Source organism: Anopheles moucheti, chromosome 3 (assembly GCF_943734755.1).
Source record: "Anopheles moucheti chromosome 3, idAnoMoucSN_F20_07, whole genome shotgun sequence".
In the NCBI taxonomy this organism is placed as follows: Eukaryota; Metazoa; Arthropoda; class Insecta; order Diptera; family Culicidae; genus Anopheles; species Anopheles moucheti.
This window is the reverse complement of record NC_069141.1, coordinates 30,329,995-30,451,890: the sequence shown is the minus strand read 5'-3', so window position 1 is coordinate 30,451,890 and position 121,896 is coordinate 30,329,995. Positions and strand designations below refer to the sequence as shown.

The 121,896-nt window shown below is 45.0% G+C and overlaps 17 protein-coding genes and 1 long non-coding RNA gene across 21 annotated transcripts; 10 read left to right on the top strand and 8 right to left on the bottom strand.

Annotated features, from left to right (window-relative positions):
- Positions 1–1,077: 1,077 nt before the first annotated feature.
- LOC128301085 (collagen alpha-1(III) chain) lies at positions 1,078–29,693 on the bottom strand. The gene is made up of 7 exons (XM_053037403.1): positions 29,081–29,693; positions 7,064–7,246; positions 5,529–6,984; positions 5,098–5,449; positions 2,146–5,029; positions 1,862–2,085; positions 1,078–1,789 (listed from the first exon to the last, which is right to left on the bottom strand). Exons 1-7 carry the CDS (start codon positions 29,231–29,233, stop codon positions 1,591–1,593), a joined length of 5,451 nt encoding a protein of 1,816 aa, XP_052893363.1. The 5' UTR covers positions 29,234–29,693; the 3' UTR covers positions 1,078–1,590.
- Positions 29,694–29,949: 256 nt separating this feature from the next.
- On the top strand, positions 29,950–40,100 carry LOC128305695 (collagen alpha-1(IV) chain). The gene is made up of 7 exons (XM_053043274.1): positions 29,950–30,017; positions 30,702–31,175; positions 33,186–33,234; positions 33,314–34,237; positions 34,344–34,840; positions 34,903–38,476; positions 38,571–40,100. The coding sequence occupies exons 2-7, from the start codon at positions 31,156–31,158 to the stop codon at positions 38,823–38,825; spliced, it is 5,319 nt and encodes a 1,772-aa protein (XP_052899234.1). The 5' UTR covers positions 29,950–30,017; positions 30,702–31,155; the 3' UTR covers positions 38,826–40,100.
- A 63-nt stretch (positions 40,101–40,163) lies between these two features.
- On the bottom strand, positions 40,164–42,975 carry LOC128305647 (ATP-dependent RNA helicase WM6-like). Its single transcript, XM_053043205.1, has 7 exons — positions 42,924–42,975; positions 42,330–42,562; positions 41,828–42,232; positions 41,608–41,726; positions 41,083–41,214; positions 40,614–41,016; positions 40,164–40,530 (listed from the first exon to the last, which is right to left on the bottom strand). The coding sequence occupies exons 2-7, from the start codon at positions 42,526–42,528 to the stop codon at positions 40,517–40,519; spliced, it is 1,272 nt and encodes a 423-aa protein (XP_052899165.1). The 5' UTR covers positions 42,529–42,562; positions 42,924–42,975; the 3' UTR covers positions 40,164–40,516.
- Positions 42,976–43,149: 174 nt separating this feature from the next.
- LOC128300805 (probable palmitoyltransferase ZDHHC24) lies at positions 43,150–44,262 on the top strand. The gene is made up of 2 exons (XM_053037003.1): positions 43,150–43,184; positions 43,264–44,262. The coding sequence occupies exon 2, from the start codon at positions 43,269–43,271 to the stop codon at positions 44,133–44,135; it is 867 nt and encodes a 288-aa protein (XP_052892963.1). The 5' UTR covers positions 43,150–43,184; positions 43,264–43,268; the 3' UTR covers positions 44,136–44,262.
- LOC128300804 (uncharacterized) lies at positions 44,199–47,510 on the bottom strand. Its single transcript, XM_053037001.1, has 2 exons — positions 45,450–47,510; positions 44,199–44,996 (listed from the first exon to the last, which is right to left on the bottom strand). The coding sequence occupies exons 1-2, from the start codon at positions 46,932–46,934 to the stop codon at positions 44,478–44,480; spliced, it is 2,004 nt and encodes a 667-aa protein (XP_052892961.1). The 5' UTR covers positions 46,935–47,510; the 3' UTR covers positions 44,199–44,477.
- A 3,950-nt stretch (positions 47,511–51,460) lies between these two features.
- LOC128305148 (glutathione S-transferase 1-like) lies at positions 51,461–52,335 on the top strand. The gene is made up of 2 exons (XM_053042466.1): positions 51,461–51,635; positions 51,707–52,335. The coding sequence occupies exons 1-2, from the start codon at positions 51,492–51,494 to the stop codon at positions 52,232–52,234; spliced, it is 672 nt and encodes a 223-aa protein (XP_052898426.1). The 5' UTR covers positions 51,461–51,491; the 3' UTR covers positions 52,235–52,335.
- LOC128305149 (glutathione S-transferase 1-like) lies at positions 52,244–53,156 on the bottom strand. Its single transcript, XM_053042467.1, has 3 exons — positions 53,013–53,156; positions 52,752–52,952; positions 52,244–52,688 (listed from the first exon to the last, which is right to left on the bottom strand). The coding sequence occupies exons 1-3, from the start codon at positions 53,154–53,156 to the stop codon at positions 52,362–52,364; spliced, it is 672 nt and encodes a 223-aa protein (XP_052898427.1). The 3' UTR covers positions 52,244–52,361.
- A 5,692-nt stretch (positions 53,157–58,848) lies between these two features.
- LOC128302650 (uncharacterized) lies at positions 58,849–61,184 on the top strand. The gene is made up of 6 exons (XM_053039516.1): positions 58,849–59,060; positions 59,119–59,319; positions 59,402–59,716; positions 60,235–60,423; positions 60,506–60,706; positions 60,784–61,184. Exons 1-6 carry the CDS (start codon positions 58,917–58,919, stop codon positions 61,102–61,104), a joined length of 1,371 nt encoding a protein of 456 aa, XP_052895476.1. The 5' UTR covers positions 58,849–58,916; the 3' UTR covers positions 61,105–61,184.
- Positions 61,185–61,653: 469 nt separating this feature from the next.
- Positions 61,654–62,457, top strand: LOC128301909 (glutathione S-transferase 1-like). The gene is made up of 2 exons (XM_053038580.1): positions 61,654–62,037; positions 62,103–62,457. The coding sequence occupies exons 1-2, from the start codon at positions 61,690–61,692 to the stop codon at positions 62,427–62,429; spliced, it is 675 nt and encodes a 224-aa protein (XP_052894540.1). The 5' UTR covers positions 61,654–61,689; the 3' UTR covers positions 62,430–62,457.
- Positions 62,458–63,175: 718 nt separating this feature from the next.
- LOC128301908 (glutathione S-transferase 1-like) lies at positions 63,176–64,027 on the top strand. The gene is made up of 2 exons (XM_053038579.1): positions 63,176–63,559; positions 63,625–64,027. Exons 1-2 carry the CDS (start codon positions 63,212–63,214, stop codon positions 63,949–63,951), a joined length of 675 nt encoding a protein of 224 aa, XP_052894539.1. The 5' UTR covers positions 63,176–63,211; the 3' UTR covers positions 63,952–64,027.
- A 1,109-nt stretch (positions 64,028–65,136) lies between these two features.
- Positions 65,137–66,008, top strand: LOC128301910 (glutathione S-transferase 1-like). The gene is made up of 2 exons (XM_053038581.1): positions 65,137–65,481; positions 65,547–66,008. Exons 1-2 carry the CDS (start codon positions 65,137–65,139, stop codon positions 65,874–65,876), a joined length of 675 nt encoding a protein of 224 aa, XP_052894541.1. The 3' UTR covers positions 65,877–66,008.
- Positions 66,009–66,209: 201 nt separating this feature from the next.
- On the bottom strand, positions 66,210–67,222 carry LOC128301911 (glutathione S-transferase 1-like). Its single transcript, XM_053038582.1, has 2 exons — positions 67,024–67,222; positions 66,210–66,938 (listed from the first exon to the last, which is right to left on the bottom strand). The coding sequence occupies exons 1-2, from the start codon at positions 67,119–67,121 to the stop codon at positions 66,365–66,367; spliced, it is 672 nt and encodes a 223-aa protein (XP_052894542.1). The 5' UTR covers positions 67,122–67,222; the 3' UTR covers positions 66,210–66,364.
- Positions 66,292–71,595, top strand: LOC128301913 (glutathione S-transferase E14-like). Of its 2 annotated transcripts, none has more exons than XM_053038583.1 (4): positions 66,292–66,312; positions 67,952–68,170; positions 68,239–68,442; positions 68,517–69,420. In XM_053038583.1, the coding sequence occupies exons 2-4, from the start codon at positions 68,015–68,017 to the stop codon at positions 68,823–68,825; spliced, it is 669 nt and encodes a 222-aa protein (XP_052894543.1). In that variant the 5' UTR covers positions 66,292–66,312; positions 67,952–68,014; the 3' UTR covers positions 68,826–69,420. The 2 variants fall into 2 exon arrangements, with proteins under 2 accessions (XP_052894543.1, XP_052894544.1); XM_053038584.1 differs by lacking the exons at positions 67,952–68,170; positions 68,239–68,442; positions 68,517–69,420 and adding exons at positions 70,611–70,938; positions 71,007–71,210; positions 71,290–71,595 and having other exon boundaries at positions 66,294–66,312.
- On the bottom strand, positions 69,020–70,400 carry LOC128301914 (uncharacterized). Its single transcript, XR_008287358.1, has 3 exons — positions 70,344–70,400; positions 69,228–69,269; positions 69,020–69,156 (listed from the first exon to the last, which is right to left on the bottom strand). It is a non-coding gene; the product is annotated as an uncharacterized LOC128301914 (long non-coding RNA).
- Positions 71,596–71,643: 48 nt separating the features above from the next.
- On the bottom strand, positions 71,644–84,976 carry LOC128300353 (epidermal growth factor receptor substrate 15-like 1). Of its 3 annotated transcripts, XM_053036377.1 has the most exons (12): positions 84,716–84,976; positions 84,092–84,136; positions 83,281–83,517; positions 82,321–83,196; positions 82,104–82,256; positions 81,948–82,037; positions 80,477–80,539; positions 78,548–79,192; positions 78,287–78,475; positions 77,950–78,048; positions 73,785–74,127; positions 71,644–73,713 (listed from the first exon to the last, which is right to left on the bottom strand). In XM_053036377.1, exons 1-12 carry the CDS (start codon positions 84,731–84,733, stop codon positions 72,872–72,874), a joined length of 3,600 nt encoding a protein of 1,199 aa, XP_052892337.1. In that variant the 5' UTR covers positions 84,734–84,976; the 3' UTR covers positions 71,644–72,871. The 3 variants fall into 3 exon arrangements, with proteins under 3 accessions (XP_052892337.1, XP_052892338.1, XP_052892339.1); XM_053036378.1 differs by lacking the exon at positions 80,477–80,539; XM_053036379.1 differs by lacking the exon at positions 77,950–78,048 and having other exon boundaries at positions 84,716–84,975.
- A 435-nt stretch (positions 84,977–85,411) lies between these two features.
- LOC128303188 (zinc transporter ZIP9) lies at positions 85,412–87,132 on the bottom strand. Its single transcript, XM_053040056.1, has 2 exons — positions 86,753–87,132; positions 85,412–86,691 (listed from the first exon to the last, which is right to left on the bottom strand). The coding sequence occupies exons 1-2, from the start codon at positions 86,846–86,848 to the stop codon at positions 85,825–85,827; spliced, it is 963 nt and encodes a 320-aa protein (XP_052896016.1). The 5' UTR covers positions 86,849–87,132; the 3' UTR covers positions 85,412–85,824.
- A 525-nt stretch (positions 87,133–87,657) lies between these two features.
- LOC128301896 (glyoxal reductase-like) lies at positions 87,658–89,471 on the top strand. The gene is made up of 6 exons (XM_053038565.1): positions 87,658–87,801; positions 88,077–88,157; positions 88,247–88,354; positions 88,420–88,533; positions 88,612–88,784; positions 88,863–89,471. The coding sequence occupies exons 1-6, from the start codon at positions 87,669–87,671 to the stop codon at positions 89,211–89,213; spliced, it is 960 nt and encodes a 319-aa protein (XP_052894525.1). The 5' UTR covers positions 87,658–87,668; the 3' UTR covers positions 89,214–89,471.
- Positions 89,442–92,242, top strand: LOC128301895 (tRNA-specific adenosine deaminase 1). Its single transcript, XM_053038563.1, has 2 exons — positions 89,442–90,450; positions 91,542–92,242. The coding sequence occupies exons 1-2, from the start codon at positions 89,447–89,449 to the stop codon at positions 91,966–91,968; spliced, it is 1,431 nt and encodes a 476-aa protein (XP_052894523.1). The 5' UTR covers positions 89,442–89,446; the 3' UTR covers positions 91,969–92,242.
- The last annotated feature ends 29,654 nt before the right edge of the window (positions 92,243–121,896 follow it).

Here is a 121,896-nt window from a genome sequence, read left to right as displayed (position 1 = left end):
AGCCGAGCAAGATGGCGCCCAACTTCGTACTTGCATGCAACAAACTTGCATGCAAACTTGCATACAAACTTGCATGCAATTTTTTGCATGCAATTTCTTGTATGCAAACTTGCATGCAAGTTTGTATGCAAGTTTGCATGCAAGTTTGCATGCAAGTTTGTTGCATGCAAACTTGCATGCAAGATTGTATGCAAGTTTGTATGCAAGTTTGCATGCAAGTTTGTTGCATGCAAGTACGAAGTTGGGCGCCATCTTGCTCGGCTGCAAATTGGTTGCCATCTGCAAGTTGGTTGCAAAGTTAGTGTATAAACATTGCATACCTTACGGCGCATTGCATTGCAAGTTGGTTGCAAAGTTAGTGTACAAACATTGCATACCTTACGGCGCTAGTACCAGGAGTTACCTCTTCCGTGGATGCTCTCCTGGTACTATACATTCGGAAACTGGTAATTTTTGAAGCAGTTTTTCGGGGGTTTTCGAGCAAAATTGCTGTACCAGGTGCTACCTCTTCCTTGGATGCTCTCCTGGTATCGGAAATTTCAAAAAGCTGGTTTGTATGGAATATCGTACCCGTCGACGGAAAGTTTGAGCGAAATGAAGGATGCTTTCCGTTTTATTGATCTTCTTTACACTAGCGATAGCTCTCACGGGTTTGATAGTATGCAATGCAATATTGATGGGCAAATTTATTCCACGCTGCAGGTGTCACTTCTTGAAAAACATGCTTTTTTTGCAGTTGACCAGCTGATTTTGTCACTTGACAAATTTGTCAGCATTTTGTCAACTCTCGTGGCCCTGCACCTATAGACGGCCATGAACGGCGTGTTAGTTGGGTAATTTTGACGGCGAAAGACGTCAGGTTAGTTGGGGCGCTAAATTAAGCAGCGTATACACGGTGCGATGGATTTTGAATTTGAATCTAACAAATCCGTTAGATTTTTACTTCTCTACCGTATTTCTTTTCCGTTTTCATGCATCGTATCAGCTAATTATCATCACCATAACTTTGATCTACTCTTTGGAACGTTCCCAATCCCGATAATAATGTCAAATAACCTTGAACGCCGGTCAGTTTTCGTAGTTTTATTAATCGAATAATTCGTTTACATAATCGTTTCAATGGTTTGTTGTTTTCTAACTTACTAAAGCTGATGCTGCTGACGATTAATTGTGCCTAAACGTGACCACTGGTACGCCAGTATCATCTCACAGGCACTTACGAGAATGGTACGCGAAACGAAAAACGACGTTAGCGGAACAGAAAACAAAGAATAGCGGAGGGAACTCAGTTCCGCTCAGGAACACAAGTGGGAACAATAGAGGGACACACATTCGCATCTGTTGGTAACGTTCTCTGATTTTTGCGTTTGCTGACGGTTTGATAAGATATTACTTGGCAGTTTTGTTTGGTTAGAACACAACAGTTACTACTACACCCGGACCGCTGTCGGGTGTAACCAAAAATGAAGGAAAATTATTAGTGAAAGTCTATCCCTGTTGCAAATTTCAGCGAACGGTAATGGCACATACACTCGCTTGCACATCCGTAAAGCGATCAAACGTTTCCCATCTGCTCGCTAGTTTCACTCACTAGCCCTGGCTGCGGTTGCGGTTACGCTGTCGTCCCGGTGACACTCGTCTCCTCGAGCCGGTTGATTGAGCTGGAGGCAGCGGATATTGAGGACGTGACACTGTGGCCGTTTGCGGTCTGCGAAGGGCCGATGCAGTTATCGAACTGCCTCCATGCAGCGCGCGCATGATGCCGGCCTTTCGACGGCAAACGATGCATCTGGAGTGGACGATAAAGGGAGTTGGTGAGTTGGATCTGAGACAAGCCCCACACTTAAGACGCTGTACTTACCGACTGACTTTGCTGGTTTGATGTGCCTTTAGGGTCAACTGCTGGGGCGTGTTGAACTGCATGGAGTCGTCGATGATCGTCAACCAGAAGGAGGAAATACCGTCGTAGAAATTGCACGTACCATGTCCATGGCATTCGATGACGGGTTGTGGTCGGAACTCTTCCATGCACGATCCGGGCGACACAAAGTCCTGCCCGAATCCTCCAGAGTTATCCGATGTGTGCTGCATTAGGAGAAGGAACATGAAATACCGCAAATATTACAAATCTTGCCACATGCTTACCATCGCATAACTGTAACCAAGCCACAACTCTTCCCAACCTTCGGGACAGTCCGGAATGCTCAACGATTGACTGTGCAGGGCCATCACTCGCGTATTGGACTCACACACGCTGCAACGGGAAATGTAGCGCTCGACCTGATCCGCCGGTATCGGTGCCATCGACATTGGCATCGGCTCGGGGGTGGCCAACCATATCGTGTCGTCATTGTTCGAGGCGTAGTTACACACGTTGTTGATATCACAGAACATGAACGGCATGGTGCTGAATCGTCGCAGACACGAACCGGCTGTGCCAAGATCCTGTCCGGTGGAGCGGCTGCTAGCGATGACATTCACTAGCGAGTAGCCATCCCACAGTTTGTACGTGTTGATGGGACACTCGGGGATGGCCACCTTCTGCGAGTGGCGTGCGAAAATGAAACCCAAGTTCTTTGGCGGTGGAGGAGGCCCGGCCGAGTCACCCGGCATTCCTGGCAGGCCTGGAAGTCCTTCGATACCGCTGCGTCCCGGCGGACCGGGAATACCTTGCTGGCCCTTGATACCGACCTCACCCGTTGCGCCCTGTTCGCCTTGCAAGCCTTGCAAACCCTTCGGACCCCGCATGCCCGGATAGCCCGGTGGTCCATTGTCTCCCTCGTCGCCGGGTTCACCACGCAAACCGGGAGTTCCTCGATCGCCAGGTTGCGTTGGCCGCCAGTTCGAGAGTGGCGGTAGATCACCTACCTCTCCCTTCATGCCAGTCAGTCCAACCATACCGTGATAGCCTTCGGGGCCTTCCTCTCCCTGCTGACCCTTGGGTCCGGGGAGTCCACTCAAACCGGGCAATCCCTGCAATCCTCGGTCGCCCGGGAAACCCGGTGGACCGGACATGCCTTCTAAGCCCGGCAGTCCATCATCTCCCATGTCACCCCGGAAGCCGGGCATTATTGGACCGATGCTTCCAGCCAATCCTCGTGGTCCGGGAGAACCCATCACACCTTCCAAACCAGACAGTCCAGGCAGTCCAGCCTGTCCCGGGGCACCTTCGAAACCAATCTCACCCTTCATGCCCTTCAGCGCGCCGTGTACAAAGCCTGGGAGACCCTGCAGACCCATCAGTCCATTGTCACCATAGTCGCCTGGTGCTCCTTTGTTGCCGGTAATGCCCGGTCGTCCGGTGAGTCCGTCGTATCCAGCCTCCCCTTGATCGCCGCGCTCGGTTCGGGTCTGTATGTCGCCGGGGAGTCCCTTCATACCAGGATCTCCACGCTGTCCTTTGGGCCCGTCGTAACCTTCGATGCCGCGCATACCGACGAATCCAGGCAATCCCTGTTCACCTTTCCGGCCAGGATAGCCTCGTTGTCCCTTCAGTCCGGGCGGTCCTTGATCACCTTCCAGGCCCTCCGGGGCCGTGTCACCTTGGTCGCCTTGTTGCGCCGATCGCATCATAACATTGCCAGGAATGCCGGGTAAACCAGGATCGCCAACTACTCCAGGCTGTCCAGCAAGTCCAACCATGCCCACATCACCACGCATACCCTTAATACCAACGAACCCAGGTAGGCCATCTTCACCCGATTCTCCAGCTTCTCCGCGAGTGCCTTGCTCACCTCGCGGACCACCCTGTCCACGAGGACCCGGACGTCCGGGACGACCGGCAATTCCAGGATATCCATCGCGTCCCTTATCGCCGAAGATTCCCTTCGGTCCAAACACTCCAACGTCGCCCCGCTCACCCTTCGCTCCAGGACGGCCAGGAATGCCCGGGAAACCTGGGGCACCCTTCTGGCCCTTCACTCCCTGATATCCATCGATGACCTGGCCGGCGTCTCCTTCCTCACCCTTTTGTCCCATCATTCCGGGTCGCGCGTTGTATCCGGGCGGTCCCATCATACCTGGCTCTCCCATCTCCCCCTTCATGCCGCTGAACGACGCGCCGCCTTTCCTACCGCGTGGTCCCATGTCACCGAAATCGCCAAGTTCTCCTTTCCGTCCAGGCGCTCCATTCCGTCCGGGGAATCCCATATCTCCGGGATCGCCCGAAAGGCCTTTGGGTCCCCGCATGCCCGCCAATCCACGGGCTCCGGTCAAGCCGGGGTGACCTAGGTCGCCAGTAAAGCCACGTTCCCCTTGGTAACCTTCTTCCCCCATATCGCCCATGCGTCCCTGCAGACCTCGTTCGCCCGGCAGTCCATCATCTCCGGGCAGTCCGGGCAATCCGTCACGTCCGATTTCGCCTCTCTCTCCCTTCGGTCCGGGGAACCCTTCCATGCCGGATTCTCCACGTTCGCCTTTGTCGCCGAACGGTGCCTGCAGTCCGTTGCGTCCTGGCAATCCCGGCATTCCACGCTCACCGTAGATGATGTCTCCCATCTGGCCCTTGTTTCCGCGCAGACCAGGCTTGCCCAGTGGTCCCGGTTCGCCTCGTTCGCCCTTCGTGCCCGATTCACCCATCGTTCCGCGCACACCTTCCGGTCCCTTGAATCCCTTGTCTCCAATCTCACCGTAGAAGCCGCCCTCGCCCTCCACGCCCTTCTCCCCCATCAGTATCGGCCGTCCGGGGTCACCGCGCTGACCGCGCAGTCCTTGCAATCCGGGAATGCCATCCGGTCCGGGGCGTCCATCCTCACCGGGTGTACCGACCGGTCCATGGTCACCAATCACGCCGTAGTAGCCCTTGTACCCTTCCGGTCCCTGAATGCTGAGACCAGGCAAACCAGGGGGTCCATCTAATCCACGCAGTCCATGCAGACCCATCTCGCCTTTGTAACCCTTTTCACCCGTAGGTCCGTAATCTCCCATTTCTCCCTTCACGCCCTTGGGACCTTCGATGTCGTAGATCATCTCCGACATTGCGCCCGGCTCACCACGATCACCCTGATCACCAAGCTCCCCCTTGACACCTCTGCGGAAAATAAAACACAATAGAGTTAGTTTTCAATTGACCTCCAGCAGCAAACCTCTAGCACTTACTTGTCACCCGGCACGCCGGGCGTTCCACGAATGGGCCAGATGTTGTACTCGTTGACAATAGCATCCCGACCCGGAGCCCCGTTTCGACCATCAATACCCGGCAGCCCATCGTTTCCTGGTCGTCCAGATTCACCGTCGTCACCGTATTCGCCCGGTTCGCCAGGTCGTCCCGGGTATCCAATAGCGCCAAAGGCACCCAAATCTCCTGGCATACCCTGATCGCCACGTTGTCCTCTATCGCCTCGTTCTCCCAATTCTGGCGTCAGGTCGATAAAGTCTTTCGCACGCCGAAGTACACCAGGTCGTCCCGGTTCACCCGGTACACCACGCTCTCCAAAGTCACCCCGTTCGCCTGCGGAATAAACCGACGCCAGAGTGTTCGTTCAGACGAAAAGGGAATGGAACGTTTCGAACGGGGTTGATTGACTCACCTTTACGACCCATCAAACCCTTCAGCCCTTGCTTTCCTGCTGTGCCCTGGTAGCCGCGCGGTCCGGTCAGACCACGATTACCATCGTATCCGTCAAGTCCGGAGCGTCCAATGTCACCGTCTTCGCCCTTAACACCCTTCGGACCAGGAGGACAAGTGCCACAGTCTTCTCCGCGGAATCCTTTGTCACCTTTCTGGCCAGTATAGCCATTAAAGCCCAAATCACCTGGCGGTCCATCCCGTCCAGGTAAACCGGCTGGTCCCGGTGGTCCGGTGATGTTCACTCCAATGCCAGGCAAACCCTTGTCGCCGGATTCGCCATCATCGCCCTGATCACCCTTCTCGCCAAAGTCTCCGTTCAATCCGTTCGTGCCCGGTTCACCTTTGGGCCCGAGCAGACTTCGGCCGGGGAAACCGAGCTGACCCTTCGGTCCCGCCTGTCCCGGAGTACCACGGCTACCTATCGGTCCCGGTGGTCCTCCTTCACCATCGTCACCGCGCTGGCCGGGAGGTGAGATGCCCTTCGGACCGGCTCGTCCATTCAGACCAGAATCGCCGGGTAGACCAGGTGGACCCATCGGTCCACGAAGACCCTTGTTGCCGGGAATACCGACGTTGCCCGGTCGTCCGGGCGGTCCTATGTCACCCTGTGGTCCTTGCGGTCCTATTACGATTGGAGCCAGCTCGGGTCGGTATTCACCCTTCGGTCCTGGCGGACCCTGCACTCCCGGCAGTCCCGGTCGTCCGTCGTCTCCAGGCGGTCCCTTATCGCCCGCGCTTCCGTCCAGCCCGGCATATCCAGGTGCACCTTTCTCTCCCTTCTCGCCCGAGGCACCCGGTGGGCCCTCCTTACCCTGCTTGCCGCGGTCACCGAATTTACCTTCCTCGCCCTTGAAACCTTTCTGTCCTCGTTCGCCCTGCATGCCGGAGTCACCCTTCATCCCGTGCAAGCCCGGCATTCCGTCGTATCCACGATCACCCTTCGGACCCTTCATGCCGATGCTGACCGTTTCATTTTTGCCGCCCCAGTAATAGTATGGCTCTCCCGGTTCGCCCGGTTCTCCGGGGCAGAAATCTTCGCTCTGCTCACCCCGTTCACCTGTCTGCCCCGGCAATCCATCGTCACCCGGTGCACCGGTCTTGCCATCCACTCCATCCGAACCTCGATTACCCGGGTAACCCTGCTGTCCTTCGACGCCGCGAAAACCGGCCACACCTATGTCACCCTTGGTACCCTTGGAGTTTATGCCACCTTCACCAGAGTCACCCCGGTAACCGATCATACCGGGCGGACCCTGCGGACCGCGTTCGCCTGGAATTCCTGGGAAGCCGGGAGGTCCCATTGCACCGTCTGTTCCGTTGCAACCATCGATACCGTATGGGCCCCGGAAACCGGGCTCACCGGGAAGTCCTGCATATCCAGGAACGCCCAGTGGTCCTCGTTCTCCCGTATCACCCTGTGGGAAAAGAACACACATTAATAACAGAGTACGGTGACGTTAGTTCGGTCCCTTGTCCCCAGGGGTTCGTACTTACTCGGTAACCTTTCGGACCGCTCGTGCCAACTTCGCCGCGATTTCCTCTATCACCGCGCAGTCCGGGTGGACCGTCGAATCCGATATCTCCTGGATCACCGCTCTGCCCGGTTACACCGTGTGGTCCAATCTGTCCCGGAGCACCCTGCAGCCCCTTGCAGTCACACACTGTCTGGTTGCAGACCTGTCAACAGATACCCAAAACAAAAAAAAAAAACGCGCATCATTACCATTAGCATGTGCAACATTTCGATCGCGACTTGGCGTATCATAACCACACCACACCACCAACATGGCCATCGTGTTTCGGTTGACCCCAATTTCGAAGCAGGCAGTACTGTCCCGGAACCTGTGGGCAGTGCGGTACAGTTGTAGTTCTTGCGCCGTGAAGCAATCGACAGGAGAGTCGTAAAAATAGAAAAAACAAACTATTCCGTTCCAGTCCCCGGGCGAATCGCGGCCAGCCTCCCGGTGTTGCACTCGCACTTTGGGCCAGCGGTTGAAGAAAAACGTTGTTTTACGAACGGGATTCCACGCCTCAAATGGTCTCCGGGTTGTGCAAGCGGGCGGACATGCGTGCGTGTCGGGTGATAAAATGTGTTTTCTCCGAGTGAAACGGCCGGAAGGGCATACGAGAAGCGCCCAAACAACCAAAACACGGTACGGTACGTGTGGGGCGTTGGAATTCTTGCAGCATCTGCAATTCATGTACATGTGTTGGTCGGGCGGGCAGCAGAGTACTAGCGTGGCGGGGTAAGTAAGTAAATATGCCAGTGCGGGAAGGTATTACACACATCCCAGGGCCCAAGTAGTTTATTGCCCAACATTGTATTTAATTTCTAACATCCAGTGGCATCCCGAGACTGTTCGCTATTCGATCATCTGTGTTCTATTTGTTCAAGGATTAGTAGATCATGATGATGGCGGTAGGGGTTCCGTTCCCGCCGATGCGTTCCGTGTCATTCACGGTGTAACGCATTTTATGGACATTTTACGATAAACCTACCGAGCAATACAAATCGTACGGATTAAGACTAGTATTTAACGTAACACCCCCCGGGTAACAATGGTGGGGAATGCCATTTCACCGCTTACAACTGATCCCTTGCGGAATGCGATCATGTCCTGAAGGTGCATATCATAGGCATTTTCTTTTCATGTCGGCTTCTTCAACCCAACATAGACGACTATCAAAATTTGCATAATAACAACCTGCCATACATTGCTTCGCGGTATAATCTAGCGATCCAAGCGATCAACGCCAAACCCCGCGTCCAAAGAACTTGTGCCAGCGTGTCTTCGTGATGCAAAATTTGTCTACGGTGGCGTGAAAAGACCTCAAGGAACGCTCCAAAGCGTTGAATGTTCCGCACGGTGTGGTTGAAATGCCTTTCCTTCCGGAACGAGAGCATCCAGTCACGGCGAAGGAACTGCCAACCAACAACTCGCCCCCACCCCGGATCACCGATCGTAACATCTCGGTGTTCCTTTTGGTGCTGATTCTTCCAGGTATTCGCGCAATATGTGGCCAACACACCACGTGCAGCAAGAAGCAATTCGTCCATCCGATTCTTCGGGTTGTTAAAAAGGGCTGTTCAAACAAAAAAAATCAAAACAAATCGGCCACCACTCCAAAACCAGTTCTGGGATCGTCGGTGAGCAGCAGTCAGTCAAGAATTTACGGAACCTACCGGAATGATGGTGTGTGTGTGTGTGCTTTTTTTCGGAGGACCTTTAACACAAAACCAGTTAGCGCGTAAAATGCATTGGGCGAAATTTCTCTCCCATCCCGTTTTATGCATTTTCGAAAACCATTACTGCCCAGACTGGTGGAAAAGTTTGGCGAAATGCTTTTGTATCCCACCTTTTTTTGGTTGCGGAACGGGAAGAGGAGTGTATGCGCCACGCTGGGGGTGGGAGTGGGGAGGCCAGTAAAAATTAATCAATTTAAGGGTAGAGAAGTTTTTAAGTGTTTCTTTAGCGATCTTCCCTGCATGGTCGAACGGATGCAGTCCTTCAGAAACAGATTACGGACCCGGCGGCGCTTCTCGATCCTTGCACGATCGCCGCTTAATGACCGATGGAAGGCGGCATGGAATGATGATCATTAACTTCCCCTAATGGATAAAAAGCACCTAACCGAGGGAGGGCGTAGCACACTTTGCGTTTTTTTTTCTCGCAACATGCAGTGCAGAAATAAAAATTGTTATATTTTAGCTTTTATCGATCCGGTCGACATGGTGGTGTGTTTACATATTTGTTTTACATTTCAAATGTTTCATTTCGTTCGCGAATGTACCCTCCACTGTGCGCAAGGCAAGTGGTGTCATAATTTAAATGACTACAAGATGCGAAACATCTTCTGAATGTATATTAAACGATTGCCAATTCGGGTCGCCTTCATGCTGTTCCTTCTGGTAGTAATATAGTTTTATCCTTGCAACCCCTTGCAACACACACGATCGTTCTTTTGGAAATTTGTTCGACAGGATGGCTGGCTTTAATGGTTGGCGTGGCTATCAATTGCGATACATTTCCTTTCACTTTTGCTGATGTGTTTCGAGGGTTTTTTATTTCTTAATTTTTAGCAGAGTGTCCAGAGCTTACCAGAGGTGTCTGCTGTTGCCACCGAGTGTTCATCAAAACATTATTGTGCATTTAAAAATTACAATAATCAGGAGAGATTGAAAAACTTTATCAAAATGCACTTAAATTCAGCTTATGCACGGTGCATTGCTGTTAATATGATGATGATTTTCTGGGCCTTACGACAAATGGCCACAACGTTGTTAAATATCTTGGAAAGTATCACAAAATTAAGCTACTGATCATCAGAAGCAGGAAAAGGAACGCCATTATGTTAGTCAACAAAGCCGAGGAATTTTGCTCATCAACAAATAGAATTGTGTCATAAAGTTTCCATTGATCCAATGGACACTGACCCTGTGTCTACTGTGTTGTCATTATTGAACTCACAGATTTAGTCATTCAGTAAAGAGCAAAAAACATGAGGCCAATAGTCCCATAAATCTCATTGGTTTACTTTATTTTTAGTACAAAATCTAACAGGCATTTTTGAAGTTCTGGAAGAAGAGATCCCCAATATTTAAACTACATAATGCCCATCATTGTCTAATGAGCTAATCAATGCTCCAGAACAATTACTTGCAGCTCCAATTGAAGAACATAATTCTCAATCTGTCATCTCAAGTTTGGAAAAATTAATTGGCCATCTAATAATGCTCAATGACAGGGAAACAACCGACACTGGTGTTCGGTGTAACTGTTGAGATACATTCAAACAAATCGCCACGTGTAAGCCATCCAAAATCGGGGGTGAACTCACCGCCGGCTAACCTTCCATTAACCGCACGCACTAAATCATCTGCAAAGCTATTCGCGTTCAACCTATTTGCCATCGATTCCGGTGTTCAACACTTCACCGGTAGCCGGCTATTAGAAAGCCATCTATTAACGCACAGCCGCCGGCCTATGACACATCCGACACAGCGATGAAACATGTGTTTCGTTCCGCCACTGTGACAGTTGTGCTGATGGGTTCGGAAACACATGCATGGATTCGGGATCTTTAGCGCGTATCGTTTTACCCGGATCGTACGTAAAGCCGTTTACGCCGCGGTCATATTACATTTTGGCTTAGGAACGGAACGCTTTCGGTTGTGCGGCATCGGTAGCGCGTTCAGTTTGGATAACTTTGAGTTTGTTTTCGTACAACCATTTGAAGCCAAAAATTCGCTACCGATTTGAAACATGCGTGATGGATGTGGCAGTCCAATATCTCAAAGTCACACTTCCGCCCGGGGACTCCGTGCTGGAAGATGAGAGACTCGGATGCGGACCGCTAGCGTTTGGACTGGGTGTAATCTGAATAGGCACACTGTTTATCCAACCAAAGACGAGAAATACATTCAGAAGAACCGATCGATTCTATGTAGATATTTATCCGCTCCGCGCGCGGATGTCGTTCGCTTCCGATTGGAAGATCTTTGAAGGTCTTTGAAGACGTTGGCGGTGTTTGGTCAGTGTGTAAACAAAGGGTGGCCAACAGTGCGGGTAGAATAAACAAGACTGTGATCTGATTATGCGTTCCTGCTGTGACGATCATTGTGCATCATAGGTAGTGCGATTTATCATCTTTGCGGCCTTTGAAATTCCCTCCAGTTCCAACAGTTTGGACTACTTTAGGCTTCATGCGAAGAGGCCTGTTTTTTAAATAGCTTCAATTCACTTCCGTCTCTGCCCCGATGAGGCACTGATCTCCATTCTTACCAACGCAAAGTACCGTCTTCGGACTGCACCGTGTACTCGGACACATTAAAGTTATTGTATAAACGAACTGAAGGGCACATAAATCGTCCATCATGACGATCGGGTGTGTGTGAGTGTGAAAAACGCAAAACACAGGGCAATAAAAACAAATATTCGCTAAATTGATAATTAGTGCAGGGAATGGCCTCTACTACACTGCGTGGCCACAGCTGCTGGACCGACAAAACCGGGAAGATACACTTGGTATGCACATTGTAATGAAGATGGGCAACTCTCCTGTCCAGATCGCCCGGCATTATGTGTTTTACACGCCTTCAGCACCGCGGTGAGATGTACGGAGCAAGTATCGGATCGTATGCATTTATTAATACACACAAAACACCCGAGTGTATATCGCGGATCGCGGAACAGTACGGCGACCATCGCCACGGATCATCACGCAAATCTTGCATCATCGGCATTTTTCATCCTCCCGGCAGCGAATCGGGACGAAAAATGGGTTGGAGGTTTACTTTTTTTGTACAGCTTCTCCCTGTCGTGCACCGTACTGTTATTCTTCGATTTGGCCGGCTGGTTGTTGGTTGTTTGTGTTTTTGCTTTGCATCTCACCAACACGGGATCTGGGAATCGAGGATGAGGATCGTCGATCGTCTATCGCACATGGTAGGACTGCTAGATAGGAAAAACACATGTCCGACCCCGTGGCTAATGTGCTGACAGCAAAACCCAAAAGGAAGATCACGTTTGCTTTGCGCTGTCAACCCGACAGACCCCATCCGTGTGATATAGTTTGATGGATTATCCACCTTCTAGAGCTGATCATTTAATTATCTTGCTTTCCGGTCCTGTACTGTATTTCATCATTTTACGATCCAGGAACAGCCATCGGTAGCAAACTCACTTACACCAACAGGTTCCGTGGCCGTATTAAATAACAATGACTCCCGGAGCGACTTTGACCGGGGAGCAGAGTGTGTGAACATTCGTAAACGTACAACCGCGCAAGTAAAACACGCCGAAGAATGTCACACGTTTGCAGGTTTCCTGTTGCATCGCTGCAGGTTCATTAACTTTGTTTTTTTTTTGCTGATAGAATCGGTCCCTAGCGCGAAACAGGGTCTTCGACAGTGCGTTGCGGCTGGACATTTCCCAGGTCTCGATGGATGTTTTCTTGCTAATTCGTTAGTCAGTGAGAAAATGAAATTGCCGGTAGAGTGTACGTCGTTTATTTTCGAATGATGAACCACAATTGTTGAGTCGCGATTAACAATTTAATTAATTGAAGTGAAAATTACAGCATGAGTGGAATATAATATTAATGTATCATATTTAATACGCTGTGACAAAAAGTGACATGGTAGTGTAAGGTAGAGCGCATGAGAACCCATTCGGTATAGGTTCGAATCATGTCTAGAACGCATAACTCCATTATTGGGATATACGAGGAACTCAATCCACACTCTGAAAGTAATAACATAGAAGACTACACGAAATATCTTTATGCCATTATATCAGGAACAAACTCCTGAATGTCTGCATTGTAAACTATGACATGGGTGAGAAGATCAGCATTGTATAATAATAATACAAAATGGGTGGATGGCGTTTTTAAACATTTTTAACAATTTTAATAACACTCATAATGCCACAACTGTTCAAGTCTTTTAATTTGCAATAAACAATTTAACGATAATTAAATTTTTGAAATTATTTGCAATCACAAATACAGGAAATTTCGTAATTAGATTTCACCAGGAGTGAACAGGGATATACAGTCATTTCCCGAGTTACGCGACACTCGAGTTGCGCGAATTCGAGATACGCGAATCTCAAAATTATTATTTTCAAGTCGATTCTGTGCCTTTGTTGAAGTATAAACGAAATTTCACCAGGATTCGACTTATGTGGGTTTTTCCCGGGTTATAGCAGCCCGCTATAATAGCGTATCTCGAGGACTGCCTATACTTCCATAAACGCTTTTCACGCAAGTAGTAGCAGAGCTAATACTTTGCGATGCTGATGTGAACTTTCACTCTATCAGTGACACAAGCATCCAATCTGACACAAATTCATATTATTTATTGGTTGAGCTCAGAGGAAAAAACTGCATTTAGCCAGCCGCAGTAGTAGTACTGTCTGCTAAAATAATTAACCTTCTTACATGCTCAGGCTGGGATCAGCATTGCATCTTACCGATCAATCAAATTTGCGCTGGAATGTCTTACATAAATAATTACTCCAGCTAAAAAAGAACCCGTTAGCTTCGACCGCCGATTAAAAGATAAACACAAGAAGCACCAAACGCTTCACTTCAAAAGAGATGGCGGTGCAAAAAAAAGGAAATAAGAAGAAGATCATCGCATCCTTCATGAAATATCAGTCAACATGTGAAGCATGGAATGTTGCGAAGCAAAGTGGGGAAGAATAAAATAAAAAATACACGCTTTTACTAACATTACTCCAGACACATCCGTTCGCAAGATGTGATAATTATTCTGTGCTTGCAATCCCAACAACACTCAGATAAGCTGGTTACCCATTTCCCATGATTTTTGCGACCAGCAACAGATGAATGAAACTCTCCTCATTAACTAAACCCCACGCCACACCACACACTTATGAATGGATTCGGTTGTTGCTGGTTGGGGTGCTTGTTTTTTGGCATCTAATCCACCCATACCGTCCGTTGTGGGGACTCGATGGTGGGAGGGGAAGCTATTACAACTCGTCACTAACCGCGATGACGATATGCAGACGATATTAGATCGCCACCATCTCGGTGGTGAGTTAAAATAAAGTCTTTATTTATTTTACTTTTCTTTTTTGGCTAGTGGTCATTGTACCGCTTTCTTCCCGTCACTGTTGCTGACCGTTTCTTCTAGCATATGTCAGTGGCGTAGGAGGAGTCCACGCTTACGTGACTCGATGGGGTGTGGTACATACAATTGTGTTCCCTTTTTTTGCAACATTTTACACTTATCACAAGCCACAGAGCGAACACTTCATGGGGAAACACTCACTGTTCCCGATTGTTGCCAGCTGGAAGTCCCCAATGAGAGAAATGCGTATCACCACTTCCTGGCGCATTGCGCAAAACAACAAGGCATAAGGAAAACGGAAAGATCTCACTGACCAACCACCCACCCCCCACAATGGGGGCTCAACAAAACCAACAAGACTTCCGCTCTGAAAAAAATAATAAAATCAAACGTGAACGGCGAGCACATGGTTTATACGATCAGGGCTGTGTATTAACATGACGTTATCACGCAGTAGGCTTAGAGACTGTTTTAGTGGTGGCTTTTCGGGGTTGGAATGTGTAACACTTTTGATAACAAATCCTATGCCCCAGTGATGGCCACAAAAAAATCCGTGGGTGGGACTTATTTCTAGTCGACAGGATATGCGGAGCATTGGGTAGAGTTGAAGGTTATCCACATTTAGTACACGCTGGGAGGAAGCTTAAGACACGTGTGCAAACGCTTTCCGGACTCGTGTAAATAGGCTATCATACATCGGCTATTAGCTGAAGAGTTGTACTCCACGCGAAGCAGTGCCAGAAATCGCATAATTAAATAACAGACTTTGGGCACCGAAAATATGAACCCAACTCTATCAAGTTGATACACACACAACACACGATCACGATCCTGCGAGCAAATTGATTTGCAAATTGACGTCCCTAATATGGCGGTTGTGGGATGTTTTTATTACCGCCTGATCTCGCTCTGCTCTGCCTCAGCAAACCATCTTGCCGGCTTGATCGTTTACAATCTGATCTTCTGTTCGGTGAAGAATTGGGATCTGGTAAACCAGTCGCTGTCTTGATGGGCAGATTGAAACCAGGCACTTCGGTAGCGGTAGCGTATAATTTATGGACATGCAATAAATCAGCACCGACCCAAAGTGCCATACACATTGGTGTCGGTGCAATGGGGGAAATTGAGGTTTTTGAGCTGTTCCAGTGAAGCGAAGTGACTTCATGGATCATTGATATTAACAGACCAGAACCAGAGGCGGGCATCATTAAGAAGAGCTTATTGGAGGTACCTTTCGTTTGAGTTATTGAATGTATACTAGTAGTATACTAAGTGATTAAGACTACAGGGACGTTTAGGATTGTTTCGAAGTTGACGTCCGATAGCTCTCAAATGAGGGTTTATCTTTAGACCCAACCTTTAGAAGGTTTAGACCCAATAGGATATTTAGGTGAGATTCAATCACGTCTCCTTGATACGATTTGCGTATTTGGAGTAGATCAGGTTGTTCAGTAAATTGCATAATGTCTACTTCTAATGCATATAATATACTACAGCAATGTTCATTGCAGGAATTGAAAGATAAGGATATACATTTAAAGAATGTTTGGCACAGTTAGGACGCATTTCGAATGACGTCCACCAGGAAATGCGACGAATTAAGTTAAGATATTCTAATATATTCCTCCAATTCGTATGCCACCAAATATCCGTGCTAAAGCTGTCGGCACAATGATGATGCACAAGACCGATGGGCAGATTTCTCTTCATTCCTACAAACAATGCAACACACTTTGATGTACACCGGGCGCAATTACACGCGCAAATTAAACAATTAAACGTACGTACATATGTCCCCGTTCTCCATCAACCTAGTTGTCAACTGAATCAACCGGCTAGTCCGCTTGTCGCCGTACCCAAAATGGCCCCGTTTTAGTGCTTTCTTTCCCTTTTTTTCCGTGCGCTGATGGCTCTAGGGCTGATCTCATCTAGTAATTATGTCATCGTGCGAATGATTGACTAGCTACGCGCCGCACACATCCGCTGATGGTGTCATCTGTAGATTGCATCAACATTCTTCGCGAAATACCTACATTCCGCCATTGCTAAGGCTACAACATATGCGCAAACGCTTTTACCGAATGTGCGGCCAAAGAAAGGGAACCCGCGAAAGAGAGTTTAAAGGGTCTGTTCCATTTGCTCTGCATCTGTTGGATGGACGGCCGTATGTATGGCGGCACTAGTTGGCAACCCTACCAATCATGGGCACGTCGTCTCAAGATCAGCAGGATTCCAACGCAGCGCTACCGAAACCGAACGGGAACCGCCACGATCGGCAGGGCACGCGTCAAATGAAACGGAACAGCGTCCGACGTGGCCCTTGGGGATCTCCTCCGAGCACTTCATGGGTGGTCCTGGCAACACACATTAACCAGTTGGTGATGTGATGTGTGGGGATTTATGCAACAACGGCAGCACTGATCAAATTCTGACGACCGAGGCACCGTCTGCTAGTGTGGATTTTCTGCTCGAATTCTCGCTCTGATGGCTACCGAACGCGATCAATGTTTATACGAATGGGCCAATGTTTTGCGGCTAAAAAGAAAGGGACTGTGTTTTTTTTTGTGGATAAGTCGCTGGACTTCATCTCCACAATGTTTATTTACGAGGGAGTTGAAAGACGATAAAATGGTGATTTGAATCGCCAGTAGAAAGATATCAAATGACAGGGAAGTTTGGGGCATTCTTTTACTTCTCCGAATTTCCACTGATGGAGCTATGATTAAACAAGGTCCAGCCTAAGTCTTTGTCCAGCCTAGATCAGCTTGGTAGCGCCAGTTATATGTTGATGTATAGACGAACATTAGCACATAATACTTCACAACCAACAGCCTTTGTAGCTTACTGATTCAAGTAAAGAATAAATACCTCTGTATATCACCTAATTTAAACTTCAATTAATGTAAGTAACACTTAAAGTCGGTCAGCATTCATAGTAATCCATACCACATTTCCAATTTGTCCCGATAGTCATCTGTTCGTAGATTATTTCTCTTTATTACACCATCTCCGTTTATGGTGATGATCGCTGGTGGACAGCGAATTTCGCTTTCAGGCAGGCACTAGAAAGAAGACGCCCAAAAAGAAATAAACACTCGCACACCACTGACCCCAGCGGACTCGGAGCAGCGTCGTTCAACCGACGCATACCGGACGATCGTAAATCGGATTTTGTGATCGAAAAATCGCCAAACGCCAACGCCTCAACAATCGGCACTAACCGGTCGAACCAAGACCAAATGTAAGGTTAGCTTTAACCGTCACGCAATCACAGTCACAACATCTGCACAGTTCGGGCCGAGCAGACGAGGGGGGGGGGGGGGGGGGGGGGGGGGGCAGAGCCGAGTAGTCATGAGTAGATTTTCTGCAAATATAAAGTGTCCCACCATATGAGGGGACGCGAACAAAACCAACACCACCATCAAACTGGAAGAAACTCCTGCCCGAACAGCGCTGTGTTAGGTCAGCGTGTTCGAGTGGCTCCGGCCCATGTAGGAGTCCGGTATGACTATAAATTGACACCAACCAAATATCCCGCGGGCACCGGCGTACCGGTGATGACCATCGGTGATATCGCGGCAACATGTGCACCGTCCCGAATCCACCATATCGTACCGGCCCGAGCAGACCCGAGCAACACATCCACGGGGACAATTATCTCACCACCCGCTGGATGATGTCAGGAAGTTGACATAGACCCAGAAAAGTTTCGCTAGTGCTAAACGGCTACAACGGCTTCAGGCGGATGCAACAAAGTGCAGCGGCGCGTCAACGCTGTGCCTGATGGTTGTGATTTATGGGCCAAAACTCATTCGGCGTCGGATGCAATTTTCAAACCGCACGCTCCACCCAAGACTTTGCCAGGCGTCCCGATGGTAATGATGACGGTTGGCGCTTCAGCGACACACGCACATACCGCCGTCTTGCATAATGGCAAGAAGCAACGTACGCTACTCCCTTGAACCTCGGACTCCATCATCGGTGACGGGAGCGACCTTTTGCGGTGCTGATCATAAGGGCGAAACCGGTGCGTGATCGTGAACGAAAGCAAAACTAGGTCCCAGAGCGCGATCATTTCACGCTAGAACTCGAAGCAAGGTCTTCGCGTCCGTGGATGCACGGTACGGTTCCAAACTGAATCCCCCAATTAGTGTGTTCTGTAGCTGTTTTTGGTTGGCGAACATTTCCAAGAAAGTGGCAGATGCATGGCACAGCGACAAGAAACCCATGTGGCAACTTGTTGCGAAAGATGCCGGCAACCGTTCCGTGTCCCGGGACATGGCAAAAGTAAACAGCGTAAAAGTGTGCGAGTGGCGTGAGTTTCTGAGATTGTAGAAAAAAAAATGATTTACACATCATGCTTTGTCTGCTGTTAATGGAATGGAATGGAAATTTGGCTGCAGGAAATGGAAGAACACTGAATGAGATACATTTGTGCAGATGACGCAGAAGAACCCAAGTAAATCATGCTCTCTAATAAACGCCCTTTTAATTGTACCGGACATAAAACCCACAATCACACTCTTCACACAATAACTTCACAGATCATCAGCGTTTGAACTGCATCTAGGGCAGATTAATCGGAACATCTCGCACGGAGTTCCGCACAGGGCGTTAGAAGTGATCACGGGAAATTTCTACACACGCCAACAACAACTGGTCGATTTGAAAAGAAAAGGCAACAATTATAAAACGGGAAAGCCTCCGCTCACTCTAGAACACGGGTTTTGCTTCGTGGGGGTAAAAATAGAAAGAACTAGGAAAAAGTCTGAAAATAAATTCCTTTACCATAAACAAAACTCTCCACCCGGCGGTTGTGGGATGGAGTGACTGGTTGGAAGCGAGCAACGGAGGTGCATGGTGATGGGTGGAAAGATGCATCGATGTAGAAGTCCCGTGTTGAATGCATTCATAGATGGCGCGTAGGTTCGTGAGTTGACTTCCCTACTTTGGGGAGAGTTTGTGTCCATCCTCAGCTGGAAGGAATTTCGAACGCACGCGAGACGTTGGGTGCACTTTCTATTTTGCATACGCCCAAAAACGGGTTGACAGTAGGTAAGACCCTTGAAGCTGGGTCAAGTAATGACTTTATTGAGATTTTAGCAAAAGATCCGATCGACTTACGGATTGTGACTCTGTGACATCTGTCTGATCCATAATCAGAGTATTGGAGATCCTTGAGATGAATTGTGAGTAAGAATTGTGGCACGTTTTGGGAGTTTCATCAACGTTTCATCAAGCCTGTATTTTTGAGCAGTTAGTGCTTAGGCAATAAGCTTTGACATATGCAATAAGGTTATGAAAGTATTTCATAACCACCTAGAGGATCGCAGCTTAGAATGAATGACGGGAGAGGGCGCCACCATCAATGCAAATAAAAAAGGTTGCATTTCGAGGATCGAGCCCTATTCCTGTTGCACAGTACGAGTAAAAAACCAGTAATAAATTTTAAAGATTTACTGACGAAAACCGAAACTTTGCAACAGTATTACTACAGGAGTTTGTCCCAAAAATAGAACTTCGAAAAATAAAACAATATTATATTGTAAACTATTTACTAAATGATATTTGTGTCTAAAATATGTATAATGATCGTTGATCCGTCATATTTCTGAAGATCATTTACGTAGAATTCCAAGTAATTTTTAACAGAGCTTACAGAGTTCTCCAATTTGCATTTTCCTCACAACTGCCTATCCCGGAACATCTGGCAACATCGAGCTAAGGTTTTTGCAACGCTTAGCTGAAATCAGTGCGGAAATAAACGTTATGTTTATGTGTGCAGAAACAACACAACAACCACCACACTTCTCACAACTCACGGCAGAACAACAGACCAACTCACAACACGACAAGATAATACAGACAGGCAAAATCTTCTTTTGGAAAACTAAACACTGGCTGCAAGACAAAACACGAACCTCCCGCATCAAAATCAATCAACCGTTCTCGCATGTTGATTGTGCAATCTCTGTTGACGAATCTCGACGTAGTATCCCGCCAAAATGGCGTCGAATGTCTGTGTTTATTTACGATTTGCTTTCCATTCCAAGGAAAAAAACAAACCTTGAACAAACCGATTTGGGGATGTTCTTAAGATGTCATCCACCGGGTCTGGTGCCAACCGTGTACGTACATTCGTACGTACGGGTCTGCATTTCCTGCGCTGTGTGAGTCATGAATGGAACATGTTGGAACGGCGCACGGAACAAGCCAGATGCAAGAAGAGTTTGAAAACTCTTGCACATAGTGCACAAGGGTTTCCCGCCAGCAGTTCGAGATACACTGGTGCAGACCGAAACACAACAGCGCGACGGAAAAACAACGCCCGCCTGGAGCCGTGCGCGGATGGTCCAGCCTACACAAGGGAGACAGACACGGCATCGGAGTTGTGGATGCTATTTTTGAACTGTCCGTATGTGGACGGGATGGAAATTTAAAATATTTTATTGCACCTTAATGTACGCACTCGGGATGCACCTCGGGATTTGGTGTGGAGTCTCTCTACCGCTTGAGGGAGCTACAGAAGTTCAGGGAGACAGACTGGACGGATTGATTCAGGTTGTTTCGTTACCTTGCACCGAGCTGTTTGCTCAAGGGGATATTTATTCGACAAGGAATAGACAAGATATCCCCCCGGAGGGAATACTCCCATACATTGAGGGTTTGTCTGTTAGGAGATGTCAATTTAGATGATAGAATTCTTCAAAATACTACAAACATAACAGACAGCCCCATCAGACAGGTGACTGTATCCTATGTTTCCACGCCTCATAATTTGTGTTCGTCCAATATGCAAATCATAAGAACTTGGGCCACAAATGACGCTTACGTCTCAACACCATCTTCCACCACAAAATGCTCCACATTGGGGCGTACCGCAACGAACGATCGGTTTTACTGCAACGGTTCCATAAATGGACAACCCCGGCGTGTGCATAAAATTGGACCAGTTCCCTTTTTTGGTTCGGTTTTTCGCACGAGACACGTGATACCGTGAGCCACAACTCATTGATTCGCATCATTCCACCCTTTTGCCGACTGGTGGCAGATTTGGAGAGATCCAGGGACTGTGCCATAAAGTTCTTTACATGCTGCAAACGCACCATGGCAGATTGGTGGTGCCGCAAGTAAACGCTCTGTTTACATCCACCGCACAACACAAACATCTTCGTATGTGCGTTACGGTGCCGATTGGATAGTTTCCCCTCTGGGGCGGTTTTGCTGTTTACTCACAACAAGAATTCTACAAACCTGTGTCGGAAAATCTTCCCCGCTCGCAAACGTAAACGCGCGCGCACACCCTTAAGAACAAATGCGTCAACATTGATAGGGTCTGCGAAGAGCACGTGAATGCAGCTGGCAGTGTGCATTGTGCAATAAATATCACGCCGCGGTATGCTCCGGAACACTACACGGACGAACCTCAACCGAAAGTCGCGTGTCATTCGGGAGTTCCCGGACCGAAGAGCAGTGTGCAGTTTCTAACGTGATGGTATAGTTGAATTATCACCCGGAATGCCATTGCTGTCTGCATTTTCCTAATTTCTATCCATCAAACGTCAAGCGATCGTTGGATGTTGGAACAGAACCTGATCAATCATCTGGCAAAGACGAAACCGGGGGAAAAAAATAGAGCAAAGGTTCGAGACAAGAGCGTAAGGAACCCGGCACCCAAGAAAGCAGCGAGACTATAAATATCGACCTGCCAGCGGTGGGGAAAAAAAGTGGAGTGACTTTACATATCGGAACGATCCGACTCCGGTGTTTGTTTTCGTGTGCGAGCTTCGCATCTTCGTTTAGCAATCTGGAGAATGCGTGTTTTGAAGTGTACTCCACGATCAAAGGGAATGTGCTAAAGTGTCTAGAAGCGACTGCTAGAAGCTAGACTCACATGCATCGATATGCCGACAGGAGCAGCACGTCTTGATTGCCTTATTGACCTATTAAATCGTGTTAACCGCGCACCGATGCCGAAGTGTAGGATGGGATAAGATAAATGGAAGTGGTAAGCGTTTAGAACTTTGACGGATTGCTCAACAAACTATCGCTTCACAGTTACTTAACACTGACACACCTTCTTGTGATAGATTCGTTTAGGGCCCAAAGTGCTTTGGAGAGATTGAAAGATGCACTAGGCAGTTATAGTATCTCCTTGCGCTTGATCGATTTGTCACAGAATACAGCTGATCATTTAAGCGCCCATTGGGTCCGGCAAGTATGTCGAATCTCATCAGGTTTCTACCGGTATACAAGTGTTACAAGAAGTAAGTTTGTTCTTCTATCTCTTCGAATACTTTGGAGCACTGTGGACATATTGCCAAATGGACAAATTGAACTTCAATATCTCAATTACTCAAAGGACGTTGGATCCTTTACTACTGATGTCTACATAATTTTTTCTTCTGCTTCAATTCTGTCTTTTGTTCCGTCATTCTACAAGAATGTGGGCGAGTTTTGAAGGGGTTTTTCGGTAACCAATCCGTAAATATATACAAGTACCGCACACGCTCGCAGACATATCAAATTCCCCAGCAACATCTTCAACGCCCATCAGCTGCGTCGAACCAGCTTTAACGGACGAGACACAGCGTTCAACATGGTCCATTGTAAGAGCTGTTGCTGGTTTTTGGAAGCCAGTCGTCGACCTGCTGCTGGCACCGTGGCTGTAGAAATGTTTACATTCGATTATTAACATCTAATTTATTTCATATTAATGGCACAAACGAACGCATATCCATTCCGTTCGCAGGTCATAAGATCATCTGTGATCGGTCCCGGCGAGATGGCTACCGATGGTTGTTGGGAGAGGGTAATGACTTATTATTGTAACACATCTCCGTAAGGGCTGGCAGTCAAATCATTGGCTCTGCGCTGTTAGAAGTGTTTCCTGTAATGGATTTACGAACAGAAACCTGACACCTTACTGTTTTTGGAGTGTTCCATTTAAAGACTGGCTGCAGGGAGAACCGACTTCCGCTTATGATTGTGCGCGATCAAGTGTATTTATATTGCTACAAATTGAGGGTCTCGGTTCCAGCACGAATCGATGAATGTTATCAGCAAACAAACGGTTAAAGTGTGTGTCAACGGACAAGCGATCAGCTAGTACTACATCTGTATAAACCATTTAGCTGGAAAACATGCACCAATGTCAGTTCCACAGTGACTTTGCACGATGATATCGACAATGTTTGGGTCGGCAACAGCTAGCAGTTGCAGCTGCAAGCAATCAACTGAAGACAACGCAAAAATAACGACCATACCGACCATCCGTGCTGTACAGGACAGGAAGCAGTTATATTTGCCACCAGTGCATACTGCGCTGCATCGCAAATCTTTAGATGCAACCTCACAACACACAGGGCTCTCGCCGCCGTCCACGGTACCAGCAGCCGAGCTGGAGCAGATGTATCCGGCAGCATTTGAAGTGCACCCCGCGACGGGAGCAAAACATTTCGGAAGGAAACATAACGTCATGGTTCGAAAATAAACTGGAGCAGTAATGGAGCCGAAACGTGCCGGCTCCGCGCTGTGATACGCTCTCGGGCATTTGTTTTCGCTCATTGTCGTGTCGTCGTCGTGTTCAGTTGTTGCAATTGCAACCGCATGGCCGGGGTTTTATGCACACGCTTATGCATCGAGATGCTTCCCGCGCCCGTCGGAGGGGTTTTCATTATTAGCGTAAGCAAATGAGTTCGTGGGGGTGTGTAATGGGTTAGATTTGTATCGTATCGGCGCACCGCGCGGCTGTGTGTGAAGCACAATTTTGTTGCGCTTCGGGAGCGTTTCGAGTAGGTGACACAAATTGATCCATCGAGTTGTGTGTGCCGTTGCGGGTGCATAAGCTGTTTATGATGACGATGCTAGACGAGATATAGACAGCATAATTGTACCCGTTTGGAGAGAATGAATGATGCGTTGTGCAGCAAGTAGAATATTTAATGCATTTAATTAGTTCCTGGTAGATAGCTTAATTCGCTTGACGTATTGGACGAATTCATTTGAAGTTTGTAGATGCGTGTTGGTAACGACGGCAATCTTGTCGTCTGGAATACGTTCCAATGTCTGGTATACTAATTTGACATCTAATTTTAATTTACTCAGGATTGATGACGTAATATCATCATCTGAAGTTGTTTAAACTTTATGAAACATTCTCATTTATCCAAAGGTGGTTTTGTGCAAGTCAATGTTATGTGAAGATCTCCTATTATAAATAAAGATTTCTAGATATCTGATCGACTACATCTTCTTGGCGTAACGGCCTACTAGGTCATGCCAGACATTTCTGGCTTACAAGACTTATTTTACCACGTAGCCAGATAGTCAGCGCTTGGTACAGGGGATTGGTCCGGTCCCGTTCGTGTGAAGACCGGCGTCGTTACCATCAGGCCACCGGGACATATCTGTCATATATTAATATCAGGAATCTCGGTTTAACTACTTGCGCTCACAAAGTAGCTACAGCCTTACATCAGCTTTGGTCAGTTTGAATTCCATGTTTCCCGTTCCGAGCAATTCTCAACTCTAACGGCCTAATTACGTACAACACTCAATACCGCTGGTGACGCCATATACCTTATCGCCAGCAGCGTACAAAAAGTTCACCGCCAAAGGTTAGACAGCTACGTGTGTTAATCAGTTTTTCAGCACCGAAAACATAGCGCAGAAAACATAAAGCGACATATGGAACCGATTTACGACAGCGGCTCGAAGCGTCCTGTGATGTCAGCGAAAAGTATTCCAACGTTCAGACAAACAGACGAATGGAACGACTAACTTCACCAGCAGCAATCAGGTCGGCCTTAAGCTAGATCGCATCGTATCGCTCCTTGTCCTGCTGATAAGCGCGCCTAGAATAACATTCGCCAGACCCGACCGGCGAGGTCGATTCAGTTTGCGTGTGTGTACGCTTGGGGAGGATTTCATCGCAGAACGATTTCAACGATGGCATGGAACAGTACACACCAGGGTCCGACACATCATTCATCCTTTTTTTTGTGATGCGATGCGTTCTGGTGTCTTGCGCGAGAGGTTAGCTGTGCGTCGATAACCTTTCGCAGGCGGGGCCTTAAGATCGCGCTTTTGGGGCATCAGTCCGTGTCCGTGTTATGTTGGGAGCGAAAATTAGAAACACGATCGCAACATATGGTTCCCGCATGTACGCCAATGTTGTTTCTGGCAGTGGGCGATTTTATGGTGCACTATTTCCCAAGAGCAGCAAGTGCAATAATAGACCACTTCAATTGTACGACGTGTGAGTAAATATTTGCTTTTCAAGCTGCACATGGAAACTGCTGCGGGAGGATATGTATATTCGATCCGTATGTCTGCCTATGTGCTTTTCTCCCACACAGAAGAAAGCGGATGATGTCAGCATACCTCCGCGGTGTAATGACTGTCAATCGAGGGTTTTCCCTATTATTCGTCTAATTTATAAATTGACCATTGATAGAATGGATAGGACTTGTTTAATTCATGATAACAACAGCCCAAGAGAACGAACTGCAAGTATGAATGAACTCAGATCACGGAGCATCGCTGCAAGAGCTGTGTGAAACAAAATCAATAAACCGTCCTCCACGATCAGCATCCACAATAAACAAATAAACATGCGAGGTGGAGGGTTTTCCAAAGCTGTCTGCAAATCGTTGGCAAATTGCATGATGCACTCGATGCAATCTCGGTGTTGGCCGACAGCAATCAACACTGATTGTGCTACTTTGTTAATGAGCTAAACAGAACCTTCCTGTTTGTTCGTGGACGTAATGCATTAATGTAATTCCTGCAACCAATGCGGGACGGAACATTAATTAATTGGTGCTCTTCATGCTCGAGACACCGGGACACGGCAAGATGGCACGCTGACAGGACAAGACAAGGCGTCACAAATTTAGTACACGCGCAATCGAGAAATTGTAGTACAGATTGTCTCGGGGTGATATTAGATGCGGTTGGGTAAATGGGTTCACTGCTGCCACGTGCCGTACTTGTTCGTACATTTTTTCCGACGCGTTGTGTGTTAGAAGGCGGGTTAGACGATAAAGTTGAAACAATGTCTTCATTATCGTGTTGTGCCACCAATTCAATTGTGTCCAATCTGGCTCAATTGGGGTCCGGGTGTGAAACTATGCGGAAGTAAGCTGGGCCATAGAAGACTTGTGGGTTTCCTTTGAACGAGGAATCTCTGGAACGAGTTGTCGGGCACTCCAGAATGTCTATGACTTCATCCGTGGTGGTAGGATCTTTCTGTTCGCTTGCTTCATCCACAGCTCACACTTATCAGGTTAGGTAATTACGCACCATTAAACCAATCCCAGCCATGATCCGGGACTCTCTGCGCAGCTTAAGCCGGCGATAACCTCCCCCCTGTTGTTTCCGGACACAGACACACACAGAAAAAAATCATCCTCAAAAAGCTTTAGCCGCTCAATGCCAAAAATCTGGAAATAGCAGAATCACACTACCCTCGGACATACATCGTCCCGAGCATCATGGAGCAAATGAATTAAAAATAATTACCGTCCGGCAAGCTGATAGCGAGCGTGGCAATATCGCCACCGAGTGCGTCTGTGTGAGACGTGCGATTAAATCACCCAAACGGATCCGCCACATAACTCCATTCCTTTCCTGCCGACACGACGACTCGGCTGCCCGATACTAGTACTGCCCGTACTTTGTATTTTAGCCAGCAACCCCTGTTTCGGCCAGCTTTAATTTCCACTTATCAAATTCCAAGATGCCAAGACGTCGTGAGCGCATTCCTTGGACCATGTTTTAAAATCGCTCGTACAGCTCCTGATCCATCCCATGTACGAACAACCGAACAACACACACCTTAGATCATTGCAATGACGTGAAACTTTGAAGTTCCTCGGTCTGTACATTAGCTCGGCGATGCAGTCTGGGTTTGTATTCTAGAATTTCGAAGAAGCGAAATTGTTAACGCCCTGCCTGGAAACAGAACGGGACAAAAACTGCACCATCGGCTAAAACTGGTACCGGGCGATACACGATCCCTTGCAGTGGGAAAATGTGCAACGACGCGCAGTTGGACGCTGACGGGTGGCGTCAGATTCGTGCAAACATGGTCAGCTTGCGCGACGACACACACGGTGGTAACAGAACTATTTGATCCTTGGTCAAGGCAAAGCACTCTTTTAGCAAATGAAAGAAGAGAGCAATTGATGTCACCGGCTATTTTCAGCTAACCCAGAATTACTTCATCCCTTAGTTGAAGTTTGATATGCCAGCTAAGCTCAGTAGGACGCATGGGAACCTTCGCGTTGCGCAACCTCGTTTTACATACATTGTAACAAAGCTTCGACATATCCGACTTCCGGACGGAAGCGAGACAACATCCGCGAGATTTGAGGCACAGTCTACCACACAGCTGTGGTGTAGGGTGTTGGAGGGCCTGCTATGCGCTAAAGCGCGTTTTCTCTTCGCTTTCTTATCACAGCCTCAGTCCTGGCATCTCGCTTCACCTCGCGCCCCCCATGGGTCTAGCCCCGGTGTCCCCACAGTGCTCCACAGCTTCCAACCGGCCGGGAACCGTGCGGAGCAAACGAGACGGAAAGCGTTAAAAATAACACTTCAACTTTAACCTCATTACGAGCGAGCCGCGCTCGATTACCGAGAATTGTGCGCTGTTGGGCAGTGTTTTTTCGTTGCCGATGAAGTGCGTTGTCGTTGTCGCAGGCCAGCCGGAAAGTCGACCCATTGGCGAACGGCTCTCGCCAACCGTTTCCCAGTTTGATAAGGCGCGAAGTTGGGTCGGCTGCGAAGCGCTGAATCGGACATCTGAGCACGAGTCGCAGAGTGAGGATGGCAAAAAAAAATCTGTGTTGTGGGTTGGAGAACAGGGATTGCCGAGGGTGGAGCGGCACTTTAATGGAAGGATCGGATTTCGTTGGCAAGAAGTGATGAGGCAGCAAGGCGTGCGGAAAAACAAGTGCCTGACTGTTGGCAAAAATGTGGATAATAGCACGCTAGGACTTGGGAGCCAGTGGGAAGCTATCTTATCTACAAACCAGTAGCATATAATTATAGCACGGTAATAATAATTTCTAGACACAATATTTCAAGAAATATTAATTGAAACAAAAGTTCAAGACATTACTATCCATGTTTTAAAAATGTTGGTATATGTCTTCCAAAACTTATAATGGTAATACGAAGTGTGACATGACGTCACTTACATTATCCCACTACGAGCTGCCTACTAACGATGATACAGGAACGGGGAATCCAGTCTACTGACAAAGTCCTTCGCGGATTCTCGCTAGAATTCTGGATCGTTAGAGAGCAGATCCGGTAATACATGAGTTTACACAGGATTTGAGTTAAAATCTCTATCTATAGGTTGATCATCTTGCAGATTTCTTAAATACTTCAGACTTTTTTATGGATTGTTTGAGGAGAGAATCTTCATAGAGAACCCACTTATAGGTTCGCCGAAGCGCCTACGGACTAAGAACTCCTCAAGCCTCAAAATGGTTCGTTAGGACATTTACGTCAGCGAAAACACTTCAGACTGAATGACTACAAATGTTGGCAACATGTGTAAATTCATAAAAAAGGTAATCGCCTCGGCGTTATACAAAATCTCCAACGTTTCATTTATATAGGCAGAATTCTTATTTGTAAAAGCCATGAAATTTCTCTTCAACTCCTCACAAATATCATCAATTTCCAAAATGGCCACAAGAATCACAATAAAGGATAATCAAGTAAACTAAAAGTCTTTATAAACGGCACCATCCTCTTTACCGTTTCTACTCTGTGCACAGCTAATTATGTAAGCTCGAGTCATTCAGTTTCGATAGAACCATGCATCTTCTATAAATGGCAACGACGGCAAGAATATAGCTATTATTGATGGAAAAATAGAAATGCCCACATACCACTGCCGTTGATGGTTGTGCATGCTGGAGCAAACACGCCAGTAAAAGTGTCACGCAAAATGGCACCGAGCGTGCGCAACATCGGCGCCTCCGGTGACCGGTGTCCTTAGTTTCCAGACCCCCCGGGAGCGTGGGGTCCGCGGCCCGCAACATGGCTCTCCGTTTCGGCTACCGCACAGCACTCTGTCCACTCGCGATCACGATTTTCGGTTCGACTTACTACTATCACCGGCAGCTCCGGGTAAGCACATGCACACGAACGGAATTGTCCACCCAGACCACGTTGCTGAAAACGGAATCCTTCTGACACGCGCACGAAGGATCAACAACAACACGTCGGACTGCGACTTTTGACAACAAAAACGAGGACAATGTTACGAGTTCCGTTACGAACCGTCTGTCGGGTGGTGAGCTCAGAGCAATGTCCTGCTCCGAGCCCGCAGGCTTATCCGGGGTCGGGGAAAATGCAACCACCCACCCACAGTGAGTGAAAAACCAAACCCTCCCCCCGCACGAGAGCGTTGAGAGCGGCACGATGGAAACAACACGCACGGACGTGCCTGACGGATTCACACGCAAGCAACAAACGCGCGCGCACTCCGATCGAATATTGTGAACGTTCGAATCACTACTAACGGGCCCGCTCCGGTCGGTAACATTTTCTTGCCATCTTGCCGGTCAAACCGCGTCCGGATTCTGGGCCGCACGCGTCCCGCTGCCGGCCGCGCACGCACAAGCGCGACCCGATCGCGGCCCGAGCGTGGCCCGAGTGCCGGTTGGTCCCGCACGAGCATCCGACCGTACCGCCGGACGTGGGCAAGAGCTCGAGAAAATCGCCAAGATCGTCTTGAAGTCAGTACACTGTGAACGATCGGACGCGCTGGAACGGTTGCTGTGGTCCCGTCAAACTGCTGCGCCCTGGTGGTGGTCCCGACCCGTAGGCACACTACTTTGGACAATTTTTCCAACTGCCCACTTTTCCCCCAACTTAGCATATGTCGCCGTGTAGCTGAACGAGTGTGTGCGTGCGAGTGTATGTGTGTGTGTGTGTGTGTGTTACCAACCTCTTCTCATCGTCTACGATCCGACGGGATTTAAGGGTTTCGAGCGAGTTCGGAGTTGTGCACGGTGAAAGGTTGGGTTGGTCGAACGAAGCTCGGGTCCAGTTTTTCCGTTTACCGTCGCTGATGCAGAGCGCACCACAGAAACCAGGAGTGATCGTCGGCTTGAAGAATACGATGTGCCACTGGGCTGGGTGGATGTTTTCTCGGGGTGAATTCACCGTAGTGTTCTGGTGATGTGTTCGAAACGTTTAATTTGAGTCATTCTAACGACATTCTGTGAAGTGACGTGATGTATGTGAACGTAGTGAAGATATAAGTCCAGAATTGATAGACACTCCAGGTCCAAGAATAGTACATCTAATAAGATCTTCACACAAATTTTAGTAATACAATTTTCTGTCATTGATATTAGAAAACAGCTCCAGTGGTTATATGACTTTTAGGATTTTAATTAAACTCCCTTATGTTGGGTGATGATCTTCAATTTTTTTTTTTTCAAAAGAACCCCTGACAATTCCTCACTTATTTTATTGTCTAGATTGTTTCTACCCCCCCAGTGAAGGATTCCAGTGCCAATTTCACATGAATTTTCCCACCAGGAAAATACGGTAGAGATTAGCGGAAAAATCTGACTTTGGTGCCAAATACGAGATTTTGTGATATCGACCAGTCGTCGTGTTCGCTGTGCACATCCAGTGAGAGTGAAGTGTCGAGTGGCAAGGAAGCGGAAAAACAAAAAGGTGTAATTTTTGCAGCGCGATCGAAAGTGCTAAACGCAGTAAAGTAAGGTTTAGGCTTAACACACTGCAAGTGAGCTGGTGGAAATTGTGTTCAGCTGTGCCAGTGGTGTCGTTGCGGAGTGAATCGCGCGAGTACCCGTGGATCATACGCCGGAGCTGATCGGTCGATCCGGCGTGCCATCTACAGCCAAGCTGGCTAATACTCGCTGCTAGTCGAATCGTTCGACATCGGCCCTGTTCGTGGGGCTGTGCGGTCAGGGCCACCATCACAATGGGGACCCGAATAAAATGGTAAGCCAATGGGGTACAACACCGCACTACGGTCAGGACGGTAACAGACGCGGTTCGCTGGGTGTTACCACGCTGCAACCAAGATCCCGTAGGTTCCGTTGGGTGTCATTGTTTTCCCCAACCCGACGCCCGGTCGGATTACGCTGAGTGGGTCAAATGCTGGGGACCGTGCTAGTATTCCATTTGTGCGAACACATCGCTATAAAGCCTAGTCAAATGCTGATGATGGAACTGCAATGGGGCACACATGTGATGATGAGGGGGGAAGGATGAAGCATGCTGTGTGCAGAAAGATATCATTATTAATCTGCTTGTTGTGGCAAAATACTCGCTTAACATGGTTTTGACCTCAAGTTATTGGTCAACCGAATGGTTTGTTTAAATATTTTTAATAATAATAATTTGTTAACATAATAATTTGTTAAAAATTGTTTTGCCCAAAGGCGTTTGAACATATTGTCTAATTTGAAAATAAATTCAGTAAGAAGCCATGCCCAAAACGAATTACGAGGAAGAGGGCCAATAAGTTATGTTGAAAAGAAGTGTAATATATATATATAAGAGCAGCCTGCTCCTGACTAATTCCAATATAGGGAAATTATTACATTGCTTTTCAGATAACAGATTTCAGTTTTAGCTAACACAAATTCAGATGCCAAATTATTCTAAGACTGTAATTAATTTTTACTAATTTTTTTCCAAATACGTGTGTGTTGGTGCGGCCGGTGGAGTGTTGGTGGTGGCGCCGATCTTCAAACGAAACGCCGGTCCAAAATCCTATCCATACCCCGTAGCAAGGACTTAGTAAAATTAAGTCTAGTAAGCCTGAAATGGCAGGCATGACCTAGTAGGTCGTTTCGCCAAGAAGAGAGAGGCATGTTCGGAAGGCCTCTCTGAAAAGAAAATAGCCCAAAAGTTATGTAAAAAACGCACTTCTCAAATTTGGTTAAAGAAGTAAAGCTTGACAATACTTACAATAAAAGAAAGATAAACAAAGAGTTTAAATAACAAATAATAATTAAACTATTGAAGAATGATCATAGGTCCAATTAAAATTTGGATTCAAAAACATAAAAAAGGCGGTTATTTATCAAAATCACATTTTAGCAGTTTAGGGTCAGACTGCTTTTAGCCTTTCCTTGATTGAGTCAAACACTTGCATTAAACAATCTTACTGGGCACGTGTTTAGACCAAATATACCTCAATGATCTAATAACACAGTTAACTAGCAACTTTTTAGTGTTTAACAAAAATACTAAGGATCTTCTCGATTATTGGGATGAGAGGTAGGACTCATCAACATTATTAATCTTTTAAAACCCCATTAATATATATTCGTGGCATAATTTCGGCCACATTTCAACAACTAAGTACTAAGAGATATAAGGCAACAAGTTTTGATTGTCACCTGCTATCGGGTACTTTTTTTCGTATTTTGCACTAATGTTCCAAAATTTTTCCCGCCCTGGCATTTCCCACACCCGAAGGCCATTGAACCTTTGATCGCTTTTATCTAATTCTGCACACACGATCGGACATCCGATTCAAGCGCTAGCAGCACGGTCCGGAATAACAGCAGCATATCTAGAATCCACTTCCTGACGATCGCGTAGCAAAACACTTTACGACCCAGAAAACAGTAGAGAGTCCCGCACGCTTCCGTCACATCATCCCGTGCGTTGCGTCACTTCGCATCGTCGGACGATGTGGAAGGCGAAGTGGATGGAGCACGCCACGAAAGGCTATCAGGAAAGGGCCCTGGCGAACCGATAAGCCGAACGCGTTTCGCTGTGGTTCAGCAGCACAAAAACCGAGCGAACATGTTGCGTGTGTCGCGGCTTAGGTCCGTTCGCTGAGACCCTGATAATGGCGCACATGCCGGCCATGGTTATGAATGGGCATTGGTTGGCTCGGGTGGACTGGAAGCGGGTTGTGGAGGGCATTTTAATGGGCTTAGTACTACAGTACTACAGAGATTGTTTTTTCTTCTTCTCGACTCTGCGTTACAGGTTAATCACTACCTCGTTGCTAGTCTGGTATGGACAACAAGTGAATGCGGTAAGTACGACACAGCTGGGATGCGTTTGCCATTTGACTTATGCGTGGAATACATCCTTTTTCATCCCGAACTCCGCAGCAAATGTGGGCGGGCAAACTCGACGATTTTCCAGTACATAAGCGACAGGAACATCCACGACAGATACAACCACAGATCGATCCGAGTTACAGCATCATCGACACTGCCAGCGGCCCGCAAGGACCACCGTCCAAGAACTGCACAGCGAGCGGTTGCTGTTTACCGAAATGTTTAGCTGAGAAGGGTAACCGCGGCCTGCCCGGTCCGATGGGGCTGAAAGGCGTCAAGGGTGTCCGTGGGTTCCCCGGCTCGGAAGGCTTACCTGGCGACAAGGGTACCAAGGGTGAGCCGGGTCCGTTTGGTCTGCAGGGACCAAAAGGCGATCGGGGTCGCGATGGCTTGCCCGGCTATCCTGGCATTCCCGGCACGAACGGCGTTCCCGGATTGTCGGGCGCTCCCGGCATACCCGGTCGGGATGGCTGCAACGGAACGGACGGTTTGCCGGGCTTCGAAGGTCTGCCGGGAAATCCGGGACCGCGCGGTTTCCCCGGTGCCCCCGGCACGAAGGGTGAAAAGGGAGAACCCGCACGGCATCCGGAAAACTACAACAAGGGCCAGAAGGGTGAGCCTGGTAACGACGGACAGGAGGGACAGCGCGGACAATCCGGTATTGACGGACCGAAAGGACACCCCGGAAGGCCCGGTGAAAAGGGTGTACCCGGCATACCCGGCGTGAGAGGCGAACGAGGTGACAAGGGCGTGTGCATTAAGGGCGAGAAGGGCCAGAAAGGTGCGAAGGGTGAGGAAGTGTACGGTGCAACCGGTACGACGACGACGACGGGACCAAAGGGCGAGAAAGGTGATCGAGGCGATTCGGGAGAACCGGGACGGCCGGGCGAAAAGGGACAAGCTGGCGACCGGGGACAGTTGGGCGAACGTGGACACAAGGGCGAGAAAGGTTTGCCTGGACAACCGGGCCCGAGAGTAAGTAACGCACCGAGAGGCGATCAGCGCCATCTGGTGGTCGCGCATTTGGAAGCTAAAGATATTTATCCATGTGCTTTTTTGTCGTTGCATTGCATAAATCTAGGGGCGTGACGGTAATTTTGGACCGGTCGGTCTGCCCGGACAGAAAGGTGATCGTGGATCGGAGGGGTTGCACGGACTGAAGGGCCAAAGCGGACCGAAGGGTGATTCTGGACGAGACGGGATCCCTGGACAGCCTGGTATCTCCGGTCCGCCGGGTGCTCCCGGTGGTGGCGAAGGACGCCCGGGAGCACCGGGTCCGAAAGGACCGCGAGGCTACGAAGGACCGCAGGGACCGAAAGGAATGGATGGCTTCGATGGCGAAAAGGGCGAGCGTGGCCAGATGGGACCGAAGGGCGGTCAGGGTGTACCTGGTCGACCGGGCCCGGAAGGAATGCCCGGAGACAAAGGTGACAAGGGAGAATCCGGTTCGGTCGGTATGCCAGGTCCGCAGGGACCCCGCGGCTACCCAGGACAGCCCGGACCTGAGGGTCTGCGTGGTGAATCGGGTCAGCCGGGTTATGGTATGCCCGGACAAAAGGGTAATGCCGGTATGGCTGGGTAAGTGGAATGTCCAACGGCTTGCCTTCGGAATCTTTAACAATGTTTCTCCTCCTACGCAGCTTCCCTGGCTTGAAGGGACAAAAAGGAGAGCGTGGCTTCAAGGGTGTGATGGGTACGCCCGGTGACGCAAAGGAAGGACGGCCGGGAGCACCAGGAATGCCGGGACGTGATGGAGAAAAGGGTGAACCGGGTCGTCCGGGTCTCAGTGGCATGAAGGGTGAGCGGGGAATCAAGGGTGAAATTGGTGGCCGCTGTACGGATTGCCGACCGGGACTGAAGGGCGACAAAGGCGAACGCGGTTACGCCGGTGAGCCGGGACGACCAGGAGCGAGCGGAGTGCCAGGCGAACGAGGCTATCCGGGCACGCCAGGTGAAGATGGAACACCGGGACTTCGCGGTGAACCCGGACCCAAGGGTGACCCGGGACTGCTGGGACCGCCGGGCCCATCCGGAGAGCCAGGACGCGATGCGGAAATTCCCATGGATCAGCTTAAACCCATCAAGGGCGACAAGGGCGAACTAGGCGAGAAGGGTCTGATGGGCATCAAGGGTGAGAAAGGTTTCCCGGGACTGGTCGGACCGGAAGGAAGTATGGGTCTACGCGGCATGAAGGGAGACAAGGGACGAACGGGAGAGGCGGGCATCGATGGAGCACCGGGCGCACCCGGCAAGGACGGGCTACCAGGCCGACACGGACAGACGATCAAGGGTGAACCGGGCCTGAAGGGTAATGTTGGCTACTCGGGCGACAAGGGTGACAAAGGTTACGGCGGACTGAAGGGCGAACCGGGCAAATGTGCTAACGTACCACCGAACATAATGGAAGCGATTCGTGGTCCGCCAGGGTCGCAGGGTGAGAAAGGTGCCCCCGGTATCCAGGGCATGCGGGGCGATAAGGGTGATATGGGTGAGCAGGGACGATCGGGAGCGCAAGGTATGGCTGGACCACCGGGCGCACCAGGACCGGTAGGACCGCGCGGTTTGACGGGACACCGGGGCGAGAAGGGAAATTCGGGACCGCTTGGACCACCAGGAGCCCCAGGACGGGACGGAATGCCCGGTGCACCGGGACTTCCAGGTTCGAAGGGTGGCAAGGGTGATCCGGGTCTATCGATGGTGGGTCCACCCGGCCCGAAAGGTAACCCAGGATTGCGAGGTCCGAAGGGAGATCGGGGAGGTATGGGTGATCGTGGCGATGCAGGATTGCCCGGTTCGGTTGGTTTTCCAGGCGACAAGGGAGACTTGGGTACACCTGGTCCTCCCGGCTATCCGGGTGAGGTCGGACCGAAGGGTGAACCAGGTCCGGTAGGACCGGCCGGACATCCCGGAGCACCCGGACGTCCCGGTGTGGACGGAGTGAAGGGTTTGCCAGGTTTGAAGGGTGACATTGGCGCACCGGGTGTGATTGGACTGCCGGGACAGAAGGGCGATATGGGACAGGCAGGCAACGACGGTCTGAAGGGATTCCAAGGTCGCAAAGGCATGATGGGTGCCCCGGGCATTCAAGGTGTTCGTGGACCGCAAGGAACGAAGGGCGAACAGGGCGAGAAGGGCGACAGAGGTGAGATCGGTATGAAGGGTTTGTCGGGACAAACGGGACCGCCCGGTATGGTGGGACCGAAGGGAGATAAGGGTCTGTCTGGATTGCCGGGACCGGCCTGCTTACCCGGTATTTCCGGCGAGAAGGGTGATAAAGGATATACCGGACCGGAAGGACCCCCGGGTGAAGCGGGAGCAGCATCGGAGAAGGGCCAGAAGGGAGAACCAGGTGTACCGGGACTTCGCGGTAACGACGGACTACCTGGATTGGAAGGTCCAGCCGGACTCAAGGGAGATGCCGGTGTACCCGGCTATGGGCGGCCAGGACCGCAGGGTGAGAAGGGTGATGTCGGCCTGACGGGCATAAACGGACTGCCGGGTTTGAACGGTGTGAAAGGTGATATGGGAGTGCCAGGATTCCCGGGTGTGAAGGGAGACAAGGGTACCACCGGACTGCCCGGTGTTCCCGGAGCACCATGCATGGACGGACTGCCGGGCGCTGAGGGCCCCGTTGGACCGCGCGGTTACGACGGTGAGAAGGGCTTCAAGGGTGAACCAGGCCGTATCGGTGAACGGGGTGAGCAGGGAGAGAAGGGTGATCTGGGACTGACCGGACCGGTAGGTCTCATGGGTCGGAAGGGTGATCGTGGTATACCTGGTTCGCCGGGTCTTCCCGCTACTGTCGCTGCTATTAAGGGTGACAAGGGTGAGCCTGGCTTCCCGGGCGCTATTGGTCGCCCTGGTATGGCGGGAGCACCGGGACTACCGGGTGAGATGGGACCTAAAGGAGAGATAGGCAATCAGGGACTGCCTGGATTGCCGGGTCCGGCTGGATTGAATGGATTGCAGGGCATGAAGGGCGATATTGGACCGATGGGCGAGAAAGGTGATACCTGTCCGGTTGTGAAGGGCGAAAAGGGTCTACCAGGTCGCCCGGGCAAGATGGGTCGCGATGGACCGCCGGGACTGACGGGCGAAAAGGGTGATAAGGGGTTAGCGGGTCTGCCTGGACCGATGGGTCCTCCCGGACCCGCAGGGCCGCTTGGCCGACAGGGCGAGAAAGGTGACCGAGGTGATTCCGGTTTGATGGGACGCCCTGGTCAGGACGGACTGCCGGGACCGCAAGGACAGCGCGGTTTACCAGGACCTCAGGGCGAAAAGGGTGACCATGGACCTCCTGGTTTCCTCGGACCAAAGGGTGACAAGGGTGAGCGAGGACGCGACGGATTGAACGGTATGAATGGGCCACAGGGTTTGAAGGGTGACCGCGGCATGCCCGGATTGGAAGGTGTCGCCGGTCTGCCCGGAATGGTGGGCGAGAAAGGTGACCGTGGCCTACCTGGTATGGCCGGTCTGAACGGTGCACCGGGTGAGAAGGGCCAGAAGGGTGAAACGCCTCAGCTACCACCCCAACGCAAGGGACCACCCGGACCACCTGGTTTTAATGGGCCGAAGGGTGACAAGGGTTTGCCAGGGTTGGCGGGACCGTCCGGCATTCCCGGGGCTCCCGGTGCGCCTGGCGAGATGGGACTTCGTGGGTTCGAAGGTGCACGCGGTTTGCAGGGTCTCCGGGGTGACGTCGGTCCGGAAGGACGGGTCGGACGCGATGGTTCGCCGGGTCTACCCGGTCCGAAGGGTGAGCCGGGTCGAGACTGTGAATCGGCACCGTATTACACCGGCATTCTGCTGGTACGGCACAGCCAATCGGATGAGGTGCCCGTGTGCGAACCGGGTCATTTGAAACTATGGGACGGCTACTCGCTACTGTACGTCGATGGTAACGACTACCCGCACAACCAGGACCTCGGATCGGCCGGTTCCTGCGTGCGCAAGTTCTCCACACTCCCCATACTGGCCTGCGGACAGAACAACGTCTGCAACTATGCCTCGCGCAACGATCGAACGTTCTGGCTGTCGACGTCGGCACCGATTCCGATGATGCCGGTCACGGAGAACGAAATGCGGCCGTACATCTCGCGCTGCACGGTATGCGAAGCGCCCACCAACGTTATAGCCGTGCACAGCCAGACGCTTCATATTCCCGAATGTCCGAATGGATGGGATGGTCTGTGGATCGGTTACAGTTTCCTTATGGTAAGTACGCTCGCTGCAAGCAAAAGATCCCGATCTAAACCTCCTTGAATGTTCTAACTCGTTTTTTTACCTATTTGCTCGTTCTCTTCCGCAGCACACTGCCGTCGGACATGGCGGTGGAGGTCAGTCACTGTCCGGTCCGGGATCGTGCCTGGAGGACTTCCGTGCCACGCCCTTCATTGAGTGTAACGGAGGCAAGGGTCACTGCCATTATTACGAAACCCAAACCTCCTTCTGGCTGGTGTCGCTCGAGGACCACCAGCAGTTCCAGCGACCGGAGCAGCAAACGCTCAAGGCTGGCAACCTGCTCAGCCGAGTATCTCGGTGCCAAGTGTGCATCCGCCATTGAGCATCACCTTAGCTTTTATTGGGTCGCCTTTTTTTACCTCCACTCTGTGTCTCCCTCTCTCTCTCTCTTTCCAAATTTCCTTGTTTATTTTTTTTTTCTGGATCTGGACACCACATGCGATCCGGATGTTCCATAAACATGGGGGGTTCAGTGCCTATTATTTCTTTACCGCATATTAGTTCCCTTTGACGCTCTCGAAAACTTCACCTAATTTACATACTTTTGACTGGCTGGGGTCCGCCAGACGCACTACACAAGTACTACTACCACAGACCGCCATCATCCAGTGCTTCGCCCAGACCGGACATGTGTAACAGTCAGACACACTAGCTTATAAATTATTTACAACGGGGGAGAAAGAACCGAAACAATAATGTCGGACGAGCGCGTTCAATTACTACCAAAAACACAGTTCAACTATCAGTTGTGCATTTAGTAGACCACTTTGACGTGACACCAAATATTTAAGCAATCAAGTTGGATCATTACAGCAAAGATGCAGGCAAATGATTTCCAAACAAAGAAAAACCGTCATACCATTGCGAAGCGATAGAAAATTAACTGCTCGGCATACACCAACTCTTCGTGCCTTCTTGTTTCAGTCAATTTAAACGGCATCATTTTTCTAAACGTGTTCAATCGCAGCTGTTGGAAAATGGCCTACGTGTCCATACGTTTATGGTAAATAATTTGTTTTTTTTTCTTCTATAATCTTTCCAATACTTCCTTTAAATGTGTTCTTGTAGTTAAACAAAATTAAACCATTTCAATGTTCCAATCATGTGATTCAGTAGAGGATAGCTGATATGCCGAAGCGATAAAAGCGTGCGATAAAGAAAATAACACCAAAACTGCCAAACCTTCTGTGGTTAAAGGATTTTTCGGAAGCAACTTTTCCTCCCCTAAGCCGAGGGTAGAGTGAGTGAGGGTGCGTTCAAATAAATAAGTTCTATAGTGCCATGTAATTAGAAAACCGCTTACCATTGAAGCATCCGGCAGGTAATTGTAATAGTTTACTACACGTACTAACCGAAATTCTCCATGACTTAGAGGGTGTTTGTGTCCTTACAACTCATTGTAACGATGCACAAATGAAGAGACAAACAAACGATGTCAAATCCCAATTCAACGCAACCGAGCTTTCTGAGCTTGCAGAAGGATCGCAAACTGAACTCTCCTCCTACCGTTCGATTAGTTTTTGTTTTAATTTTAATCGCGCAATTAATGTAACATAACAGAAACGATAATGAAAGATGGAATAAACGTTTTACCAATAGAAAATGGATTTGTGTTATTGAATTTCTGAAATTGAATTGAAATTGAAATTATATTCACTTACCGAACTTTATTTATTCTTCATCTCGTCTATTTGAACTAATGACAAACTGGTCATATCTGCTTTAGGCTATTGAAATAATAGACTTATAATTAAAATATCAGCAGAATAACGAATTATGAAAGGGAATACAAAATCAATTACGGTTAATCGTTAGAGTAAAATGTGTCAGTTTGTAGTTGTTTAACACTGTTTTAGTTTTTAAATCGTGTTCTCGTTTAAAATGTCCTGACTCAAGTAAAATATATAAAATACTCAAGTTAAATATCAAAATCTTGTGCAATCTCCCAGGATTACGTTGCACTTTTGTTAGTAGTGATAACGCGACCAAGCCCAGAATACATGCCATTCCCTTTTATCGTCCTTCGACTGGAGGAGAAAACATGGAAAAATAAATTGATCAATATTTTTTCTAGCCATCGGTGATGTTTTATGGCCATATCGTAACTTACTGTATGAGGAGAGATCAATTTCGTCCGGCAGCTCGTTGATGTTCACATCAAACCGATCCTGAACATCGTTCAAAATCTTAGCATCCGCCTCGTCCGAGATGAACGTAATAGCCAAACCCTTGGTACCGAAACGACCGGCCCGAGCCACTCGATGAAGATAGGTATCCGAATCTTCCGGCATATCGTAGTTAAAAACGATGTTCACACGTTCGATATCCATCCCTCGGCCAAAGAGATTCGTTGCGACAAGGATTCGCTTCTGGAAATCCTTGAACTGTTGATACCGTGACAAACGTTCTTCCTGCACCATTCCGCGATGAATCCCAATGGCCGGGAAGTTTTGCTCGGTCAGCAACTGTGCCAAAGCCATACAACGCTGGACGGATTTCACGAATATTACCACCTAGCGGGATAAATAAGATAAATACGTGTCCCACGTGTTTCGCGAATGACGAAGATACGGCCATACCTGGTTAAACTCCAGCACGTCGAGTAATTCGAACAATTTTTTGTTCTTTTCCGTTTCCTTCAATTTCACGTAATGTTGCTGCAGACCGTGCAGGGTAAGTTTCGTTTCATCATCGACGTACACTTCCATGGGCTGTAGAGGATTGATTCACCATCACATCACATAATAGATTGAATGAAGAAACGAGGAAAATATGCATACATTTCATGAAACAATTGCTGTTATCTAAAGAAGGTTAATACAGGTTGCCGAACAAAACTACTGCTAATCCCGCTTGGAAAGACTTTTGTGCCCAGGCACAAAACAAATCTAGAAGCCTAGGCCAGCGCCTTTTTCGTAGATAGTGGATATGATTTTGGGAATGAATCTATTATTGGGAAATAGAGTATAGTGTTGTTTTAGCACAACAAGCGCTGCCAGTTCTTGCTTGGTTACTTCTGCGAAATTAGCGTTAGCAGCATCAGCAACAGTAGCAGTAGTAATAGTAATAGCAATGATAGGTGTGGTAGTAATCGAAATATTTACATCTTGCATGAACTTTTTGCACACGGGACGAATTTCTTTGCTCAGAGTAGCGGAAAACATCATCACTTGCTTTCCATGGGGCGTGTTGCGAAATATTTCCTGAACATCGCGGCGCATATCTGCAACCAAGTAGGGAACACCAAAGAAAATATTAAAATTCGTTTGATCCGTCTCCGGTTGTTGGAGTTCAAGTTATCACTATAATGGCATTGAGACTTACCTAGCTGTTCGAGCATTTTGTCACATTCGTCGAGTATGAAGTGCTTGAGATTTTTCAGGTTCAGCTTCTTGTTGCGGATCAACGCCAACACTCGGCCCGGTGTACCGACGATGATGTGGGGTGTAGTAGTTTTTAACACTTCCTCATCCTTCTGGATTGGCAGCCCGCCGAAAAACACGGCCACCTTGATGGTGGGCATGTACTTGCAAAATCGTTCGTACTCTTTACTGATTTGGAAGGCGAGTTCGCGTGTGTGGCACATAACCAACACGTACGGAACGCTTTCCGTCGGTTCCAACTGCTGCAGTGTGGCGAGCACAAACACAGCCGTCTTTCCCATACCCGATTTGGCCTGACACAAAATGTCCATACCGAGCACAGCTTGGGGAATACATTCGTGTTGTACTGGAAAAATAAAACAGAAATCGTTAACATGCTTTGCGTTACTATGAACACCAAAGGCGTAAGCCGTCCATTCATTCCGTTAAGCAAAGAAACTCACCTTCAGAAGGATGCTCAAAACCACAGTCGACAATAGCACGTAAAATTTCAGGCTTTAGCAGAAAGTCGCGAAATCCAGAACTGTGAATCGATACATAGGTACCTTTCACATCCTTTTTTGGCTGCTCGGTGGCCTCGGCCACTACTTGCTCGGTCTGATCCTCCTCCTCGTAATCTAAAAGATCCTCATTATCGGCCATCGTTCCGAAACAACTGCGGATGTTCGAAGGGAATCTGCGCAAAATTGTCGAAAATCGAAAAGAGGCTGTGAGTGCCGGTTACGTTTCACATTATACTAGGTAGTTGCCATCGAACTTAAAGCGCGTATTACAAAAATATGCCACAATTTGTTAATGAAAGAAAAAAAGGGGGAACCAGTAAATTGCCGCAAATACCGGCTGTAGCTTGAGTTTCCGCCATTTTGAAACGCCTGATGAATCGATTTCCTGATCAGGTGGTAATTGCATCTATTTTAGAAGCACAACACCGATCGCGAACCACCAAATAACACTTGAAAAGCGTACTTCCGTCACTAATCTTTCGTTTGATACTATCAAATAACAATAATTAAGTGAATTAACAAGTGAATTCTTACCTAAAAGTGCAAGTCGTACGCTTCACGGATATTCACACGCACTGAAAACCAGTAGAACGAGTCAGAGCATCAGAGAGAGCGAGATGCATTTATAAATCTGTCAACAAATGTTCGGTCAACTTCGGAAAACTCTAGTATTGAACTCTGTCGTATAAAACCGTTGAAAACGACGGTGAGTCAACTGACAGCATAACAAACATTTCACAGCTTTCTGTTTACATGTGAATCATCTGAATGCAGTGAATTGTTTCGATTGCTCCGGTAACGTACCTAGATTTGTGTAAAATTTGTACAGATATCTCACTCGTAAACCACTTAAACTCATTCTCCACACCTTCAGCCATTATGAAAATACGGAAACACTTCTTACCCCGCACGCTACAGGATGCCGTAGCGACCACCTTCATGGCCGGTATCATACCGATAACATTCTGGTTCGAGGTTTACGTAGTTATACCGGGCATTCACGGCACGGATTCGGTGTACAATTGGGTCCATTTCGTACCGGCCGTGCTCTTACTGTTCAACGTGACGGCACACATGCTAGCAACCGTGCTGTGTGACACCAGTTGCTCCACGGAGCTAATCCAACTACCAGCGAACGTATCCAACACCGCAACGTCTGGTTTGGGTTCGAAATCGTGGCATCTTTGTGCAACGTGTGAATTTATCGCACCACCCCGTTCCTGGCATTGTGCCAGCTGTCGGACGTGTATTCTGAAGCGCGACCATCACTGCGTCTTTACCGGATGTTGCATAGGGCACAAAAATCACCGATACTTCATACTGTTCGTGGCGTACCTGTTCGTATCTACGCTGTACGCGAGTGTGCTGAACAACTACTTCATATGGTTTATACGGGGTGAAGAGTTCCGTAACTGGACATCGTTTGTAAAGATCGTGTTCCCGCTCGCCATGCTGCTGATCGACACATCCACAAAACAGTACTATCTGGTGATATATCTCATAAATATGGTGGGTGTAATGTTTACCGGCGTGCTGCTAATCTACCACGGAAGACTTATTCTCGGCGGTGCGGTTGTGCACGAGCGAAAGGCACCCGAGTACGATATGGGTCGGGCGGAGAACGTACGAATGGTGCTTGGAAACCGGTGGTACATTGCGTGGCTATCGCCATTCGTGAAGAGTGAGCTGCCACACAACGGAATTAACTGGGAGGCGCTCCAAAAGCAAACGATCAAAAGTAAGTGAATGGAAGTATTGTTGTGCAATACCAAAGCACCGACAGCGACAAATCGTATGCGGCCATTTTATGTAGAACTTAAGTGAACTGTTTCACTAAAATAATAGTTTCTTTATTTTATATAAAAACAACTCCACACGAGAGGTGGTTTTTTTTGTGAAGTGCTAATGAAAGAAGCGTCCTGCAACTTTTGCCTAATATCTTCCCCAACAACCTTCACGGGTTCTGCGAATCCGCTAGAGGGCCACTATGTCTCTACTACAGCTTCGTCTGACTAGCGTTTGGTAAAAGGAAATCTTGCAAAATGTTTCGTTCCACTCGAAATGGCACCAACGGGGAGCATCCGTTCATCAGAACACCAACTCTTCCGTGTTCGATATCATACTGCTGGCACGGTTCGTTCGCTGGAGCTGCAACAGTTCCCGTATCAGTGCCGCCTTCTCCCGCTCGAGCAGTGACAGCTTCTCGTTCTTTTGAGTTATCTCCTCGCAAAGCTGATGGTTCTGTTGCTTCAGATGGTTAACCATTTCCGGCGACTGTTGCTGCTGCTGTAGATGATGTGGTTGCGAAGGTACTGACGGGTAACTGCCAGCTGAAGAAGCTGTCGGTGGCGGAGGAACAGCTGGTGGAATAGCTGCGGTAGGCGGTTGTGACTGAGATGGACGTTGTTGGTGAAGGGCACGCTGCTGATAGTGGGACGGTCCCACTCCTAGCATGGTACCGGGAAGGGGACGTAAGGCGAGGTTCATGTGCATGGGGAAACCACCTCGTTCCCAGCTTTCGGCCAGCATCATAAGATGGCGATTCACCTCGAGGACACGAGCCCGCTGCAGATCTAACCGTTCCTGCTGCGTTTCGGTCCACGTTTCCTGCGAAAGAAGAAAAACAATTAATTTTGGCATGTTGTACAGCGAAAAAAGAGTCAGCGACATGGCGCCACCCAAACGCCATGCACGTGAGGAGTTCGTAACGGATTAGTATCTTTAGCAACGCAGTGAGAAAATTAACAAACCACCGGAAGGCATCTATTATTACGTTCCGCTCTAAACACACAATTGCCATATTTAGAGTAGTAGCTCTTTAGAGCAGTTACGGTAAATAGTCGCGCCGCGTTATTAACTTTCCTCTCGAGTGGTAAAGACAAAATCAATTAAGATCTGGGTGCAAACAAACAAACGAAAAAACTGGACCGATTTCCATTACGAGCAACAACACCCTTGGAAAGTGGTGACGGTGTTTGCATAGGCGAAAGCTCCCGGGGGCGAACGTCACACGCAGATCGATTTACGTGCATCCGCAGGATGTGTTCCACGCTCACTCACCATGTGTGATCCGGGACGGCCAAGGTATCGCATCTTTTCCTGCACCGTGGCCAGCTGTTTGTGGTACCATTCGCGTGCCTTCTCGACCGCCGTCAATCCCTGCAGCAGGATGTCCTTTTCCTGTTCGATCTGTTTCAGCCGCTTCAGCATGTTATAGTCGACACCATTTTGGAGTGTGTGCCGTCTGGGCTCGCGGCGTCGTCCAGCTGCGCCAGGGGATTTTTTCTGGTACAGACCACCGGAGCTAAGCCGTGCACCGTCCAGCTGGTTGATGGATTGCAGCGAAGGGGACGATGTGGAGAGATCCGTCTGTCCATCGGCAGATCCACGGGCTAGCGGTCTTAGAGTGCCTTTGCCTGCGTCACCCTTATCTCCAGCGGCTTCACCCATCAGCAGTGACATCTGCCAGTTCTGGAGAGCGTTCCGTATTTCGGCCTTATCAATACTGGAACTTGCCCCAACCGGGTGATGATGATGCTGCTGCGAAAGATGATGCTGATGATGTTGCGCATTTCGGTCTAGGTTTAAAGATACGCGGGGCGGCTTCGGAGGACCAAACGCGCCGGGCAGTATTATTGGAGGTGGCTCCAGATCGAGATCACCGTCGGGGTTCAGTAGCTGTGGCATGCTGAGCGTTTTCTGCGCTGGCATTGCATTGTTTGGTCGCACGGTGGCCGTATTCGTTGGACCAGCGGTAGTAGTACTCCACGTCGAGGCAGGTGCCATCGAAGGTAGCATACCGTTCCCCCCGACACCCGTGTCGAGATCGAGCAGTGGCGCTGACGGAGGTCTGGAGAGGGAGAGTTTAGCCATCGATGTTTTCAGACCGGAATCATCCCGAGCCAGCGGGGAGGAAGATGTCGAATGAGACGTAACGCCATGCGCGATCGATGACGCACCGAGCAGTCCTGGTGTTTGGTTGCGCAAGAGGCAAATTTTCAAACCACCGCAGAAGCGCTCGAACGAGAGATGCCCATTCGGGGGTGTTACCTTGCGCAGACTGTCGATGACTCCGCGCGGTAGACCTTTGGAACCGTCGTCCTGCCAGCGCTCCTCGATGTCTGCCAAGCGCACGAAACCTGTTTTCCGATCGTCCATGATGTCGAACAGTGTGCGCATGGCGGCAACGAACGCTTTCGGCAATCCGTCGCCATTCTGCTGTTGCTGATGTTGGTGGTGATGGTTGTGATGATGATGCTGCTGCTGTTGCTGGAGGTACGGACGATTATCTTGCGCACCTGGAGCTGATGTAGAGTGCACCAGCGGACTGGAACTCGCTGTTGGTAGGACAGGCGCAAGTGGCTGTCCGGGGGCCTGTTGTCCAGGGAGTGTAGAGTGACGATGATACGGTTGCTGCTGGTGCTGCCGGTGACTGTGCAGATGCGTTGCCATACCGGTTGCTGACGTTGCTGTCGCCGTTGTCGTTATTCGTTGTGCGCTCAGGGATAGTATGTTCTTTCGGTTACGGTTTGATAGTGGGTCCATCGCTCACTCACTTTCCCAGCCGGACAAACGTGCACACACAGAGACACAGACACGGAATCCTAGCGATCGTCACTCTTGTCCACCTCACTTGGGTTTCCTGTTATGCTTGAACAACAATTTCCCTCAGTGACTGGCATCGCGAAAAGACACAAACACCGTTTACAAGATCCTTTACCCAACGTCCTCTTGAAGGTTGTTTATTTTTACCGAACGCAATAAAACTCCGAAATGTGTGTGAGTGTAATACGCCTCCGGAGGTTTTGTGGTGCCTTTTCTTTCACATTCGAATCCTTCCAGCTTTCCGACCAAACAGGTATTTCGCAAGGTAACTTTCAAACCGTATTAACGACTGGTGCCGATATCACGCTCACTCCTTTACGCATACTTTCAGTTGCGACGGTCAATTCTTTACACGAAAGAAGTTCCACTTTCTTCAAACTTCCAACCAGCAGCTTGGCCAGAACTCGCTTTATCTTTCACCACAAGTAGTAACACAAGATCACTTCACGATCACATCCAATTAACACTAGAAAAACGATCGATTTCAACCATCAACTAACACCAATCGGTTCTCCTTCAACGTAACCGCGATTTGTATGCCACGAGAAACCACCAACCCGTCGACAACCGAAACAGCATCCGCCGTCGGTGAAGTCACGCGAGAGAATGCGTATACGCGACCGGGGAGACTCGCGAACCGAGCGCGCGCGCGCGTTAGTTTGAACTTTCCGTTGTTGCTGTTGTTGTGTCTTTCCTTCTAGAGTCTCACCCGCCATACCCTGAGGCCACACTCCATCCACCACAACACCACTAGAGAGCCAAGGCAACCTTTCGAACCTGATTCCGAATCCAAAAGTATAGGACTGTGTCCCACGTGCAAGCGAGAACAAACATCACCGGTGAGCTGGTCGTCGAAATGGGACAGATTTGGTGTCGGTTGCTTCTCTAGGGAGTGGTGTTTGCGGTGGTGTGGTGCTTTTTGGTGGCGTTGGGACGGTTTTCCCTTTTCTTGCTGTTGACTGTTCCGTCCTCCAGCTACAGTTGCGGACGGAATAAAAGCGAACCGATGGAGGGAAGAAGGACTGTTTAAAAAGGAAATCCGTTAAGGATACAGGTGGGATGATTGTGTGGAGTTGCAGCCGAAGGTACCTCCAGTTTCAGGCAAACAAACCCTAACCCGAAGTTTATGTCCCTGTTATGGATAATTGGATTAGACACTTCATGTTGGCAATCAACAATACTACGCGTTCAAATAGCAACAAAGTGTTCTAATTTACACATCAATTTCAAGATCACCTCTCAAAGACTTCAGTTGGTTTATTGGGTGATTGGTGTTTTTTTTTGCACGGCACTGTTTTACTATTCCCTTTCTGTTTTCGCTACCAAAACCCTCCTACATCTTTTCCCGACCGGGTTTGGATGGTCATCCATCGGTCGATCGCCACCTAACCGCGAGGCCATAAAACTGTGCGCGGACGCTACTCGGGAGCGGGTTAGCATAAAAACGCCATACACGTGTGTGTGTGTGTTTGTGTCCGGGATTTCGCCCCCATCACATTACACCCCAATGTTCCTTCCCGCCCGAGGGCGGAAATCTGTGCTTTGTTTTCATTTTAAATCCCGCTAGCTTTGCGGGTGTTCAGAGCGGGGGGTGGTTTGGAGACAAAACGCCATAAAATATACAGTTAAACACAAGACGGGAACACAACCCGATTAGTTTGTCGTCGCCAGCCAAATGGCGCTTGGGTGGTTGTTGGGTGGCACCTACTACTACCTACCACTATTTCACGGTCGGGGGGATCTTACTAACCGAAGCATAAAATCTAGCTGATCGTCTCACTTACCACACTATCAAAATGCGCATACACACACGCGTGCCCTTACGTAAGGGTGGAAAGGGGGGAATGGGTGGATCAACGGGTCCGGGGTGGTCACTATTGTTGGGGTTTTTCTTACTCCCCCTCCCCAGGTATGCTTATGCTGCTGCGCGCGTATGGTGCGAATGAATATGAATCAAAGCAAGCGTGTTTTGGAACGGTTTGAGCTTTTGGTCGGCTCTGCTGATGTGAAGCTGCTGATGAAACGACGGTGTGAATTATGATCGGAAATTGCGATAAACGTTTGTTTGTTGTTCAGTTTTTTTTTATCGTGCAAGAATACTACAAGATGAATGGATTGGGTAAGCGGTGAGTTTTGTAAGAACGATGGAAAAATGGAATTCGGTCTAAGAAAGCTTTTCTGAATTGAAGAATTAAAATTACGAATTACCAACTAATAAAATATGCTGTTGTATGTATCTTTATTCCTACAATTTCAACTCTTCGCCAAAGATTAGTAGGACATGCTCTGCAAATTGTGTGTCCGATCCAAAGGGTGTGGAGTGCTCTTGCATATAGCCTTCGTCGCATAACAAACATAACAGCCCGGTTTAGCGAGAGAGGCTTGGTTCGGCTGGCGCAATGTTCGTACCAAAAACTGGTTTTGCGACCATTATACCCTGTGCGCCATGGTGATGCTCCTTCCACGGATCTCCTCCAAAGTGAAGGAGCATTGAGGCACGGCAAACCAGAGATCGAACCAGAGCGAAGAAAAAGTGAGACAGTAAAACAAAAACCAGAACATGGTAGGATGGCATGGAATGAAGGTCTTGAAGGCACGTGCACTTTAAGATTTTGCATTTCGTTTTTTTTTTTCGTAGGGAGACAATCAGCAATAACCCGAACGGTAGGCAGTAGCCGAATGTCCACAGAGCTGTCGAGATCTTTTATGAAAGATTGCACCATAGTTTCGGTTTGTTGGGTTAGATTTCGATCACTACTTTCGTTTAATTAAGGGGAAAGAATAATGAGAAAGAGATCATTGATGAGACAAAACCCGAGTTTTAATATAGCAATTTTGTGGCCCTAATCCGATCGCGTAGAGCAATGAAAAACAATTCATGTAAGGGTGGGAAACTCATCATAGAAGTGTTTTCCTGTACATGACAATACATTCGCTTTGTTTTGCGCACAATAACGACATCGAGTCCAGCGAAACAAAGACGTCATTCGAAGCCCTCGCTCGGCGCTCGAATGGTAATGATCAAAACGAACCACCTGCTATGACCACCGCCAATTCCGATCGACTATCGTGACGGGACCTGGTAGTGACCATAACACAAAAAAGGCCCACACATTCCAGTCCATACACGTCGCCTACGCGCAAACACTGTCAGCGGACGCTTCCGGTCGTATATGGCCGCCGCACGGCATCACATGATGCGGAACGGCGTTGACTCTTCTGCGCGGAGACCTTCTTCCATCCAGCAACAGAATGATCTACACCTCCGCCTACTGGTCGACTTCTCACGGTACACAGATAGGACACGGCCCGGGCCCTGCAACACCCCATCCACGGTGGAAAATGAAAGCGAATGAAATTAATCTTAAATCGCCATTGTTGATGAAAAGTGTGTCACCGACCGGCACCGAACTGCATATTTCCCTAACCCGATTGGTGGTTTTGGGGCGTTTACGGTGCGATGCTGATTTGTGTGCGGAACTCACTTGCCACCATGGAGGAAGTTGGCTACCGGCACATGCTAAAGCGAGTTGGAATGATTTATTCGACAGCGTGCATGCGGACCATGGACAATCCGATGAACGGGGGTTTTGCTTTGGTGCCTTTTTGCCAAGGTTATTTCGACACGGTACGGAAGATTGCCGTTCGGTGGGTGGACATGTACCGGTTGGATGCTTTTATTTCCGATTGAGGCACTGGAAATGGATTTTGTGCCCGTGTGTACATTCATTCACGGCGATCGTGTGTGGGAAGTTTTAGATTGATCCATTTAGGAAACTGTGCTGGGAAACGGAAGGAGCATTTTTCGGTGATCATTCGAATCGATTAGGTAGCTCCATCACTTTATGTTCCACCTATGGTAGTAGGTTAATGAAACTGATTACTTTATCTTAAATTGCACTACTTCTTACACACTTTTCGGTTGGGTTGTCCAGTATCAATCTCGTGACGTGACTAGAAACCAGATGAATCTCGTACGTTGCGTTTGGGTTAGAGAAGTTTTCGTGTTTTCTTTCAAATGTTCTTTCTAACATGGACCAGAAAGGTGTTATATACTAGAATTAACAATGTGATTACAACTCGAGATTATTATCCATAATTACTTAGTAACTACTTAGTATAAATATGTTCGTAAATAATAAAATTTCATCGCAATTTTCTAGTTACTGCTGTTTTTATCTGATTGAACAAAAAAAAATATTTATTTTACAATGTTTAAAATAATAAAAATGCACAAATTTTGAGAAACCACCCCTATCGATAATCGGCTATTTAAGGGCTGACTTCACCAACACGGCTACGAACCGGTTTCCAACACACACACACACACACACACACACACACACACACACACACGCCGCAGTCAGTGTGCACGTTCGGTTTGATGATCAAACGCACACGTTTACGCATCGAGACGTAGCTTAAAATACTTTCCCCCCATCGCAGCAGGCAGTCTTTGCCTAACATTCGTATTGGAAGGAGAAACAATTCTGCGTCATGGCACCGATCGTTTTGTACAGTACCCGCCGTACACCGGCCGGCAGAGCCGTAGAACTGACGGCCAAAATGATCGGGCTAGATCTGGATGTGCAGTACATCGATCTGGCCAAGAAGGAACAGCTGACGCCCGAATTCCTCAAGGTGAGATCACGTTGAATCAAGGGGACGTGCATCACACCCACACCTCTCTCAATGTGCCGCGTTTCTTTCAGATGAATCCGATGCACACGGTACCCACCATCAACGATAATGGTGTTCCGCTGTACGACAGTCACGCCATCATTATCTATCTTGCGTCGAAGTACGCGAAAGATGATAGCCTCTATCCGACGAAGGATTTGGTCAAGCAGGCGAACATCAATGCGCTGTTGCACTTTGAATCGGGCGTGCTGTTCGCTCGGTTGCGGTGGATTCTCGAGCCGGTATTTTACTGGGGACAGACGGAGGTACCGCAGGAAAAGATCGACTCAGTGCTGAAGGCGTATGAGCTGCTGGAAGCAACACTTAAAACTGGAGGTACGGATTATCTGGTCGGCAGTGCTATCACACTGGCGGACATTTCCGTCAGCACGTCGCTCAGCACGCTCAACGCACTGTTCCCGGCCGATGCCACCAAATATCCGACGGTGGTGGCCTACCTGAAGCGTCTCGAGCAAACTATGCCGAACTACAAAGAGATTAACACCGATCGTGCCAACGAGGCACAGCAGCTGTACAATCAGAAACTCGGCAAAGTCTAGCTTGTGGCGGCGCATTTCAGTCCCAAAACGTTGCATTTAAAAGGCAAAGTACTCAGTGAGAAATAAAGCTTTCCAATCGCATTTGAAATGTAAAACGCTTTTATTCTTCTGGAGATTCCATCATGTGTCACAAAAACTGCGAGGCGTTTGCTTCCTTCTTCCCGAGCACAAACTCGGCCAGCTCGAGCGCTCCAGTGCCATTCGCTTCCTCGTAATAGGGTAGCTCCTGCATGCGCTTTATCCAGGCTACGATCTTTGGGAATTTAGTCTCGTCCAGGGGTACCACACCGACCAGAGAAGCGACGCTTGAGATGCAGCTAAAATCGGCTATCGTTAAACTATCGCCAACCATGTACTCCTTCACGAGCGAGTCCTCCAACAAGCGGTACGCTTTCCGGATGTGCTCAACACGATCGGAGTGGAAGTACGATTTGCCCGAATAAATGACCGGTTCCTGTGGAAGTACTCAAACATTTTACCATCCTTTTGCAGGAAATATTGTACAGCAAATACGAACAAACAAAAAACTTAGCCGCGAAAAGATGACTCCCGCTTCCAGGTGTAGTGCCGTGTGGACCCGTGCCCGCCGTACGAGATCGTTCGGGTAGAGACTATCATCGCTACCGTACTTACACACGAGATAAATCATGATGGCGTGACTGGCGGTGATAACGATTCCTCCATCATCCAGCACCGGTATCGTTTGCTGCGGGTTGACCTAGACAACTTGCAGAGTGTAAGCTTCGACATCATCCACTGAGCCTGCCCACAACAATACCTTTAGGAACTCCTCCATCAGCTTGTCACCTCGCATGAGTGTCATCTCCTTCTCGATCAACTCGATGCCAAGGGCACGGGCGGTCAGTTTCACTGCGCGACATGGCGGACTCTTTTTGTTCGTGTACAGCACCAGCTTGTCCATCGTTCCCCGGACGATGTGTGTGAAAGAGGATGATCCAACTTTAACTAACTATAAGGTTGCCCTATCGTGGCGTATCGTAGTGCTGCCTACGATCCTCTAGCTGGATATTATCTTTTCACGAACGATGAAAGATAAGTTGATGGGGTTGTCGCTTCGAGAACGATAAGCTATAGAGAAACCCTATCTTCAGCCGAAACATGGTTTGGACACCAAAGCTACTAAAAGTTTATCAACTGATCCTAAAGCTGGTATGTTTTGGTCATTGTTCACTCATTGTGCATCATTAAGTATCATCAGCGGCGGACCAAACGGTAGGCGGAGTAGGCGGTCGCCTACGGCCTCGCCGTGTTGGGGGCCCCAAACAACTTGTGCCGATTGTGCATTTTTTGGAAATTTAACAGCAGATTTAATGTATAGCACAAAATCTTATCAAAAAGGTAAGGTGCCGACCGGCTGCGCTACCAATACTCCATCTGGCCGCCCCGTAAACCCTTTTTACTTCAACTTATTAATGTATTCTATTTCTTGAACGGGATTTTCGATCTCAAGATATTAATATTTTTTCATCTGTTCGTAAATGATCCTACCATTAGATGCTAGAATAGAAACCATGCTTATTTTCACTTACGCAATATTCGCAAGCTATTGCCATTGCGATACTCGTGGTGTGGTATTGTTTTCTCTCACCGATTGAACCGTGAAAATGTCCTGCTTGCGTGTTTCGGAACAGTATAGTGGTGGAGTATTGTGTTTAATATTTTGTTCGTCACAATTTTTGCAAGTTTGCAAGCCGGTAATGATGTTATAACCGACACAATCTGTCAGTGTACTACGACATAGCTAGCATTGTCATAGAAAATGAATAAAATCATATTGCTATCATTAGAACTCTCTTTTTCGTTTGATATTTCATACCTCATGGTTTTTGGAATACCATTTCTGTATTTCTTGATTATTACTTATTCGAAGCTGGATTGTAGGTTCAACTTATGTCCACCCACTTTCCAAACACTTCATCATATCCCCGTGTGGAATACTGTTCAAACTACATTGTTGTAATCTCGGTAACATTTGCATCGTTGTTAGACTGAAATTGTTCTAAAATTTCCAATTCTAAATCCATACGGTTTAAGATCATCACTGCGAAATCGTTGATCTAAATTAAAAAAAGAACACGAAAAACGAAGAACTATCCACGAAGAACTAACACGAATACTTGAAGAAATCAATGCACACAATTGTTTTCAGATTTCCGATACCAAGAGAGCATGGTTTCCCAGAGGTGACATCTGCAGCTTGGGACAAATTTGCCCATCACAATTGCTATTGCATACTATCAAACACGTGAGAACGATCGCTAATAAGTAATATCAAAAAAAGGGAAAGCATCCTTCATCTTGCTCAAACTTTCCGTCGGCTGGTAAGAAATTCCATACAAAACCAGCTGTTTTCCGATTTCCGATACCAGGAAAGCATCCACGGAAGAGGTAGCACCTTGTACAGCAATTTTGGTCGAAAACCGCCGAAAGGTATGCAATATTTAAACACTAACTTTCCCGTTGGTCGAGTAAAATTTTACAGCAATTTTGCTCGAAAACCGCCGAAAAGTATGCAATGTTTAAACACTAACTTTCCCGTTGGTCGTGAAAAATTTCTTCGAAAACTACCAGATTTTGAATGTATAATACCAGGAGAGCATCCACAGAAGAGGTAGCTCCTGGTACTTCGCCGGAAGGTATGCAATCAACTTGCAATGCAATGCGCTGTAAGGTATGCAATGTTTATACACTAACTTTCCATATAAACCAGCTGTTTTCAGATTTCCGATACCAGGAGAGCATGTCTCTCAAGAGGTGACATCTTCCTTCCCCCCCCCTGGCGACCAAGAAGGCGGACAAGATGGCAACCAAAATGGCGGAAAAGATGGCGGCCAAGATGGCGGAAAAGATGGCGGACACAAGATGGCGGCCAAGATGGCGGACAAGATGACGGACAAGATGGCGGCCAAGATGGCGGACAAGATGGCGGCCAAGATGGCGGACAAGATGGCGGACACAAGATGGCAGCCAAGATGGCGGACAAGATTGCGGACAAGATGGCGAACAAGATGGCGGACACAAGATGGCGGACACAAGATGGCGGACAAGATGGCGGACATTAGATGGCGGACACAAGATGGCGGACACAAGATGGCGGCCAAGATGGCGGACACAAGATGGCGGCCAAAATGGCGGACAAGATGGCGGACAAGATGGCGGACACAAGATGGCGGACAAGATGGCGGTCAAGATGGCGGACAAGATGGCGGACACAAGATGGCGGCCAAGATGGCGGAAAAGATGGCGGACACAAGATGGCGGCCAAGATGGCGAACAAGATAGCGGCCAAGATGGCGGACACAAGATGGCGGACAAGATGGCGGCCAAGATGGCGGACAAGATGGCGGCCAAGATGGCGGACAAGATGGCGAACAAGATGGCGGACACAAGATGGCGGCCAAGATGGCGGACAAGATGGCGGACACAAGATGGTGGCCAAGATGGCGGAAAAGATGGCGGACACAAGATGGTGGCCAAGATGGCGGAAAATATGGCGGACACAAGATGGCGACCAAGATGGCGATCAAGATGGCGAACAAGATGGCGGCCAAGATGGCGATCAAGATGGCGAACAAGATGGCGGACAAGATGGCGGCCAAAATGGCGGACAAGATGGCGGACAAGATGGCGGCCAAGATGGCGGACAAGATGGCGGCCAAGATGGCGGACAAGATGGCGGACACAAGATGGTGGCCAAGATGGCGGACACAAGATGGTGGCCAAGATGGCGGACAAGATGGTGGCCAAGATGGCGGACAAAATGGCGGCCAAGATGGCGGACACAAGATGACGGCCAAGATGGCGGAAAAGATGGCGGCCAAGATGGCGGACAAGTTGCGGACAAGATGGCGGCCAAGATGGTGGCCAAGATGACGGACACAAGATGGAGGACAAGATGGCGGAAAAGATGGCGGACAAGATGGCGGACAAGATGGAGGTCAAAATGGCGGACAAGATGGCGAACAAGATGGCGGACAAGATGGCGGCCAAGATGGCGGACACAAGATGGCGGCCAAGATGGCGGACACAAGATGGCGGACAAGATGGCGGCCAAGATGGCGGACAAGATGGCGAACAAGATGGCGGTCAAGATGGTGGCCAAGATGGGGGACAAGATGACGGCCAAGATGGCGGACAAGATGGTTGAGAAGATGGCGGACAAGATGGCGGATAAGATGGCGGCCAAGATGGTGGGCATGATGGTGGACAAGATGGCGGACAAGATGGCGGCCAAAATGGCGGACAAGATGGCGGACAAGATGGCGGCCAAAATAGCGGACAAGATGGCGAACAAGATGGCGGACACAAGATGGCGGACAAGATGGCGGACAAGATGGTGGGCATGATGGCGGCCAAGATGGCGGACACAAGATGGCGGCCAAGATAGCGGACAAAATGGCGGCCAAGATGGCGGACAAGATGGTGGACAAGATGGCGGACAAGATGGTGGGCATGATGGCGGACAAGATGGCGGCCAAGATGGTGGCCAAGATGGCGGAAAAGATGGCGGACAAGATGGCGGACCAGATGGCGGCCAAGATGGCGGCCAAGATGGCGGCAAGATGGCGGACAAGATGGCGGGCAAGATGGCGGACAAGATGGCGGACATGATGGCGGAGGTGGGTGGTGACACGAGGGGGAGGTGACACATGGTGGAGGTGACACGAGGGGGTAGATGACGGCTAATCGGCTGCTAATAGACGGCTTATCGAAGGCTATTCGACCGCCATCTTGCTCGGCTGGTACCCGTTGTCACCTCTTGAAAAACATGCTCTCCTGGTATCGGAAATCTGAAAACAGCTGGTTTTGTACGGAATTTCGTATGGAATTGCATACGAAGTTTCGCGCCATCTACCGTCATCTTGCCGCCATCTTGCTCGGCTGGTATCAGGTGTTACCTCTTGAAAAACATACTCTCCTGGTATGGGAAATCTGAAAACAGCTGGTTTTGTATGGAATTTCGTACCAGTCAATGGAAAGTTTGAGCGAGAGAGATAAGGGATACTTCCCATTTCGTCCAACTCACTTGCACTTGGGATTTGCAACTATCATCGGGAAGCGCCGGGAAGTGAGTGATGAAGGGAGAAGGCGGGAGAGGGGGTAAGAAGATGTCACCTCTTGAAAAACATGCTCTCCTGGTATCGGAAATCTGAAAACAATTTTTTGCGCGGCTATGGTATAGTAGTTTTCACAGTTGACCAGTTGATTTGGTCATTGGACAAATTTGTCAGTATTTTGTCAACTCTCGTGGCTCTGCACTAGAGATGAGCCCTGCACCTAATGGATCAAAGAATGCTATGAAACATGATCAATTGTTGAAAAAGTTCAGTAAGTAGAAGCTCACCACAGAAATCAACCGTTAATTTTTGTTCATCGCCTAAAACATCGACGTGAGCGAATAATCATGGAGGTAGTCTTTCAATACAAAAACTTGACCTAGCATTTTAGTTTTCAACTGCTAAAAGCTATGCAAATCTAACCGACTGTGCACAACACAAATTATTATTATTATATAAAATTTGCGTTGTTTGCCTAATGGGATACACAATGTTAAACAATCCACTAAATAATAAATAAACAAAAAATCGAAATTCACAACTTAGTAACTCGCTCATTCTGTACTGCAAATCGTACTGGACTATATTCCTGTTATCAAGATTCGGATTACAAGTCACGGTGATGAACAGATCTGGTTTGCCCAAAAGCACAAACAATGATCATTGAATTTTGATACTGTGGCCTCATGTATCCGCTGCAACTGAGTGTTGCATGGCGAATATCCCGGAAGCACTGCGAGCGAACCAATTCGATGGCAAAGTGTTCCTTAGATGCTTTAGTTGTAAATTCCACCACGTGCAGCTTCTCTAAGCTGGCGCACGTATGATTGTAGCTCCATTTTGAAGAGTTCAGATACAGTGGGAACTGGAGTTGGTGGTGATATAGCCGGTTCCGATATTGTATTCGAAGATGGTGATGGCCCTGGCGGACCATTTGAAGAAGATGATTAGGGGCGGCCCAGCGGCGGATCAAACGGTAGGCGGAGTAGGCCCCTCCTTACTGCGCTTTTCGCCTTGTCTCATTTCAAGTCCCCTCAATGTTCCCCTTCCCTCCTGTATAGTTTTTAAAATTAGAGGCCCCAACTATATTTCCGCCCTGGGCCTCCAAGGAGATTGATCCTCCACTGAGTATCATCGTTAATTGATGACAAAAATAAACCTGCTTAAGTTGTCCTGATGTCAGCTTTGTCATTAGGTGTAGATTAGGAAAATTTTAAGCAAGTTTGTTTAAACAATTTTTAGCTGGGAAGAAAAAAATTTCATATCGCAAGACACAGAAGTACCAACATTTAAACGTGCTGCTCGTTATTTACAATGATTTGTGTACATACGGTTCACCAGGCGCAAGAGCGGCGCAGAGGAGGGCATGATGACACAGCTTGATGCGTGAGTGGATAGATAGCGATTTTCCTTATCATGCTGTACTTGCTTAGCATACCCGGAAAGACCTCATGTGTACTTATAATGATTTTAATCATTGGCCAGATTTTGAACAGGTGTGCGTTTTGAAAAGTTCCTTGCTGGGCCAAATGGTATTTCAGTCGATTGTTGACATTGGAGCACACGAGTTGGTCAAGTCGTCGGAAGTAGAGCAGAAAAGAACGATGCCTCACCCAGTACTGTACACCGTCCACCTTAGTCCACCGTGCCGAGCAGTGGAACTAACCGCAAAAGCGTTGGGCCTGGAGCTGGACCGCAAGATGGTGAACCTGCTGGCTGGGGACAACCTAAAGCCGGAATTCTTGAAGGTATCTTCACTTACCATCGAGCCCGTTCGGATATTAAGACATTTGTCTCGTCTTACAGCTCAACCCAAAGCACACGATTCCGGTGCTGGATGATAATGGGACAATCATTGGCGAAAGTCATGCGATCATGATTTATTTGGTGCAAAAGTTTGGTAAGACTGATGCACTCTACCCGTCCGACATTGTTCAGCAAGCTCGGGTCAATGAGGCACTCCATTTCGAGTCTGGAGTGCTATTTGCTCGGCTTCGCTTCATTACGGTACGTGGAACAGGTCACATTAAAACATTGAGCTCCAAAAAAAGAGTTTTCAATCGAGAATATTCCCCTTTGGCACTCGCAGGAGCTCGTCATTTTCGCACGTAAAGCCGAAATTCCCCAGGATCGTATCGAGTACGTGAGGAAGGCATACCGACTGCTGGAGGATTCTTTGCACGATGATTTTGTAGCTGGGCCTCGAATGACTATTGCGGATTTTAGCTGCATTTCGACGGTTGCCTCTACGGTGGGTTTCATTCCATTGGATAGCTCGGAGTTCCCGCGCACAGCTGCCTGGATGGAACGTATGAAGCAGCTACCGTACTATGAGCAAGCAAATGGTATCGGTGCGACCGAGTTGGGACAATTCGTAGTGAACCAGTTGGCAGAGAACGCTAAAGCCTAAACAAGTGTTACAAGCGATGAGCGAACTAATGAGATAGGAAATAGATGTTTGTTTTCGTTTGTTGATCAGCAATTTAATGTTAAAACGGACACGAAAGAACACGAATGGTTTTAAGTTCACAAACGTTTATTTCAACTGTTGTCCAAATACTACTACAAGTTCAAATAGCGCAGCGCATTATATAGTTATATACAGTGTTGCCAAACCTAACTCGTACCACACAGAGGTGTGTCAAACTATAAGTGGTGTCAAACCAACCAATGTGAAACGTTGCTTATTATTAACATTTAACGCTATATGCTGCTACAAGAAAACCGGATTTTGGTGTTCATTTTTATTCGCCAACGCCATCGCTTACCCCCAACAAAAGGTACGCGCTTTTTAACTTCACAATAAATACAGACGCACACTTGCAAAGTCCCCTTCTTATCTCGCTTGGTACCACGAACACAGCCATGCGCGTCCGAAAATGATTGCTTCAACATCCGATGCTCGAAACCTAAACCCATCAGTACGGGTGTGTCGCTTCTTCGCAACGGTCCTGTGTTTGCCTCAAAATGCCAAAGCTGGTTCTGTACACGCTGCACCTAAGCCCCCCGTGCCGGGCCGTGGAAATGACAGCCAAAGCGTTGGGATTGGAGCTGGAGCAGAAGACCATTAATCTTCTCGCCGGTGATCATTTGAAGTCGGAGTTCCTGAAGGTTAGTATCAGCTCAAGGTTTCAAATTGATCTCTAGCAAAGTTGGTGTATGATGATCACACTGTTTCATGCGATCGTTTTAGCTAAACCCTCAACATACGATCCCGGTGCTGGATGACGATGGTACGATCATTACCGAAAGTCATGCGATCATGATCTATCTGGTGACGAAGTACGGCAAGGATGACACCCTGTACCCAAAGGATCCACTTCCGCAGGCACGCGTGAATGCAGCCCTTCACTTTGAATCTGGTGTTCTGTTTGCACGAATGCGTTTCATTTTTGTAAGTGGTACTTCTCTCGCGTTTACCAAATCTTCTAGAACATGCTTGACTTCTTTTCTTGACGCACACCCAAACAGGAACGTATTCTTTTCTACGGACAATCAGATATTCCCGAGGATCGAGTCGAGTACGTGCAGAAATCGTATCGTTTGCTGGAGGACACACTGGTGGATGATTTTGTCGCTGGACCGAAAATGACGATTGCCGACTTTAGCTGCGTTTCAACGGTTTCTAGCATAATGGGCGTTGTTCCGCTGGAACGATCGGAACATCCACGGATTTATGGGTGGATCGATCGTTTGAAGCAGCTGCCATACTACGAGGAAGCTAACGGTGGCGGTGGTACCGAACTGGGCAAGTTTGTACTTGCTAAAAAGGAGGAAAATGCTAAAGCGTAAGGAAGACGCTTAATGAATTTGTCAACAAAATCAAGAGATTATTTTCTTTAAATAAAAAAGTGCTATGTCATGATTCGGAAGTAATATGCAAAGAAATCTTTCTTATCATGTACTGATAATTACACAATAAAACAAAAAGCCACAGGCTAAAACAAAACTAAGAACGACACATTAATAGGAAAAAGACACAGACGACAGAAGATAATAAAATCGCTAAACTAAACATTCACAAATAAAAACGAACATAAACATATTGATCGCAGTCGAAAAAAAAAGCGACTACAGTAATTATCAACCGCATAGAAAAGTAAAAAATAAACAGTCAGTAAAACCATCATTCGCTTGCCGGTTTTTTCGTCGATCCCTCAATTTGTTTCGGCCTCCCTATAACGAACGTTTATTATCTAATCAAGCGTTTTTGCAAATGTTTCCCAAACTGCGTTTGCCCTTGTGTGCGTATGTTGCCACCCCATCGTGTGATCGCGGAATCACATGTATGCAATAGTATAGAATTCGTGAAATGAATGTTCATTCCATTGCAAACATTTGTACGGAACGGACAGTAACCGCATCCCTGGAGAAACGATGCCTTCGACCATCAAACTGTACACGGCTAAGTTAAGCCCACCGGGTCGATCGGTGGAGCTGACGGCAAAGGCACTTGGGCTCGAGCTGGAGATCGTCCCGATTAATCTGTTCGCGGGTGACCATCTGAAGGAGGACTTCGTGAAGTTGAACCCCCAGCACACGATTCCGCTGATCGATGACAACGGTACGATCGTATGGGAGAGCCACGCGATCATCGTCTATCTGGTGACAAAGTATGGCAAAGATGATAGTTTGTATCCGTCGGACGCGGTGACTCGTTCCAAGGTCAATGCGGCGTTGCACTTCGATTCGGGCGTACTGTTCGCCAGAGCGAGATTTTGTATGGTAAACACATTCTCATCATATCGTGCATTACGCTTCTTGTTTCATGCTCTTTTGTATATTCGTAGGAATCTGTACTGTACTACAAAAGTACGGAGGTATCTCAGGAGAAGATTGACAATGTCTACCGTGCGTATCAGCTGCTGAATGACACTCTCATCGATGATTATATTGTGGGCAATCAGTTGACACTGGCCGATCTGAGCTGTATCGCTACCATTTCTTCGATGCATATCGTCTTTCCGATCGATGGAGCCAAACACCCGAAGCTGATCGCTTGGGTAGAGCGTCTCGCAAAGTTGCCATACTACAAGGTTACCAACCAGGAAGGTGCCGAGGAACTAGCTCAAGAGTATCGCGCAAAGTTGGCGGAAAATCGTGCGAATGCTCAGTAACATGGAGTTAATTAGGGAAAATCTTCTTCAGCACTACTTAATTGATTGTGATGTTGAAATGGAATAAAGCTTTTTAAAAGTGATTTTTGGGTGTACTATCTATTGTTATCATAATGTGTTTTTTCTACGAAATGGGAAGCTTATTATCTCATCAATTCATTAAAAACAACGACAGAGATTTACTGGGCAAGTTTGTACTTGCTAACAAGGAGGAAAATGTTAAAAGTTAAGGGAAAAAAATGCTTAAGTTTAAGGAAGATGTTTGTTGAATTTGTCAACAAAATCAAGAAATTATTTTCATTAAATAGAAAAAGTGCTATGCCTTCATTCGTAAGTAATATGCAAAGAAATCGTTTTTATCATGTGCTGATAATTACATTGATAAAATTGATAAAACAAAAAGCCACAGGATAAAAGAAAATTAAAAATTACAAAATAATAGGAAAAACAATCAGATAATAGAAGAGAATAAAATCGCTAAAATAAACAGTAATTATCAACTGCATAGAAAAGTTTTAAAAACCATCATTCGCTTGCCGGTTTTTTCGTCGATCCTTCAATTTGTTTCGCCCTCCCTATAACGAACATTTATTATCTAATCAAGCGCTTTTGCAAATGTTTACCAAACAGCTTTCGCCCTTGTGTGTGTATGTTGCCACCCCATCGTCGTTACACGACGCGGAATCACATATATGCAATAGTATAGAATTCGTGAAATAAATGTTCATTCCATTGCAAACATTTGTACGAAACGGACAGAAATACGCATCCCTGGAGAAACGATGCCCTCGACCATCAAACTGTACACGGCTAAGTTAAGCCCACCGGGTCGATCGGTGGAGCTGACGGCAAAGGCACTTGGGCTCGAGCTTGAGATCGTCCCGATTAATCTGTTGGCGGGTGACCATCTGAAGGAGGACTTCGTGAAGTTGAACCCCCAGCACACGATTCCGTTGATCGATGACAACGGTACGATCGTACGGGATAGCCACGCGATCATCGTCTATCTGGTGACAAAGTATGGCAAAGATGATAGTTTGTATCCGACCGACGTGGTGACTCGTTCCAAGGTCAATGCGGCGTTGCACTTCGATTCGGGCGTACTGTTCGCCAGAGCGAGATTTTGTGTGGTAAAAACGTTTTCATCATATCGTGCATTACGCTTCTTGTTTCATGCTCTTTTGTATATTCTTAGGAATCTGTACTGTACTACAAAAGTGCGGAGGTATCTCAGGAGAAGATTGACAATGTCTACCGTGCGTATCAGCTGCTGAATGACACTCTCATCGATGATTACATTGTGGGCAATCGGATGACACTGGCCGATCTGAGCTGTATCGCTACCATTTCTTCGATGCATGCCATGTATCCGATCGATGGAGCCAAACACCCGAAGCTGATCGCTTGGGTAGAGCGTCTCGCAAAGTTGCCATACTACAAGGTTACCAACCAGGAAGGTGCCGAGGAACTAGCTCAGTTGTATCGTGCAAAGTTGGAGGAAAATCGAGCGAATGCTCAGTAACATGGAGTCAATTAGGAAAAATCTTCATCAGCACAACTTAAATGATTGTGATGTTGAAATCGAATAAAGCTTTTTAAAAGTGATTTTTGGGTGTACTATCTATTGTTATCATAATGTTTTTTTCTCTACGAAATGGGAAGCTTATTATCTAAACAAAGGATTAAAAACAACGAAGGGAGGTTTAAATTTTAAATCACGTCACGGCCGTGATTCAAAGTCGGGAAGGAAATGTGATTAGAATTCATCAGACCGCACGCGCACATTAAAGAGAATGCTGATTAGGCAAGCTATATACGGAGAAATTCAGTCCACCGGGTCGTGCCGATGAAAAGACGACAAATATTCTAGCTTTTTATCGCTTGGCTTCGTTAGTCGATCAATATGTTGGCGGGTGATCAATCAAAGAAGGACTTCCAGCAGATAAACTCCCAACATACGACTTAGTTGATCTACAATATGAAACTAATACGATCGTGTGGGATGATCCCACTGGGATTGTTTGTCTGGAGACAAATTGCGGCCAGAATGAGTCTGTATCCTCCGAGTCCGACGGAGTGACTCGCTTTAAAGTCCATGCGGCGTTTCACTTCAATTGGGGCGTTCTGTCCGCTCGATATCATATTTTACGTCCATACGAAACAATACTATAATCCGGATCTACTGGGACATCTCAGGAGAAGATCTCCAATCTCTATCGTACGTACCAGCTGCTGAACGACACTCTATCGATGATCTTATTATAGACAATCGGATGACGCTGGCCACGTAGGTAAAGCATCTTGGAAAGTAGCAACGTTAGAAGACTACAAACCAGGAAGTTGCTGAATCAGTAGCTCAGCTGTATTTTACGAAGATGGAGGAAAGTCATTATAAAAATTAAATAACTTAAACTCACTTAGTCTCACCAATCAAACTCTTTAAGAGTTTGTCTCTCTTGAAAATCTTCTCCAGGACTGCTTCATTGGTGTTTCAATTGTATAAAGCGTCTTCAAAGTGGCGTTCAAAGTGGCTAGCGCATGTTTGTTTGTACAATCTTCTTTAGTGGAAGCTTACTATCTCACCAATACCTTCAAATCAGCAGCAACGGCGCTAATTTGCAATTCACATCGCGCTCAATCAGCGCTGTGAAGAAATAAGATTAGAACCCGTCAGACTACGCTCAGCTTCACACGCGCCCGCTAGAGAATGCCGAATATAAAGCTCTACACCGCGAAACTTAGCCCACCGGGACGTGCCGTTGAATTGACGGCAAAATTGTTGGGACTTTCGCTTGACATCGTGCCGATTAATCTGCTGGCTGGAGATCACCGGAAGGATGAGTTTCTGAAGCTAAACCCGCAGCACACGATACCGATAATCGATGATGGTGGTGTTATCGTGCGTGATAGTCACGCCATCATCATCTATTTGGTGCTCAAGTATGGCCAGGACCACAGCCTGTACCCGGATGATCCGATCACGAGGGCCAAGGTAAACGCTGGTCTTCACTTTGACTCCGGTGTGTTGTTCTCACGGTTGAGATTCTATTTCGTAAGTATAGCAGAGCGATCCGAGGTGTGTTTACATGTCTAATTCATGCTTTTCCGCTTCTTCAGGAACCAATTCTATACGAGGGATCATCGGAAGTACCGCAGCATAAGATCGATTACATGCAGAAGGGCTATGAGCTACTGAACGATGCGTTGGTAGATGATTTTATGGTGGGGAATACGCTGACCCTCGCCGACATCAGTTGCATCGCAACGATAGCAACGATGGAAGAGTTTTTCCCGATGGATCGTACCAAGTATCCGGCACTCGTGGCTTGGATTGATCGGTTGAGAAACACTTTGCCACAGTATGAGCAGCTTAACCAGGAAGGGGCTATCGAGTTTGCCGAAATCTGTGAATCTTTGAGACTGAAAAATGCGATCAAAGCTAACTAAAGCAGCTGCCGCTTCCAATAGACGATCAAATTATGGTCTTGAAATTTGGAATAGTTTCTCACAGTGCGTATGCGTAACACACACACACACAAACAAGCAGACAAAAGGGGTTTGTTTACGATCTTGTTGGTGTCACGCCCGGTTCCGTTTTCAATGTCACCAACACACGCGCCTCACTGCGTACACAATGTTTATTGTTAGCATAATGTGGATATCCAACAAACAGATTAATTGCATGAAACTGTAAACTCAGATAAACAGAATAACCTAACCGGGACACAATATGTACCACCGAATACTGAACCGTGGTGTGTGCTTATCGCTGGTTGCCACAAATACATTGATGATATACTGAGACGAGAGTAGTTTAATTAATCCGGGCCACACTGAAGTCGGTTGGTTGGGTTCAGTTCGGTGTTTGATTCCCTCCTCAAAGGTAGGTAAAACGAGAAACCGGGAGCATCTTTGCAACTGACACGGTGGTCCCTTTACAACGACGCACTATTTTTTGCACTAAGCGTCTGCACCAGCTTACCAGCAGCTTTCAGGCCACGACTCATCACCTCCTCGTAGTACGGTAACTTGGCCAATCGCTCGATCCAAGCAAAAGTTTTTGGACAATCTGTCGGTGCGGGCTTTAGCATTAGATGTAACGTGGTCACACTGCTAACGCAGCTCAAATCGGCGATCGTCAAATGATCGCCGGCAACATAATCCGCCTGCAGCAGACTCTCAAATCGCTGCAAACCCTCCATCGCTCGCTGCAAGTTTTCCTCCGGTATTTCACTCTTTCCCAGCACGGTCAGATTGTCCGTACAGAAACGCAACCGGGCGAACAGAATCGAACTTTCGAAGAAGAGGGCCGCATTGATACGGGCCTGCTGCTCATAATCGTCCGTGTACAGGTTCGAGCCAGCACCATACCGGCGGGCCAGATAAATTATAATCGCGTGGCTATCAAACAGCAAAAACCCATTATCATCCAGCGTTGGGATCGTTTGTACCGGATTCAGTTTCTTGTACTCATCGTTCATATGTTGACCTTTGAAGACGTTCATTTCTCTAAAACGAAACCGGCGCTTTTAGGTGCACAATCTGGTCTGAATACGTTTGCTTACACCGTGTTACGAAATAGCGATAAACATACCTAATCTCAACGTCAAGGTTCAATGCCTTGATGGTGAGCTCGACCGCACGGCCGGCCGGACTGATGGTGTGCGTGTATAGAACCAGCTTGTTAGACATCTCGTACGGAACTGACGGTCTACGAATCGTTGCACGGCCCCGAAGTGAAGACCAATTTTGGACTTTGAGCTGTTATGTGCATCGTGCTTATATTTTTTTATCTAGAGGAATTATTATTTTTATTTCCATTGTGCAGATACGATGGTGAACGCTTAGTTTAGGGTCACTTGATGTAATCTTAATCGAATGATTATGCTCCCTATTGGTGCAAATTGATAAAAGAGTCACACCTACTACTCAAAATCATTTTTCGTTGATTTGAACCACATACAATTGGCTTAATCTTTACCGATATAATTCTGCTAATCAGATATTTCAATGGTAATTAGTGATAGATTGGTTAACACATTCTAAATATCTGTATTAAAACAGTGGCGCCAAGGGCGTAACAATATTCTCATGAATAGCCCTTATGTATCCATTAAAATTAAAGTTAGAGAAGTTAGGATAATAATATATATAATAATTTGAATATTCGATTAAGTTTGTTACATACCTTGGAGTAGACACAGCGGGATACTTTCAACACCTCCGTAACGCACATTGGTAGACGACGTTGCTTCTCAATATTTCTCGATAACACGATAATTACATCTATGCTGTGGGAATCATTAAAGAGCTATAATATTTTGTTCAATTTACTAATGTCGTTTCTACTTACCGAGCACCCGTCGATATTGATAAGCTCCTCAATTCGTAACATGCTGTTTTTTACTGATGTTTCTTGTTTGCCAATTGCTTACGGTTGTTCATTTTCTTCGGTTCTAAGGTTTCAAACCAGATCTGCTTTGAACCGCAAAAACAAACGTGTCGCTTGTTTTTTTTTCCAGTTCACTCTGTTCGAATCTCGGTTTCATTAAATCAATCAGTATCAAAGCTGCACATTCCTCAAGATGGCTACACCAAGCATGGTAATGTATTACGATGAAGTTAGCCCACCGGTACGTGGCGTTCTGCTGACGATCGCTGCACTGGGTGTGAAGGATCGAATCAAGTTCGAGTACATCAGTATCTTCGACCGTGGACATCTGACTGCTGACTTCTTGAAGGTACCCACGGTTTGGGTTATTTTTTTGCGTGAAAATTTAAATCGAAATCCAAATTTGTTTCACCACAGATAAATCCGCTGCATACAGTTCCAGTGCTGCGTCACGGTGACTTGACGCTCATCGATAGTCATGCTATATTGATGTACCTATGCGATACATTCGCAGCACCAGGGGATACATTAGCCATAACTGATACTTTAACGAGAGCGAAAGTCTTCAATATGTTGTGCTTCAACAATAGCCACCTATTTCAACGTGACGCAGAAGTTATGGTGAGTATCGAAGGCACGCTCTGGCACATATTTGCAAATGCAATTTAAACCCGTTTTATTGACCCTCATTGCAGCGTAAAATTTTTAGTGGTTCTATTACCGATCCAAAGAACCATCTCAAACCGATCCAGGAGACGATAGATGCGTTGGAACAGTTTCTTCGTCAATCTCGCTATACCGCACTCAACCATCTTTCGGTGGCGGATTTAGCCATAGTGGCTACACTTAGTACACTGGACATCTTGGTACCTATCGAAGCAGATCGATGGCCGCGCGTAAATGAGTGGTTCAAGGAGATGCAAGCGCTGCCCTACTACAATGACCAGAATTGTGCTGGGTTAGAAAAGTTGCGCGAAAAATTGTACGCAAAAATTAACATCTAAGAGGGAATTTCTCGATTAGTTGAGTTAGTGCGTTCGAGAGCTATGGTATCATACGTTTTTTCCTGTTCCCTTTATTGTGCATGTCTTGAGTGTTCTGACGTGCTGACGACGGCAATCCTTGATGAAAGAGCACTGCTGTTGTTATTCAGCCGGTTAGCGCTGTTATTGTTCAATGTTGTATCGTTTGCACCGTCACCTGAAATCCGTACACCCTTAAACAGCTCATCCAGCGTTTCCAGCGAGCCGGTGGACGATTTGTTGAACTTGGCATCAAATTTGTTCGATAGAGTGTTGTTGTTTGTCACATTACTGCCTGCAGTTGAGAAAGGATCTAAAAAATAAATAAAAAGTAAAATATAGCATCACATTTGTCCCAATGGCAAATTCAGGCAAAAGACAAACCTTCGGAAGATGGCGCATCGTTCTCGGCATCGGCGAACGGGTCTTCGATGTTAAATGGATCCTCGTATCGATCGTATCGTTTGTCACCGCAAAACGACAGATAGTGTATGTAGTGAATTGATTGTTGCATACATTTTACAGTGTCATTGAAATGGTACAGCACACGCACGATGATGAAGTGTGTTTAACAAATTGTAGGAAAAAATTAAACAAAATAGAAACAAATGAGCAAATGCATAAATATTCAAGGTAAACATAAAAATACATATAAATAGTGGGATAGGATGAAGTAAAAATAATAAAGAAGTACATACAACCAAACAACGATAAATAAATAATAAATAAGACGAATCAAATGTAAAAAGAACAATAGATAAATAAGTTTTGGCACGAACTAATTGCGGACTAATTAAAATAGAGATAAAGTAAAGGATAGGTAACCAAAGTACTGTTAATGTAAAGGTGTGTATTAAATGTAGAGAGTAAGTTGTAAGTAGAGTATAATAGTAGTCGGATAAACCACACGCATTTGCCGGCAACAGGTCTGCTAGATATCGATTGTGCAGTATATAAGGTTAACATAATTGATTATCAGCTGTATTAGAAGCTTTTGATTGCGCACATTTTGTCAGCTTTGTTTGTAGTTTTTAATACGTTTCGTCGGGTATTTTATTACATGTCTAGACGTTAGGGGCAAATTCGGATATGTTGCAGGTTAGTGGATTATACACGCTGAATGGAACATCCCTTTTTTCGGCATGAGTTGGATTAGTCATCCAAACGTCTTCCAAAATCACGCATTACCACTAAAAATGGAATGGTTTCAAACGATAACGATACGAGAAATAGATGCGGGTTAGTACGGATGTGTGCACAACGTTATTATCTGTATTTTGTTTCGTCTGCTCCAAGGTAATATTAGCAAATCTGATATTTCAATGGTAATTAGTGATGGATTGGTTAACACATTCTAAATATCTTTATTAAAACTGTGGCGCCAAGTGTGTTTAAATATTCTCATGAATAGCCCTTATGTACCCATTAAAATTAAAGTTAGAGAAGTTAGGAGAATAATATATATAATAATTTGAATATTCGATTAAGTTTGTTACATACCTTGGAGTAGACACAGCGGGATACTTTCAACACCTTCGTAACGCGCATTGGTAGACGACGTTGCTTCTCAATATTTCTCGATAACACGATAATTACATCTATGCTGTGGGAATCATTAAAGAGCTATAATATTTTGTTCAATTTACTAATGCCGTTTCTACTTACCGAACACCCGTCGATATTGATAAGCTCCTCAATTCGTAACATGCTGTTTTTTACTGATGTTTCTTGTTTGCCAATTGCTTACGGTTGTTCATTTTCACACAGTTCGTTTCATTAGGAAGCACCGAGTCGTGCAATAATGCATTCGGCTAAGGTTTCAAACCAGATCTGCTCTGAACCGCAAAAACAAACGTGTCGCTTGTTTTTTTTCCAGTTCACTCTGTTCGAATCTCGGTTTCATTAAATCAATCAGTATCGAAGCTGCACATTCCTCGAGATGGCTACACCAAGCATGGTACTGTATTACGATGAAGTTAGCCCACCGGTACGTGGCGTTCTGCTGACGATCGCTGCACTGGGTGTGAAGGATCGAATCAAATTCGAGTACATCAATCTCTTCAACCGTGGACAGCTGACTGCTGACTTCTTAAAGGTACCCACGGTTTGGGTTATTTTTTTGCGTGAAAATTTAAATCGAAATTCAAATGTGTTTCACTACAGATAAATCCGATGCATACGGTTCCAGTGCTGCGTCACGGTGACTTGACGCTCATCGATAGTCATGCTATATTGATGTACCTATGCGATACATTCGCAGCACCAGGGCATACATTAGCCATAACTGATACTTTAACGAGAGCGAAAGTCTTCAATATGTTGTGCTTCAACAATAGTCACTTATTTCAACGTGAATCAGAAGTTATGGTGAGTATCGAAGGCAATGCAAATTTGGGGACATATTTGCAAATGCAATTTAAACCCGTTTTATTGCCCTTCATTACAGCGTAAAAATTTTGGCGCTTTTAACGATCCAAAGAACCATCACAAACTGATCGAGAAGACGATAGATGCGTTGGAACAGTTTCTTCGTCAATCTCGCTATACCGCACTCAACCATCTTTCGGTGGCGGATTTAGCCATAGTGGCCACACTAAGTACACTGGACCTCTTGATGCCTATCAAAGCAGATCGCTGGCCGCGCGTAAATGAGTGGTTCAAGGAGATGCAATTGCTGCCCTACTACAATGACCAGAATCGTGTTGGGTTAGACAAATTGCGCGAAAAATTGAGCGGAAAAATAAACATCTAACAGGGAGTTTCTCGATTAGTTGAGTTAGTGCGTTCGAGAGCTATGGTATCATACGTTTTTTCCTGTTCCCTTTATTGTGCATGTCTTGAGTGTTCTGACGTGCTGAGATTTAGATTCCCTAAAATCTATCTGAAATGTTTTGTTTAAATCTCGCATTTCTGGGAAACAACAGAGCGGGCCGCAGCTTTGGGAAAGCTAAGTTTACAGAGTATCATTCGCTGGAACATGCGTAACGTATGTCGGCTGCTACTGATTCTTCTTAATAGTAAATGGTTTTCCTCATGAGTAGCATATTCATCTCAACGATAACCCGACAAAGCGTGACAATTATTCAACACACCTATTAAATTTGTTTCTTTACCTTCAACGCTGCAATCGAAGAGATTTTACGAGCTGCGGGTAAAGCTAATTTTACAGCTTTCAACTTCAAATTATTTGCTTTTTCAATATCTTGCTATTTACGGTAGGTAATAGGTAATTTCACTAAATTCTGTTCATTTAATAATCGTAATGGAAATGTGAACAAAAAATAACAAAAAGAACACGAAATTTACATTCCACAGACATATTTCACGTTACTTTGTACGCATAATTCCTTCCTGTATGTGATGATCGTTCCCTCGTCCACGATCCTGTAAAGAGTCATGAAATCATCATTTTCTACTGCTCCTACTCTATTCCTGCACATAATCCAACTTCGTTGCTTAATGGGATCCACAATATTTACACTGTTCACATTGTTTTGCTCGGCTACGCAACTTTTTCTTTGCTGAAGCATTTAATACAATTATGAACATTACTTCAACACCTTCGTTAATATAGCGTCTACTTTAACAGTTATAATTCGCTCGGACCTCTTCTATGAAGTCGCCGGTACCGAGTCATTGTAACAATTTGAAGAAAGAAACAACATAAAGATACAAAGAAAATAATTAAAGCTAATTTTGTTTCAAATTGTTACATGATGTCGATTGGAATTGTTTTGTTTGTTGCGTTTCGCTAATCATCGCTTATCGTGCATATGCGGTATTCGTTTGAGAGTAATATTTATCGTTGTTCATAATACACTTTGTACCGAACGTTAGATCGTGATGTATGATTGTACATAGAAGCCTAGCATATATGTTTACACATGTTGCAGTATGAAAACTAAACATAATTGGAATCGCGGTAGCGTCAATGCTTTAAAACTGTTTTGGTAATACAAAGACAGGACACCCTCACATCATCATTGTGTCCTGCGTCACCAGCAGACGATCTCTCCTTATGCAAAAGTTCATTTCTCGACCATTGATCGCTGTAGTACCGCTTCCAGATCTGCATCAAACGTTTCACCCTTCGAGTAATCGGCATTAAATCTTTCGACCACTTTTGGTGGATCGGCACTACCATCGGGTCGCTTTAAACTTCCGGTCAGCGGTCCATTTGCAACGGATTTTGAACTCTTCGCCGGTGGCGGCAGTGTGGCACCAAAACTACCACCGTACCGATTACCATTAGCATTGCCTGTGCTGCTGGCATTAGCCGTCGATTGCGTTGCCGTTGTGCTGAAAGCACTGAATGCATCATCAAATTTTGCGACAAAATCGTTACCACTAGTGAAAGAGGCGGTTGCGAGATTATTGTTCAACACATTGCTAGCGTCCATTTTGGAAAACTCATCCTCGAATGACTTCATCATGGATGATGATGTTGCGGGACTGGTGGAATGCGCTGCGGGAGAGGTTGTTGTAACACGGAACGCATCCAAGAGGCTATTATCGGTGACATCCTTACTATCGTTGCCGAACGCGCTAAATAAACTGTCTTCAACTTGATTGGTGTTTTTGGAAAAATTATCATTAAAAGCATCGAACGGATCGAGAACAAATGGTTTCGATTTTCCAATCGACCCGGCGGCACTCCTTGATGAAAGAGCACTGCTGTTGTTATTCAGCCGGTTAGCGCTGTTGTTGTTCAATGTTGTATCGTTTGCACCGTCACCTGAAATCCGTACACCCTTAAACAGCTCATCCAGCGTTTCCAGCGAGCCGGTGGACGATTTGTTGAACTTGGCATCAAATTTGTTCGATAGAGTGTTGTTGTTTGTCACATTACTGCCTGCAGTTGAGAAAGGATCTAAAAAATAAATAAAAAGTAAAATATAGCATCACATTTGTCCCAATGGCAAATTCAGGCAAAAGACAAACCTTCGGAAGATTGCGCATCGTTCTCGGCATCGGCGAACGGGTCTTCGATGTTAAATGGATCCTCGTATCGATAGTCCTTGAACGGGTCGTCCGCAAAATCGACGACCGGTGTCGGCGTCGGTGCCGATGAAAGGACAGGAACGGGTGTAACAACTGGAACCGGTGCTGCTGGTGTTGGAGGAGTAGGCGCTTCGACCGTGATCGTAGCCATTGGTACACTGGATACGGTGGAGGAGGACGTCGAGTTGAAGGCACCCGTAAGCGAGCGGTTGCTTCCAAATGCGTTTCCACTCGAGGCAAAGGAGGAGGACGCTAGTGCTTGGGAGGTTACTGGTTTGAGATTCTGCTTATGCCACCGTATGTCACCGCAAAACGACAGATAGTGTATGTAGTGAATTGATTGTTGCATACATTTTACAGTGTCATTGAAATGGTACAGCACACGCACGATGATGAAGTGTGTTTAACAAATTGTAGGAAAAAAATAAACAAAATAGAAACAAATGAGCAAATGCATAAATATTCAAGGTAAACATAAAAATACATATAAATAGTGGGATAGGATGAAGTAAAAATAATAAAGAAGTACATACAACCAAACAACGATAAATGATTAATAAATAAGACGAATCAAATGTAAAAAGAACAATAGATAAATAAGTTTTGGCACGAACTAATTGCGGACTAATTAAAATAGAGATAAAGTAAAGGATAGGTAACCAAAGTACTGTTAATGTAAAGGTGTGTATTAAGTGTAGAGAGTAAGTTGTAAGTAGAGTATAATAGTAGTCGGATAAACCACACGCATTTGCCGGCAACAGGTCTGCTAGATATCGATTGTGCAGTATATAAGGTTAACATAATTGATTATCAGCTGTATTACAAGCTTTTGATTGCGCACATTTTGTCAGCTTTGTTTGTAGTTTTTAATACGTTTCGTCGGGTATTTTATTACATGTCTAGACGTTAGGGGCAAATTCGGATATGTTGCAGGTTAGTGGATTATACACGCTGAATGGAACATCCCTTTTTTCGGCATTAGTTAGATTAGTCATCCAAACGTCTTCCAAAATCACGCATTACCACTAAAAATAGAATGGTTTCAAACGATAACGATACGAGAAATAGATGCGGGTTAGTACGGATGTGTGCACAACGTTATTATCTGTATTTTGTTTCGTCCGCTCCTGGGTAATATTAGTCTAGTGTTGAACGCTTATCTGGTAAACTATATGAAAAATATGATTTGTTCATTCGATGCATAACGACGCGTTAGACGTGAAATGGCTACAATACTGCTGCATAAACATGGTACGCTATTTACGGTTTACTAAAGCGATTGTTGCAAACCGGAACAAAGTGAATGATGTGGCCAGGGCTATCTGCTTGTGATATGATTTTACAGACAATAGCCCTTGCCCATCTTCGGAATGAACGTTTTCGTTATGTGCGCACTAAATAAAGTGTGTAATGCAACAACAAAAATAATCTTTTTCTAGTGAAGTTATCGAAACTAAAGCCTAATTCGTATCGTTCCGATGAACTGCATATGGTGGGACACGATAAAAATAAATTAATTTAAAGTTATATCATAGATATTTCCAGGAATACGACAACTTCATCGCTCCATAACAAATTAAACAAAACGTTTAAATGTATGCATTTATCCCACTTTGCCTAGTAATTGTTATTTAGATGAATTTCACCATGGTATGGAGTTTATTATAGCACATTAACAATATATTCGACCGTTTCTCGTCAGACCAAATCTTTAACTTCACTGAACGTGTCCATACAAATGCTTTTTCACGAACGATACTATATAAGGGTGTTTTATTATGGAGTAAATATTTTTAATTTAGTCGCAGTTGGTTGGATGACTGCTTTCATGATTTAAAGTTGATCGTTTTACACGTGCATAGCATTGAACAACTTAAACACACCCTTTTAGATGTGACTTGAGATGAATGCAGTTAGATGGAAGATTCAAAACCATATATGAACATGCTGCTTACACTGTGTGATGGCACATTTGTATAAAACAATTGCTACTATTCGATTTACGGTTAACAACTTGAATTAAAAGCGAAAAAAAGAACAGCAGTGCTGCGCAGTTGAAATGTAAAATCGTGTAACATACATCATTTCTTCCAATTCGCATCTTGGTAACACCTGGTTTGTAATCAATTCTCTACCGTTAACGGCCACATCATGTACTAATTCTCTTACCACACATGCAGCTGTTTGGTACTGTGGTAAACAAATACCAAATCCGTTGCAATTAAACCGATCTTTCACGGTACATTAGTCATATGTGTGACGTGAACAAATTCGATAAATTATTAGACGTTTCGATTGTAGGTATTTCTTATCTGCGACTAGAATTAAAATAGCGCTGTTAAGGCAATCATTTAATGTTAAATGTAAACAAACGAAAATAAACGAAAAACCTAACACTGAAAGCGCCCTGGGAAAGTCTGTCTTTAATGTATGCTACAGCAAGTATATGGCAAGAGAGTTTTTTTAACGTTACATTTAATTCCACAATCCGTGGTAAATATAATGCTAGTGTATATCTATGCATAATTCTTCGATTACTTTCATCTACGATCGTCGCTAGTTGCAATAGTGGTCTTTTTTTTTGTTCAATCAATGATTTGACAATGATCAATGACGTTTTTTTGATTAAGGTTTAACAATAAACAGCATAAATAATAGGAATAGAATACACACGCACCATCCTCATCGTACGGAACATAATTTTGGTAGTTTTTTTACGATTAAGTTCATAGAATTCAGTACTAGCACTATGTAAACATCCTCCACACGCGATGGAAATTAATACTTGAATGAAGTAATCCTCTTTTTTTTTAGTTTAAACTTCTGCACTACTTGCCCGTTACGGACCGATGGTGCGGTATGATTTGATTCGATGCGCAACATTAAAACTCTCTATCTCTATGTACATCGTACGCATTATGCCGATACGATATTATGAGGGGTTCGATCAACAGATTAATTAAACACAAAATATAGAACATCTTGGGGATTTCGTTCCTGCAATTGGGATGATGTTACCCCACACGCATGAACACTGTTCTGCTGTTTGCAACAGTGAAAACTTTAGATAGCACTGGTTCAACATCGCATAAATAGACTAACTTCAATGTGACCTTTCTTTTACCGCTTGCTCTGAGATGTTCGTGCATTGGATGGAGCGTGTACGTGCAACGGATTCTAGTATTTTAGACGATACACGGATGGTAGACTACGGGTCTGTTTTTGTTTGTCTTCCGCATCAGTTATTTGTTAATTGTTAGTCACTAGTATTATTATCGGATGATATTCACTGAAATGCGCGATGAAACGATGGAAGTGCAAAAGAAGAAGAAAGAAAATGTTAGATATCAGAATGGTGCACACAGCCAGCCTGTGTCGGAGTGTGAGTATTTTACAAGCAAATTTACAACAGGATAATTCGCCTTATACGAATAGCAATCGTACCTAAATGATATATAGGATGACTAAAATACAGAAAAATAAATGCAATAAGAAAAACATAAGTAAATATATTACTAACAGCAGTAAATAATAACCAATATACAACTAAACACCTACCAAACCTATGCACTATAAAAAATTAATAATAAAGCATATAAAAACACAACAACCAAAATCAATGCAGTAACGTATTTATTAGTTTTGTTAGCGTTTATATCACTACATTCGCTTAAGTTGTACGAAATAAGCATGCATATTATAGTAAAAGTGATTGTCCTGCAGTGATCACAAAGATACCATTAGTACTTAGGTTTTAGCATAGAAGGATGTGTGAATAATGAAAAATATAGTTATAAAATACATAATTGGATTTTACTATACACAAACACTTTCTGAAATAGGAGGTATATGTAAAAAAAACCGTCAAGACAGTAAGGTAGCATCGTGCATCGTGAAAGCGCTATATAATTTGATAATATGAAAGCAAGGAAAAAACACGAAAACGACAAACGAGCAACGGATAAAACAAAACAACGAAACGATAGTGGCATGTAACAACACTGATTGATGGGAAACAGAAGGTCGCATGCTGATTCAGTATGCATCGTCATGTCCACCTAGTGTTCGTGCCAAAACGATGGATATTCTGATTGTTGATAACTACCTTATTGTCGAAATCGGCAAAGTTGGCAAAACTGCCACCGCCGCTACTATCACCGAATGCATCCGACGCCGGTGGTGCAGGTTTGGTAGGTGTAGGGCCCTACCGTTTGTGAAGTGCAGAGAGACAGGAAGAGTTTGGCGATATGGTTCAAGTATTGAACAGTTAGAAGATTACGAGTTGTTAGAAGTAAAGAATAAGAAGAAAAAAGTACAGGTAAGAACTGTTACGAAGTGCGCTACGAGAGTTAGTTACGTTCTGCTTCCCATCTAAACTCTACGCAGCCGAGAAAGACTCTACAGTGAAAAGGACGGGACGACTTGGAGAATGAAACACTTACCTGCATTGGTCGTGGCGGTGCTGGGCGTGGTGGTGGCTGCTTAGCCTTCTTCGGTGGCAGGGCTGGGCTTGGTGATTCTGGACGCGGCGGTGCAACGGATTTGCTGGGACTTGGTGTCAAACCTTGACCGGCAGTGGTTGGAGCATGCAATATGGCAAACGGATCGCATCCAAACTCATCTTTGGCGGGCTAAAACAAAAATACCACCCAGCGCATGTTAGCAATCGAAAAACAATTATATTTATTCCTTTCATTACTCACCTCTGCTGCACTACCTTTCCGTTCACCAAACGGATCGGCACCCGCGGACGCAAACGGATCCGCACCGCTATTGGCATTCGTCTTCGCACCGAACGCACCGAACCCATCGTCACCGAATCCAGCACCCGTTCCGTGAAATCCCCCATTCGAACCGACATCGAACTGCGTGGTGAAGCCATTCGACTTAAAATCATCACCGAAGCCCGTTTCCGTTTCGCCGGCACTAAATCCATTCGGCCTGTTATCGCCGAACGGATCGCGCTTGTTGGCGTTCTCAACCTCCTTCTCTTCCAGGGCCTGTTTAGCCTCGCGGAACTCCGGGTCAATCTTGAGCGAATAGTCCGACACCAGGATCGGGTCGTTCGACTCGATCGCCGAACGGAACATTGATAGTGCGTCCGTCATTTGACGCTGGTACTCTTGTATTTGAGTAACCATGGCCTTCACTTGACTGATCTCTAGCTGCGTGTCCTGCAGCTGCGATGTCAACCGGTCGACCTCTTTGGTGCTGGCGTTGTATTCCTTCTCGAGCGATTGCTCTTCATCCTTCAGCTTCTGCAGCTCGGAACGACGCGAGTCCAGCTCACCTTCTTGCTCCTTGAGCGTTGCTTCCTGCTTCTGGCACTGTTCACGAATTTTGTTCACCTGTATTTGGTGTTTGATGTAGTTATGTTGTGTGCCACGTAATAGAAACACATAAGAATCGAAAAAAGTGTATTAGTGCATATATTATTACAGTACGGCACGAGGAACATGTAACATAATTTCCATTTATTAGGTGCGCAACAAAGTTATAGTTATTATTTTTAATGACAGGAAATAATTAGTCATGAAAATTAATTGAAAATAGCTTGCAGAAGGTGTAGCAGTATGATCCAGCAGATACTATTGCCTTGATAACTAATATGAAGACATTCTACTAATTGTAATTGTTCTTAAATAACAGAACATTACTTCATTTAAAGCCTTTAAATGATTCTTAATCTTTTTGGAACCGTAACGACATCTAAATATCAATACACCCATTCTGAATCCCTACATTATTTAATTCTTGTCTAATCAACATTAGCTACCTGGGGTTGACAAACAACTTTGAACTTTGTATTACACCTAATAAATATTTGTACGGATGGACGTTGATGGCATAGTGTTTGGGATAAAGGATATAAATTGGGTGGGGATAAGGGTTCCGTTTCACAACTATCCGGCCAAGGTGCATAGAATGTTACAATCTTAATGGTTTGTTTTTACATTGAAAAGGCGTGGACGTTTCCAATTCTTTCTTGGTTCCTAAACCTTTGTTCTTAAACGGAAAGATCATCATATCACAACAGTTCGAAGTTCGAAAAACAGTCGTATTTTTTATAAAGTAGTAAAATACTTATATACTCATTACAACACACTTTAAAAGCATCGATATCAAGGAACTGTGACTAAGAAACATAACAGGTTTTATGGCGATGTTCACATTTATCAATACATGAAAAAATCTATAGGTATACACATATACATAAAATCTCTAGGTATAAAAAAAATCATATCGAAGAATATACCAATCATAAGAAATAAAAAGCAAAACAATATAAAATTAGATTGTACAACATAAACACAATGTAAGAAAAAATAATACTTAGTACAATAATGTTGAATCACTTTGACCGAAGTCGAGAAACGGAACTATCACAATGACACAAATAAAAAAAGTATGGACATGATGTTACCACGGCCCAGGCACGCTCACAATGGAATGGGAAAGGAGTAGGATGTTTTAAAAAATGTACACGTACATAAACAGAAGACAAAAAAACTAATAAAACAAAAATACAACAAAGGAAAATCATGCATGAAATGAAAGGGAGTGAACTAAATCACTAAGGAACACAAACCAAACAAAATGAAACGATTAAGAAAATCATAAAATAAACGAACCTGCTGACGAGCATCGTCAATGCTGCACACTACCCCTAGCAAGGCTTGATCTACATCTACTTGCTGGTAGTGACAATGTGGCACACCATTCGTAATGTTTTTTTATTCAGGATGTGTCGGCACAAGCACAAATCAAACCATACGAGTAGTAGTGATAAAAAACCCAACAATCGCAAAAGAAGATACGAGCAGTAAAGTGAAGCGCATAAACGTATAAATCATCAAAAATCAATTAAACTATTTAATACAATGGTATTAGTTCGCTTGTAAGCTTTATACACGTTAGAAGGCGGTATCATTTTAGTCAAACTGAGTTATTAACACAATAAGAATCGTATTAAGATTAAATGACATTCGTTATAATATCATAAAAATAAAGAAACATAGGCAGTCAATCAAATAGCAGAAATTAGTTTTTTCTCAATTTGTGCAATGATTAAGTGCATGTTTATAATCTAAGAAAATAATGCAAAGGATTTTGCTTCAGTTATAATACATCTGAAGAATAGATTTCAGAGTGTAAATAAAAATTGATCGGTTCCCCGAAACGATAAAATTATAAAATAAATATGAACCAACTAAAACCGCTTTATGATGTAAAATTCGACTACAAACCGTATAGTGAAGGACTTCACACCAATAATAAATAAATAATTACCATTAAGAAACTGAGGCTTATGTGTAAAAGAAGAAAATAAAATTACTTGACAAAATAAATGATACAACACATCATTAAAAAATGAATTAGTATGAGTTTTGTGTATGCTGATTCGCAATAATAGCCTAATAACATAACAAATTTTTTAAAACGGTTATATAAAAATGTTAGAAACAAATTTAAACAAATGTTAGATGAGAATGATTATTAGCTTATGATTAATCGATCATTAGGTAAAATCAAATTCCAGACAATCATCTGCTTTAATTAGCTATTTACTTTTATAGAAATCCTCAACCTGAATATTGCTTACCGAGGGCAAAAATAATATTATCTACCAACACAGATATTGCAACAAAAGACCTTCGCAGTTTGTTCTTGTGCATTGTCACAGAATGCTGATCGGTGATATGCACACAAACTCTGATAAGATAAATTTGCATAGCTCCATAGTGTGTAGAAAAAAGCACCGAAAACATGCGATTACAGTAGTTGCTACCATTGACAAAAAGAGATAAAATGTATCTCACGTAATTGCAAAGCATACATCACAGTTACCAGCAGATCACCTTATTCCAGCTGTGGAATTCTAACATTAGTGTGTATAAAAGTATGTTAGGGCACGTAAAATCCAAACGATTATCAGAGAATTGTACGTTAATTTTAGCATTAAAAAAAGAAGCTAAATACACCATCACAGACCGGAAAGGCTGGAGGACCCGTTTTGTTAGGAGTGCGGTGGGTCCACCACCCACCATAGGTTAGGAGGTTGCAAGACAATCGAAGCGCGTCGTCCGTTTTTTCGTTACTTACCTGATTTTTTAGATCATCCAAACGCTTCTGTGCTTCACCTTTTTGGTTTTCCAGCTGCTTCAACGTTGCTGTTAGCGTGTCCAGTTCGCTCTGTCGGGGAAGAAACATCAGAACGTTAGCGTTGTAAAACGCGTGGAAACAAAGCGCTTTACTTACTTGCAGGCTGCGCAGTTCACCGCCCTTAATTCGCACGTCAGCCTCCTTCTGGGCCACTTCCTGCTCCAGCAAGCGGCGCTCCTTCGCAAGCTCATCTATTTCTTTGGATATCATTTCCAGTTCTGGATTGCTGTAGGTTGGTTGGGGTGGTTCCTGTTAAAGGGTATGTTAGTAAGTACACTCAAGTGGTAAGAGCAAGAGCAATAAATGGTTTTACCTGTGCTTGAATGAGTGAACTCTTCCGCAAACTGGGCGGCACCATGTTCGGTGCTAATGCCTGCGGCGGATCGATACCCTTTTTGGCACGATCAACGAACCACATGGCTAGGCAGAACTCTTCCAGCTTAAGCTTGCCCGACTGGTTCGTGTCACAGAGTGCCCATATGTGTGCGAGCAAATTTTGCGCCACACCTGACTGCAAAAAGACATCCTTTATTTCGTTACCGGACACGAGGCCATCCCGATCGGTGTCGCTCTTGTTGAAGATCTCTTCGTACTTGCAACGCTCGAGCGGTGATACAACCCAACTGGTCACCTCAATCGGGGCAGAGCTGGATACGAGCGGTACCATCGGTACGGGCGGAATGATAGGAGCGCCTCCCGTCATTGGCGGTGGTCGTGTGAGGGCAGCCGGTAGCGGTGGTACGACCGGCGGAGGCGCAATGTCGGTCGGGAAGTTTGCCACAAAACCGCCACCGTCTGCGACACCATTGCCGAACGCATCGAATCCACCAGCACCATTCTGTGCCGTTTGGGAGCCATAGTTACGCTGCAGCTGTGGTGGCAATATAGCCGGGATGGCACGCTTGTCCAGCGCTTCGTACACTAGATGCATGGCCACACAGAATTCGTGTTTGTCGAGGCTACCATCACGATCCTGATCGGCCAGATCCCAGATACGGCCGAGTGTGTCGAGCGGTAGCTTTGAGTTCATCAGCGTTACGCGTACCTTCGCACCCGGGAGCAACCCGTTCATGGGACCGAGCGAATCGAACAGCTGCTCGTACTGTTGTCGCTTTTCTGGCTTCATCGACCAATCTGTGCTTTCGGCTGGTAGCAGTTTCACCTGTGCTGGGGGTTTTGGTAAATCGCCCTATTAGCACAGAGAAGAAAGGAAATACATTAGAGCGACACAACGTGTAATCAGTTTGGACAGTAGGCGGTGTGCAGTACTTACCACCTTTGGAGGTTTCGACAGGACATAGTAAACATTTTTAAGGCTTATGTCTGAACCTTCCTGTGCCAGTCCAATCAGCTTGAGTGAGACAAAAAATCCTTCCTTCGTCAGGTAGCCTTTACCAGTCGGGTCTGATAAATCCCAGATTCGACTGAGGACAACATCACTGAGGCCGGATTTCTTGAGGAATTTTGCAGCAGCAAGCGCAGCGATTTCGTTCGTTTCTTTTGGATCGAGCTGCAGAGATGAAATAAAGAACATTGAGATTCATTGCAGGTTACAATAAAATTAAGAGTGTAAATATTCAATATTAGTTGTTTATGTTATGCAATAGAGAGAACATTTTTTTAAGGTAAAACTGATTCAAAAGCTGTTACATTTTTCGATGCAAGAAAAGTTTTAATTTTCGTGTCAAGAAAAAAGGAATACATTTCATAACATCTCACATTAGGTGTTAAACGATAAGAAAACCAACACTGCTACAGACAATATTTTGCACGCACTGATCCATTTATCGATTTTCTACCCTTCGACACCCGTGTTCGTGTACGCTTTGTTTTGGAGGAAAAAGGTAGGTCAAATGGTTACTTCAACAACATGCTGTCTTGGATAGATCGCTCGTATGGATGTACAATTCTAAATAGACTTATGTGGAGTGTCAGTAAACAATATCGTGCAACTTCCGCTTACGGTACACTTGGATTCCTTCTGATATGGCACTACTTTTGCGACCGGAAAGGGTGGAATGGCTACACGGAATACACGGAGCTCAATAAGAAACAGCCTTGATATCGGTTTTCCTTCAACTCACCTGTTTATAGTAGCCCTCGTATATCAGGATGTGGTCTCCTGCGATCTGTAGAAGACGTAGAGTGGGTAAAGATGGGAAAAGAGAACGCATTACTACGATATCGCAGAGTAATGGCAATCGAAGTAACAATTGCCTTATCGTTGTTGTTTTTCATCACAAGTTATTCTTCTAGTTGGCAATTTAACAATCCCTCGCGTACATTCGACCCATTCCAGAGGTGTAATTTAGGAAGGATTATAGCATACTTCACTGTAGGCAATGTTTTGCCAAGTGTTTCGATTGTTTCAGGCATTCTGAAAGTTCGAGTTGCACTCCAACGCATTTTCTTCCACACTGATAAGCACATAAAAGGGCGTTGTAAGTATAACGGATTTGTACGCGTAACAAATTCCCTACCATATTCGGAATCACATTCATAGGTACTAGCACTGGCACATCTTTTACGCTTCTAATGTTCGAAAAATCGCTTTGCACAATAGCTCTATTTCCACCAGGGTGTATCCGCAGGATCAATTCCATACCAAGTTCAGTAAATTTTTTTTTCCACCGTACACATTTTCCACGAAACTGGCTAAGTATTTTCTAGGCAGTTTCGATTCCATCCGTGTAGAACATAAAAATTACCTTCGCAATGTCGGTCATTGTGATGGATGTTGCTGTGGGACGTGAAAAAGTGCGCAATCAAAATCGATCGGTCCTCGGTGGGCTTGGTGTGGTATGTTTTCTGGCTGTTCGCGTCTTGCCTGTACCGTATGTCTGCCTTGCCGAAATATGTGTGCATCCAGTATGCAAAACGGCCAGCTGCACGACGAGATAATAATACTGCTGCAGTTATCTCGCCTGGCGATAGAGATTGTGTGTTTTGTTCGCTACTGCACAACAATCGTCTGGCAATGAATTTTAGGACGAACACGGAAAGTGTTTCCTGCTACAACTGTACGCACTTTTTTCCTTCTCTTTGCCTTCGCTCGCTTAGCTTAACTTTGACAGCTTGCGAGCGAGCTTTTCTCGCGATTGCTCTGCATGCGCAAATGAGACGGAGCATGCTGTCAGAAACGGACGTCAAAGTGACGTTTCAACACTGAGCACTGTGGTGCGCGGCAACGGCCCAATTCGTTGTGGCAACAATAAAGGTACTGCTACACTACTGGTACTGATATCTTTTGAATTTCGCACTGGCAGCCGATAATTCGATACTCTACATGAGATGTTTTACCCCTTCTTGGAGTCTTATGATAAAAAATGTATCGATAACAAAGTATGAGCTTAAAATATTGTTAATACTGTAAAACCATTACCAGGAATCCCCAATAGTTTATTCAAATGGTTTATTGGTTGTCAATGTTTTGATCGTCGAGTACTACAATTTGTGGAGCGAACGAACCCGTTTCGAAACAGAATGGAAAATAAATGCGTTTAACGAGACCTTTCAAATGAAAGCTAAACGCAACAAACTTTCGCAACTTACACAAATCAATCTCGTAGTTATTGCTACTGTCGTTACAACTAATACCATACTTCTCTACCACATGACCTGTTGGAAGGAGGTCTATTACAAACTGAAAGTTGTAATAAAACATGAATCACAATAGAAGAAACTAAACATGTACAAATTCCACGACCAAGCACGGTGCTGCTGTGTGCGACACATTCCGAACGCCCACGTGCATTACGGATTGGCGAATTTGGCAAATGTTTAAAAACGTTTGAGCACTGTCCACCAGCATGCGGCACTAGTGATGGTGCCCTAGCGTTAGGAATAGTGGCGCCAAAGCGCCAAGTATAAGTAAGCCCAGCTCGTAATTTTTCAGACCACCTGGACCACCCGACGATGGGGGCGGTTTCCCGCTGACGGCGGCCGACGAGCTAGGCGGTGCCTGTTCCAGCAGACTATAGTTTCCGTGATGATGCGCATGGCTGTGCCCGTGTCCATGGTCACCACGATGTGTTAGCTCCGGTAGGACGTGCACGGTGGCCACATACAGGAAGGTACCAGCCGAAAACAGCATAGCAATACCGGTCGCATTGAGCGATTCGAGTGTTTCCTTCTGTTCACTACCGATGCCAAAGTAAGTCAGCAGAGTGAGTGCCGGTGCGGCCAGGGCAAAGATGAGCAGGTGCTTCCGAATTCGGTCTCGCTCGACACCCTCGTGAAGCAGAAAGCTCACCAGACCGAACGCTGCCGGCGCTTTGTGTAACATAATGGCAAGGAACACGATGATCTCCACATCCGAGTGGCTCGTGGTGGCGGCCGCTCCGAGAGCCACACCATCTGCGGCTGCATGTACGACCAGTCCGATCGTGGCGGTAAGATTGCGCTCGCTCGATCCTTCCGTTCGCCGGGAGGACACTTGGTCCACGAGCATCATGAACACAAAACCGAGCACCAGGGACAATCCTATCGTGGCCGAATGTTCATCGTTGCTGTGTTCGTGCTTGTGCTCGTCCACCGGCAGACCGGATGATGTTCCGGGACCTTTAGCAGCTTGTTCTAACGATCTTTCGTCATACAGAGACCGAATTCCCTCGGGTATGATCACCGTTAGAGCCGTACCGACTAGCAAACCAGCACCGAATATGGACACATTCTTTAGCTTTTCCTAAAAATAAAGCACAACAATTACAAACCTTTTTATTAACAACCTACGTGTAACGTGTTACCTCCGAAAGGGACATTATGAGCGGAATGTTTCCGGCCAGGTAGGAACCGACCAACATTACGATAACCAGCGCGAACAGCATCGCTGTTTCATCCATTCTGACGATGTTTTATGCTTTCTAGTTTTTCAGAAAGTTGTGTGGTAGCAAAAATCGATGCTTCGCCAGGACGGGAAACCATCAAAAAATTGATGACACGGTTTCTATTACTGCTGACCAAACATGATTACACAAGGGCCCAACACTCCGAAACAAGGGGCGGCAGGCAGCGGCGGTAATGACTGCTTTTGGGGAGTTTTGTTTATATGCACAGTTTAGCAACGTGTCCTATGCTGGTGGCGGCCACTTGCTTTCGATGGGAATGTTTTGCTTGTTTGGGAATATTTTCCGTCCCTTCTTTCCTTTCTTCTTCTACGTACGTTCGCAAATTTTGACACATTGCGAGTTTGATTCCGAATCTCGAAGAGGAGCTTGACGACTTGGTTTTTCCATTTGTTTCGGTGAGCAATTCGTAATTTGCAGGATTCGGATATTTTTACAAGGGATTTCTTTTATTTTTGTTTAATAAATTGGTTTATATTTCGAAAGAAAGCACGTAGCTGCCGGTTGGAAATTGTAATTCGCCTGGTTTGTTTACTTTGAATTTGTTGTTCGTAAATTGCTTGAATAGAAGTCGCTTGGTATAGTTTTCTTCACACACCGGGGGAATATAGAGTTTTATGGTTTGTTTTTCCATAACACCCCTAAAAATTATCATTCTGCAATTTGTTACAAATTAATCTTTAAAATGATGTATGATTTGTAACCAAATCGGCATTGTAATGTCATTGTATTTGACATTGAGCGAACCCTCGTTGCGAGGTGTTGTTGTTTTGGTTCTTGAACGATTCCCGATTGGTTGACCGGCAGCGCTGTTTGCATGAGAAAGCTGCATATTCTTAGTGTAATTTTTAAGCCGTTTAGTATAGTTTATCGGCACTTAAAACATTCTCTCGTGACGATGGATAAAACGGTGAAATTGAGTAGCGGTTACAGCATTCCACTGATTGGTTGTAAGTATTCCATTTGCTAGAGTTTCAAACCATCTGTAACTGGTGGTCAATACATTCGTATGTTAAGTTATCATTGCCCCTTTGGATTGATTGTTCCCCCAGTGTCATTACTTATTCATAAGATCTAATTTGAATTCCGGGTTCACCTCTTTCCCCTACCGTAACGAAAGTGCTTTGAAATACTTCGATCTCACCACCTTTTTTGGGGTCTCAAAGCGTATCGAAATTGTAACGATTTCTTAATACGAGAGGCATGTTGTTGCTTTCCATTTTAGTTGGCACCTTCCAAATCCACGGTCAGGAGCTAATTTACCAAGTGCTGGATTATGCTCTGGGCGCCGGCTACCGACATATTGGTTCGTATGGAAATGGTTCTGTGTGCAAGGAGAATTTACATAAACGTACGCACCTTGTTTCGTTTGTTATGTCTCACACGCGGGTACAGATACTGCGGTCGTTTATCGCAACGAGGAATACATTGGCAGTGCGCTGAAAACGTTGTTACCGAAATACAATCTGAAGCGTGAGGACATCTTTATCACCTCAAAGTTGAGTAAGTAATAGAGGAGATTCATTGGTTCGTTCCCTTATACCGATGGACCATTTTTCTTTCGCCAGTTTCGCAAGCCGGAAAGGATGAAGGATTTGTGGAACAAATGGTGCGAAAGTCACTTTTCAACTTGCAAACCGATTATCTGGACCTGTACCTTATCCACTGGCCCGGTGTTAGCGGTAAGCTTGATCGGTTTATTATTTTTGTTTTGCTATCAAAGTCCGATTGCGCTAAGCCCTTTCATTGATCTTGGTTAGGCATGCAAGTAACCCATCCGGATAATGTGAAGTACCGGAAGGCAACCTGGAATGCGTTGTGCAAGCTGCAGCGTGAAGGATGCCTCCTATCGATCGGTGTATCAAACTACACCGTAAAACATTTGAAGGAGATGATGGCGGATTGCAATGGGATCGTCCCAGCGGTTAACCAGGTACGGGGGGGAAAGAGGTTGACACGGAAGTTTGTCACTGACTAATAACTGTTTCCTTTCCTTCACCATCACCAACAGGTTGAGTGGCACCCGTATTATTATCAACCGGAATTACTAGAATTTTGCCGTAAACAGGGGATCTTCCTGCAAGCGTACTCTTCGCTCGGATCGTCCAATACCAGCGAACTGAGAAACGACGAGACCGTAAAGTCTGTGGCAAGTGGTCTACAGAAGACACCTGCCCAAATTTTATTGCGTTGGGCAATTCAGCAGAATATTGGTATACTCCCGAAGGCTCGTTCACGGGAACGTATTGAGGAGAATCTCGCACTGGAGTTTGAAATACCGGCTAAGGAGATGAAACAGTTGGGCGAGTTGCAGAAAAGCGTTGGTCATAAGTTTGCCTGGAATCCGGAAACGGTTGTGTAGAAGTTAGGAGGCGTATTGTGGTGTGGTTTGATGGTGCCTTTAGTAGAAAAGGAAGAAAAGTTGCTTTTTTATCTTGTTGTATTTTATTTCTGATTCACATAACGGTAACGTTAGGTAGTTAAACTCAAACTTTGGTGGTTGTTATGTATAATACTGGTTAGGAAGTAAGGGAATATTTACATCGCGCAAACGGCTCATGTGTTTCCTAAAAGCACGATAAACACTTTAAAAAAATGGAAAACAATTTGGCCAACCGTATCGCTAGTGAATGTTTGGCAAAGTTTGAAAGCCTTCCGAAAACTGGCAAACCCAACGAAACGTTCGAATGGACTATTCTTTCGGCAATTGTGCTCGTACGCTCAAAAGGGTCAACAGAAACGGACGAAATTTGTGTGGTCGCGTTAGGTACCGGTACGAAATGCTTGGCAGGTGACGAGCTTAGTTCGCGGGGTGATCGGGTGAACGATAGCCATGCGGAAGTGTTAGCGCGGCGCGCTTTTTTGCGCTACTTGTACGAACAAATAGAAAACGCACTAGAAAAAGGCGAAAAGACAAGCATATTTGAGCGGAACAGTTCGGAAAGCGGCAAATTTACCTTGAAGGATGGTCATTCCTTTCATTTCTTTACCACCCACAGTCCGTGCGGTGATGCGAGTATCTTCGGCGACGAGCAAGAAGCAATGTCGCCACAACCGAAAAAGGCACGAGTGGAACAAACGGTGGCGGATGGTACGATTGTTGAATGTAGCACATCTTCTCGGGTTGAAGAAAACAAACGTCCGGTGGGGATGACGGGCGGTAAGCTCCTGCAGGCGGAAGAACACGGTGACCTAATGGCGCAAACGGTCGGACCGGTACGCACGAAACCGGGCCGAGGTGCGCGAACGCTTTCTGTTTCCTGTAGCGATAAGTTGGCCCGCTGGAACGTGCTCGGTGTGCAGGGTAGCTTGTTAATGTTGCTGTTGGAACGGCCAATTTATCTCGGCAGTGTGGTGCTATGCGACGGAACGGATCACTCGGTAGCGGCAATCGAACGTGCGCTTTGGGGTCGTTTCGATCGATGGGCTGAGATCGGTGAAAGTTTGCTGAAGCAACCGTTTTGTCTGTACAGACCGGTGGTTACTGTGACAAACAATGGACAGAAGTTTCGGTTTCGGAAAAACCGACAGCTTTCCACGGATGGTGGAAAATATCAACCGTCACCGTGTGGAATCGTATGGTGCGATGTTGTCAATAGGTAAGTGTTTATTGTGATTTTCTTTGTCGATTTACAAACAAATAAGATATTTAGAGTGTTAGTTCACGGGTTTTGGGACGGAACTGTTTAACCAGATCTGTCAGGGCTTAAGGGCAGACTTATCAGCTTAAAGGCTGGGCATTTCTTTCAGTCACGTTTGGAATCGTTAACGATAAGCAACGCGGCACGGCAAATGCACTAAGGCAGTAATTTAATTACACATTTTCACCATAATTACGAGTCACCATTTCGTTTCCGTTCGGTATTTTGCTTTTCCGCGTGCCAGATTACACTGCATTGCATGTTCCATTTCAACCGCTGTTCCGTTTCAATAAGGATCACACCTAACACTCAGACCACTCTGCGTGCCACTCCGGAGGCAATACTGATTCGTGCTTTCTTTTGCTCGATGTGTTGTAAAACCCCTTTCTGCACAAAGTGCGCCTCGATTGTGGCGTGCCAATTACCCTTTTCTTGGCTCGGGCAAGCGCGAAGGAACGACACATAAATAATTATTTCTTGCACGATTGCGAGTACGTTCTGTCCCATGCTGGAACGGATAAGAAGGTTTTAGCAGGTAGTATATATGGGAAAAGAAGGAAGGCAAGGCGTGTCAAGTGCAATTTGCTACGGTCCCCTGGGAAATGGTCACACTGCTTGCATCAACATGGAGGGCACGATTGATATCGATCTTCAGCGCATGAACGCTACGTATCAGTGTTGTGCTTAATGAATCTTTCTCAAAGAGTCATTTATATACATTTTCAGCGAGGAGTTATCCAACTCATGAGACGACTTTTGAAAGTCTTCATAGAACACGTTGAAGTTTACGTTTTTTAACGTATAACTTTCGTATGTTATATTTCCTTTTTTTCATATATTTTGATTGTCTTTCTGTTGGGTTTTCCTTTTCCATTGCTGTTTGTTTGAAATACGTATACTGTATACTTTATTTTCCAACTTTCTTGAAAGATTATATTTTCCCTGCCGGTTTAATTCATTTAATAATATGATTCACTTTATGCAATTATATCACTTGATTCGCAATCATTATTCTTACTTACGCTTCATTTTTCCTGTTCGCATTGCAGATGCCTCGAGGTGGAAGTGGCGGGCCGTCGGCATGGCGTGACGAAGCGCAAACTTGCCACACCGGCAGCTCGTTTGCAGATTTCCAAAATCGAATTATTTAACCGTTTCGCACGGACGTACTGCCGTACCGTTGCCGCTACCAATGGTCGCGACGCCCTGCATAATTTAGTTTCTGCTAGTAAAGTCGAAGGGAACGAGCAGCCCGGCGTAACGCAACCCGGTGCAATCGTTCAGCCGAAAGGTAGTGGCTTGCCGGCTTTCGAAGGGATGTCGAATATTGCTAAACTTTCTTACAGGGACGCGAAAGCAGCATCGGTCGAGTATGCGAATCATTGGGACTGTGTTCGGGACAGTATGTTTGGGCAGTGGACGGTAAAACCGGATAGTTTTGGGCAGTTTTTCATCGATGCTGACGTCAGGGTGTAGGTAACGCGCAGCAGTAATTTGTTGATTAAATTAAGCCAGCTTTCTCAAAAGGCGACGCATTTTGTTACTTCCGTATGAAGAAGTATATTAAAATACAATATTTGTCTTGTTTTACTTTTTGGTTGAGAATGTTAAGTCACATTGGTGACATTGGACGCTGGGGAATGTTCAGACCATAAAAGAATGTAAGCATGAAGCAACTAATTTTCGTTACTTGTTATCCTTTGGAACTTTATTAAAATTCTCTCAGGGAAATTTTGAGCGCAATGTTAGAGAACCGGTTAGTCACCGATTGGGCGCAGCTCATAGTAAATAACTACTGAAGGATCCAACCATATCTTAAGGCTCACTCTATTTCCATTTAAATTTATGTATTTTCAACCTCTTCTATAATACCATCTGTAGTCAAACAAAATCACACAGAGTGAAGTCAAATATTGTTCAAATGTTACGTAAATAACTTGTTGCATTTAGATATACGGCCTGGCCGTTCTTCCGTTAAATAAAAAAAAAACTTGTTGCATTCATAACGGTAGACAACAAAGATAACGCAGTGTATAGCATTCAATGTATTCAAAGTACTCAAATTCACAGTGCGGACAGTGAGCAAAATTGCGTATTTTAGAAACTAAAACAACATTTTTTTTTAATACTGCATCAACCCCCAGAAAAAGAGCCTGCACAGAGTTTTACCGTCTACCAGCATCCGGGGCCCCCGATTCGTTGGCACGGCACAAGAAGCAGACAACCGGTAAATTGACCGAACCGTGCACCATACACAATCACAATCCCCACAATCCCCTGCATGAACTGTCGGTATCAAGAAACACCGGGGGAGAATAATGATTCCACGTTGGGAATCTTTTTTTTTTCCGCAGCGCTCATTGTTTGGCTCGTGTTTCGTGCGAGTGTAGACAAATGGGTTAGACAATGTCGTACGGATAATATGAGGAGAAGAAAAAAAAAAACCCCCACACACACACACACCGGCACCAAAAACTCGGCTGAGCTCGGTGTCCCTTTACGTTTTACGCTCGCAGTGTTGTGTTTAATTGGCTTCTTCTGCTGAGAATGAAAACGGGTTGAAAGAAATGTGATCGGGTGGTATAATATAAAAGAGTTTAGTTTATTCCTTTTTTTGCGTTGCAGCAAGGACATTGGGGATTGTTTTGAAATTTCTTCTTTCAAACCGAACCTTATAACATAGGTTTAAATTAATTTTTAATTTATAAACATACAGATCCTGATTTTTTTTTTGTGGAATTGAATTAACGTTCTGTTGATTCGCAACCACCTAGTGTGACACATTTCTTTGCATGATATCTGCTGGCTGATAGTTTTTCAAACAAAATGGTATCCATTCCGATGCAGTCGGTTGGAACATAGTGGCTTATGTTTTTATTTTCACCCGTCCCGTCCCCGTGGACGTGAAATTGTGGCGTTGTGACCGTTTGTTTTTGTTTTTTAAATTGTGTCCAGGCATGTGAGGTCATACGAGACCGTTTTTGCCACAGTTTTGTGTGTACACATTTCATGAATCTGTACGTGAATCCGCTCACTACTGCAGTGGTAAACAGCTTGCAATTGGGCAGATAACCGTTGCTTTATGTGCATGACCTTTCGCTCGCTGAAGAAACACACCGTCGTTTACCGTCGCAGCAGAAGGTGTCGCAGTATGTCATCGGGTTTGGGGAGCTTTTTTTTTGTTGAAGAGAATTTTGAGCTTAAATAAAGCTTTTAAAGCGGCAAAGGCTGGTGCAGTATGAGAGTAAGTAAGTATGAGAGATACAATCGTTTCTGATGAGAATATTACTATTATACTATCGGCATTTAAACATTATTGGAGGATACCTACGGAGGATAAATCTCCTGTGGTTTATGTTAGTTTGAGCTATATGATATAATAATGTAATGTTTCCTTCTGGATTTTGATATTTTAAGGTTTTTGTTAGCCTGCAGATAATTAACTACTGTAGGAAGCTTCTTTATTTATACTATTTAACAGCCTAGACCCTTTATTGATGATAGCTTTGTTAAAAATAAATAAATTAACTTTCCACACAGTATTATGAAGGATATTTTGTCATGTGAATTGCATAAATTTGGGCGCACTGGTAGCAATTTGTACAATTTATTCCGTAGTTCCGTTGACTTTTGACGCATCCATAGCCTCTCGTCTTGGTATCTAGTGTTCAATAAGCTTTTCTGTGATAGGATTGACTCCAATGACTTGAATTAAATTCAATTTGTATTCCTTTGGAAGAAAGTATTGTTAATTCAGGCATTATATTACCAACAAACTTAGAGGTTAGCAAGGTGATAAAAGCAAAGGATTGCGATATTGAGTAACTTCACGTTATGTAGATCTTCCCAAGATCGATATTCCAAGGAGTCTTCGGGAAAGGTCATTAATGTCTTCACCAGATTTTACGCAACAAGTCCACATTATGAAGATGTCCCCAGGAGATAGGGATTCTGTATGTTATAAACCATTGTTAATACAGTAACTGCGGTTTAAACTACTTAAGTTCCTATTACTATTGGTTCCTTATCACTATTGGGCATTGGGAATTTTCACATCCACAGCAGTTGATTTAAAACTCCTTCGAAGGCTAGTTATAAAATCAGTCCATGACTTCGAAAATATCCTATGCCATCATAACAGCAGATGAAGATGATTTTCGTTTTTGGCGTCTGTGGCAGCATGACTTACAATGTATCCCAACCATTTCGCCATAACTTTGGAACCATTGTTGTACCGTAAAGCGACACGAGACCACTGTTTATGTGTTACATTAGCAATCAAGACCGCTAGATTGTAGTTTCGATTGCGCTTAGCTCATCGAAATAAAAGCACAAACTGCCGCTACCGGATCGGATCGCGTTCGCCGTAGCTCACGTCAATCCACGCTGCTCCAATGTCCGCACCGTATCGTTACGATCGTCCCGGATACACCCGGAATGGTGCAATTTTCTTCATCGCTTGTACCACTCCCCACATCCGAACGTACGTCCGTTTCGTGCGGCAGAATAAAAAAAGCTCAATCCGATAGTTTCGCTTTGTAATCGTAACCGGATCGGGCACGGGTCATCGGTTTGTGAAGTCTTGGCTTTGGTGGTAAATGTTCGCGTCTGCAACTTGAGCGCGTAATAGTGCAATCGTTACCGAATCGGATTCCGCGCGCATAGGAATAGAAATCACCCATTCCAGGACACTAGCGCGCGTGGAAATAAAAAAAAACACCAGCAACAACTACCAATTTAAAGGAAGTCAAACGGGAAGTCGGGAAAACCCGCAAAATTGTTAGTCTCGTTAGTGCGTTTCATCGAACAACAATCGATTGTTGTGCAGCATTCTTTCCCGATGCCGTGCTGGCCGGTTTCGCTGTCCGTGTTCGAGCGGAGGGATTTGATCCGTAGTAATGCAATCTGGGGGTTTCGTGCGTTTTCGCTGGCCATCTCGTGCAACTGTTATTGCCCCGAGCTTATTCATTTTGCCACAGTTGCTTTTCCGAAAGCTACTAAGACTTGTAAGGATTACGAAAGCGGCATCGAGCATCGGCAAAGCGTTCAGCCCCACCCATTGCCGGCGTGGCCAACTGCCTGCTTTACATTCATCGATGCGGCATCGTTTCCGGCAGTTGTTTATTTGACCGGAAAATGCAATTGCTCCCTTTTTTTTCGCATTACAACACATTACGTGCTCGGGCAGAAAGGAACGTACGATCCGGTTGGCTAGGCTAAGCACTTTCCGCCGCCTAGACTGGGCCGGTTCCGTCGGCGGGCGTTGGGTCGGGATGTTTCCGAGTTTTCTTAACTCGTTTCCCGTGTCGTTCAAGCTCGTTCGCTCGTTATTGTGTATCCTTCTAGGAAAACACGAACACCGGCTGAGAAGGTCCTGCAGGGTTAAGGAAATAATCAAAAATGGCTTGGCTGGCGGTGTTGGTATTGCGGTAGGTACAAAGTTGGCTATGGGTGGTGGTGGCGATGGTGGTGCTTGTGAAGGTGATGGCAGCGTTATAAGCATCACTTCAGCCCACTTCCTTTGATCAAAAATCCTCCCGGCAAGCGCTGAGTGCGGTACTCTGGCCGAACCCTCTCCTGGCACGTGGGAACAGTTTCTACAGCAGTTGTTGGCTCAGTAGTCGGATGCTTGCGGGTGGTGCGGTCACGGAACTGAATACAGTGCAGAAACTTCCAACCTGCCAGCCAGGAAGGTTATCGGAATCGGTTGCCTGCACGGTGAAAGGCTTTATTCGTTTAACATTACCATAAAATTATCATGAAATTACGCTCATCGAGTGCAAAATCTCGACCGATAATCCATTCCGGGTGGGAATCCAGCTGTCCGTGCGGTAAAGCAGTGTGCAGTGCACTATCTTTGCTGCACGCAACCAAGTATTCCGATCGGTTTGATTTCGATGAATTATTTATTACTGCATGGTTTCTTAGCAGGAGTAAAGCTCACCAGGGCTGTAGAATGAAATTGCACCAAAGTAACGCTGCAATTATTTGCTAATAATAGGAGGAAAAAATCGCAAACAAAAGGATGCCGATATGAAGGCATGGGAGCAACTCCAGCCGAGTACAGAGTATTATCTTTGCACTACATAAGAGGAGAGGGAGATCATTTTGTAGACTAAAATCCTTCCAAGATTGTTTCGGTCAGTAGTAGCGGAAAAAGGTACACTTAACGACATATGATGCCGTTTCATTTACTGCTTTCCTGTTCCTGTCTTATGTGCTTCCCGTTTCAAGCTTTACTCTCAAGATGGGCATTCTGTTGTTTCCCTTTGGTCCTCAGATGTCCTTTGCAGAAGATCGGAGTCGTTTGCTACGGCATTAGTATTTAATTCTGTCGTACAGTTTGGTTTCCTTACGAGGAATTCCAGCGGAAAATTCACTCAAGATTGTAAAAATCATTTAACTCAAATATTTGTGTGCTTTGTTTTGTATTATATCAGGTTATTTGTTTTATTGTGATGACATATCGAAAAAAAGTTTTATATTTCCGCTGAGTTCTTCAAAATAATTGGTAGGTACTAGCAATGTGGCCACAGTTACGTTGCAAGTTTATCGTATATTGATTTAAATCTGTTTTACTTGAACGGTGTGGTATAAGCAATAAACAATTTGTTTTAAAAATACATGTATAATGGAGGCCCCTGGAGGCTAATGGAGACGCCTAGTGTTTTACTTGCTTGAGGCTAATGGAGACGCCTGGTGTTTTATTCGCTTGAGATGATTTCTGCTTGAATTGTATGTAAACAGGCAAGAAAGATTTTTACATCTAATTTACAGATAAAATCCTTATTCCTTTTTTTTTCAAATAGTTTGCTATTTTGCTTCACCGTATGTGTAATCATCAAAGTATTACATTAATGCGATTAAAATTTGTTGCTTTAAAATACGTGCAACAAAGTTATTTAATTATTTTGCATTTTTCTGTTGACTTTGCAAGCAATAAACATCCCATTAAACGTATTTGCGTGATCTGTACGTAAAATGATACCAGGGACAAAATCATAATGTGCGCTGTTAATTACGGAAGCAGCCACCAGCACCAGGAGATATCTTTTGTGAGAGAAATTTTGCCCGAAGTTCATCGGGCGTTTGCGATTTTTGTATGTCATTTCGCACGATCATTGTACTGCCTGCCACTTACACCACTTCCCAAGTACGGTGTTTATGGAGGGAGGTGCTTTTGTTTTGCCTCCAGTCACTTAATACTCGCCATAATGCGATAAATCTTCATCGGCTCACTGTCGGTTGGGCACACTCTGAAGTATGAGATTAAGATTAAATCATTTATCGATGACTTAACGGGTGCGAAGGCAAGAACAGAAATGGGTACAAATGTTGCTAGTTCATGCAAAGCGTGTTCGAGAATGATGAAAAGGGTCCGGATGTGGCGTTCATGTTCGATTATGTGTGTATGCTTTTGTTTGGGTTGGGTGTGCTTTTCCCTTTCCGGGAGTCGATTCGTGAAGGGAGTAATCGAGGACACCAAACCACCATGGAGACGATGATTGCTTTTACTCGAGTGGACACAGACTCGGTCAGACTGGTTTCGATGATGATGAAACGTTTGTGGGCTAGCGTGTGGGTTGAGATGGTCTGTTTTTTTTTGTTCTCACACGTTTGGCACAGCTAGACTGCCTTAGTTTTATCTCTATTTGCTCGGCTCCAAGTGCATCCCGGTTAGTGTGACGAAATGTTGACGTGTGCCGGTACAGACATCCGATAAAGCCCAGCAATCGATCAACCTTGGGCATCGGTTATTGTCTTTGCCTTGGCCATGAATTTGATCAATCATATTACTAGAAATAAATTTAATCAGAGCATTTCTCAGACGAGCGATTCCACGTGTGCGCATTGAAACGTGCCACTGTAATTTGGTTATTTTGAAATATGATGTCTCTAATATGATTTGCTGTATCCTTTTCCGTAACAAATACAATTCTGCAATAATTTTAAAGCTCTCGCAGTAATAGAAAAGGAACAATACTCTGCAAGATTAGGTTTCATTGAAGGAATGAACGTGCAGATAAAACAAATCCCATACCCTGCAAGCTTGAGAAGATACAAAACTGAACAATTTCATGGCTAACGATCACTAAAAAAAGCTTTCTATAAAAAGGACGCAAGAAAAATGGATCATAAATAACTAATATCAACACACAAGAGAACAGGAACAGGTATGCGGAAGCTGACGAATAATAGTTGAACGACGAACGGACGGTCCAGTGCACAAAAACGCCTGGAACGGAAAGCGTATCAGCGTCCTAAAGCCGCCTCAAATGTGGCCGACCAAGCCAAACGTTTGTCTTGCCGTATTTATAAGAGCTTTTATTTTTAGCCCTTCACACAATCGGTTTTTCGTATGCGAAACATATGAGAAGGTCAGCCCTTTTCGAGCGTTGTGAATGGTAGAAAGAGAGTGCATGTGTGAGCGCGAGAAGAAGGGCGGGATTATGTCTAATACGACATAATCGGCTTTTCCACGTTGCGGAAAACGAAAGCATTCTTTGGCGGAAAAACGGAATCACAACAACAACAGCAACAGCAGCAGGTGCAGATTGTGTGTTTGATCGTTCGCGTCCCTGTTCACGTCGTGCCGGTCGGTGTTTCAGTTTGTTTTATCGCTGTGCCTGTTTGAGGTTGTGTGCGATTTCGTATTCATTCACGCGATGCGATGGAACCGGTGGTGGCCATCTGACTTCGAGCTATCGAGGTTGGTAGAATTGTGGCGCTCCGAGGGCTCCGAAAGCCGGAATGGACGAAACATAAATTCAAATCGAATTAGTTCCATGTGATCGGAAACGGACAGCCGGAAGCACGGTCCGGCGTTTGGCGTTTTTCGAGTTGAAATTATTATTTTTTATTCATCGCCATTTTTAATTTGATTGAATTCTTCTTGCGGGCGAAAGGGATGGGTTTTTGGGGGATGGAAAAGTTGAAACTGTTGGTTTATTGAATGATGCCCCAAAACTAAATGTATTAGTTTGTAAATCAGCATGGCATAACAATTTACAGTTTAAGGACAATGTAATAAAGACGATAAAAAAGAATGCCATTATGCTGGAACGAAAAGTATTAATACCAAAATTCAATTAATATAATCGATTATAAATATTCCTATCCAAAATTTTACTCCAGGGTAAACATGGTACGAGCGTCTTCAAAGTTCATTGGAATAACTTTGTTGTACTGTTTGAACCTTCGACCAACCATTTTCTCACTACCTGATCTCGGGTTTGCCTCAAGAATCCTTACCAGCAAGGATCGCGTTTGGGATCAAGTCAACAACACACGGGTCGCCTCCAGATGCGGTATCTTCTCGGCGACAAGCAACCGTACGAGCGAGCGTACGGCATATGCAGAACATACCCCATGTACCATGAAAAAGGACGCATCGTCCTTAAAAGAAGCAACATAAACAGAATTAAATAAATAAAATGTTGACCGTACAAGGTCGAACGTCGAACGGTTGGGTCGGTGTGTGTCATCATCATAGGACCAGTAGGATATGTTGTTTTTCGAAAACAAATACTGTCAACGGCGGAGCGTTTAAGTAGAGAACACGACGGGGGGGGGGGGGGGGGGGGGGGGGGGGGGTGGTAGTAAACAAAAAGGGCAAACGATGGGGGCTCTGTGGCCTATCTGACCTATGATGATGTCCCATTTCAATATTTTCTTCGGCGAATTTGTGAATTGAATTTAAGCTTCTACATATTCAAGTTGCCAGTTTCAATGTAGTATGTGTGTAGTATTGCGTAGCTTCATTTACTGAGCAGGTCGAAGGAAGATGTTATTTTTTCTTCTATAAGTACAATATCTTAGTTGTGATTCATGATAATCCTTAGGGTAAATGAGTTCCTTCTCGTAAGGAATAGAAGCTGTGTTCTCATAGAAAACATGATAAACATGTCTTCTAAAAATCCTGCCAATCAGCATACTCCCTGACGTTTCCACAGAACTAAAGACATATCCAACTAAGCTATCGATGTGAGGTATTGCATACCTTTAGGCGGAAATGTCATATAGGAGCAATAAAAGCATTGCATTAACCATATCACGAAAACAATGGGACTTCTATCCATTCATAATCATTTCTCATAGCCATTCTCATTTCTCATTCAATAACCAGCACATCGAACACAATGACACCCTGCTGCTGCCGTGCCTGCTTGCTGCTGTGAATGTGTGCGCGGGCCCTAACCGATCGTCGTTGTAGGGAAAAATGGTACCAACAAACAGCCAACTAAGTTTTATAGTTTTCCTCGCTCTTTACGGTGCGGTTGCGGTAGCGCAGTGCAGGCAGAAAGGCGAAACCCAGGGCGGCACTGGAAAATGGTTAATGGTGCACGGGTGACTAAAAGAAAGCGGAATGGCATGTAGAAACTAATAAAATTGACTGTCTAGATTGTCCCGCTTCCCTACCGAGCGGTGCAAAACTGTATAGCATCAGGATCCGATCGATTTTGTTGCGTCCCGATCCTGAAGTACCATGCTCCTCACGCTCATGCTAGATTAGCTAGCGGGCACGGAGAGCCAAGGCAGGGCGCTTGTGAGATGAAGATTCCCACCCATGCGAAACGGTACAAAGGCACGGGGTTTTGCTAGTGAAACCCATTTTCATCAGCGAACTGTGACGATAGTTTTTCCGCTTTGAATAGCATTGATTTGTTTTGCGCTTTTATCGCCAATGCGCATTGTTAGCGTCCAAGCGCTGCAGCACGTAAGTCGTGCGTATTGTAGGTGGATTAGTGTGTGTTTTTTATTAAGCGACGAAGGAAAGGGGAGTGTATATCATTTGAGATTGCATGCTGTGCTGTGTGTGCTGTCATACTTAGTGCCAATATTGACAATTGAAGGGGGATGGGTAGGGTTGTCATCTACAGGGTGGTACGGGAAACCATCTCGTGCTTTTTTCCTTCTCTTTTGCTGTCTTCATTACTTGTCTTTGTTGGGGAAGTTCTTGGTGTGCTATAGAAGTTTATTTCAATAGTACCGTTCCGTTTTATGGTGCATATTTTTTTCTAATATTTAAAGTTATTGCACCTTCCCGGGCTCCAGGTTGGTTTTTGTCGGAGGTACGCACGCCTTAAGGTATGCAAGGTACATTTCTTCACTACACGTAATCAACAAAAAAGCTGCTTCAGGTTAAGGTCTAATTCTATCCAGCAAGTTGTAAAATTAATTCCTACCTACTTTTAAATAGCCTTCTATTTAATGCTTGCGGGCTTATTTTTTTTTGTTTTCTTTATTTATATGACATTTTCGTAAAATATATAATGCTGTTTCAGAATCAAATGACGCTCACTCACAAAGTTTTTGCTTTCAGAAACAATACACTACTGTTTTAAAATTAACAAAAAAAGAAGGTTAATTATAAATAAAATACACAAAACAGGAGCATAAAAGAAAATGCTTCTGCCTTCTAATAATACCCACCAACCAAATGGGTGGAAACCTAACAACGAATGGATGCTCCACGAACAAAACACAGCAAAGCACATAATCCACATTCTTCGGCCGAATAGTGCCCGCACGGTCAAGTGAATGCTATAGTTAGAAAAGTGGAACATTCATACGGAACATTAAACCGCACCAACAGCGGCCTGCACGAAAAACTCACCCATTTCATGAAGGGCACTGGAAGCAAGTAAGCACAGTACAGCAGCGGCAAGAAGAGAAACAAAAGCTTGGAAGCAAGAAGTGTTTTTTTTTGTGTAGTTTCGTTTCAATACTGATGAAAAAATAACCGGCAAGTATGGAAAGATGAAGTGAAGTTTTGCTTTTTCCTTGTGCTTTTCTCACATTTCACCATACTTTGCAGACATCCGTCATATAGCGACGATAAAAAGGAGGTGTACTAAAACCAGAAGCAAAAAGAGCTGAAACGAAACAGATAAGATAGCACTGCATGCTGTGCATGCAGAACACGGAGAATGATCCATCCATTTCACGGATTAGTCGCCTTTCTTTTCGATCCGTTTTTCCGTTTTCCAAAGTGTTTATGTGTGTGGTTTCACAGCGCATTGTCTTCGATTGTATTTTCCCTTCTTATATGCTGCGTCCGTCGCCGGATTTAATTGTTGGATAATTTCTCAATCTGTGTCATTCTCGTTTGTTTTTGTTTTTTTTTTGTTCTCGCTTACCCTAGCTTAAGGCTCTAGAATGCGCCACATTCCTGCCTTTCAATAAAAAAAAAAATTTGGCTATTGTTTCGCATAAGAATGTTGTTGATGTTAGTTATGCCCGGATGGAAGGATAAACGCTTCCATTCAGACAATTGGTGCACGATTGAGTGTCGATTTCCGCTTTGTTTCGTGTGTTTTATTGTTATATATTGTCGCAGGAGTGTCACCAGCGGGGAAGGGGTGTTTCTTTTTCATTGTTATAAATATTATACAAAGGCGACAATTCTTGGAAACGGGTTTGTCAGTGTTTTTGCTAGCATTTTCTCACCTTCATTCTTTCCACCATTTGATAGAGTGGAGAAAAAGGCTTCCATCAGGCAACTCGTCAGAGCTTCTACCTCAATTAGCATCTTATTTATATAAAGAATCGAATTTTTATGTAATCAAACAGGAAAATCAGCATCGACATTCTGTTGCCTGGGTTTTATCTATCACGTAAAGTTAAGCCTTAAAAAATGGCCCGAAAATGGAAGTAAATTCTAAAGCAATTTTCCATTCCATTTAAAACCCCGTGCCGACAATTTGGGATACACGCACGAGCAGAAAATTATCGACTAAAACCGATTAAAATTAAATTCATCCACAAACTATTGACTACATCCCACACACACACACACACACACATACACACAAAGAAAAACAACAAAATAAAATCTAACAGGCAGAATCGAGCTGAACAAAAAAAGTATCGCACTTAAAACAACTGCTCTGGCAGGAGTTTATTTTCATTTTCTTTTATCTGTTTTCAAATAGTTTCAATGTGGCTTCCTGCTTTTGTTTGCTGCACAAATACGCTTGCTGTGTGTGTGTGTTTTTTTTTCGGGCCCGGACCAACACGAACGAACGCCGGGCAACTGGTCGCCGTGGTGTCGGTGTAAGCCAGGGGCGGAAAATTCACTTCACAATCAACTGGATGGGAAATTGGAATTGTTTTTCCACGATATTCTATCGCTTTGGCGGGGGGTGCGTTTTTCGTGGTTGTGTGTTTTTTGTTGCTTTGCCTCCTTAGTTTTTTTTGTTTTAAAATTGCTGTGAAGTGGAGTTGTTTGGACGGGTTTTCCACTCGTTTCAGCGCTGCATGCTTTTATTGTTTCGTTTGTTTTGCTTTTGCTTTAATGAAGCATCTCTCGCCATGCCACGAGGTGGCATCACAATGTGGGCCGTTATTATACGGCCGCGCTTTCATTATAATCGGTTAGCTTCAATATCTTGCCTCGATTGTTTGCCGTTTAGATTTTCATCTAATAGTTTCGCGTGACATGCCGCCCGGGGCCGCCGGGAGTGAACCTGAACGGGTATGCGGATTCTCTCTCTCTGACTTCCCTTTTATCTCTCTGTCTCTCTCTTTCCCTTTAGCTCATCTATTGCTGGGTGTGAGCGAAAAATGGATAGTTCCGTTTCAAGCTGGCAACCGTTTCCGGCCGATCGGACAGGCTTCATAGATTCACCACCATCGTAACTATTATACTCGTTTGTAACAATAAAATTTCTATTCTTCCCGGCATCGTAACCAGTGTTTCACTTGTTTTTTTTTCTTTTTTAATGAAAACCCATCCCCAACTTCGTCCATTACAGTGGACGGTGCACGTACGGAAAAAATCATTTTCAATCTATCAAGTGCACGTAACGTAAGCGTTGGTGGGTATTTTATTATCAACGCGATGATAAAAAAATCCAACGCGTGCAGACAAACTTTTGTGCGTCCATAAATGCGTGGTATGTATTCTGCTTCTCATGCGAAACAATTATCTAAAAAGCTTTGCACTGTATGCTAATGGATCCTACGCAAATTGTTTTGCATCAGTATTGTTATGATGAAATCATATTGTTGGAACTATAACATATTGGAACTATAACAAAAGCGCATTCCCATATCATCACAAACTAATTCACAAATTGATGATTGTTGTAAAAAAGAAGGATTGGTTGAAAATATTTAAAAGTCCCAAAGGATTTAGTAAGAATTTTGGTATACAGAGAACATAGTTATGAAAATTGTTTAATAATAATAGAGATGATTTGTATTTTTTAAATTCATAAGATTTATCGTATTGCGATAATGTTTCGTTGTCAGATTTGCGAAACGACATTAAACACAATGTTCTCTACAATGTTCATTTTCTAAGGTTAGGTCGGTTGATAACTCCTGATGCGATCGTTGAGCCACAAATTATAACAGTGTGTTGCATACATTTAGGCGCGTTCATCGAAGACATCACATTAAGCAGTTGTACAATTAGTTAGGAAGCAATGTTCAATCACAGATCGATTCAGCTCACTTCGTTACACTTGGTTTCCGCAAAAATCCACAAAGCATCCGTAAAAACTTTCACTTCCAATATCGAAAACACAAAATGGAACAAAAGTTTGAGATGGGTTTGATTAATATGCGACCTAATTCGAATCGAAAACCTTTCCATCCGATCCGGACGTAATGGGATTTGCTATCTTCATGCTGTTCGGTTTTGCGTTCGTACAGTACAAAATAACCATCAAGTGCGTGTTCGCACTGTTACCCTAAAGCTGGACGATAATCGAGCTTAGTGAAGCTGTCACTCGCATCGATAATATTCGGCTTTCGTATTTATTGCTCAAACCGAATGAGGATTTTACTGTTACAGGGCAATAAATGTGGGGCCGGTTTGAGATGAATGACAGGTAAGCACGCCACCTTGGAAACGAAAGGGTTTGGATGGATTGTGTGATTTTTTAGGGGTCTTATATTGCTCATTGGTTGGAAAATAGACGATCTATTTTTATGCACGTTTCTATTGAAGTTATTTATTCAGGTGAAAAAAGAGTCATCCCGAGCGTTAAAAGCTCAAATCTTACATTGGATGTGTTTGGACACCATTTAGCTACCTCAAAATAGCTACCTCAATCCGTGTTGTATTTCGAGTTCGGTTCGAACACCTTTCTTGGCTAACGTTTGCTGATGGGGATATGGAGCATTCTCAAAGCCTCCTTGACGCGTTGCTTTGCTTTGTGCAGCCAATGACGGTGTTTCCGTCTAGCGCAATGTCGCAATTGCACTCATTCAATTCTCACGAGCATCATTATAAAGGGTACGTGTTCGCATCCTCCAGCTGTAGTTAGTTCGTCTGGAATAAGTTAGAATACGAATCATGCAACCAGCACCAGCAAAACTAGCCGCACAAAAGGATCTTGTCAAGTAGGATCCGAGCTTGTCGTTGCCGTACAACTTTAAACTCAGTTATGTAATAAAAAGACAAAAAACACCACGATCAGGATCACACAGAGCGGATCTGCTTTAACCTCTTTATTCGCCAAGCTCCTGTAAGCGACTCTCTCTTCGAACCGCTCTCCCCTCTATTTATACGTTTACATCCGCTCTCTTTTCTCTTTTCGTCCTCGACACTCACACCACAGTTATGTGGTTGTAGCATGTCGACGAAGTATGATCAGCAGAGTGGTAATACTTACTAGAAAAATAAACACAGACTTAACGAACAATAGGTTTATTTATCTTTATATTAATTAATACATTTTTTATTTAAAAGAAGAGATTTTTTAACTAGATCATAGCCTAATTATTATTTAATTTCAATTGTTTATAGTAAACTTTCTGTTATACTCTAGAAGGAATTAAACCAGTGACTTTGCATAGAGGTTGCATACTTTTAGGCGAACATGTAGACCTGCAATAACATCAATTTAAATTATGAGTTTCTCATAATATTAGTTAGAAAGTCAGAAAGTTTGCTCGTATTAATTTTTCTTTAAAATAAGATTCAGTAAATAGATATTACAGCTTTTATAACTGTCATACTCACTTAAGGTGGTTGTGGATTATTCATAACTACAACCACCATCACACCATCCATTGGCTGGTTGTAAATAATTGTACCAGCTAGTAATTGTTTATACCCGATGGGCCATCGCTGAAACTCTTCTTGCATCAACACGCTTAGCCGTGGTACACCATTCACCCTAACGGCCACTCGGTTGGCTCCAGAAAGTAGGCAATCGCTGTTGTTTTGCCAAACGGGCTTCTCAGCGCATTGTTGCGCTTCATTCACGCGTCACCGTGATGACGTCGGTAGATTGTGCGCGCAAAATTTTCACTTCACTACGCCGGATGAAGCAATCATGCCAGCGAAACTATCAAAAAGCTGGCGGAAGTAATTGCTTTTGAAAAAGGTGGATTAAGCGCAGAGACATTATGCACATTACGCGTTACCATTACATTAAGCGTCACGGTTGGCTGTAGCCTGGTGCCTTGTGAAGATGGCTTACGCCGATGGCCCATTCGCCGATTCGCGCCGGAATCCCGAACCCAAAGCAGGCAAGGTACAGGAAGCGTGGCGGTTTATGAATTCATCGCGTAATCTACCGTTTATCGAAACCGGACCAACCGTAAAACGCTGAAATGCGCGTTTCAGTGTGAAGAGCGAGAAGCAGGCAAGCGATAATATACGCTATTTTATACGGTAAATATATCCTGCTTCACTCGCTGTTCCGATCCTTGCAGCACATTCGCAGCTTGGGGACATATTGTAACGGGCTTACGGATAATAAACAACGAAATCATCATGAATCTGTACGGTGGATCATGCACCCCGACCGGCTTATCGTGTTATTGTACCGTTATAAGTCTGACTTCTGTGGTGGAGCGTTTACAATAATTACAATCCATCCGAAATAGCTGTTGAGTTGTGTGCTGAGGGAGAACATCTTAAGTTATGCAATAAATTGTTCGAAGTTATCATCGAACAAGGGCTTTAGAGGTGTTGAGTATACGCCTGTTGACTTGGACTAAAAAATCGAAAGCATTCGCTTAACACCTCATTGACAATTGAAGATGTGAAGAATGCGTACATACTTTCAGGCGCTGTTAAAGCAGGATGGAAACATTTGTTTAATTTATATTTAGCAATTCTTATGAACTTTATTACAGCTGCACCTTTATCTCCACCAATGTATTAACGATTTATTTCTTTTAAATAAGATATAATTAATTCCCAATTGTAATAAAATTTTTGTTACACTGTGACAGCTTACTGCGAAGTCATATTTGTGAGTATATTGCATAACTTCAGGCGTTCGATACAAAATATCGAATGTGTAAAAAAAGGACTAACATATCCCAGCCATAGGTTAGCATTTCGGTTAGATTTTTCGTGGTCTTGGCGAAGAACTGTATTCCTTGGCTAAGGAAGGCCTTGAAGTTTGTTGTTCCATTTGAGAATGGTCCTAAAAATTCTCGAAACTGTTTGCCATTAGGAGGGATGGTCATGCATTCAAACCCTTCAAGCATATGCTACTAACAATGAGTTAAAAATATTCCGTTAAAATATTAATACAGTGAACCTTTAAAGATAATATTGAACGAGTGGACATGATTGAAATGTCAGAACATAATCCGTGAATCGGTTGTACTGTTGGTAGTCAGTATAATCGAGGAAAGTAAAACCCCACTGCTACACTCAAATGACACTCATTTATTTTTTGATGCATGAATGCTTGGAACATCAGTATTGACACTGTAAAGGATTGAATGTTGCTGGTGCTAAAAATGTCCTCCAGTGTCATGTGTGTGTGCAGCATTATGAATTGCATACATTGCAATGATGGCTTCGTCGGCATAAACAAGGTAGAAAGCGGTCAATACTACCATTATCATGCGATGAAATCAAGCACCATGCTGGGAAAAAAGACAATATCGGGTACGTGTATTGTTTGCTAATGTAAATTGTTTGCTCGGAGTTCCCCCCCATCCACTGTCGGTAGTTCCTTTGCCGCTGCTGCAAGCAGTGCGTGCATTCCGTCGCAAAACGACAACTGGGTCACACGTTCCAGATGAACGGTACGATGAATGCACCAATCGTGGTGGTGCGAGTAAAAATTTGTAATATTTGCAACCTGTTCCTTAAAAACGCAGCGGGGAAGCCGAGATGAGGGTTGATTGTTTTCATGTGTGTGTGTGTGTTTTTGTTTGTTTGTGTTTGTTTCCCTCTCTTTTGTATCTCATTGATATGGACGATAGCTTCCGATGTTTTATCAGCATTGTTGCATACCAGGTACGGTGCGTTATGGTGATGCCCGCTTCTAGGTAAATTCCACCACCATCTGGTGTATCTTGATCTGATTCTAACATATCCCGTGCAGCTGTCAGATGTTACCGTGCCCGTGTAGCTCGTTGCCATTTCAAGGTATTCGCGTGTTCCATTGTCGTACATTGTAGAGCGGAAACGACGCACATGCAGGCACGTTTTCAAATGCAATCAGCAAAACAACACTGCCTTCCTCATTGGGGGCCACATTTCTCGTTTTACCTAGCGGAGTTGCACAGAATTTGGCGGATGTTTTTGCATGTTTTTTCCCCCTTTCTCTCCGAAAGGAATCACCATCCGTGACAGATATTTGTAGTGAATATCTTGTACTCAAACCACATACTCAGCGTACTTACACGCTTTATCTGCACACCGTATATTGTATCACCTGCTGATGTTAATACGACGTACCGAACACAACTCAGGAGCGCAGCTTGTTAGAACACACACGTACCTTCCTTGAAGGATGCATTGTGCCGCAGATTGCAAATGAGATTCATTTTTAATGGGCACAAAACACCACCCAGTACCAGCAGCAGCGCGACAAGGGCTTTGACTCATTTGTACATTATTATGGTACGCGACAGTACGGACCTTAGCATGGATCGCGGGGACAGCAGACAGGAAAAAAAACTTCAGCCCATCCCCGGGTGCGGTTTGTACCCGACTTAAGGTCTTAAGCCTTCGTGTCACTTACACAGTTTGTCTGCGGTACGGTTTGGTTTGGCAGGAAAGACTCTATCAAAACTACGCCCGTTCGCAGACAAAAGGCGAAACAATTATCATATCAAGCACTTCCGGTTCCATTAGCGTCCCCCCGGTACGGTCACTATCTGGCACCGGAATTCCGGTATAATTGTTCTTTTCGGGTTCGTTAAGAGTTCGCGAGAGAAGGGAGACACACGGAGTAGGGTTTTTTTTTGTGTGTGTGTGTGTTGGTTGTAGAAGAAAAGCGTACTAAATTATTAGAACAATAATATCTTTCGCATTCGGTTTCCTCGAGGTGGAAACTTTTTTTTTTTTGGCGTTCAGATCACAACCGGTATGGTGGGAAGGAGAACAAAATCATTCCTCCTAGCAGCCGGGCCGCACCGGGGATGTTGATGAAAAGAAATTAACATTTTCTTGTCCGTAAGCGTAGTTTACCTAGCAGCGAACTACTGCTGGACTATAGTGGTTGCACGTATAGAAGAAGCCTACGAGCGACCGAGAACTCAGTTAGAGAACTGTGACCACATTCTGGTAGTAAAAGTTTGCGGTAACTCTCCGTCGCTTCCATTCCACTCTTCGGCGTTGGCTCCGAAGCTCGGCCGAACTTGCAAGCATCCGCCCCACACAATGACACTGGCTATTCCATGCGAACTACTATCACACATTCATGCTGAAGATAAAAAAAACTAACTTCAAGTCTTTTTTTTTGAGTGTGTACTAAAGATGGAGCAAAAGTCCATCCCTGTGTAGGTATGGGGCAATGGAAAGGGTGGGTTTGCCGGGGTACCTGAACGAGGACGAGTGGGGCGAGATTTGGCCAAAAAGTTTTGGTCTCCTCGCTTTCTTCGATGCCTTTGGTATGGTAATTTGATTCTGTGATAATTTTATATGAAAATGTGAAAGGAATATAAATTGTGTCTGCATCGCCTACCTTGGGGTTGGCCGGGAAGCCTTCGGACCATGCTTCCGAAACTGACCAAGGTTTTGTAGGACCGAACCCTTTTTTTGCCACCCACAACACTATTAGAAAGCTTTTGGAAAGGGAAGAATAGTGTGGGAACGGTAGTGGTAGATGGTGGATGCAGGATCCAGCAGGAGGAAGGAAGCTTTTGTAGCTCGGACTAAGTTTTCCCGGAGCTATCTCCGCTTGTAGCAGTATACAATTTGCGGTCGGAGATCAAAGTGCTGTGCTGCGTTTTCGTGGTGTGTAAGCGACGGCGCTGCTGGAACACGGCACAGGAGCGACCGGGCAAGGACTGACCTGGTTCTTCAAACTGAACAGTAACCACCGGAATACCCCCCACCAAAATGTCAACCCATATTGACAATAGGTACTACTGTGCAACTGCACCGTACGCATTGTAGCGCCAGAAAATGCAGCAGTGATGCGTGAAGCCGGCAAAAGGGGGAACGAATTAAAGGAGAAAGCTTTTTGTTTCCTATTAAACAGGGAACAAGCGAGCTTGGGGGTGTCGGTCGGAGGTTTTTCGGGCGTTGTCGTAACGACAGTGTGCGATCAGATCTGATGCAAGATGAAAAACGGTACCAAAACTTTTGCCGTGCGAGTTAGAAGCACAGAGCGGTCGTGTTGTTAGCGATGCAAGAGCATTGCTGAGCGCGTGTACATTGTGGTTCGTTATTTATATGAAACGATGAAGTTAAATTAGTAGAGCTATCTAAATTGGTGGCAACTTATCTAAGCGAGTGGAATTTATTCTTGTTGGTATAAGTTTTCTAATCAAGTTTTTAAGAAACCCTAAACTGCAATCCAGGTTTCCGTTTATAAACACCCTGATTTACAATTACTGTAGGTTAATTGATGTCACTTTTAGCTAAGCAACACATTAAATGAAGTTGAAATTTGTTATGTACTTAGTAGGAGAGCTGCATAAAGACATCTGAAGATGGAGGAAAAACTATTGAAGCATTGCTTAAGAGTTTCGTATAAAATTATTATTATTAAATTATATGAAATCAATTGGGGCGGCCCTGTGGCATGATGGTAGCAGGGCTGGTCTTCACACGAACGGACCGGACCAAAATCCCATCCGGACCAATCCTCCATTCGCAGGACTACCTACGTGGTAAAATCCGGTCCGGCTACGTGGTAAAATAAGTCTAATAAGCCAGAAATAGCAAACATGATCTAGTAGGCCATTACGCCAAGAAGATAGAGAGAAAGAGAATTAATAACAGTTTGCTTCATTTTGCATACTTAAGACCTTTATCTTCTTCTTCTTTTTCTTCTTGGTAGGTTGTTAGTTTTTTATTCAGCTCCTATACTCTCCGCGATAGCGGAGGTATAATCAGAGCCGACCTATCACTTTTGTGGGAGCGGACTGTCATCCATTGCTCCGCTTTGGTTCTGTAGCTGTTGTTTATAGTGCCCGGTTAGTTTCTTCTTCTGCTATTTTCTTGATGTCCTTGTGCATAATCTGAATTCATCTGTGATGTTTCTATTCTTTTTGGGACCTTTTTATTTTATATTATTTTTATTCTAATGTTTTTTTTTTAATTTTATTTTGTTTTATTTTATTACTATTATTATTTTTATTTATTTATGTATTTATTTTCTTTTCATTTTTCTCTTAATCTTATGTTGTAGCCTATTTTCTAAATCCAATGTTTTGTGTTTTGTGTTTCTTATCTATTTCAGGTACTGATGTTGTTTTTATTATTTTATTTATTATATTTTTCCTTTTTCTTTTTGGCTGTATTATTGGTGGGTGTGGTTAAACTTACTTTTTATTATCTTTTCCTATCTTCCTTTATTTCCTATTTTTTCTTTCTTTTTCCCTGCTTTACGCTCTACTCTGTGGTTTCTCTTGTTTTCCTGTATTGAGGCTTTAGTTGGTCCAAAAAAAGCTCCAAAAGGGAAAGAGGTTAGTTTCTGGGTACCACTGCTAGCATTTTGCTCCAATAAGTAAGCTTTATTGGCTGGAATTATTATTGACTGATTATTTTCTGTTAAATGGCGTTTCACAGATTTTAGGCAATGCAAAAAAAGACATTCAACATGACTAATTTTTTTTTGCTACCGGATGCATTTCAAATCAGTAAGCTGAGTATATGTGTAAGATGATCCAATAAGCCATTTACAGAGAGACTGATGGTTTTTAATGCTATAATTAACCCCACCACGTGGCTCCAATGCACGGTGCACTGGTTTCACTACCAAACGCGAAGCTTGGCGGCTGCTCTGTTCGCTGGCGAGCAACAAAAAAAGAACAACCACCCATGCACCAGCAATGCAGCCAACAAGTCCAAAAGGTAGCCGATTTGGTGCTAAAATATTAAATTAATACTAATCACATCGTAAGCGGCTTATGGAGGTATTTCGCTCAATTCAATTTGTGAATTTTCTGAATTTTTGCCACCGTCTAGCGACGGTCCCATGCGCGTTTGGAGCACTTGGCGGGATACAGCACGGTTCACCTGTCGGTTTTGTTAATTTTATTCACCCATGTGATGCGGTACTTGCGGGTTATTGTTGTGCTTGTTGCAGTTAATCCACCGTTGTGCGAACGACATGGTTAGGTGAGCTGGGTTTTTTCCTCCCCGATGACGGCGTTATGCACTATGGCTTCCAGCACTATGTAAGGGATTCGAGCCAAAGTGAGGTTAGTTTGGAGAATGATATTTTAGTGCACGGTATGCCGTCAACCGTATCGATCCGATCCTTGGCAACCAGTGCATTGGTAAGCTTGTTGAAACCTGACAGCAAATGTGTGAGGCCTTATTAATGAAGCCTTTATGCCCGGGTGCGACACTCAATGAAATTGACCATCATATATTCGACAGCAGCGGCAGGTTTTTGTTGTTTCGGTATGGCTGCTCATTTAGCATGGTTTTGCACGAGATGCGGTTAATAGTGGTGCCATCGAGAGAATATTATTACCAGGGACGCTCTCGTAACCGTCACCTTAGCAGCACAATATTGTGTAAAATAATTTTACCAAAAGCTTCCCGGTGAGGCAATCTAATTGGTGGCCTTTTTGAGCCGCGTGCCATCAGTTCCACCATCGCCGGGACGCACCGGACCGGATTGCTATCATTACGTGCGCACACACAGAGGGTCAGAGCGTCGAACAACCGTCGACCGATGTTGCCACGGGTTACGAAGCGTGGTGGGAATTTTAATCAACAAATTTCACCGCACTTTTGATTGCTAATCAAATAAACGTGCCACCGGTGTTGTTGGTGGTGGTAAAGATAGCCTTCGGCGTTGGTGTTGATGATGCGGGTCATCCAGTTTGTGAGTGGTGGCATCGTTTTGCGTTCCCCGCATAGGTGCGATGCGAAATGGATGAAGGTGGAAGAAGGAAACGGTAACATTGATGCAACGGTGCGATATGCATCCCAACGCATGCTAAACATTGACACTCACACACGCACTCGCTTCCGCTTATATGTTGTTTGAATGCTGATTTTTGAAGCGTTCCGCCCTTTGCACCGGGTGTACCCCTTGTCGATTGCCGATGCCTGAAGGGCATGAAACGAATTGATAATAATGATCTGATAGATGCGCCTGGAATGGATGGAGCAGCATACGGGTACACGGGTAGGTTGGAAATTTGATTATGCATTTGGCTTCTGTGGTTTGTGCGGATTTGTTAGGAAAAGAATGCCGCAGGTTTTTCCGTGTGTACGAGAGTTAAATTATTAATCCAAAATGAGGGGTTTCGATGCTATGCATGCATTATGCAACCTGTCGTGGGCGTTGGTTCGGAAAAGCATAATGTTTTGATAGAGTGCCCGAATATGCATTCCTGTTAGGCCTATTAGCTAGAGCGAAGGATTATAATCGCTTATTGTAGATAAATCAGGTGCGTAATGATTTTGGGTAACATTTTAATTATCAACCGTGTGCTTGAAACTCGACTGTTCTTTTCTGGCATTTATTAACATTTTACTGTTAGTATTTAATTTTAATTTATATCGCTTGCTGCGGTGATTGGTATGGAATTCAATCTCTTCAAATATCTCAGCAGTACCAATCTGGAAGAATCTTCAAACAGAAAGCGGATGAATACATTGCTTCATTCAAACTGACATTAATCGTAATAGGGGTGAATATGTGCCACCTGTTGCGCCCCGGGACCGGAATGCTGAAGATACTCAAGATGCATAATAAATTTTATCTCTTCACTGGCTTTGATATTAACCATCCAGCAAGGTCTTTAGTAACGGCTCTTATCCATCCCCCAGATGCCATTTTGGAACGACTGGCACGATGGAGACGCCTGGTGCTTTACGAAACGCTTCCGTTGTGAAAGCTGGCCCGGGCCAGTGAAATAAGTCCAGTGAAATATTATTATACTAATTAATTCATCCATAAAGTGGCTGAACATTCCGAAACGGATTGAACGGAGAAGAGCAAAAAGCGATGAGAAACGTGAACCATTCCAGAAGGGTGGATCGATCGATTTGAATTCGAGATGATTAGGATCGAGTCGGTTCTTTGTAGTTAATTCAATTGAATCCTTCGTGCTGGGATAGCTTGAATGGAAGACTCGAACGTACGTGATTCAAGAGGCTTTGATGTACACATTTTTACCTCCATGTATTTTGGCCATATGGTTTATTGTAATCTAATGTTCAAATATTATACACAAGCGTTGGTTTTGAAATATCATTTCAAACTGTGTCTGTTGCCTTCAAACATAACGAAAACTTGAAAACTTCAAACAACATGCGTTCAGCTTGATTGAAGTTCAAACATTGAGCCTTGTAAATGTGGAACTTACAACCAGACCACTGGATGCTTGAGATTCCTGTTCCGAAATGGAAGTGCTAACAGAAGCGTTCGGTGTTCATTGATAAAATAGTCACGTTGTACAGTGTGCTGTTTACCCAATGGCAGTTAGGTGAGGTTCGGAACCAGACGGTCACGATTTTTACATTATTTTCTATTGGCTAGTTGGTGGCATGGATGAACTTTTCTTCATGCATGTGACCTTGAACGTCTGGTCAATAGATTTTTCGGGTTAGCTCAGCAAAGCAAGGCATCGGCAGGCAAACTTGAACAAATTCCAACCACGAGGAATTCGTTCGTTGCTCTAATGATTTGAAGTGATCGTCGAAAATTGAATTCTGTTTATGGTGTGTGTAAGAAAGGTAAAGAAAATGTTTAACTTTTCACCGTGTTGGTGGGAAAGGATTGCGAATGTTTGCTTTCTACTTGATTATTACTGCGGAAGTCTTATCTTCTTTTGCGTTAAATTTATGTTCTAAAATCGCAAAACTGATTCCGTTTGCGTGAATTTAATTCAGTAGCTAGTTGTAAGTATTTGTAAGGTTTGTTGCAAACATGTAACGCTATGCAATTTGCATTCTAAAACTATGTTATCGGTGTCGTACTGTTTCATACACGGCTGATGGTTTGATGCATAGATTGATTGTTCAATCATTACTAAGTGAACCATCAATACAGCTTTAACTGAACGATAAGAAGCTTTGCATTCAATAATCCTTTGTTGAGCGGGACGCAATGAATCGTCCATTGTTCGTAGGAATAATTTATGTAACACCGTTCTATTATTCATCAATCTTCAATCGATCGCATATGTCAACGAACTCCATCCAGCTTAGGGTGCATTGGTTCTCGTAATTCGGCTCATTTGAATGTGAGCACTTTGTGGAGGATTTCAGATGCGAGATCTAAAGCAAATCGAAGTGATTAATTGAAGGCTTTTCCAAGTGATATTCCACTAAATGAGTGAGCTTTACGGTGCGCAATTAATTTACGCTCAGTGTTGTACTACTTGATGGCCGCTTTGTATGAAAGGTTGTTAGAATGCTTACAGTTTATATGGAAAATTAATCACTTAAGACTAACTCACAGCGTTATAACACAAATATTATGCATGGGGAAGCCATTATTTCTTTAAGTCAGTTTTTAACCAAGCAATATGATGCAACTTAAGCACATTTAATTCAATTTCAATTTTAAAAATAATTTACCTTGGCAATTTGGGTAACGTTCTACAAATACATTCGCTAGAAAGCTTGTAAAGCTTTGGCAGCATAACGAATCAATTAAACGGCAACTGCTAACGATTGAAATAACAGGCAAGCTTACCGTGCGGCTACGATTGTGCTCCGGACGTGTAAGAGTGCGGTGTTAAGGTGTGATCCCAGGATCCTAACCAACCCGTTGTGGAAGCTCTGGAACATTCCAGATCTGGACCTGGGGATGAAGTTCATCGAATACTGCTGTGGTCACTAGAGGTTTTTTTTTTCGTGTGCTACCGGTGCACGTGTAGTTACAAGTGTCTATGTGGCTCTGTATTTTTTTGTCGAGCTTCCCATCGGGATGCACTTTTGCACTTTAGGGGTTAGGTTCGCTGACTCGGCGGGAAACCGTCAATGGACGAATCGATAGGATTTTGTGCTGCATTGGTCCAATGCTGCAGTTTCGGTTTCGTTTCCTAAGGTCTTTTTCTATGGGTGGTTTTTTCCAGCTTTCAATATCTGGACAACCAAGCCGCTGCGAGGCTGCATTCGTTGCTGCTCGGATCTGCTGCTGCAATGAAAAGCGAAACTAATAACGAGCGATTATCGTTGCTTTTCGATTTTCATCGCACATTTCTCGTTTCGTTGTTCACTTTGTACATACAGCTAGAAAAGAGATTGTCTGAAAGGGCAAAAAAGGAACGTAAAAATCGCGCAATGAATGTTGTGTCATAACAAAAAAAAAAAAGCCAAACTGGATCTGCGTTTTTGATCCAATTCTTCTTGTGCTCCCTTCGATGGAAAATTTCATTTCGTGTTTGGCTTTGAGGTAAAACGAAGGGCTTATGATTATAGCCCATTACAAACCGCACTTACACAAGTCCGGTGTGTTCTGCACCGAGCAAATGGTGCAGGCAATGGAAAGCAGCAGGGTTGTGTTTGTAGCTTTTCAATTTCCAGCCATTAAACCAATATCCGGAGGCAATTGTATGAAGCCATTCAGATTACGATTTCATAAGTGATTTGTCAGATGTCCAGAGAGTGCTGACTGGGGATAGACTGCATAAAAGTATTGTAAAATTTGTTGCAGGATATAACTTTTTGGTTTCGGTTATTAAGAAATAAAGCTGAGGAACATATTTCTTGCGTTTATTGATAAGTTGTTCGAAATGTTAGCAATTTTCCAAAACTACCAGGCGCCTCCATGGGCCCAGGAAAATATTTTTTTGATATAAGAATTTAATTTACGAGAATAGAAATAAAAAAAATTGTGTAATTATTCAATTTTACTTTATCAAATAGTTTGAAATGATACAAAATGACGCTGATGACGTTTGTTGATGATAAAACGTTCATATGTAAAAATCTGTAAATAATAACAAATAATAAAGACAAAGCTCCAGGACTAGCGCAATTTTCTTAGCACCTGAAGTTTTTAAGCAAAAAAAAAAAACAATTACATGAAATTGAACCATGAATATCAAAACAGTTTATTGTGTAAGTATAATCGTAAGAACCTACCACGCGTCGCCATTAAAAAAAAATGCTCCAACATTTGCTTTAGGTTAGCTAATTTTGGAATATAACTTTCTGCTCGAAGCAATAGGTTATGTCACCAATTATTAATAAATTAGAGAGAGAATCGATCCGGCTTGTGGTGTAGATAACAATTTAACAATAAATTTATTAATAATTAAATACGTAATTAATAAATCAATTCCTTGTAAGGTTCATTCGGGTATTTTTTTCTTTACTTTTGATTAAAAGAACTACATTGAAGTCATAAGATTACAAGATCAAAATGCAATTTAAGATTATTTGTTCTGTTGTTGATGCAACCTTTACGTTGTTGTCCATCGCATCAGTATCCAAATCTTCGTACTGGTAAATTTTTTACCAAGATGACCATGATACGAAAGGAAAACGCTAACTAGGAGAAACCTACAGAAAACATCATTATCATCGTCTCTTGGCCAACCGCTCGATGGTCGAGGAATACTAGCTGCCTGAGCTAATCATCAGCATTGTGCATGGTCATCGTGAACAGCAGCGGAAGGGCAGAATTTTATAAACTCATCCAACTCATTGCTAAGAACTTCCGTTCGGACCAACGGGAAAGCTTTTGTTTGTGCCTTTCTTTTCGTTTGATCACTCTTTTCTTTATTCCTACACACAAACAACGAAGCAATGCCAAATTACATTTCTGTTCAGCCTCCGAGTGCCTAACGGAAGCGCAAGAGGGCCTACGACGGTTGGCCATCCTTTCGAATTACCTGCTGTCGGAAATAAAAACAAAAGCACTCGACCAAATGTACTGCCGAGCGTTCGGTGAAGATTACCGGTTTTCCATTGCAGCCTGCAATGCCGGCCCGGTTTGTTGCCTGCACAAACAGTAATAGGGCAACCCATCGGGACCACCGTGTTCCGGAGTCCGGTTTCCTGAGTTGCTTGAACTGGTTATGTTTTAATTACGGTTCAGTGGTTGGTTTGGTTTGATTCCGCACCGTTGGTACGTTTCGGGGCTCGCCCACTGGGTTGAATTAATTTCCGGCTAGGGCAAGCGCCTGGCCACAACTGGCGGGGAAGGATGTGAATGTCACTCGCCCCTTTCTGTTGGTGTTTTATTTTTATTTGGTACCTGTTGTTGTTAAAGGGATATTGTGGACAATTTAATTTCCTCCCATCGGTGGGGGTTCCCTTTTTTTCGTTTAAGGTGAATTTTACAGACGCGTCGACCATCGTCGTCCAGTTGGTTCGTTTGCCATTATTGTACCTGATTCATTGCACCGGTCGAAAGAGCCATTTGTTCCGATGCTAATGAGGTTGTTGTTTTATTGGAACTTAATCAGACAACGGAGAAATTTATTGAACTCAGTGGCTTTTGAGCTCTTGAACGGTTCATTAACCATTCAAACCATCGATGCAGCACCGGTGCATGATAAATGGTTGAAACGGTTCCAACCATTATGGCACTCGATGGGTTAACGATATTTTGCCACAAGCATGCAAATGGAAGCGAACCAGCAGAAACACTCAGATTGAAAGGTGACAACAGTTTCCACCACACGAGCATTTTGACAGATAGTGTATGTGTGAGTGTATGTGTGTGTGTTTATCATCTGCATCTGACACGTTTTCGTAGTGATCTTCTGTATTGAAGAGTCGTTTTTAGTGCGCCGCATGACATCACCTCTCAAAACGTCAGAACACGTCAGACACGCTAAGCTACTTGGATGGTTGTAATGGCGGTAGAAATGTGATGCTAAACCCAGCACCAGATTTCTATCGTAAACTTTTACCCAGTGTGGTGCGGCATGCTGGTGTCTGAGTGCCACTGTTTATTGTTAAGCTGCACTGGAAAAACACGCCAGTTTCATCTCAATTATGACCTTGCAGCAATATCACGCTCGTTCGTTCTGCCTTAAGCCACTTTAAAGCGCTTTTGGCGTCTTGCAGCGGTGACTTATTTGCTGGCGCCGGCAACATTGTGTCATTCGGTGATACACAGCGATGCCTTTTGTGACAGCGTGCACATGATGCTAAGGCTAACGGTCGTACTAGCAAGACGTTCAGCCCCGCTGTTGTAATGTTGGAACGTTTCATTAGCTTTGCTACGTTTACGGCGGAGGAACGGTAATCAGGCGGCAAACGAGCGATCGGTCACGTTTGGCTTGAGGTTGAGAATGCAGTTTACGATGCTATTTAGCAGTGCATTGCAACGGGACGATGGTGGGTGCGATGTAAGATGCAAAACCCAGAGTTTTGGCACTCGGTGCAACTGGTTTTGACCTTACCCAAGGAGAGACACAGAAATGCAATTTCAGGAGCGCCTAATTGTAGGGTGTAAAATTTTAATTACTATCTTCATTATGTTCGTACAAAATCTGGCCAGGAAATTTCTTCGAATGAAGTCGAATTGTGACGCCGGTATGGGATAACGCAGAGGTTTTATGGTAACCTATTTTGAACGGATGGTGTAATGATACTCTTTGGCCGTTTCATATTAACCGTGTTATTCGAGTTTTGGATTGAACATGAGGCAATTATTTTTAGTTCACCTAACCCAGCTGAGTGAATGGCATTTTAGTCACATCGTACGCCGGAGGTAATAGCTTGAAAAACTATGAAGCAGACATCATGTCAGTACCCGTGAAATCGTTCTGCGAAATGAAACTAATTATAAATTTGAGCATATCTGCAGGCTGTAGCATGAGATGATACGTCACATCCATGCGTATGCGTAGAATAACTAACCTTCCGACAGATTTTAGTCCAGTGTGCTGCAAAAAATGAACTTCTACCGTGTTACATCTTCATATCGGTAGTTAACGGCAGTTTGCCACTGACAGGTACTATTTTTTATCCTTCCTTTTTGGTTAGCTACATAGCAGCCCGTCAGAAACTCTTGCGTTCTCTGTAGCTGTCAAGCTCTCTACAAACGAATCTCAACCGGGATGTGGAACGATTGTAACGCATCAAGTAATTTGGTCATTCATGCTTTCCCCGCAACTAAAGCTGATTTTACTGCTCAGTTTCATCGACCGGGACTGGAAACAAACGGGTTGATAGTTCAATTTCCGGACTTTTGTAAAGTTAAACGGTGAGAGTTCAATATCCATAACAAGTTTAGGATAGTTGGGGAAATTTCTTGCTATCCACTAAATATCGAATCTGAGCAGTCTGAAAGAGAAAGGTACCGAAATGTCACGGTTCTGTAGGGGGAAAGGTTTTACGAGGTAAACTAAATCCTTTTTATCACTACGTTTACAAGTAGGGGTTCAGGAGTTCATTCGTCATTTTGAAGGATATTACTATGGGGGGTGTCATAGTTAGAAGAAGTTGGTACTATGTGCGATGATTGATCGTTGTAACTGTTGAAACAAAACTATTTCATTCTAGAATAGACAAACAGTGACTGAACGATGAAACAAAGACTACAATAGACAGAGACGAACAAATCAAACATTAACAAAAGAAAATGGCAAAATAATTAGAAGAGTTCAGTTTTCCTTTCTATTTCAATATTTTAGTACAAACAAAACAAAAAATATGGAAATAGTAAATTAGCTTATGAAAAGAAACTAACTATCGGTATGTTTTCGCATCAAACAATCTCCGCACACAGTTCGATGTTCAAAGTAGTTTTTCTCTGCTTCGATTTGTGTCTTGTGTCTGTCGTACACTTTTATCTTGCATTTCGATGGATGCTTCTTCGCCGGTGCTTCGTTATCGTGCGGGCACAGAGGGCGTACTTATGCACAACTATCAAAGCGAGCGAGAGCGGGTTTCCTTGCTAGTTGTTTGCCGCTTTCAGCGAGACGCTCAACGACGCAAAAGACGTGACAGTGCACGAACGCTGTGTGAGAGTGTATAAGAAAAAAAAACGACGCGGCATTATAATAACGAGTATTCCAATAAAAGTCATTTATCACTTGCTGGATGCAGCGACAGCAGACAATAAGGCGCGGTGGAGGTGGTAAAAA

What these genes read in the sequence shown, in the direction of transcription:
- LOC128301085 (XM_053037403.1), bottom strand. Translation starts at nt 29,233, where the DNA reads ATGTTGCGGGCCGCGGACCCCACGCTCCCGGGGGGTCTGGAAACTAAG. An exon ending in GCGGTCCGAAAGGTTACCGA is followed by an intron (nt 6,985 to 7,063) that starts GTAAGTACGAAC and finishes CTTTTCCCACAG; the next exon opens with GGTGATACGGGAGAACGAGG. An exon ending in GGGTTTGATGGGTCGTAAAG is followed by an intron (nt 5,450 to 5,528) that starts GTGAGTCAATCA and finishes TTTATTCCGCAG; the next exon opens with GCGAACGGGGTGACTTTGGA.
- LOC128305695 (XM_053043274.1), top strand. Translation starts at nt 31,156, where the DNA reads ATGGGGACCCGAATAAAATG. An exon ending in CTGGACAACCGGGCCCGAGA is followed by an intron (nt 34,238 to 34,343) that starts GTAAGTAACGCA and finishes GCATAAATCTAG; the next exon opens with GGGCGTGACGGTAATTTTGG. An exon ending in TCGGTTACAGTTTCCTTATG is followed by an intron (nt 38,477 to 38,570) that starts GTAAGTACGCTC and finishes TCTCTTCCGCAG; the next exon opens with CACACTGCCGTCGGACATGG.
- LOC128305647 (XM_053043205.1), bottom strand. Translation starts at nt 42,528, where the DNA reads ATGGCCGATAATGAGGATCTTTTAGATTACGAGGAGGAGGATCAGACC. An exon ending in GCAAAAAGTTCATGCAAGAT is followed by an intron (nt 41,215 to 41,607) that starts GTAAATATTTCG and finishes AATCCTCTACAG; the next exon opens with CCCATGGAAGTGTACGTCGA. An exon ending in ACGTGCTGGAGTTTAACCAG is followed by an intron (nt 41,017 to 41,082) that starts GTATGGCCGTAT and finishes TTATCCCGCTAG; the next exon opens with GTGGTAATATTCGTGAAATC.
- LOC128300805 (XM_053037003.1), top strand. Translation starts at nt 43,269, where the DNA reads ATGAAAATACGGAAACACTTCTTACCCCGCACGCTACAGGATGCCGTA.
- LOC128300804 (XM_053037001.1), bottom strand. Translation starts at nt 46,934, where the DNA reads ATGGACCCACTATCAAACCGTAACCGAAAGAACATACTATCCCTGAGC. An exon ending in GCCGTCCCGGATCACACATG is followed by an intron (nt 44,997 to 45,449) that starts GTGAGTGAGCGT and finishes CTTCTTTCGCAG; the next exon opens with GAAACGTGGACCGAAACGCA.
- LOC128305148 (XM_053042466.1), top strand. Translation starts at nt 51,492, where the DNA reads ATGGCACCGATCGTTTTGTACAGTACCCGCCGTACACCGGCCGGCAGA. An exon ending in TGACGCCCGAATTCCTCAAG is followed by an intron (nt 51,636 to 51,706) that starts GTGAGATCACGT and finishes CGTTTCTTTCAG; the next exon opens with ATGAATCCGATGCACACGGT.
- LOC128305149 (XM_053042467.1), bottom strand. Translation starts at nt 53,156, where the DNA reads ATGGACAAGCTGGTGCTGTACACGAACAAAAAGAGTCCGCCATGTCGC. An exon ending in TGATGGAGGAGTTCCTAAAG is followed by an intron (nt 52,953 to 53,012) that starts GTATTGTTGTGG and finishes CAAGTTGTCTAG; the next exon opens with GTCAACCCGCAGCAAACGAT. An exon ending in CGCGGCTAAGTTTTTTGTTT is followed by an intron (nt 52,689 to 52,751) that starts GTTCGTATTTGC and finishes GTACTTCCACAG; the next exon opens with GAACCGGTCATTTATTCGGG.
- LOC128302650 (XM_053039516.1), top strand. Translation starts at nt 58,917, where the DNA reads ATGCCTCACCCAGTACTGTACACCGTCCACCTTAGTCCACCGTGCCGA. An exon ending in TGAAGTCGGAGTTCCTGAAG is followed by an intron (nt 60,424 to 60,505) that starts GTTAGTATCAGC and finishes CGATCGTTTTAG; the next exon opens with CTAAACCCTCAACATACGAT. An exon ending in CACGAATGCGTTTCATTTTT is followed by an intron (nt 60,707 to 60,783) that starts GTAAGTGGTACT and finishes ACACCCAAACAG; the next exon opens with GAACGTATTCTTTTCTACGG.
- LOC128301909 (XM_053038580.1), top strand. Translation starts at nt 61,690, where the DNA reads ATGCCTTCGACCATCAAACTGTACACGGCTAAGTTAAGCCCACCGGGT. An exon ending in CCAGAGCGAGATTTTGTATG is followed by an intron (nt 62,038 to 62,102) that starts GTAAACACATTC and finishes GTATATTCGTAG; the next exon opens with GAATCTGTACTGTACTACAA.
- LOC128301908 (XM_053038579.1), top strand. Translation starts at nt 63,212, where the DNA reads ATGCCCTCGACCATCAAACTGTACACGGCTAAGTTAAGCCCACCGGGT. An exon ending in CCAGAGCGAGATTTTGTGTG is followed by an intron (nt 63,560 to 63,624) that starts GTAAAAACGTTT and finishes GTATATTCTTAG; the next exon opens with GAATCTGTACTGTACTACAA.
- LOC128301910 (XM_053038581.1), top strand. Translation starts at nt 65,137, where the DNA reads ATGCCGAATATAAAGCTCTACACCGCGAAACTTAGCCCACCGGGACGT. An exon ending in CACGGTTGAGATTCTATTTC is followed by an intron (nt 65,482 to 65,546) that starts GTAAGTATAGCA and finishes CCGCTTCTTCAG; the next exon opens with GAACCAATTCTATACGAGGG.
- LOC128301911 (XM_053038582.1), bottom strand. Translation starts at nt 67,121, where the DNA reads ATGTCTAACAAGCTGGTTCTATACACGCACACCATCAGTCCGGCCGGC. An exon ending in AACCTTGACGTTGAGATTAG is followed by an intron (nt 66,939 to 67,023) that starts GTATGTTTATCG and finishes GTTTCGTTTTAG; the next exon opens with AGAAATGAACGTCTTCAAAG.
- LOC128301913 (XM_053038583.1), top strand. Translation starts at nt 68,015, where the DNA reads ATGGCTACACCAAGCATGGTAATGTATTACGATGAAGTTAGCCCACCG. An exon ending in TGACTGCTGACTTCTTGAAG is followed by an intron (nt 68,171 to 68,238) that starts GTACCCACGGTT and finishes GTTTCACCACAG; the next exon opens with ATAAATCCGCTGCATACAGT. An exon ending in AACGTGACGCAGAAGTTATG is followed by an intron (nt 68,443 to 68,516) that starts GTGAGTATCGAA and finishes CCCTCATTGCAG; the next exon opens with CGTAAAATTTTTAGTGGTTC.
- LOC128300353 (XM_053036377.1), bottom strand. An exon ending in TGGATGATCTAAAAAATCAG is followed by an intron (nt 80,540 to 81,947) that starts GTAAGTAACGAA and finishes TGTCACTACCAG; the next exon opens with CAAGTAGATGTAGATCAAGC. An exon ending in TTGACGATGCTCGTCAGCAG is followed by an intron (nt 79,193 to 80,476) that starts GTTCGTTTATTT and finishes CACCAAATACAG; the next exon opens with GTGAACAAAATTCGTGAACA.
- LOC128303188 (XM_053040056.1), bottom strand. Translation starts at nt 86,848, where the DNA reads ATGGATGAAACAGCGATGCTGTTCGCGCTGGTTATCGTAATGTTGGTC. An exon ending in TCATAATGTCCCTTTCGGAG is followed by an intron (nt 86,692 to 86,752) that starts GTAACACGTTAC and finishes CTTTATTTTTAG; the next exon opens with GAAAAGCTAAAGAATGTGTC.
- LOC128301896 (XM_053038565.1), top strand. Translation starts at nt 87,669, where the DNA reads ATGAGAAAGCTGCATATTCTTAGTGTAATTTTTAAGCCGTTTAGTATA. An exon ending in CAGCATTCCACTGATTGGTT is followed by an intron (nt 87,802 to 88,076) that starts GTAAGTATTCCA and finishes TTTCCATTTTAG; the next exon opens with TTGGCACCTTCCAAATCCAC. An exon ending in TCGTCCCAGCGGTTAACCAG is followed by an intron (nt 88,785 to 88,862) that starts GTACGGGGGGGA and finishes CATCACCAACAG; the next exon opens with GTTGAGTGGCACCCGTATTA.
- LOC128301895 (XM_053038563.1), top strand. Translation starts at nt 89,447, where the DNA reads ATGGAAAACAATTTGGCCAACCGTATCGCTAGTGAATGTTTGGCAAAG. An exon ending in TGGTGCGATGTTGTCAATAG is followed by an intron (nt 90,451 to 91,541) that starts GTAAGTGTTTAT and finishes TTCGCATTGCAG; the next exon opens with ATGCCTCGAGGTGGAAGTGG.